The sequence below is a fragment of the Balaenoptera physalus genome, assembly GCF_965194825.1.
Source record: "Balaenoptera physalus genome assembly, chromosome: 11".
NCBI lineage: Eukaryota > Metazoa > Chordata > Mammalia > Artiodactyla > Balaenopteridae > Balaenoptera > Balaenoptera physalus.
In genome coordinates this window covers 67,650,496-67,793,296 of record NC_138896.1, presented here as the reverse complement: position 1 = coordinate 67,793,296, position 142,801 = coordinate 67,650,496, and the positions used below count along the sequence as shown (strand labels likewise).

The window sequence follows — 142,801 nt, the reverse complement described above, 5'->3', positions numbered from 1 at the left end:
AGGGCACCGGCGAGAGGAGGGACCAAAGTTCCCCTGGACTAAGACGCTGTGTGCAGCTCTTCCTAAACAGCTGCAGTAGCAGCCGCTTTGAGCGAACCCAGTGCGCCTGGAGCAGCAGCCCGGGGACGCCGTGCAGGGTCGGGACCGACTTACCTGGCGCGCCGCCCCAGAGGGCAGACGGGGTTTCGGCCGCCGGGGTCTGTCCCGAGCGCAGTGGCAGTGAGGCTTTGGGCGGGGTCGGGGGTCGCGCCGCCCTCCTCTCAGGCTTTGGGACAATCCGCGACCGTTGAGGCAAGAGAAGCGGAGCGAGGAGTTCAGCGTCCTTGCGGACCCGCGCGCCGTTTTGAGCGGCGGGGCGGGGCGGGGGCGGGGCTACTTGGCCCACAGTCAAGTGCCCGGCCTCAGGTCAGGTGCCCCAGCCTAACGGCAGGTGCCCCGGTTTAACGGTTAACAGCAGAGTCCTGGGATTTAGGTATCGTTCATCAAGAATGGAGCTTATTGTAAAGCAATTATACTCCAATAAATTTGTTTAAAAAAAAGTAGGATTAAATGTTTGAAGCTGTAAAAGAGAAAATAGGATATATGAGCAAGGCACAATTTATTCTCACAAATAACCAAGCCAACTTGGTAAACATTCAAATACAACTTCTGGAAACATAACGTTTCCATTGGAATAAAATCCCCAATGGATAAGTACAACTAAAATCAGACATAGATGATAAAAGAAGGAGTCAACTGAAAGTTGGATGTGAAGCACTTCCCCATAAAGCAGGTTAGACAGAGAGAGAAAATATTAAAAAAAAAAAAAAAAGAATGGAGCTTATGGTACAAAAAAGTATGAGTGGCTCAGAAGGGGGTTGAAGATTTCTACCACAATAAGTAGGACCGGGGCCGGATAATAGAGGGCTTTGTACTCCATGAAGACTTTGATTTTACTTTTGAGACACTGAGAAGTCATAGGTTTTTTAAGCATGGGTGACGTGATTTGTCGTGGGTTTTGTCAAGAGTATTCTGGCAGCACTGTGTAGAGTGGTAGGTGAGGAAGCTGGTGTTTGCAGGAGAGGTCTGAGGCAAGGAGGTGAACTGAGACGTGACCGCAGAAGGCCATGTGGAGGGATAGAGGAAAGAGTAACCATGAATTCACTTTTTGGGTGAGGAAGAGGGAAAAATTCAGGAAGACATCCAGATTGCAGTTAGTTGAATAAATGGGAGGAAAAACTTTTCTTTTAGACGCTTGGATTTTTTTTTTAAAGGTGAAGTTTTTTATGTGCAAGATATTTGAGAACTTTATGGACTGAAGGAAAGGGAGATTGAAGATATAAGAGACTGTAATTAATGCTGTGAGAGCTGTAGACAGCTCCTGTTGATGTCTAGATAAAGGATTCTGCCCAGAGGGTGGCTGAATTGATGTAATGTGAGATCTACAGAGGGTCGGGAACGAAGTGGGGTGAGGAGGAAGAAAGGTGATACCGTCAGTTAAAAGAGAGGGCTTGAAGGACTTCCTGGAAAGTCAAAGAGGAGGTGTGTTTGGGGGGAACACCAGGTAGATGTTTAGTAAATGCTGCTTAGGTTACATGATTACTTAAGGGAGTCTGTGATAAAATTGAATGATCCCGGAGACAGAGTTAGGGAAATGAAAAGAATTTTAGGGTATATTCTGTCCCACTTGACTGGCTTATTATCAGCCCGTCTGGCTCTGATGAGCAGTGATGTGTAAGTCTCCAAGTGTTCACACAGGTGCTCACGCCCTCAGAGTATTCCAGGGGTTCTTGTGGGAGTGAAGGAGTGGCAACAGAGTTAATATTCCAAGCAGAGTAATCTCTCTCCTCTCATCAACTTACTAATTTTCATATTTTTTTGTAATATTAGAAGAAAAAAATGGCTTAAAGCTCCCTATATTCTCTTATTTTTCAAATACTAATTATTCTTGAGCTCTGGTAAATCCTCTTTACTCTTACCTTTGGAAAATAGGTTCTCCCAGCTTTTACTTCTACATCTTAAGTAATCAAATTACAGTTTTGTGAGTGCTCTGTTTTCATAAAATTGAAAGATTTGTATGACTAGCTTACCGTGTAGTAAAAGAAAAATGTATACAAAGTTTAGAAGGGAAAATTAACCAGTAATTAAGGGCATTTCACGAAACAGCTTTGTGTGTATGTGTGTGAATATTTCTCTTAAATGTGTTTTGGCCAAATGCTGTCGTGGAAAGTTGTTTTTCTTAAATTGGATATAATTTGTATTATCTATCTGCTGAAAGGGCCTGGAAGCAGTGATATGCTATTAGCAATGTACCTTGAGACCAGATCTTCGTTTCTAAGAAAAACATCTCCTGCTGAAAGAACCCAGCACTTGCAGAAATGGCTGATTCCAGGGCTGGTGAAGGGAAAGTACAAACTGGAACATTTTGTGCCAGAAAGCAAGAAAGTACTCAAACAAATGGTGAGGTCATGTCAAAAGGACACAGGAGTCAGCTTTATGGAGATCTAACTTATAGTGTCTGGAACTATTTGATATCAAAATAAAATGGATTATAGACCTATTAAATAGGAATCCATATTTTAATACATAAGTAAACACATGGGTATAAGGAGAAGCTTCTGCTCACCTTAGACTGTCAACTAATAAGTTTGTAAGAATGAAAGAGAAAACTCATTTCGCAGTCATCATGGTAGTGTTTCAGACAATCATCAGTGGATGTTAAAACTAGAGAGTGGAAGTTTTATGAGGAATAGGACATGTATATAGTCTAAAAGAATCCCTCCGCAAATTACTTATTGATAACAAAGCAAGAAATGATAACTGCACAGTAAAGAAACGCCCCCTTAAATGAGTGATCAAAGTTAATATTGCGTGTATGGGACTTGCTGATAAACTCTACTTCCTGGTGTGATGCACTAAGAAGGATACAGTATCACTTCTGTGATATTTCTGCCCAAAATGCATAATGTTGAGTCTCATCATGCAGGAGTATCAGGCAAACCCCAACTGAGGGACGTTACATGAAATAGCTGACTTATATTCTTCAAAAATGTTAGTGTCAAAGATAAAGGCTGAGAAATAAACTGTTCCAGATTAATGGAGACTAAAAACTAAAGATTAAAATGCATGAAAACAAATTGCATTGTGTTATCTTAGATCAGATCCTGGATCAGAAAAACAAAAGTTGCTAAATAAGACTTTATTAGGACAATTGGTAACATTTGAGGTCTGTAGATTAGATAATTATATTTTATCAATGTTAAATTTCCTGATTTTGATCATTGGACTGTGATTATGTAAGTGAATGTCTCTGTGCTTAGGAAATACATCCTGAAGGATGTGTCTATGACTTATTTTCAAAAGGTTTAGGGGAAAAAATAGAGAGCGAGGAAAAGAGTGATAAATTGGGCAAAATGTTGAGTTGATGAACTTGGGTGAAGGGTGTGCAGGTGTTCCATATACCATCTTTACACATTTTAAATTTGCAATTAATTCAGAATGAAACAAATATCTACATATATACCTTTTAGTATATCTTTTCTATACCAGAATTTTTATTACACTGGAATATATAAAACTAACCACTAAAAAGACTTAACCTTGCTTCCCCTAAATAGTTTATCAGTGAATGATATTCAGGTATGCTCAAGTAGCCTTGAAGAGAGTTTCAAAAGAGACCTGTCAGCTCTTCTCACCCTAACTAGTGTCATAATGATGAATGTATGAGGGCAGTCAAGATCAGCTTCTTGAAGAGTATACTTTGAGTAATGGTCTTGTTTTTTTGTTTTTATTTTAAAGCATTATTGGTCTTTGGTCTTTTCTCTCAGATTCTGGGCCTCTGAACCTATATCATTAGTTTTCCATGTCTATATTAATTGATAGGACCTATTCATGCTCACATTGGCAAATCTTTATTTCGGCAAATCTTTAAGTACCTGTCATGTGGGAGGAATGTATATGTAATTATAAATGACATGCTGCAAACTACATTCTTGATTACTTTCTCCCTTCTTCCTCTATTTCACATCCTGGGAGTCATCTCTCTCTCTTAATTTCTTTGGTGTCAGCAACTTTTATCAGTTCTTTTACTTAATAACTTGTACTCAGATTTTGCTGAAGCTCTGAACACCTGCAATATTGTTGTGGCTTCCACTAATTTTCTCTGCACTTCCTACTTTCTGGCATAACGGGATGTTCCAGACTCATCTTAGGCAAACTCTGGACCAAGCCATTTCTCTTGGTTCATTTTAATGGGGATTGGTATTTAGAAACCAAGATCTGGGCAAGTTGATTCTTGAGTACTCGGTCTGCTGTTTGGCTTGTCATGTATGTTCACCACATTTATTTTTAGACTTTTTTAGTGGGTGGAAAGAGCCCCAAAGAACATAGTATGTGAATTCTTTTGCCTTTAGTGGTGTACTGTTGGGAAGGCCTTTTTTCTCCATCTTCAATATTCCTATGCTTTTTGAGAAGGAGATTTATAGACCCTGGTCATAAAGGAAGCAGATTACCCTGTGTGTTATGTATGTGTACGTAAAGTTGGATGTTGATAGGAATCTATATCCCTGGATGGGTATGTAGTTTTTCATCTTTCTTGGAATCATATCAAAGTGACATCTACTATTATATACGTATTTATATTTTTCACTAACAATTTCTATTATATCTTTTGTTAGATTTGGCATCATTTTTCAGATGAAACTTGATTTCAGGTGGAATTTTAAATTTAAAAATCTTTAGTATGTCTATTAGCATGAAAGCAAAATATGACCCTTTAATAAATTAAATTGGAAAACTTGTCTCATAGCTTGCCATTTTAAGAATTTAGTTGGGCCAAAAATATTATATGTATGCATACAAATATATACACATATAAACTTGGGCAAATTTGGTTAAGGAAAATAGACATGGGAGACAAAGGTAGGCAAGGGGAAGAGGTAGGAAAAAGTAGGATGTGTGCCGAGAGCAATAAGTCCCTCAGACAGTTGGATTAGAGCGCTTGTATACGGAAGGAGACAAACATAAAAGGAAAGGATAAACAACAAGGACCTACTGTATGGCACAGGGAACTATATTAAATATCCTGTAATAACTATAATGGAAAAGAATCTGAAAAAGAATATATATGTGTGTGTGTATAAAACTGAATAACTTTGCCGTACCTGAAACGAATACAACATTATAAATCAACTACACGTCAATAAAAAGTTGTTTTGAAAAAAAAAAAAGGAAGGTTTGCACCAGGTGGTAGAAACCTTTAATGCCCAGCTAAAGATTCGGGTTATTTTCTAGCAATTCATAATAAAATCATTGCTGATAAAACCATGTCCTTTAGTGATGCTGAGAAAGGGAACACAGCATTGCCCAGCCCTTGAGGTGGGTCTGCTCCTCTCAAGGAATAAATACGTATTTGAATCATGAATTCCTGTTTCCCAGGGAATGTCTTACAATCATGTGCGGCAATTCAGAATGCCTGAGAAGTGTTCGTGTTTTGTTTTCTTAAATCCAGCCATTTAGTATTTACTTCTTGTTTATGACTGTAATTTGAACCTTATTTTAGGAGAATGTACCTAATAAAAGCGAGGTATTTATTTACTTTTCTATCTAGGTAATGAAGCATATATGTGTATACTTTGGAGGAAGTGAAGCAGATGAGCTGGTATTTATCGAGGGCCATATACACCACCCAGTATGTAGGTAGCTTTGTTTGTGCTATCCCAGTCAGTCCTCACAAACAGCTCTTACAAACAAGCAGTGGTTATCTTCTTTTATAGGTAAGGAAATTGAGGTTTTGAGGGGTCACATCCAAGTGACATTGCTAGTAATTGTCAAGGGGGAAATCCAAACGTGCGTCTCTCTACTTGTATGAGAATTGCCAGTCATTCATAGTATTGTTTTTTAAGCTCTCAAAAGTCTACAGTGAAGGGATTGCTGTGCTCTTCAATATATAGAAGCTTAAGGCCAGGAGGTAAAAAATGGTGTGGATGGAGAGCAGTTACAAGTGATATTTGCTAGCCTGCAAAAATAAGAACAGAAAATGGGCCAAGAGGAAGATTCCTTATAGCCAGGCAGAAACGTCTGCTAGAATATGTAGGAAAGAATCACAGCATCATAGGACTTGAGTAAATGTGAGCCTGAGGGAAGATTGGTAGCAATGATTTTATCAGAGTGAGTCATCTGACAGCTCTAATCAGAATCACCCCCTTTATTATAGCTTAGGTCATCCATGTGCCTATTTCTAGAAAAGACTGAATCAAGACAAGTGAAACATACCTGAAGATCCTGGCCTGAACATTGTAATTGACCTGGCAAGAAAGTGAGCTTCAGATTTGACAATTCGGTAGTGGTGGTGGTGGTGCTGTTAGAAGTACTTAACAGTCTGTGTTTTCCTTCTACAGCATTATTTTCCAAACTTCCACAATTCCTGGAGGGGGAGGAAATCGAAAATATGTCTCCAGGGATCTTGAGGCATCAGCTGAAGTGATTGGGAATTTTTTTTGAAATCTCCTCTTTTATCTTTAGGCAATCTTCATTTTCATATCTATTTGTTTTAATTGAAATTACTTCTTTTACTGGTTAAATATTTCCTTACCCCCATCCTAAACCACCCAGTGGAATTGACGGTTTGGGAAAATGTGCTTATTTCACTGGCCTGGCATCTCCCGCCTCTGCGCCGGGTGGGTGCCCCGTGTGAGAAGCACCACCTCCCAGGGTTTGAGCTCCCACAGAGGCTTTACCGGTAGCACATGGGGCTGCCACACCCCTGTTGACTCCCCACCCTTGTGACTCCCTCACTTCTGGTTCCTCCCTATTTATCACACTGTCATGGTCTCTTTCTTTCACTTGATTGGCATGACTTTATTTTAAGGGCTTTATCTCTTGATGTGTCCAACAGTTTTATTTTTAGAATTTCTTTTTTTTTGTCTTACCAGGGGAATGTAACCAAATATCTATCTATCTATCTGAGTCTTGCAGGTACATATTTTTTCCTCACGATGCTGCTTGCTATTTCACTTAAGGCACAGTTGCTGCAGATATGACATGACAGAGGGCAGGCTTAGCCTGGGTGTTGTTTGCGGCCAGTCTCTTCTGGCACTGAGTCAGCATGAAGGCCCAGCTCTGTGTGTGTGGAGCTGGGGGTGGGATGGGGGAGCAAATTGTCATCTCTGTCTCTTGGATAGGAGGGAATGAGCGCGGGCCAGCACGTACGGAAACTAATTTCAGGTCGCGAGCTAGTGCCAGCTTTATGATTGTTATATATATTGTATTTTCTAGTGATTCCCAGTTGATTTCCAGCTTTTGTTACAGCCTTGAAAAGAGTTCAGTGCTTTTTGGTAATTTAACAGCAGCAAAGATTTCCTTTGTAAAGCATTTTTATACCTAAATGTTATATGAAAAGGATTATTGCTGATTTACTGATACTAAAGACTTGGTTCACGTTAAGCCCTCGAGTCCTTTGTTTAGGGTGTCATTTGTGTCCAACCTGTTTTCTTCTCCTGAAACTCTATTGTCTACCTTGAACTGGTCTAATCTTGCTTGATCCCATGTTTCCCCACTATCCCTCTGCAGAACCACCTTTTGTACCAAATGCAATTGCATTCCTGTCTTTTGAATAACATCTGCTACAAAAATAGCTTTTTACATAGGCCTTGTAGATTTCAAAATCTTTTCTTTTTAAACTAACGGTCTTTATATCTTCGGAACTATTCTATGAGATAGACAGCTTGGGGATTGTTATTACTCATTTTTTGAATGAAAAAAGAAGATACCAGTGGTCATGACTTGCAACTTCATGCCAAAGCCCCAGGTCTCTGGGGTTTCAATCTGCTGAACCATTCTGCTTCAGTACTCTAGTTTCTAGAAACATTTCCAGTTTTCCCAAAAGTGGGAAGAATTTATTATGTAGGTTGAGTTGTCTACAGAGAAGATAGCTCTAAGATATTTCAGGTTTGGTTTTTTTTAAGTTTTAAAATCAGGGAAGAAACAATGAGTTTTCTGAATTTCCAAATAGGACTGGTTCCTATATTAGATAGGTTAAATATGTTTACTTCCTGAGAACAAAGTGGACTGAATCAGAGAAGATAGTGTGTGGCTAAGTTTTCATTTTTCTCTTTATTTCTGGGACTAGTATTTTATCTCCTCTTTGTTGAAATATTGTGAGAAAGTCATGGGTGGAAGAGTCACACTTTGTGGTGCTTAGTAGGAATTTCTGTGTTCATGAGGTTTCTTAAAGGTAGTGTTAGAGGTCCTCTAGCTATGTGAGAGTTTTTGAAAATCTAATAGAAATGGTAGATTTCCATGTGGTAAATCCATGGATCTTAAAATGTCAAGCTTCTTTACTTTCGGCTGGAATTTAATGCACCTGATTAGAAGCCCTGTTTGGCAGCACATGGGCATGACTGATTAATTTTTTTTGAGGGTTGTCGTTTGTTTGTAGACAAGGAGTCCGTGAGGAGAGAATATAATCAAGTGACTGGTCTCCTAGTCTCCAGATAGTTGGGAGCCTGAGATTTGTGCTGCAGTGATGGAAGATGTCCACCAGGTGGCACCAAGGATTTGCTTAACTGTTGGCTCCCCAGCTAGTTAGTGACTGGACCACCTGAAGCCCATTTAAACTTCTCCCCCACCTTGTAAACTATGGCTCAGCTGCAGCCGCAGCCTCTGTTCTGGTCCCTGACTTCCCCTGCACCCACCCCCTCAGCGCTGCTGCTGCTGCTCTGTATCGGCGTCTCACCACACTGTGGGTGTTGATTCTTCCCCTGGATGGGAAGCTTCTTGAGAGCAGCGCCAAATGAATTTACTTTAAAGCTTATTCCTTTCGGTATTTCCAGCAGTGCCGGGCACAGGACCTCTGAGCTGCAGTGTTGAGTTAACATCTGTTGGTGATCTGTGGGCTAGTTGTGACCCTCCATCGCGTTCACTTTCAGTATGTTTTTTGTCTTGAAGGGCATGTTTATTTTCCCAGCCGCATAAATGACTTGCTGGAGGGGGTTGTGTAGTTTCATAAACCTTACTCTAAACTGCACCCTGACCAACCACTGTCACTAACTTCCAAGGCAGTTATAGAGATCATTCCTGTGGAATGATGGGTCTTCCCTGCAGCCCTGCAGTTGGCCTTGGCGGTGGGACTTCCCTGCGTGTTAGGCAGCAGATGGCCTCGGAGTTGTTAGGCTGTGCGCCGTGTAGGTAGGAGCTTGGGAAAAGCAGAAGAGAATCCTCTGTAGCTCTCATCCCTCTGCCTTATCGGGGCTCCCAGCGGGGCCTCCCACAGCAAGCGGGTTTGGCCTGGGAGGGAGGCCTCTTGCCGAGGAAGGGCGGGCCCGGGAGGAGCAGTAGTACCACAACATATTGTAGTTGGATTGTGTCATTTTATTGGAGACCATTAAGGAAGTGGACGTTCATTTTTTTCTCTTCCAGAAAACAGATAATGGCTTCTAAGCCAACTGGAAGGAAATTTGAAAAGGTTTCATAACAGTGTTATTTCATTATTACAGCCAACCTCCACAGGCAACCAAGTTGTTTTCAGGCCTGACCCTGGCTCTGGCTTTTTCGTTGTGTGGATACCTTTCCAAAGTGTTTGATTTGATGACACATTCAGGGGTTCTGTGTTTGATAGCAGACCCAAGAGTGTGCAGAACTCTGAGCAAACAGCATTTACATTTACCTAATGTAATTTAAAAAATGAGCCACAGTCTAGGTGATACTGGAGATGGTAATACTGATGTGGTGTGTCTGGGTGCTTCTTTGTTTAGCTCCCTAGTGAATTTGATAAACCAAGGCCATATTTTTATTTCTAGAGCTGGGAGTTCCCCAAGCTGGCCGTTTTGACCTTTGAATGTTAGGAGCCCCAAAAGTTCTGATTATGAGACAAGGAAAAGGCAACAGCTTTTCTTGTCCATTAAAAAACCCAGGACCCACTCCTGGCATTCCTTTGTCCTACAAACAGAGCAGAGAATGGGACCCCTGCTCTTTGGGGTGGTGTTACTTTAAAGACAATCAGAATCTACCTGTTAAATGCTCATCTTCTCTGTGAGTCTGTGTTTTGGTTTATTATCACCTTTGGCAGTTGAATTTAAATCCACTGGGGGTGGGGTGGGGTAGTTTGTAAGTACATTTTCAGAAATGCAGCTAAAAGTCTTTTCAGGAAAAATTTGGGAACTGCTAGTGCAAATTAACATCGCTAATACAGCTGCTTTGTTTTTAGGTGATTGGCGAGGACAATGTGGTGGTGCCCTACCACCTCTGCACGGTGATCCTGGTGCGCAGAAGCCCGGGGTCTACTGAGCCCCTGGCACTAGGGGCTTCATGGTGCCCAGCGAGGCCATTGACTTCCAGCCCCAATTAAGTGAGCTCCAGGTGAGCCTGCAGGAGCTGGAGAAGTTGTCAGGACTGGTGTTTTTCCCTCATCTGGATGGAAATAGTGACATCAGGAACATCTGCTTGGTGGACACCTGTAAGCTCCTGGATTTCAGGAAGTTCACTCTGAGCGCAAGAAAGATTCAGGGAGCCCGATCGGTACTCAGACTGGAAAATCCTTTCATGGAAAATTTGCGGAACGCAGGCATTGAACCCAATGAGGACTTCATGACTCACTGCAAAAAGAAGCTGGAAGAACTCAAAGCTCAGAGCAGTCAGGAGTCCTGGAAAGAAAGCCCTCGTAGTTCACCTCTCAGAAGTGTGACGTTGTCTGTAACGAAGCAGGTGCAGCCTCTTTGAGATACTATGTTTTAGAGGCTCTGCTTTAAAATGACGGAAACCTAAATTTCAGACTAAATTTCTCCCCAAAAGATCAAATATGTCAAATGTTTTGGTAGGTATTTTATTTGATGTGGGAAACTAAGGAAACTGTTAACACCTGCAGATCACGGGCTGGTCTTGTGTCAAGTTAACAGGAGGGCTGTGTCTGCAAGATGACTCTGTGTGCGTGTCCCTCTGGGTGTATTGTATGTGAAGGCGTTATATTTTCTGCCTCCAGATCACACAGTGTCTTTGATTTATCTGCTCAGCCTTCTTGGAACCCAATATTGTATGTGTTCTTTCCCTGGGACTTGAGCTGGTCTTAGAGATGGCTTTTAGATATCCCCTATGCATTGTCCTGACCACGTGTATCATACATTTGTTTCTTGTTCCTCCCCTTATGGGCCTGCTGTTCCTCCTCTTCCGTCAACTACATTTTCTGCTCACTTAGTATGTTCTATATACTAAGCTCAGTGCTTTACATGTATTATCCTACAACTACCCCCTGAGGGAAATACCACTATCCTCATTTTACCCAAGAGGAAATTGAGGCTTAGAGAGCTGAAGTATTTTGCCCAAGGTTCATCTTCCCAAAGAATTAATCCACAAGGAATGGGCACACAACATGGGGTACATTAAAATCTTCCCTGACACAGAGGCTTTTGACTCAGAAAGACATATGTCCTGAGTGATGTAAGGGGTGTCTGTCTGTGATCCTGGGGCCTGCTTGGTAAGAGGGCTCTGGTTTCTTGTCTGCCATCAAGCCAAAGGGACTTTAAGGTCCTCTGACTTGAACCCTCCTTAGTTCTTTGGGAAGAAACAGTCACAGGTATTTGAAGGTTAAAGGTCAGTGCTTTTTGGGGTTTATCAGAGTCCCTATTTGCCTTCAGAAATGCAATTCTTCTAGTGTCTGGCTGGTGCCAAATCGATGTGTTCCCTGCTTTGCAGATGGGCTTTTTGTTCTAGAGATTGAGGAACCTTAGAAGGGTCTGTGCCCACAGATTCACCAGCCTGTGGCCCACTCACCTTTGTGCCAGCGTGCCTACCTGGATGGCATACCTAGGGCTGGTGGTTGGCCCAAAGACCCAAAGACAGTTACCTCTGGGGGAAACAGTGGCTGTTTTCTGAGCCAGATCTCCAGATTTGGGTTTATGTGGAATCCTTTCATGGGCTGTCATAAGTGTAGGCAGTAAAATATCTTAAAATAGGGCACAGGAACTTGTCTGACTGTGTCCTATCACTGCTGTCTTTCCAAGTGCTGTTACTAGAACAGGTTTCATGGTGCTTTGTGTTTGTCTCTAACAGACATGCCAAGGCTTTAAGATAAAGGTAAGATGATAATGATTGACAGTATTCTGCTTTATTTGGGTAAAAAAGAAAGAAGTTGGGGGGTCAGAACACCGCAGCCCAATTAATACCTGCCTGTTTTATCCCCCTGCTCCCCATTAGCTTGTGCCAGTCTTTTTCTTCTCAGGAAGAAAGAGCCAAAATGTCAATGTGACCAAAAAATCTGTTACTTTTTCTCCTTCTTGAAGAGGTGACAGTGGGGTCTGGGTGTTTTTCCAGGAGCCCGAGGGCGGCTCTGTGGGAGAGGTCCTACCGCCCATCTCCAGAGGTGAGTCCCCGTCCGCTGTCCCCCGGGCCTGTCACTACGTTCTCCTCTGACCTGAATACCCAGCAGCCTTGGGGTTATTCCCATGCTGTTCTCACTCCTGTGTCACCACCTCAATGGTAGAGAATCTTGATTTTTAGATCAATAAATTAAAGTGTCTTAACATGTTTTTAGTTCCTATGAAAAATGTTACCTGGTCATTGTGAAAAAAAAGAGATAACTACTTATAACAAAAAAAGAAGTCTCCCAGTCCTCATTTTTGTATGTAAAAGTTTTGTTGATATACGACAAGTGATGCTTGAATTGTTGTCTCAATATTTCTACTAAGAGTCCCTCCAAAACAAACTTTGAAATGTAAACACTGGGTAGAGCTCAGGATTTTCCTCTGGATCAGATCACTTCCGCCTCCCCCGCGGGACTGTTGAGTACTTGGACTCAGACGCAGCAGAGCCCTAGGCCTCCCCCCAGCATCAGGTGTGTCCCTCTGGTCAAAGAAGCACCTCGTTACTGACCTGAGCCAATCACCATCCAGCCGGGCCCTCTCTGGGTCCTGCCGCGGTCTCAGGCTGCACCTGGGACTCTGCCTTCCACTCTGTTTATGCTCAGGGAACCCCTGGTCTGAGGGAGGCTGCCGAGGGAGAAGGACCAGGCTTCGGGGGCTCTGCTGCTGGGACCCCCCTCTGGGGACGAGGGACTCACTCCCTAATCTCTCTCCATCCGCAGTAACATCTTTATTTCAAGACTTGAAGCTCTTTGGTTCATGGATTGAGACTATTTCGCCTATATCGTATGCAGCAAAGGGGGGCCTTACACAAGTGGCAAAGGTAGGATGGGTGTGCTAGCCCCTTAAATACCTGTGAGTATTTCTGCCTTAGTGCCTCAATCTTCAAATGACTGAAAACCTCCGTCCCTCCTTTCAGGACTTAGAATACAGCCCAGCAGGAGATACAGAGTCTGATCTTGAGGGAATGAATGGCTTCCTACAGAGCTGGGCTCAGCCTGCAGCCCTGCTCTTGGAGTGACTGTGAGTACTACCATGTCGCCTGTGTTCCCTGCCTTGATCGTGAATCCATAAATGTCATTGGCGTTACCATGATGAATCTCAAATTACCCGTCAGCGACCCGTCCCTGACCCCAGGGTCTGCTGTTCTGTTCCCTGCTAACTCCCTACCACGTCCACCCTGTGTTCCCTTCCTCTTTCTGGGCCCTCACTCTCCTCCTTGAGCCTCTAATTCATTCTGGTGGAGCTGGTCAGGGGTGGCCTCACATAAACCACGGAACCCCTGCTCTTGCCCCCATCCATGCCCAGCCTCTCCATCCAGCCTGCTTTTCTGGATGTCATCATGGAGATGGTCTATCAGGGGATCTAGTGCTGCTTTTCCAGTCCAGCCGCACCTTCAGGGACCAACCCTCAGGTCATCAGAGGGCCTAGTGGGATGTACCACACTCTGTATAATTTGGGGCAGGGGAGATGGGGTGGTTCGATGGGCTTCTCTTCCATGTTCCTGAACTTGACAATTCGGCCAAGGGATGGTCCACCCTGAGTGCACAGCACCTCTAGGGGTCACTGTGGCCTAATGCCACACCACTGGGACCTCGCCCCAACACAGAGCCTCAGTAGGCAGGCTCCAAGCTCTCAGGCTGGATGGGACAGGAGGGGTCATCTCTTCTAGTGCACCTCATGTTTGGCTCACGTCAGAGAAGCCTAGAGAGTTTAATTTTTCCCCTCAATTTTATTTTGAATAATTTCAAGCTTTCAGAAAAGTTGAAAGTGCAACTAATGTCCTCTCCCTCCATACTGTGTCTCATTTGCATTCTTGTCTTGAACCATTTAAAAGTAACTCATTGTCTAAAAAAATGTAAGTTGTAGACACTTCACTTTTTTTTTCTGTTTATTTTTTTCTTTTTCCTTTTTTTCTTTTTGGCTGCGCTGGGTCTTCGTTGCTGCGCGCGGGCTTTCTCTAGTTGTGGCAAGTGGGGGCTACTATTCATTGCAGTGTGCAGGCTTCTCATTGTGGTGGCTTCTTTTGTTGCGGAGCACGGGCTCTAGGCACACGGGCTTCAGTAGTTGTGGCTCGCCGGCTCTAGAGTGCAGGCTTAGTAGTTGTGGCACACAGGCTTAGTTGCTCCACAGCATGTGGGATATTCCCGGACCAGGGCTCGAACCCGTGTCCCCTGCATTGGCAGGTGGATTCTTAACTACTGTGCCACCAGAGAAGCCCTTTACTATTTTTTTACTTTATTTTTTTAAACTGAAGTATAGTTGACTTACAATGTTAATTTCTGCTGTAAGCAAAGTGATTCAGTTATACATATATACATTCTTTTTTAAAATATTCCTTTCCATTATGGTTTACCGTAGGATATTGAATACAGTTCTCTGTGCTATACAGTAGGACCTTGTTATTTATCCATCTTGTATATAATAGCTTACATCTGCTAACCCCAAACTCCCACTCCATCCTTCCCCCAGCCTGTGTGCCCTTGGCAACCACAAGTCTGTTCTCTATGTCTGTGAGTCTGTTTCATAGGTAGGTTCATTTGTATCATATTTTAGATTCCACATATAAGTGATATCATGTGATGTTTGTCTTTCTCTGTCTGTCTTACTTCACTTACTGTGATCATCTCTAGGTCCATCTGTGTTGCTGCAAATGGCATTATTTCATTCTTTTTTATGGCTGAGTAATATTTCATTGTCTATATGTGCCACATCTTTATCCATTCATCTGTCGATGGACATTTAGGTTGTTTCCATGTCTCGGCTATTGTGAATAGTGCACAGCACTTCACTTTTTCATACTTCAGCCTGAATTACCTAAGCAAAAAGACATTCCCCTATTTCCAAAGTAACTATTATCACATCTAAGAAAATTATCAAGATTTCGATATCATCTAATAAACAATCTCAATTAGAATTTGCCTGCGTGTTCCCAAAATGTTTTTTATACTTTTTTGAAACATCCAGGCTTCAATCAAGGTTCCTATATTATATTTTGTTAATTATGTCTAGTCTCTCAATCTAGAATAGTCTGCCTGGTGAGCTTCAAAATAATAGTAGATTCTCCAACCCCACACTTGAGGATTTTGATTCAGTAGATCTGATGTGAAGCTGGAATCTATATTTTCTAAACAAGCAACACTGGCAATCCTGAGGAGCAACCAGGATTTGGAACCAGACCATGCCCTTCTTTGCTCCCACCCTCCCCCAAGGCACACATTCCTTAGACAGACGTCTTCTGGCAAGCAGGTGGTCTTTGAGCTTGACCTTGTGACTATCAAGGGAAAACTTTCTCCTATCCCATTGGGCCCCCAGGTGCCCAATTTTCTTTACAGAAGAGCTGCATAACATTAAGCTGAAACCTTCCCCTGTAACTCCTGCTCATCAATGACAGGCCCTAACCGCCTTTCCAGGCTACACAGAACTGGCTGGCACCTACTTTCACCTGATAGCCCTTTAGAGATAAGGTGCTCCTAATGACATCAGGGCATCTCATTTTCATGCCCAGGCATTCATGGATTTCAGACCCTTCACCATGATTTCACATGTCTTCCTGGTGTGGCGGCCACGTCTGGACAAAGCATTCAGGGTGAGGTGATAGCAGTGCTGAATCGAGGTGGGGGATTGACACCCCACTTTTCTCACTATACCACTGGTTCACGTGGGACTCGCTCCAACTAACAGCTTCGGGTCTTTTCCACATGATCTACTGTCAAATCACTTTCTCATCATGTGCTCACATAGTCAATTTTTGGAACACAAATATGGCATTTTATGTATGCCCAACTATTAAGATTCCACTTGATTATAGCTCCTACCCATCTTCAGGCGAGTTCACCTTCTCGATGATCCTGATTTGGCTATCTGACATGTTAGCTATGCCTCCCAGCTTTGAGACTGTAGATTGGAAAAACAAGCCTTCAATGTGTCCGTTAAAAACATTGAAGGAGACAGAGCCAAGGAAGGTCCCTTTGGTAACAAATTCATTTTACATGGCAACCTGCTTCACATATCCATGCAGCAAGTTTCATGTGATAATAATGGGCTCTGATATTTTCAGAACTTACGTTCAATTCTCTTCTATGTCTTTAAAAAAACCAAACACTAAATTGATTGCACAATGCAGAAATAGGTCTCCATGAAAATTTGCCTGTGAGTCACTCTGGGACAGGGAGATTGCCCACTGCACCTCTGGGTGCACACAGCACGGCTGGGCCAGCGCTTTGGACACCTGTGCTGTGCAGGGAGACTGCCCAGCCCATCTTCCCACTTACACATCTAATGTTTGGCCTCCACCCCGCCAGGCTGTTGCCGTCATTTTACTTTGCTTTGTAGTTCAGTCATTCATCATTTACTTGTCTTTGCCCTCCAAGGCCTGCTAACTTCCTGGAGGCAGGCAGATTGCAGAGTTGACTCCTTTCTGGGGCCTCCAGAGGGTTCTGTAAACAGCACGTGCCCAAGACGTGTTATGGAGTTACCAGCAAGGCAGAAATGTTGAGCTCATCCTGCTTGACTCTCACTGTGCTCATGGTCCCTGTGAGGGAACCCAGGAAGGCTGAGGACTAGGGCCTGGCGGGAGGGCCAGTCCCCCTGCAGGGAACAGAGAGACTGGCCTCTGAGACGATGACTTCTCAGAGGAGGGAGGAAGGCATGTGCATTGTTCTGGCTGTGAGCTTGTGGGCAGGCGCTGCATGGAGCAGGGCCCTTTGCCTGGGATGACCGCCGGCGTGCTGAGCACTGCTTCCAGCCGGTTGGAGCTCCCCGGGCGCTTTCCCCACTCACTTCTCATCAGGATCCACAGGGTCTGGTCCTGAGGCCGCCCGTCCCAGTGGGAAGATGGGAGCAAGGAGGTGCCCGTCAGAGTGTGCTGAGCAGGGCTTTTGTGTGTTTGGCCCAGAGAGAAGCGGAGTTAAATTCAGGTCTTCCAGCTGTGTGCAGGTGTGGAACCCTGCCCTCTCCCCTGCCCCCAGCCAGGATCTTGGAATTATTTCTCTCCTCTCCCTCCCCCAGCCCCAGTTCCTCGACAGGCACAGGATGAACCGTCATGCCCCTGGTGATGCAAGGGCTCATTTCTTCCCAAATGTCTTTTAAGGCTGGGGACAGTGGCAGACAGTGGCCTTGAATTTGCCAGGCCTCCCCAGCAGCTCCAAGGCCTTGGCACATCTGGGGCCCAGCTGGCTCTCTCTTAGCCCACTAGGCAGGACACATATTTTAGTTCCCACCACCTCCCACGATGGGCCCCTGACTTCTCCCCCGGCCTCCTGATTTCTGTGCTGTGTGCCCCCTCTCGCCTCTCTGCCCCTCCCTGCCCCGCACTGCAGAGGGAGCCTTCAACCTCTCGCTGTCATTGCCATTCAGACACGGACCGAGACCTTGGATCTTCTCCAAGGTCAGTGGAGTCCAGGACAGTGTGACGTGTCTGTGTCCTCTTTCCCCATATGAGGCTGAAACTTGAATAGTCTGGTATTCCTCAGGGGTAAGTGTGCCCCGACGCCTCCTTCACTGTGGCCCTGGGACCCTTCCTCCGGGGTCCCTGGCTGAGGCTCAGAGCCTTACAAGCTCTGGTCTAGGGTCAGAGCCTAGCTCTGCTCCTCTGCATACTTGCAATATGGTTTCAGGTAAGTGGCACCCCCTTACGCCTAGTTCCCTGTGTGCAACTTGAGGTTGGACCAGACACTCTCCAGGGTCCCTCTGCGTTCGGTGTTCTGACTGTCCAGGGCACAGCACTCCTTCTCAGAACGCAGCCTGCAGGGGTGCTTTGCGGGGAGACATGCAGGGGCAGCCTGGAGGCACGGGGGATAGTGGGCTGAGGGGCCTCAGAGGAGGCGTGAAATGAGGGAGAGGCAGAGCAGGCCGGTGTGGACAGCCCTGTCCCAGCCCTATCTCCCGTCCGCGACACCCTCTCCACACCCCAGCCCCGATAAGCGGGTGTGAGCCATGGCCGCCTTGTGACAGGTCCTTCAGCGGGGAGGGGATGGCGCGGGTCCAGGCCTCTGCTGAATCCAGACGTCAGCACCTCCCTCCCCCACCCCCTCTTCCCTGCTGGGCTGGACAGGCCCAAGCAGCCCCATCCTCCCTGACACTCGGCCAGCGAGGTTCAGCCTCCTCAGGGGTGCAGGGAGCAGACCGCCCTCAGTCCTTTCTGGCAAAGAGCCGAGGAGGACGGCCACCCCTGCCAAGCTGCCCCTGCAGTGACCGTGGGGCTGGGGCCTGGCTGGTCCTCTCGTCTCCTGCCCTCACCCCGTCTCCTCCAGTCCCTGTGGCCATCAGCTTTCAGTCATCCCCCCTCAACTCTGACTTTGGGGCCACTATTCCATCGGGGCCCACCTTCTTTCCTCCAAGGCCCCAGCCAGTGTTCACCACCAGCAGGCCAAGGCCAGAAACCCCTAATTTCTGGGTTTGTGGGCCTAGGGGTCTGAGAAGAAGAGACACTGAGCTTGGAGCTCTCAGGAAGGGGAAGGGAAAGGCAAACAGGCTGGGCTAGAGGCTGCAGGACACCCCCGGGAAGGAGGGTCTTTGCCCCCAAGCCTAAGGCACTCAACTCGGAGCTTCCTTCTGCTTTCTCAGAGAATCGCGAACGTGTTCAGAGCTGAAGATTGCTTTGATTCTCAGGCTGCCACCATTGTGCATCGGGCCGCCCATCCATGTGCATTTGGGTGTAAAGACGTGCGTGTCCTCTGTGTGTGTTCCCGTCCCCGAGTTCCGTTCTCAGCCTCTGCACAGCTTATGAGGCATCAAGGCCCACTGGCTAAGAGCACAGACTCTGGAGCCAGGCAGATTGGCCTGGGGTCAGATCTCAGCTCTGCCATCTTAACTGCTCTGTGCCTCAGTTCCCCCATCTGCAAAAGGAAGATGACAACGTGGACGATAGTACCACATACCTTGTAGGACTCTTGCAAGTATCAAATGAGTTACGATAGTACCGCATACCTTGTAGGACTCTTGCAAGTATCAAATGAGTTACTACTTGTAAAGTATTTGAACAGCGCCTGCCACAGAGTAAGCACCATGGAGTTGTTGGCCATTATTATTATTTGCGTAAATTTTACTTTAATGTAATTTCACATATATCCTTTGTGCAGAGTCACCAATTATTTATATTTTGCTCATTAATTTTATAATTCTCTCTCTACATATATGTATGTATAATATACTGTATATTCTATATTGTATATATACTATACATAGTATATACACATACACATTTTTTTCTCTGAATCACTTGAGAGTGAGTTGAAGACATCACACCTTTTTACCCCTAAATACTTGAGACTGTATTGGTGAGGACAAGGATATTCTTTTACAAAATCACAATGCAGTTAACAAAATCAGGAAATTTGTTATCTAATCCACAGACCATATTCAAATTTCATCCGTTGTGTCAATCACGTCTTCTTTCTATTTATTGTTTTTTCCTTGTCCAGGGCCACCTGTTGCATTTAGTTGTCATGTCCCTTTAGTCTCCTTTAATCTGGAAGAATTCCTCGGCCTTTCCTTGTGTCTCTTGAACTTGACATTTTTGAAGAGTTTAGGCCAGTTATTTTGTAGAATGACGTTGCTCAAGTTCTGTTGCTGTCTCCTCATGATTTGTTTCAGGTTATGCATTTTTGGTAAGATTACCACAAAGGGGATGTTGTATCTCTCTCGGAGTATCACATGGGGAGGCACGTAATATCCATTTTCCCATTTGGTAGTGATGTTGTCTCCGATCACTTGGTTTAGGAGGTGTGTGCCAAATTCCCCCACTGTTAAATTAAGAAAATTAAAGAGCAGCTGTGGGAGGATACTTTGAGACTATGTTCCTCATCAAAGTTTTATCCTAATTTTCGTCCATCGATGATTTGCTACTCCCTCCCTCCTTCTAAACTTACTAACTGGACCATTCAAACTGGCTCCCATGTCTTTTGACATGTATATACCAGTCTAAGCATTCTCTTACTTTCTAGGATGGTCCGGGGCTCATCTTGTATTTTTTCTCTGCTCTAGCAATGAATCAGCCATTTCAACAAGGAGTCCGATTTCCTTTGAATGGAGAATGGTATTTAGAAACCAAGACTTGGGGCTGCGTGTGCTCATTGATACTGGTGTATTATTGCTCCTACTTGACCATTTTATCATCTGTTCACTTGGATGCGAAGGTTGGGGCAGCACCAATGAAACTGCAGCTTGGAGATGGGAGGGGCAAAGGAGCAAGGTGACCTGCATAGAGTCCCCTCTCCTCTCTGGCTCTCTGAGTCCTCCCCGCCTTCTCTTTCCTTCTTTCCCTCTTCATCATGACCTCATGTCCCCCTTCTTGGTCAGAATTCCTCTGGAGATTCCAGCTGTGGGAACCTCTGAAACCATTTCCCCAGCTACGTGTGTGATATCAGAGGCAGACAACTATGTGACCTTTGTGTGTGAACAGTCAAAGGCAAAGATAATTTACAAGAAAGTTTTTGCTTAGAACAGTCTGGTGACAGGGTGATTAGGGAAGACACATTTGGAAGATTTCCACCTGGAAATGTTCCTTTTTCCGGCATGAAAAGCACACAGACCCAAACCTGTGCTGCGGTTAAGGCTGGGTACCGTTGGAGGTCTGCTCTCCAAATAAACCTCTGCAAGGCTCAGGGGACCCGCAGGAATGGTTACATGCCCAGTGCAGCCCACTTGCCATGTCCACAGGTAGCAGGTACAGGTGCGGCTTAAAAAGAAACGGCCTGGAGTCCGGGGAAGACCACTTGGCTGGCTTTGTTAGTTATTCAAATGTAGGGTGAGTACATATCCCTGGTCCCCCACTTGGGAGTTAGTTAACTGTTTTGAGACTATATTCAAGGCTTCCTCTCTCTGAGATCCGGGGTATGGAAAGCTGGCCTCTGGAGGAAGTGCATCAATTTACAGAAGGACCCAGAGCCTCTGGGATGGAGGAAACAGTATCCAGCTGCTACTTCCTGAGATGAGAAGGGAAGGAGGTGTATTGTGGGGGAGTGGTGTGACCACAATGAAGGTCTTGGACCGGGAGCTTCTGAAATGGAATGATCTTGGGGAAGCAGAGGTCAGGGGTAGTGACAGGATCCCAGCAAGGGCTCCCCTGTGTTTCATGGGGAAACGCTGGCTTCAGTGTGGAGTCAGGCTACTGTTGGGAGGTGCTGAGCTGGGCTTGTGCTCTCGACTGGAGACTGTGGTTATTTATCCACAGGAGTGTCACCTAGAGATGAATTAAAGTGGGGTTCCCCCCCCCCGGGCTCCCCGTGACTTTGAGGAATGGTACCGCCTTCTGGCAGCCTGGGCTGGATCCTGCAAGGTGTCCAAGTGTCCTCAACAGTGACATGGCAGTGCCGTCAGACCTCAACCCCAATTTTGTTTTGTAAACAATTCAAGCAGAAGGTGAAGTTCCCTCAAGAGAGGGACTGAATATGACATGTAAATTCTTGATAGGTTGATAGAAAACATCAAAAGCTGATCGAGAGTATTCCCTGCCAGTCCAGTGGTTAGGACTCTGAAGCTCTCACTGCCGAGGGCCCAGGTTTGATCCCTGGTTGGGGAACTAGATCCCACATGCTGCAACTAAGACTTCGCACGCTGCAGCTAAGAGTTCGCATGCCACAACTAAAGATCCCATACATGGCAACTAAATAAATAAATATTAAAAAAAAAAAAAGAAACAAGGGCTAAAATCTTAAAAAATAAATAAATATAAAGGGTGAATTTGTTATGTGTAAATTATACCCCACGGAACCTGATCTATGTATAGAAACAGTGGCTGGAGTGGTTGCCTCGTTGCGAAAGTGACAGCCGAGGAAAGAGGGGAGCCATGCACTCTCTGGGAGAAGACTGTGTCAGAGAGGGAACAGCCACTGCTGAAGCCCTCAGGTGAGGCGTGCACAGCCTGGGCAGGAGCCAGCAAGGAGCTGGTGTGGCTGAAGTGGAGTAAGAGCCGGGGCTGTAGACGGGCTCAGACAGGCCCTGGGGAGCGGGGTGCACTGGGGGGCTGCAGAGGGTTCAGGCTGTTCTCTGAGTGTGATGGGGGACACTCGGGGGTTCTGTGCAACTTGCCTTTTAATAGACGCCACTGGCTGCTGTGTTGAGAACGGTCTGGGCCAAGGACCAACCAGGAGGCCTTTGTAAGAATCCAGGCAAGAGGCGTTGGCGGCTCAGACCAGCATGGCAATGGTGGTGTTGAGGAGTGGTCGGACTTGGGATATATTTTGAAGGCAGAGCCGGCAGGATTTCCTGCTGGATTGGATGTGGGGTGTGTGAGAGAGAGGAGGTAAGCATGATGCCAGGGTTTTTGGCCTGTGCAGCTGGAGCTCCAGCTGAAAACACCATGGGGGCTGTTACCTGTCCCTGGGGCCTGGGGCTGAAGTCAAGACAGACACGGGGGAGGGCTCGGCCCTGCTCCCGGCTCTGGGGCTCAGGGGATGAGCTGCCCGTACTGGGTATTCCATTACCCTTTATTTATTGGCCTTATTGGCTTTTGTCATTTCCTTGTTGTCTCCTGTCTGGAGAGAAGACTATAAATGTGATGGATTGATACAGGATACAGGAGGCCCAATTATCTCTGTCGAGCCGGCCTCTCCTCTTGGTCAAGCCCTCCCCGTTCTCTGTCTTTGCAGCACCTCCCATAGCCTTGCAGGCAGAAGCAGCCTGGTCCCTGGCTGTCCAGGAAGAGGGAGTGCAGCCCAAGAGGGTGAGTGGCAGACAGATGGTCCCCAGGAGACACAGCTCCAAGAGTAAATACAGGAGGCAAGCTCAGCCCCACAGAGGCCGGGCCGGAGGACAGCGGGGTGGGAGGGCAGGACGTACCGCCGCCGGTCAGCCCACACCCGGGGAGGGGGGCTCTGCTTCGACTTGCACGCCTTTCTGGAATCCGAGCTGGCGCCTCCCTCCACGAACGCTGGGGTGATGGGGCTTTTCTCTCCGGCAGCAGGTGCCTGGCAGCTGCCCATGGATGCCAGCCCCGTGAACTGGCCTGGGAGGAAGTGCTTGTCGGAGTGGTGATTGTACGTGCTGGGCTTGGGCTTGGGCTTGGCCCGTCCCTGTCCCCTGCCCTTCAGGCTGACTTGGGACACCCACAGGAGAGCGGCGCCTTGGGTGGGGGCCCCCGGGGTCCCTCTGGGATCCCCCCAGGATCCCCTGAGACAGAGCTTGGCAGCTGCCAGGCTTTGAGTGTCATTTCTGGACCAAATCCCTCGGCCCCCACCTCAGGCCTGTCTGCCTGCCTCTGTCCCTGGGAATGTCCTGAGGCCCCTGGTCCAGGGCGGTGGGGACAGGAAGCCTGAGGTTCCTTCTTAGGATTTCAGGCATCTCCCTATGGTCACGCCCTGCTCGCTCCCCAACACGGACCCTGGTTACTGTGCCTCGAGCGTGCATGTGTGTGAATCCGCACCTGCCTCTCCATGTAGGCGAGGATCTCATGTAGGTGACGTCCTTCCAGAAGAACAAAGAGTGGAAGGTGGGACTGTGGGTGAGAATAGGAGCCGGGGACCTAAGAGGACAGAAGGGCAGGAAAGATTCAAATGGAGGAGAGGATCCAGGTGAACCCAGTGGACAGTGAACGGCTGGGTTGAGGGGGTGTCTCTTGTGCCAGCATTCCGGGGCTGCTCTCTGTGCCAGGCACGGGGCGGGGGCCAGAGAGTGTGGTGCGAGCGGGCCGGCCTGGCCTTCCCCAGCCCTCAGGCAGCGCACAGGACGGTGCGCTGGAGGGGTGTGCAAGTGGGGCAGGAGACACAGTCCTGCGGCTTCCCCAGCCCATCCGCGGTGGCCTTTGGCATCTCCTAGCTCTCGGCCGCTGCCCGCTCTGTCTCCGCCTGTAGGAGTGAGTGCCTGTGCTGTCTCCCTGCCCCTCCCAGCCTCCCGGCACTGAGTCTCGAGGCCGTCAAGGCTGAGGCGGAAGAGCGGCTGGCACGGGGCAGGGAGCAGCCAGGGCCCTGGCCCCAGGGTGAGAGCTGACGTCTGTCCGGGAGCATCTCTCTCCCTGCCAAGGGCTGAGATCCTGAGCTGCATGCCTTCCTTCTGACACAGGAGCCGGCATCCGTCCCTCATGGAACTTGGACCCCAGCCTCACCCCAGAGTGGCCGGGTGACAGCTGTGGCGGTGTGGTGACCGCAAGGGCCTCTCTTGCCTCCCTCCAGATGCGCCTGACACCTCCCAGGCCAATATTTTATATTGGGGGTATAGTTGATTTACAATGTTGTGTTAGTTTATTGTCAGTTTCAGGTGTACAGCAAAGTGATTCAGTTATACATATACATATATCCATTCTTTTCCAGGTTCTTTTCCCATATAGGTTATTACCGAGTATTGAGTAGAGTTCCCTGTGCTATAAAGTAGTCCTTGTTGATTAACTATTTTATATATATTAGTGTGTATATGTCAATCCCAACTTCCTAATTTATTACCCCCACTACCTTTCCCCTTTGGCAAACATAAGTTTGTTTTTTTTTATGTCTGAGTCTGTTTCTGTTTTGTAAATAAGTTCATTTGTATCAATTTTCAGATTCCACATATAAGTGATATCATATAATATTTGTCTTTCTCTGTCTGACTTACTTCACTTAGTATGATCATCTCTAGGTCCATCCATGTTGCTACAAAAGGCATTATTTCATTCTGTTTTATGGCTGAGTAATATTCCATTGTATATATACACCACGTCTTCTTAATCCATTCCTCTGTTGATGGACATTTAGGTTGCCTCCATGTGTTAACTATTGTAAACAGTGCTGCTGTGAACACTGGGGTGCACGTATCTTTTTGAAATATGGTTTTCTCTGGATATATGCCCATGAGTGGGATTGCTGGATCATATGGTAATTCTATTTTTAATTTTTTAAGGAACCTTCATACTGTTCTCCACAGTGGCTGTTACGAATTTATATTCCCAACAACAGTGTATAGGGGTTCCCTTTTCTCCACACCCTCTCCAGCATTTATTCTTTTTAGACTTTTTAATGATGGCCATACTGACCGGTGTGAGGTGATACCTCATTGTAGTTTAGATTTGCATTTCTCTAATAATTACCAATGTTGAGCACCTTTTCATGTGCGCTGTGGCTATCTGAATGTCTTCTTTGGAGAAATGTCTATTTAGATTTTCTGCCCGTTTTTTGATTGGCTTTTTGTTTTTTTGATATTGAGCTGCATAAACTCTTTGTATATTTTGGAGATTAATCCCTTGGTCGCATCAGTCGCAAATATTTTCTCTCATTCTCTGGGTTGTCTTTTTGTTTTATTTATGGTTTCCTTTGCTGTGCAAGAGCTTTTGAGTTTAATTGGGTCCCATTTGTTTATTTTTGTTTTTATTTTCATTACTCTTGGAGGTGGATCCAAAAAGATACTGCTGCAAGTTATGTCAATGAGTGTTCTGCCTATGTTTTCTTCTAAGAGTTTTATGGTATCCAGTCTTACATTTAGGTATTTAATCCATTTTGAGTTTATTTGTGTATGATGTTAGAGAATGTTCTAATTTTATTCTTTTACATGTAGCTGTCCAGTTTTCCCAGCACTTATTGAAGAGACTGTTTTTTCTCCATTGTATATTCCTGCCTCCTTTGTCATAGATTAATTAACCACAGGAGTGTGGGCTCATTTCTGGGCTTTCTGTCCTGTGCCATTGATCTATATTTCTATTGTTGTGCCAGTATCATACTGTTTTGATTACTGTAGCTTTGTATATAGTCTGAAATCAGGGAGCCTGATCCCTCCAGCTCTGTTTTTCTTTTTCAAGATTGCTTTGGCAATATTTTGTGTTTCCATACAAGTTTTAAGATATTTTGTTCTAGATCTGCAAAAAATGCCTTTGGTAATTTGCTAGGAATTGCATTGAATCTGTAGATTGCCTTGGGTAGTGTAGTCATTTTGACAATATTTAGTCTTCCAATCCAAGGACATGGTGTATCTTTCCATCTGTTTGTGTCATCTTTGATTTCTTTCATCAGTGTCTTACAGTTTTTGGAGTATGGGTCTTCTCCTCCTTAGGTAGGTTTATTCCTAGATATTTTATTCTTTTTGATGTGATGGTAAATGGGGTTGTTTCCTTAATTTCTCTTTCTGATCTTTCATTCGTAGTGTATAGAAATGCAACAGATTTCTGTGTATTAATTTTGTATCCTGCAACTTTACTGAATTCATTGATGAGCTCTAGTAGTGTTCTGGTAGCATCTTTAGGATTTTCTATGTACAGTATCATGTCATCTGCAAACAGTAAGTTTTACTTCTCCTTTTGCAATTTGAATTCCTTTTATTTCTTTTTCTTCTCTGATTGCTGTGTCTAGGACTTCCAAAACTACGTTGAATAAAAGTGGCAAGAGTGGACATCCTTGTCTTGTTCCTTATCTTGGAGGAAATGCTTTCAGCTTTTCACTATTGGGTATGATGTTAGCTGTGGGTTTGTCATATATGGCGTTTATTATGTTGAGGTAAGTTCCCTCTAGGCCCACTTTCTGGAGAGTTTTTATCATAAATGGGAGTTGAATTTTGTCAAAAGCATTTTCTGCATCTGTTGAGATGATCATACGGTTTTTGTTCTTCAATTTGTTGATGTAGTGTATCACACTGATTGATTTGTGGATATTGAAAAATCCTCACATTCCTGGGATAAATCCCACTTGATCATGGTGTATGATCCTTTTAATGTATTGCTGGATTGGTTTGCTAGTGTTTTGTTAAGGATTTTTGCAAGCAGCTGTGGGCTCAGGAAGACTTTAAGCAGCCTGTCTGCTGATGGGTGGGGCTGTATTCCCGCCCTGTTGGTTGTTTGGTCTCAGCACTGGAGCCTGCAGGCTGTTGGGTGGGGCCAGGTCTAGGTGACAAAATGGCGGCCTCTGGGAGAGCTCACACCAATGAATACTCCCAATACCTCCTCCACCAGTGTCTTTGTCCCCAGAGTGAGCCACAGGTACTCCCGCCTCCCCAGGAGACCCTCCAAGTCCATCAGGTAGGTCTGGCCCAGGCTTCTATGAAGTCACTGCTTTTTTCCTTGGGTCCCAGTGTGCATGAGACCTTGTGTACATTCTCCAAGAGTGGAGTGTCTGTTTCCCCTGGTTCTGTGGAGTTCCTGCAATCAGGCCCTGCTGGCCTTCGAAGCCAAATGTTCTGGGGACCTGACATGGGGCTTAGAACTCTCACTCCTGTGGGAGAACCACTGCGATATAATTATTTTCCAGTTTGTGGGCCACCCACCCCGCGGGTATGGGATTTCATTGTATTGTGAATGCGCCTCTTCTACCATCTCGTTGTGGCTTCTTCTTTGTCTTTGGATGTAGCGTATCTTTTTGATAGGTTCCAGTCTTTTTTGTCAATGGTTGTTCAGCAGCTAATTGTGATTTTGGTGCTTTCGTGCGAGGTGGTGAGCTGAAGTCCCTCTACTCCATTGTCTTGTCTCACATACCTCTCCTCATGTTGTTTTCACTCTTTTTGCTGGAATTTCTAATACAAAATATATTTTCTTTCACCACCCAGTGTACATACAGGCACTCACCCAAGTTTTCTATGTATATCTGAAACAATAGCTTCACAAAACAACACTTATCCTAAGCACATAGCATCCACTGCTATTTTAAATTCTGATATCATTTTTTAAAAAGCTGGTCGTGGCCCACTACACTGGGACATGGTCTGCCCTTTGAAATGCCCTGGTCTGGTTGGGGAGACAATTAAACAAGTGTCACAGGAGGTTAAAGTGGACTATCTCTGCCCCTGTTTTGACCGAGGGACCAATACCAAGGGTTTCAGGATGCCAAACCATGTGTCTTTTGTATGCAGATGGCTTACAAGGGAAATGGAGCCAGACATGGGGACCCCATAGTCACATCAAGGATAGGAAAAGGGGTCCAAGGGAACCTGTTGTGAGTGGGTTTCTTGCAGAGAACTGTCATGAGTTGTTTCCAGGACCCTGTGGCCTTCTTCTGGGGGATGGCCTGTGTGTAGAGGATGCCACCTTCTAACCCAGGCCTGCCGAGGCGGGCTTCCTGGGCCTTCTTGGAGAGCTTTGACACGGAGGACTGGGCCTCACTGGGCCTGAGAAAGCTCAAGTGGATCAGCCCTGGGACCTGGAGGGAGGGTTGTGGGCCAGCTGCTCTGGTGGTGGCCTTGGAGCACACTGCTGCCGGGGCCTGGCCGCAGGCCAGTGTGGGTGGGGCAAGTGTGCTTAGTGCTTCCTGAGGACCAGAGGCAGCAGGCAGAGAGGGCCTGTGTGAGCCTCCACAGCAGGGCTACCGGGAGGGTCCAGGGGCTTGGCAAGAAGAGGCTGGGAGTAGACCCACAGGTGCCCACAGGCAAAGGAGGGGTCACGGGACACCCAGAAGGGTGCATTCCTAGGGCTGAGGAGACTACAAGGAGAAGGCCCAGTAGGGAGTCTCCAGAAAGCCAGAAGATGCCCATATGAGAGTCCCCTCTAGCCGTCCAGCCACCCCATCTCCGACTGTCATAGGACTGGACACTCTCAGGATGAGGCTAAGATGGTATTTACAACAGAGTGGCTGAAGGCTGCTGTTTCACCCAAGACTGAGCGGAAAAGCCCCAGCATTGGCCTGGTTTTTGCCTGGGGCCAGGGAAGATCGTCTCCACTGAATAAAGCTGAAAGGGACAGGAAGAGGCAAAAATAAAGGCTGGATTTGATGACGCTGGGTGTCACCTTTGTTTACATACCGGCTTTGCGGGTATCTGCAAAAAAAAAAAAAAGAAGTATGTGTATATATATATAAAACTGAATCACTCTGCTGTATACCAGAAACTAACACAATATTGTAAATTTGTAAATCAACTATGCTTCAATTAAAAAAAAAAGAACAGAGTCCAGGCCAGGTCATGTAAGCCATTTATTGGTTTGTTTTAAAAATATGTATCTTATTTACGCACGAAGTTTGGTGAGAAGTGCTTGGGTAGTTCAGACAACGGCTGGCACTTGGTGCAGCCGGCGTCGTCTGTCAGCGGCCGGCCCCAGGCACCTGCCTCAGGCTCCCGGGCTGTCCCCACACACAAAACCCCAGTTGCCTTCCGGTCAGCTGGGCCTGCAGGCCGGCCGGCCTCCCAGCCTCATCCCCGTCCATGCAGCAGGCTCTGGGTGTCAGGTGCCAGGGAGGGCACACACCTCTCCAAGCCTTAAAAGCACAGCACAGAGAGCTACAAAAATAAGATTTCCACTCAGAGAAGTGTCGCTGGGACAGTTAAAAACCACATCCCACACTGGACTCAAAGGGAACACGGGAGAAAAGAAATCACTGGGGTGGAAGGGGGTGGAGGCTGAGGCTGCCACCAAGGGAACTCAGGTGACAAGAAGAAACATAATACCTGTCTCGCCGGCAGTGTCCCCTTAGCTCCCCACGGCCAGCTCCCTGACGGCTCGGCGAGGTAGGTTAGGACAGCCAGCTTCTGGCTTCCCGGGCTGCCCTGAGAGGCGGCCTGAGAGGTGGCCACCGGGTGGAGGGCGGCTTTGCTGGAGAGCGGATTTGGGCAGCCGAGCCCCTGCCTGCACAGGCTCCACCAGCCACCACTGTCACTCTCAGGGTGACAGTTCTCTACATTAAAAGATTTGCATATGCTAAGTAGGATTGTCAGCAGCTGAAGAGGCCCTGGGGGGGGGGCGGTTAATTGGACTAGAAAAAGTATTTTTCCCTGAAAAGGCCTGCTCACAAGACCTATGGGCAGCCTGGACGCTGCCCCAGGAGGTCCTGCATGCGGGTGCCACCAGGACCCTGGGCTGAGCGGGAGGGGCTGGTCCAGGGTCACACTACTCCCTTTCCCAGGGGGCCTGGGGTCCATTCCCCTCCCAGGGCACAGGGACTGGGCCTGAGCCTCCTAAGGCCCCTTCTCTGCACAGGGCCCAAACGGCCCTCCCCACTCCCATGCCACTGCATCTGGAGAGGAGCTGGAGGCCACACGGGCATCCCCTCACCCCTGGGCAGAGGCAGAAAGGTCCGGAGAGGGAGCCTGGGTGATGACAACAGACTCCCTTCTCCATGTGGGCCGGGTGCCCCCGCTCTGAGGGCTGTTGAGTTTCTCAGCCCTAACCCCACGGGCTCAGCCTTCTCTTCCTCGCCTGTAGGGCAGGGCCGGCCAGGCTGGGCAGCAAGGACAAGCTGGGTGGCAGGAAGTGAGTGGGGCTCCTCCCTCAGGCTCTTCGTTTAACGTTAATATTCTATCAGAGGCCACGCTCTCCAGGGAAGGAAGGCAACGTCAGTGCCGAGGACCAGCCCTGGGACCCGGGCCACTCTGTTCTGGAAGCTTGTTGTATTTGTAGAACTGACCCCAGGGTGGCCTGCATAAAAATACAAGGGGAAAATGGAACCTTGGGGACAATGGAAGGCCAGGATGAGCCCCGGCTGACAAGAATCCCACCCATGGGGGCCGGGAGGAAAGGCCTGTCTCCCTTAGGCTAGGGCAGAAGAGGCTGCCTGGTGCTCACCTCGGGGAGCCCGGGCCACACGTGGCCTCTGTCTGGCCTCTATGTGTATGAGAGTGTGCACACACATGAAGGGGAAGGGGTTCAGCCCTCTTGGCACCTTAGCCCAACCCCTGGGCAGTGAAGGCCTGTGGGACCCACACTGGATTTCACTTTTGCTTTAACAACAGAGTCCCAGCAGCTCCATAGACACTCCTGTTCAGAGTTAAGAAGAGGCGGCAGGAACTGCTGCCGATCCGTCCATGAAAAAAAGTTAGTTCTTTGTTCAAGTAAAAAAATATCAAATATAATAAATTTATGAAAGCCCGTTCACAATACATACAGTCTCAGTTTTGTATTTTGTCTCAGCAGCTGGGATGGAGTTGCTTGTCAGAGCCCCGGGGTGTTGCCTGACCAGACCCTTCCGCCAGGACTGGTACACTTGGGGCCTCTAGGGACAGGCCACCCCGAACGGCTGGCTTAGCCAAATGCTTCCAGCCGTCAGCATGGTGCACAGGACTCTGCCTTGTCGGTCCATTGGGACGAGGCTCATCTCTCACTCCTGAAGCCCAAAGCAAGGACAGATGGCCCACCGGCTGCTGGTCTGGGGCTGCATTCGGCTTTGCCATGATGCTGTGCACTGGCCCACCGGGACCCGCTCACACGACAGATTCACGGTCCCTGTCTGGGGACAGGGGGATGTCCGCGAGATCCTCGCTGGGGCTGTAGTCAGAGGCCCGTGCCTGGGGGTTATCGCTGGTGGCCCTGGTGACGCTGTCGTAGGAGGGTGGGAAGGACGTGGAGGAGATGGAGGAGCTGGAGGGCGGGACAAGGCGCTGGGAGAAGTTCTCATTCATCATGTAGGCGATGAGGCCCTCCTGCTCGGGGGCATCCTCTTCGGAGAGGCCGCTGCCGCCCGCCTGCTGGCGGAAGAGGAAGGAGGCGTGCTTCATGGAGCGCTGCAGCAGGTGCCTGCGGAAGGCCCGCTGGATGATCGAGGCCGACACCTCCTCGTGCTTGCGCCGGAGTGTGGTGGTGATGGGCTCGTATGAGATCTTGGACGGGTTGGCCGCCATGAACTTCTCCTCCATTTGGATCTTCAGGGCGTCCATCTCCCCAGACTCACCCAGGACCCTCTTGGTGAAGGCAAAGAGGATGTCCATGCAGTGGATACGGTCCCCACTCACCATGGGCAGGTCCATATTGATGAGGCTTATCTGGTTGGGCTTGGCGATTCGGAGCGGCTCAGACAGTGCGTCGGCAAAGTCGGACAGGGCCGAATACTCAATGAACTGGGTGGCCTCCGGGTCAAACTTCTCCCAGATCTCATAGAACATGTCGAAGTCGTCCTCGCTCAGGGGCTCCGTGCTCTCCTCCGTGGCCACACTGAAGTTCTCCAGGATGATGGCGATGTACATGTTGACCACGATGAGGAAGGAGATGATGATGTAGGTGGTGAAGAAGAGGATGCCCACGGCGGGGCTCCCGCAGTTCCCCCGGGAGCCATTGCTATTGGGCAGGTTGGGGTCGCAGTAGGGAGGCCCCGTGTTGAGGATGGGGCTGAGGAGCCCGTCCCAGCCTGCCGACGTGGTGATCTGGAAGAGGCACAGCATGCTGTTGGCGAAGGTCTGGAAGTTGAACATGTCATCAATGCCAGCCTCCCACTTGACGTAGGCGAAGTTGGCCATGCCGAAGATGGAGTAGATGAACATGACCAGGAAGAGCAGCAGCCCAATGTTGAAGAGGGCGGGCAGGGACATCATGAGCGCGAAGAGCAGTGTGCGGATGCCCTTGGCCCCGCGGATCAGCCTGAGGATGCGGCCGATCCGGGCCAGGCGGATGACTCGGAAGAGCGTTGGGGAGAAGAAGTACTTCTGGATGATGTCTGAGAGCACGGTGCCTGTGGGAAACAATGCAGACTGTGGCCACTGGTGGCATTGTTGTCCTTCCTCCAGCCCAGCATCGCTGGGAGGGGTCTCTGTACAGCGAGGAGCCAGGGAGCAGAGGCCTGGGTCACCTGAGGCCTGCAAGGACCCTGCCTCCACCCACCTCTTTGAGTCTCCATTGCTGCATCTATGGTCCAGAAAAGGAGGACCCACAGTACCTGCATCTTTTGCAAAGTGCCTTCTTAGCCCTCCATTCCTTAGTCTCCTGAGAATACCTGCAGAGCCGTACCAGGCCCATCTTCCAGATCTTGGGTTCTGAGGTCTCAGGGGACTTTCTCAGCATCTTGGTGGCCCACCTTGTACCAGAACTCGGGAACTTTTAGCTCCTTGCTACTCAAAGCGTGGTCCAAGGACCAGAAGCCTGATCTCCTAGGCACTTATCAGAAATGCAGAATCTCAGCTCTGCCCCAGACGCACTGCGTTTTAACAAGCCCAGGTGGTTTGTGTGCACACTGAAATACAAGAGGCACTGGCCAGGCAGTCGGCCCACTCCCCGCACCTCGCCTGTCGCATCTCAGCCTCTCTGAGGTGCTTCCTATGACCCTCCCAACTCTGCTAGCTGCCAGGCCTGCCCACCCATCTCTACTGACTACTCTGGATTTGGAGTTTCAAGAAGCAGGGATGTAAGTTATAGGAGAAAGAGTGGAATACACTTGCCTCGTATTGGCCCAAGTGACCTTTCCAGACTCCTCATATGATAATAATGTCACCGGCTGACATGTGTCCAGTGTTCACTGTCAATAGGGCACTGGGCTGAGCAATTCATACCCATCCATTTAGCCCTTCCAACAGAAGAAAGGGCTTACCCTAGGAAGTAAGCTGATACCATCATCCTCATTTTCCGGAAGAGGAAACTTATCCAAGTTACCACCTAGTCAGTGAGAAGCTGCGATTTGACTCAGACACTCTGGCTCCAAGTCGACCTGTTAACTGTGCCTCTCTGGTACATAAGCTCTGGGATCAGTAGGTGTTCCTGAGTACAGACTGCACCTCCTGGAATCTCTGAGACTGTGCCTCAAGGGCTCTGTTCCTGCTCCTGACACCCGTATTCTCTAAAGCTTCTCTCCAGTCCCACCAGGCACAATCTCGCCCTCACCCCTGCCTGGGACCTCTCGGAGAATTTCCTGACCTAACTTCCAGCTTCTAACCATCTGCCCATGACTGCAGCCATAGAAGCCCCTGCTTTTGCCTCTGAGTCACTGAAGGCAGGGTCTGAACATGGCAGAAAGATGAAAGCCAGTCACCCCAAGGCAGAGGTCTGTGGAAGCAGGGTCAAGACTGGGCCCTGAACACAAGTGACAAAAGAAAAAAAATATTGATAAATTGGACTTAAAAATAAAAGCTTTGTGCTTCAAGAGACAACAACCAAGAAAGTGAAAAGACAACCTACAGAATGGGAGAAAATATTTGCAAATCATATACCTGATAAGGGACTGGCCTCCAGAATATATAAAGAATTCTTACAACTCAATAAAAACATAAATAAGTCAATTAAAAAATTAAGCAAAGGATTTGAAGACATTCCTCCAAGACATTTCTCTTATTATATACCAAGATATACCAAGGAAAATGACCAATAAACACATAAAAAGATGTTCATCATCATTAGTCATCAGGGAAATGCAAACCAAAACCTCAATAAGATATCACTTATTATAGCCACTAGCGTGGCTATAATTAAAAAATAAAGAAAATAACAAGTGTTGGTAAGGATGTGGAGTAATTGGAACCCTCATACATTGAGGATGGGAATGTAAAATGGTGCAGCCACTTTGGAAAACAGTTTGGCAGTCCCTCAGAATTTTAGATTAGTGGTTGCCAAGGGGCTGGGGAGAGGGAAAATGGGGACTGATCGCTAAATGGGTACATAGTCTCTTTTGGGGATGAGGAAAATATTCTAAAATTAGAGTGTGATGATGGTTGCACAGCTATGTGAATATACTAAAAAGTACTGAAGTGTACATTTGAAAGGGTGGATTTTATGTTATGTAAATTACATCTCAATAAAACTGTTATTGAAAAAAGAACTTGGGCTCTGGGGTTAAACAGATATGGGCATGTGCTATGGTCTGAATGTTTCTGTCTCCCTAAATTCATATGTTGAAATCCCAGCTCTCAAAGATGATGGTATTAGAAGGTGAGACCTTGGGAGGTGCTTAAGTCATGAGGGTGGAGCCCACATAAATGGGATTAGTGCCCTTATAAAAGAGACTCATGGAGCTCCCTAGCCCCTTCCACTTTGTAAGGACATGACAAGAAGGTGCAGGTTATGAACCAGGAAAAGGACCCTCACCAGAAAACATGATTATGCTGGTGCCTTAATCTTGGACTTCCAACATCCAGAACTGTGAGAAGTAAATTTCTGTTGTTTATAAGTTACCCAGTCTGGTATTTTGTTATAGCAGACTGAGTAGACTGTGTATGAATCCTGTCTCTGCTTCTCCCTAGTTGTATGATTTCCCTGCCTCAGTGCTGACTTTATAAGGTAAACTACATGAGGCAGGTGATCTCTGAAGGAGCCTGGCACATACCTGGGTGGCTAGACTCCAGAATTTTCCATCTCTAGGGATAACTTCTACTTTAGAGGGCCACCTGCCTCCCGAATCTGGAACCTCTTCCTCCTTCAGCCTAAGGGGCAGGCTTCCCTTGGGAAGGCAGGAAATCCCCCACAGGTCCCATTCCCTTTCCCGGACTCATCCTTGAAGCTCTCCAAACAGAGAGCTGTGTTCCAGGGTTCCAGGGAGGGTGGGGCCAGGAGGGGGTGCTGGGTCCTCTACCAGGTTGGCTCCTTGGCCTGATTGGGCCCTCCCAGATGTGTGTGTGAGTGTGTGTGTGTGTGTGTGTGTGTGTATGAGATGGGGGGAGAGGCAAGGAATGTAGAGAGAAAAGAATGCAGGAGCCTGGTGTACTTGTTATTAAGTACAGATCCAGGGCTGGAGGAGAGGGAAAGGCCTAGCCTGGGGAGGGCTTTTCTGCCCAGCTGACTTGCATACCCACCCACAATGGAGAGGATGACAACCACGAAGTCAAAGATGTTCCAGCTGTTGGTGAAGTAATAGTGGCGCAGGGCAGCCATCTTGATGATACATTCGCCTGTGAAGATGGCTACGAAGAGCAGGTTGATCTTGGTCAAGATGTTGACCTTCTCAGGGCTCTGGTCATCTGTCTCCACCATCATGGTCACCATGTTCAAGCAGATGAGAAACATGATGGTGACATCGAAGGCCTGCTTGGTCACAATGTCGAATATGAAGCCTTGGTACTTGTTCTGAAAGGAGGGGCAAAGGACGGGCTCAGCAGGGCCCTCAGACAGGCTAGCACGCCCCCATTGCTGTCTCTCAGCCCAAGCCACCTACCCTCCTACTTCACCCTCTGGGGGGAGGCCAACGCCCCCAGACAGTCACGGGAAGAGGAAGAAGTCAGGATGCTGGCCAGCCTGGCTCTCCTGCTGAAAGCTCCCTGGGCTTCCAGGCCCAGCCCTAGGCTCTCTCTTCCCCGAGACCATCTCTGATGGCTCTTCAGAAAGGGATCTCTCTTACCCCGAGTTTCCTCAGCACATCGTTCATCATGCTTCCCTTTTTGTTCCCACTGTCTGAAGGCTCAAGGTCAGATTTAAAGTTCAGTCCTAGTAATTGTCTCAGTCCTCAGGTTAACAAATTTTCTCCACTCTTTTTATGGAATTTATTTTATTTATTCTACTTGGGACTTCCCTGGTGGTCCAGTGGATTCTACTGACTGTATTTATATGTGTCTTTAATTGTAAGATTATTTTGGGGAAGAGAGACGATTATAAATAAGTGAAAACACGTGCGTGTGCACACACACACACACACACACACCCCTAACCTAGAACCGAGCATGGAGAACAGGAAAGTATCAGATGAAATGGATGAATTAGATGCAAAAACTGGGGCTGCCACTTACAAGCTAGTGATTTAGGTACCATTCACCTAATTAACCTCAGTACTGCCCCCATCCTGCTCCAATACACACACACACACACACACACACACACACACACACACACACACACACACACTTTTTTGGCCCAAGGGAGTCAGCCTAGCAGAGAACCCATCACCCCTCTGGGCCCCACCTACCAGGGAACTCTACTGCTCAGGGAGTTGCAAGGATGAGGTTATGCACGAGGGTGCGGGCAGGCTGCCCTGCGCTCCCTGGGGAAAGCCTGCAGCCCTCCAGGGGAGAAGGGGGCTCACTGAGATGTTCCTGTGGGAGGGGAGTGTCCCCTGGGCTGCCATAGCTGTCTCATGCCTTCCCCTCTATCTCCATGAGACTGAGGCCCCTGTGCGTGGTTATAGGTCCCTCCTTTCCTGGACAGGCTGAGGGCCCCGGGCTGGGCCAAAAGACTGTGAAGAGGCCCTGATTGCTGGTCTTGTGGCGTGGGGCCTTCCCAGAGTCTCCTCGGCTGATCCTCCCCACTCCCACCAAATCGACAGCCTGACTCACCAGGGGCCGTGGGATGGGCTTCTGGGGCTTCTTGGAGCCCAGCTTTTTCATGGCGTTGTAGTACTTCTTCTGCTCCTCTGTCATGAAGATGTCCTGGCCCCCTAAGTGCAGAGAGACAGGTACCAGCTTCATTTTGGGGTTCTCAGAGCCCCAGCATGGAGGGCACAGGGATCTTGCCTCCTTGATGAGGGTGCCAGGGTTGCGCTCCTCTGCATTTCCTCTCCCAGGGGAGAAAAGTGTGCCTCTATCCTGCACCAGAGATTCCCCCCACCCCCGGACCTGCTTCTCCTGGGTCCCTGTCCCCATTCTCCTTGAGCTCTCTCTGACTTTGTGACTTGAAAATCCAGTCCCTACTCCCATCCTCTTCCCTGCCCAGCTCAACCACCTTGGAAGTTCTCTCTGCCCACTTGGTTTGCCTGCCACCCAATCATGGCCCCTCTGATGGAGCTCCCGGAAGACACCGGCCTCTGTGCAGCTCCGCCCCCGCCATTGTCCCTGATCACGGACCAAGTAAATAGACACAACCCTCATCCCAGGTTCTCTTAGGAGCCTCATCTCTCAGACTACAGCAGGCGTGGGGCCCCTTGTTACAGGCTTACAGCCCTAAGCAGGTCAATCATGGACACACCCTTCTCCCACCCTATCCCAACAGGAGCAAGAAGAGGACCATCCCCAACAGGAAGGAAAAATGGGGCCAGGAGCCAGAAAGGCTCCCAAGTCCCTGGCATCCAGCCTTGCCCTGCAGCCTGGGGAACCTGTGCTCTACATATCTTTTTCTTCTGTTGGTTGAAGTTGTCAATGATGACACCGATGAAAAGGTTCAGGGTGAAGAAAGACCCGAAGATGATGAAAATAACGAAGTAGATGTACATGTAGAGGTTGTATTCCCACTGGGGCTGCTCTTCATACTAGAGGGGAGAAACCAGATGGGAGGTCAGACAGGCGGGAATGAGGGTGGGCTGGCTGGGTGTGTCAGAGGAAGGTCACCACACAGGGTGTATGTCTGAGTGTGTGTGATGGGTGGGTGGGGATGGAGTTGAGGAGAGTGGGTGGTGGCAGGTGAGGAGGGCAGGCATGCTGGGCTCAGGGCTGGCACAGCGTCCCTGCATGGCTCCTTCCCCTGGGCCACTGGGAGGTTTGAGTATATGGGGGCATCTCTCAGCCTGCAACTGTCAGTGTGATGGGGGTGGAGCACAAGGACAAAGGAGAAACTTGATTTATGTCTCTGTTGGTTCCACCCCATCCTCCTGGGGTAAGACTTTGATTCAACTAAATTGCAGTGAATTTAATTTGAAAGATATTTGTAAATTTGGAGACTCCTTGGGAGACCACACAACCTTGCCCCAGGGCCAGGCCTGGGCATTCCAGAGAGGCTCAAATCTGGGTTGACACGAGAGACCTGGCCCTTATGGGATGTAGACCCTGATTCCCTGGTGGCCAAACAGCTGGGAACCTCGGGTGCCTGACTCAGGCAGAGAGGCCAGTGTGACAACCTACCCCCCTGGAGTCCACGGCTGCATACATGATGTCCATCCAGCCTTTAAACGTTGCCTGGAAGGAAGAAACAAGAGTAAGGAAATCATTTAATTCTGCATCTATGGAGCTACTTAGGGCTCCTGTCTGGACAGATGAGGCCAGGAAAAACCTCCTCCAAGAAGCAAGCAGTCCATCCCACCCTTTCAGCAGTATCCAAATGGCTGGGTGGTCAGGGAAAGGCCTTCTTGTTCAGGGCTGAGGACGAGGGGAAGCCAGCCAAGCAGACACCCCAAGAAGGTCATACAGTGGGGGAATAAACTTCTTGATGTTGGCCAACACACTGCCCTTCAGATCCACATCCATTTCAGATTCTAAAATGACACAGAAGCGCACAGCAGGTATCAGGGGGAGAGAGGTGGCTCTTGGGCTCTCAGTTCTTACTTAAGGTGGACTCCAGTGCTGACCTGGTCCCCTTTGTCATGAGCCTTATGGCTTCTGCTTCATAGCTTTTCAAAGGAAGTCCCTGAAGAATCCCAACCTTCCCTCATACTTAAGGGGGTCCTTTTGCTAGTGGTGTGTTGGCAAATGGCTAACAAATGGCTTTCCAGAAGAAAAAGAAAAGCCCTGATTGTTGTGTTTGCCAACTTCTCTGTGTAAATACTCCCATCATTGCCATCCTTAAGTTGCCAACGTGTCATTACTGACCACAGAGTCGGGAAGAGATGCACAGGAGCACAGCGTTGTAATATTTCCACTGTATGGATATAATAGGTGTGAATAACCTCAAGAGCATAGATGATAATAAGTGGTAATGGTGAGTTCTGATTTCGTTTCAATATCATTGAGTTAATTACAAGTTTATAAAATCTAATTTTTAATAATGGCTTGCAAAATATTAGAAAATGTAGCAATTGGCTCTGGTGAGTCCATACATGCCGGCGCTGGCATGGCACACAAGGCAGGAAAGAGGAGGCCGAATAGGACAAGGTCCTGGCATTGGCTGCACGGACTGCCCAAGTCTGGGATGCTATGATGATTCAGAAAGAGCCTGAGGGACATGCTTGGTGGTGAGACCTATTGCCTAGCGGATCTCACTTGTGTCCTTGGCAAAATCTGATCGTGACCTGAGCCTACTTTCAGGGTATAAGCTGATCTGCACAGACTTTCCATGTCTGAGAGTTTTTATGAGTCAGGCAGGGCAGAGGGAAACCAAGGCGGCCGCAGAGAAGGCAACTGCTTCAGCTCCCTCTGCCACGGGGCCCTCACCTGTACAGAGAGGCCTGGAGATGCTGTGGGACCTGCTGGGGACCACCCAAGGTTACGAGATGCCCGTGACCGAATTCTTCCCAGACACTGTGCGGTTCTGTCTGCAACAGAAAGGGGGCTTTCCTTCCAAGTTCTGACATTCAGGAGGGACAGTCACAGGGATGGAAGGCGCTCTGGGTTTGGCTCTAATCCTGTTCCCCACGGTGTATTTCAGGGGAGTCGTTGGAGAAAGCTATCCCTGTGATTTAAGAGGTGGGTGGAGGTGTGAGGGGATGTGCCAAGCTTCCCTCTGTTCTGGGGACTAGAGACAGGTGTCTGGGCTTTTGGTTGGGACAGCAAGAAGAACAAGCTGCAGCTTTACATGTTATGGTTCAGATGGATTTCTGTTGTCAAGGTTATTTGTATGCTGTGCATTATAATCACTGAAGCCACTCTCCTCACAAATCAATGGAAACTTTGGAAAGACTGGGGAAGGCCATGCGTGTTTAAACATCACACATCTTGCACATTAGAGATGAAAGGAAATATATTCTTTTAACAACGCAGGAGGTATCACTACCTTTTATAACAGAGGGGTGGCCAGAGTCACAATTCTGCTAATAGTTCAGTCCCTGGGTGTCTATGGTCATTCACTTGCAATCTGTGCCTTCGTACTGCCAAACTGACTGCTGTCTGGGGAGCTGCTTCTGCCGTAGTGCTGAAGCCCCATGTCATACTTGGAGAATGTAGCATCTTCCTTAGAATGGAAAATCTGGGGCCTTCCCAAGCAGCCAAGAATTCCCTGGAGAATCCTAAGCCTCCTTTGGGCAACATGATCCTATCGTGAGGATCCAGAGTGGCCCCGCTGTCCCTCTCCTGTCCACAGCACGGGGGAAGGTGCCTGTTGCTGGACAGCCAGTGGGAGGAAGGAAGGCTCTCCCCCCCACCCACAGGACTTACCACCTGCAGAAGGGCCAGGTACCCGGCCCCCACGTTGTCAAAGTTGACTTTCACCTTGGTCCAGTACAATTCGCCAGTCACATTGAAAGACACACAGTCACTCTTGTTGTTCACGATGGTGTAGTTCAAGGGCAGGTCTCCCTCAGTCTGGTTGATGCATCTCCCAAACTTTCCCGCGAAGAGGTTCACGCCCATGATGCTGAAGATGAGCCAGAAGATGAGGCAGACGAGGAGGACGTTCATGATGGAGGGGATGGCGCCCACCAGGGCATTGACCACAACCTCAAGTGGGCAGAGAAGAGGCTCAGTTCCTGGGGGTGCCCAGAACACACACCCTTTTCAAGACCCCCAACCTACTGAACCTCCTGGGTATAGGTCCCTATGGGGGTGGGGAACAGTTCCTGTCCCCAGTGAAGGGGAACCCATGGCTGGAAGCTCTGGCAGGCAGTGAGGGGAGTGAGAGAGAACACACACGCCTTTTGCTTCGCACCCTAAAGTCTGACACAGCTCAGAACATCTGCCTTTCCCTTCTTGGCTCTGCCCAGAATCCATGACCATCAAACTTAATTTTCAGCAGGGTCTCTGCTGGATGAGTATGCCACAAGTCTGATGAGAAAGGGCCTCTGAAGATACACTCTCTGAGCTAAGCTTCTGGTTTCCTTTGGGGTTGCTGCTACCAGGATGGATGGGTGTTCTCCTGTAAAGTGTGCCCAGGGGACCTCCGGGTGGCATGTCTGGAGGGTGCTCTGACAGACCTCTCATGCTGCGGCGGGAGCAGGGCTGTCAGGGCGGGTGGTGTGCGCGCTCCCTGTGCCTCTGCCCTCCCCAGGGAGGGGCTCTCTGACCCCATGGGGCCATGGCCCCATGCTCTTCATTTAAACTCACAGCACCCAGGAGAAGTATCCTTGGCAAAAATAACTGGAGACTCCACTCCAGTGAGGGACCTAGTTCTCAGCTGTCTGTGAGCCAGGAACATGTTTGCCACACAGACTAGGAGCGGAGCTGGTGTGGGGCTGGGCAGTGGATATGGTAATGCTGACACACACAAAGGAGGGGGTCGGTCCGTGGCCCCCCAGCAGGCATGATGAACCTGGGAACAGGGTGGAAAACCAACTCTCCCGTTTGCCCTTCTCTGGCTCTGTGGCCAGCAGCCACAGCAGAGGCATTCCTGGCAACTAGTGTCTCCCCCATGTCCCCTTGTCCCAGAACAAAATGTCCTTGCTCCCAAAGAGACATTTAACTTAGGTCGGATTATTCACTTGTGAATGGCTTCCCACCAGAAATAAGCAGTTTGTTTCTCCATGGATTGGGGGTGTGAGCAAAGTTCAAAACCATCAACCAAATTGGGGCTGTGTAATGGTGCCTGCTGGGTCAGTGAGAGACACACAGACGTGTCTGCTAAAGTCACAATAGAACTGTGCACATTTTGTAAAAACAAGAAACAAAAAAAACCCCACACACAAACACATGGGTTTGTTTTCTTGCTATATAAAATTGATAATGTTTTTTCTTGGTGGGCTTTTCAATATGCCTTATATGTGCGCATTCTTTGGTAAAATTTCGTGACTTGAAAAAAACGCAGAGGGCTCTGCACTTAGAAAATAGTGCCAAAGAGTTTACTAAGCAAATGCAAACTGCTCTCTGATGATGAGAATACAGCTGGCTCCTTCCTTGCTTCCTTCATCCTCCCTAGCACTGCCCTACTGCCTATCACAGACAGAGGGAAGGCAGCCTGTGATGGCCACAAGGCAGGGGACAGGGAAGGAAACATGGAGCCGGGGCACACACAGACACGAGGCCCTGCTGGAGAGCAGAAGCCGAAGGGGCCCTGGGCCGGTGGGGCTGGCTGCAGCTGAGACACCTGTGCCCCAGGCCTCACTTCCGCTCCATTATCCAGGGCTCTCTGGCCCTCGTGGAGCCCACAGGGCTGGGGGTGTCAGGCCTGGGGGGAGGTTCTCACAGCTCTCATCTCCGAGTGCCACCAAGCCCAGCTGTGCTTCCTGGAGATCCTGCACATGCTCCCACCGGGTCAGAGCCGCCTGGACAGCAAGTGGGCCTGCGGGTCCCCTTCATGGAGCCACCTCCCACTGCCCCTGTGGGAAGAGCCACCCCTCTTACCCTCATGCCCTCAAATCGTGACAGGGCTCGCAGGGGTCGGAGCGCACGCAAGGTCCGCAGTGACTTGATGGGGCCCATCTCAGCAAAGCCCAGTGCGTTGGCCACCAGGCTGATCAGCGAGACCTGTGGGAGGCAGGGTGGGAGTGGAGCCATGGGGACAGCTCGAGACAGTGGCAGGGCTCCTGGCCCACCAGAAACAGGCTGGGTGTGAGAGAGCCAGCAGGCCTTCCTGTGTCCAGTCTTTCTGATTCCCGGCTGGATCGTCTCCACAGGCTGTCCTGCGTTGGGCCAGCCTTCCAGCGGCCCAAGAGGCTGGGGGCGAGCCCAAGCATGTCCCAGCTTTCAGACCTTCACCGAGGGCCTGCTGTGTGCACTTCACACACACACACACACACACACACACACGTCTGTAATAGCCGCACTCACCCCAGGACTTGGAATGCACCTCCCAATGCTACAGATGAGAAAACTGAGTTCCAAAGCCACCCGCTAGTGTGGAGGAGCAGGGCCACAAAGCCTGGGCTTTAGGTCCCATGTGCTTTCCTTCAAGTCAGATTCTTGGGCCTGCCCCGTCCCTGCCCCAAAGTAGACTCTCTGGGGAAGAAGGACTGTCCTGAGTTGAGTATGAGCAGACAGACAATCCTGGGGCATTTCCCCAAAGCTGGACCTCACAACATTCTGCCGTCTTCAAAGAAGGGAAGCTCAGATGGAGCCCCTGAGGACTGTTCTCTGCTCTCTGCTTTCTCTGCCCCGCCCTCACCGGGGCATTTCCACCCAGCGGATTTTATCCTTCTAAAGTTCCAGGGGCATCCAATCCCTTCTTATGTCACTGCTGGCCGGTGATCACAGGTTAGAAGTGGCCTCCTGCCTGACCTCGCCGGCAATCACCATTACCACCACCCTAGCTCTGAGGGCAGCCTGACGGTGGCGAGGGGCCGCAGGCGGGGCCCTGACTCCCGGACCCTCCTCCCAGGCTTGGAAGCAGCAGGTTGGGAGAAGGCTGGGCAGAGGGGCTTGGAAGAGGAAGACTCCCAGCATGGACTTCTGTGCTGTCCCCACTCGGGAGAGGATGAGGGGCATCTCTCAGGGACTTGCTGCTGAGGGCAGCCAGGTCCGGCCAGTCTCCCCACCTAGCTCCCAGCAGGCCAGCCTTGTCTGTTGCTTCCAAAGCTCGCCCTGCCTGCTCCACCCAATCTCAGTTCATGGCAACTCCATCCTTCCAGCTGCTCAGGCCACAAGCCTTGGCATCATCCCTGCCTTCTCTCTGTCTCTCACACCCTACATCCAACCCATCAGGATTTCCTGTTGGCTCTGCCTTCAAAATATGTCAGAAGTCCAACTATTTCTCAAGGCTTCCACTGCCACCATCCTGGCCAAGCCGCCATCATCTCTCCCCTGGATCACTTCCACAACCTCCCACCCTTCTCCCTGCCTCCACTCCCCTCCCCCACCACCCTGACAGGGTGATTCTTTCATAACATGAGTCAGATGATGTCGCTCTTCTGTCCAGAGCCCTTCAACGCCTCCCCATTTCATTCTAAATAAAGGCCCATGGTTTTCAAAGGCTGCATCCGTTCTACCCCATGCAGTCTGGCCTCATCTCCTGCACTTCCCTTCCCCACTCCTCTGCTGCAGCCACTCTGGCCTCCCTGCGGTTCCTCAAGTATCCCAGGCACCCTCCTACCATAGGACCTTTGCACTGCTGTTCCAACCTCTGGAATGTTCTGCAGACATCTGCCTGGCTAACCCCAACTTCCTTCAAATGTCATCACAGTGAGCCCACTCTGGCCAGCCTGTTTAACGTTCTAATCTCTATCTTTCTTTCTCCCTGAGTCCTGGCCCTCCTAACCCCCTTCCCTCTCTACTTCCTTTTCTCCATGTGTATACATCACCAGCGTGATATAAAGCTGGCTCACGTATTATGTTTCTGGTTCACAGTCACCTTCCTGCGTGCAGGCAGGGGTTTTGTCTGTTTTGTTCCCCAAGATCCCCAGCATCTACAATAGCACCCACATACAGTAGATGCTCAATAGTATCGAAAAAATGCATGAATTGAACATGGAAACATCCTTTTCCAGACCTTGAGGCCTGAAGTCCACCATTTCCATGAAGTGTGGGGATAGGGGGGCATGGCCAGTGTCTGGAAAGCTGGATTCCAGCACGCACTTCCTTCTCCTTGACCTTGGGCCAGGCCCTTCTCTGCTGTGAGCCTCAGTTTCCTTCTCCACAGGCTAATTCTCCAATTTTGAAAATTCCAGGCCCTTAGGCCTGGCCTCAGCGGAATTCCCCAAGGTGGCAGGTGGTGGGAGGTGGGTGGGCTTCCCCAGAAGTCTTTGCAAACTCTATCTGGCCTGCCCTGGGGGAGTCCCAAAAAGCTGCAGGAACAGCTGGGTGAGGGGGCCTCAGGGCAGAGCTGCCAGGATCCCAGGCCTTCCCCCGGCCCTTTGGCAAGGAGGCCTCAGGGGTCCTCTCCCTCATCTCAGGGAGGCTCTGAGGCCTCCAGACTGTAAGCGCATCTTGAGCTCCCCCCGTCTCTGCCACCCCAGCACCTCTCACCCCAGCATTAGCATCAGCCACTTGGGGTGATGAAAGAGGCCTGGGCTGGAGTCCCAGCAATGTGGATCTATGTCTCCACACATACTCTAGCCCACGGAGCCATTCAAGTTTGTCCTCCCACCCAGGCCTGGACCCTGGCCAGGCCCACTGGCAGCTGAGCCCCTCCCTTTAGCCTCTGGGCCCGAAGTGGGGACCAAGCACAGGCCTAAACTCTTCTATAACTATAGGAAGGATAGCCCCTGCTGGTGGGCAGAGCTACGAGTGTCTTCTGGAAAGCTCTCCCCAGCCTGCAGATCCTGACCCACATCCTGTTGTGCGAGACCCACCACAACCAGATGATGAGTCCTCGCCTGAGCCCTTCGCCGTGTTCCCTCTGCCCTTAGGGAGCACAGATCCAAGGCTGCCCCGCATCCTGAGTCTCAATTCTCACCCCGCCGTGGCTACTCTCCCACTTGACTGTGCTCAGGAGCCCCACAAGAGCCTGCACTCACCCTGCTTGGTACCCAGCAGTGTCCAGGGGCCTGGGGAACTGTGGGGCAGGGGCCTCCCATTCCATCTGCCAACTGGGTGCTCAGGGGACATGCCAACCTCCTGCCCCAGGCCCCCTGGGCACATCGGAGGTCAGGCAAGCCCTGCCAGCTGCCTGATCACCCAGGGCAGCCACCTGGAACCCCTCAGCCAGCGTTCATGCTTTCCTCTTTCTCACAGGTGACTCCACCCCCTCTCATCCTCCCCAGGTGGTACCTTCTACCTGAGCCAGGAGGATCTCCTGCCTGCCCAGCACCCTTTCCCCAATCCCGTGCCCTCTGGCCTTTGGCTCACTCCATCTCCTATACAACACCTCCTCTGTGTGTGGACATGTAGGCTCTTAACCGGTCATCTGTGTAGTGGGCCTGACAGACACTTCACAAGGTGCCGTGGTGAGGGCTGCAATACGGGCTCATCGCTCCCCCTTCTGGACGTCCTGAGAGGGTGGGACCCCACTCCTGCCCTGGCTCACACCGCTGCCAGAACTGCACTTCACTATCCCCCATGGTGAGTATAGTTTCTCCCAGAAGCCTAGGTTTCCCTGTGTCCCCAGTCGGGGGTTCTGATGGCAGAGCCCAGGTCTCCCCTCTGTGACCCCGGACTCAGGCTTCCTGCCCCTTTGCCCACCCCGTGGCACAGCCAAGATGCTCCACTTCGTCCTGCTGACTCCCGCTTCCCTGTCCTTCTGTCCCTCGGCCTCAGCTCCTTCTCACACTGGCAACGGGCGCCCCCCTCCTCTCTTCCCTTCAGGGGCCACACTTACGTCCACAATGAGGAAATCGAGCCAGCACCAGGCATTGGTGAAGTACTTCTTGAAGCCATAGGCCACCCACTTGAGCAGCATCTCCAGCACGAAGATGTAGGTGAACATCTTGTCGGCATACTCCAGCAGGACCTTGATGGTCTTCCGCTCCTCCAGGTAGATGTCCTCGAAGGCCTGCAGACCAGGGTAGACAAGGCAGACATGATATCCTGACCCAGCCAGTCCCACCCCGCACAAGCCTTCATCTCTGACAGTATCTGCTGCCCAGGAGGGCGGGGCAGAGGGGAGCCACGTCGTGGAGGGGATTCCTGAGTGTGTCCTCTGAGCCGCATGCGCACCATTGCTGGGTTAGGAAATGATGTTATGTGGTGTGTGGACAACAAGGCAGAATGTGTAGTGAGAATGCTTCTTCCTTCACTTTAAAGAGCAAGTCTCAGTTCAGTGCTAGTGCACTGTTAAGACCTCTCTAAAACAGCTCAAGGCCTGCTGCTAGAAACAGCATACACTTTCCCCACCCCCTCTACTCCACTGTGTTTTTACTCAATTTACTTTGGCAATTACCTTTTTCATAGGAAACAATATTGGTTTCCAATGACAACGATCATTCAAAGTTGCCCTTGAAAATAAATTTATTTAAACAAACAAAACACCAGTGAATGTTCATCTAAGGCAAAATTTTAAAGAAATGATAGTAAAGGCAGTTTGTAGATATGAAGATTAGGAAACACAGGACTAGATGAAGTCAAACCTCCTGCAATCCTCAGCATCTGGGAGTCAACGTTCCTAAAATGCTAGAAGTTGTCAGTCTTTCCCCACCTCCTCACTGCTGCCTCAACCCAAATCCCCGAGCCAACAGAGAGACTCAGATGGCCCCGGCTGCCCTCTTCTAACTCCAGGCTTCTGATCTGTACCTACCCCTCCTAAGTTACCTTCCCCTATCCAGAATGTGCTCTGAGGCTCCCAGTCTAGGCAACTGAATGCGTCACTGAGGGCCCCAGGGAGCTGCCTCCACCTGTCGCTCTGGGCCTCCCTGTCTGACTGCAGGGCATCTGTGAGCTACAGTGATCCAGGGGGCCGGTGCTGTCAGCAGTCAGATTAGCAGACCACATAGCTAATCTGGTCCATGTAGATATGACAACAGGATAATTCAGGCCCCAAAATGGACTTTGGGAGTTGTTCAAGACAGAAAGTAGGCCTGTTTTTTTCTGATTATAAAAATGTATGCCTCCTATAAAAAATGAAATAATACAGATATTATAAAAAAGAGAATAAACAACAACAAAAAAACCAAACAACCCAATCAAAAAATGGGCAGAAGACCTAAATAGACATTTCTCTAAAGAAGACATACAGATGGCCAATAGGCACATGAAAAGATGCTCAACACTGCTAATTATTAGAGAAATGCAAATCAAAACTACAATGAGGTACCACCTCACACTGGTCAGAATGGCCGTAATTAAAAAGTCCACAAATAACAAATGCTGGAGAGGGTGTGGAGAAAAGGGAATGCTCATACACTGTTGGTGGGAATGTAAGTTGGTGCAGCCACTGTGGAAAATAATACAGAGGTTCCTCAGAAAACTAAAAATAGAATTACCATATGATTCAACAATCCCACTTCTGGGTGTATATCCAGACAAAACTATAATTCAAAAAGACACATGCATCCCCTATGTTCATAGCAGCACTATTCACAATAGCCAAGACATGGAAACAACCTAAATGTCCATCAACAGAGGAATGGATAAAGAAGATGTGGTACATATGTACAATGGAATACTACTCAGCCATAAAAAAGAATGAAATCAGTCCATTTGCAGCAACATAGATGCAACTAGAGACTATCATACCAAGTGAAGTAAGTCAGAAAGAGAAAGACAAATATATGATATCACTTTTATGTGGAAACTGAAATATTACACAAATGAACCTATCTATGAAACAGAAACAGAATCACAGACATAGAGAACAGACTGGTGGTTGCCAAGGTGGGGGGATGGGTTGGGAGAGGGAGGGAGTAGGAGGTTGGGGTTAGCAGATGTAGGCTTTTATATACAGAATGGATAAACAACAAGGTCCTACTGTACAGCATAGAGAACTATATTCAATATCCTATGATAAACCATGATGGAAAAGAATATAAAAAAAAGAATGTATATATATGTATAACTGAATCACTTTGCTGCACAGCAGAAATTAACACAACATTGTAAATCACTATACTTCAATTAAAAATATTGATTAAAAAAAAGAGAATAAAAGGCATCTCCAATTTTATGACACTAAAGTAACCTCTGCTAACATTTAGGTGAACATTCTTTCAACCCTCACTATTTGTGTGTATATATTTGAGTGCACGATTTTATAAATAGGCTAAAATATTTTGCTTTGAAATTTCTTTTTCCATGAAACAATCTTTTGTGAACATTTACCTACTAAGTAATGTGAATACATACAAGATCTATCATTCTTTTTAAAGGCTGCATAATATTTCATTATTTGCATATACTACTGTTAACTTAGCCATTGTTTCCAATTTATCCCTAGTAGAAACAACATTGCAATGAGCACAGTGTCTGATTATCTTGAGCATAAATTTCTAGAATTGAGGTGCCAGGTCAAAGTTATACTTTTGGTACAGATTAGGAACAGGACCTCCAAAAGGGGACACCAATTTGAGACTTCTTCCACAGTGCATGAAGGTGGCTCTTTCCCCACCACCCACACTGGTGCAGTTTCTCCTTTGTCACATTTCCCAGCCTAATGAATGAAATTTGTTTTGTTACATTTTAATTTATCTTATTACTAGTGATACTGACATCATTTCCTTGGATATTTGCAGTGTTCTCTTTATAAATTGCCTGTTCATGTCCTTTACCTATTTTTTCACTTGATGGTCTGGTTTATTTGGGGACATTAACTCTTTGTTTTATATACTTTATCCTAGTTCTGTGCCTTTAAATCTTGTTTACTTTTGTTTACCGTACTGAAGTTCTATACTTTACTTTCACTTATTATTATATCATTTAATATATTTATATCATTTGTTATGATTTTCATTTAGTAAAACCTTTGGCATCATGTTAAGAAAGTCCTTGCCAGAGACTTCCTGAACAAAATGGCAGAGTAGAAGGACTTGAGCTCATCGCCTCTCATGAAAACACCAAAATTACAACTAACTGCTGAACAACCATCGACAAAAAAAGATGGGAAACTACCAAAAAAGATACTCTACATCCAAAGACAAAGAAGAAGCCACAACGAGATGGTAAGAAGGGCACTTTTGTGATACAATCAAATCCCATACATGCCAGGTGGATGACATACAAACTGGAAAATAATTATATCGCAGAGGTTCTCCCACAGGAGTAAGAGTTCTGAATCCCACATCAGGTTCCCCCAGCCTTGGGGTCTAGCATTGGGAGGAGGAGCCCCCAGAGCATTTGGCTTTGAAGGCCAGTGGATCTTGAGTACAGGAGCTCCACGGGACTGGAGGAAACACAGACTCCACTCTTGGAGGGTGCACACAAGGTTTCATGTGCACTGGGACCCAGGGCAAAGCAGTGACACCATAGGAGCCTGGGCCAGACCTACCTGTGGGTCTTGGAGGGTATCCTGAGGAGGCAAGTGCTGCCTGTGGTTCACTGTGGGGGCAAGGACACTGGTGGCAGAGGCCCCAAGGAATGTTCATCAGCATGAGCTCTCCCAAAGGTCAACATTTTGGCACTGAGACCTGGCCCAGCACAGCATCCTGCAGGCTCCAGTGCTGGGAAGCCTCAGGCCAAACAACCAACGGGGTGGGAACAGAGCCCCACCCATCAGCAGACAGGCTGGCTAAAGATGTCCTGAGCTAACAGCTGCCCTTGACACACCCCTGCCCACCAGAGGGACAAGACTCAGCTCCACCCACCAGTGGGCAGGCACCAGTCCCTGCCACCAGGAAGCCTGCACAAGGCCCTGGACCAACTGCACCCACCAGGGGGCAAACACTGCAAGTGAGAGGAGCTACAATCCTGCAGCCTGAGCAATGGAGACCACAAACACAGAAAGTCAGACAAAATGAGATGGCGGAGAAATATCTTCCAGATGAAGGAACAAGATAAAACCCCAGAAGAACAAATAAGTGAAGTGGATATAGGAAATATACCTGAAAAAGAACTCAGAGTAATGAAAGTAAAGATGATCCAAGATCTTGGACAAAGAATGGAGGCACAGACTGAGAAGATACAAGAAATGTTCAACAAGGAGCTAGAAGATTTAAAGAACAAAGAGATGAACAATACAATAATGGAAATGAAAAATACACTAGAAGGAATCAATTGAAGAATAAATGAGGCAGAAGAACAAATAAGTGAGCTGGAAGACAGAATGGTGGAAATCACTGCTGTGGAAGAGAATAAAGAAAAAAGAATGAAAAGAAATGAAGACAGTTTAAGAGACCTCTAGGACAACATTAAACATACCAACATTACAAGGATCTCAGAAGGAGAAGAGAGAGAGAAAGCGCCTGAGAAAACATTTGAAGAGATAACAGCTGAAAACTTCCCTAACATGGGGAAGGAAACAGTCACCCACGTCCAGGAAGCACAGAGAGTCCCATACAGGATAAACCCAAGGAGGAACACTCCAAGACACATATTAATCAAACAGACAAAAGTTAAATACAAAGAAAAAATATAAGAGCAACAAGGGAAAAGCAACAAATAACAAACAAGGGAATCCCCATAAGGTTATCAGCTGATTTTTCAGCAGAAACTATGCAGGCCAGAAGGGAGTGGCATGATATGTTTAAAGTGATGAAAGGGAAAAACCTACAACCAAGAATACTCTACCTAGCAAGGCTCTCATTCAGATTCAATGGAAAAATCAAAAGCTTCACAGACAAGCAAAAGCTAAGAGAATTCAGCACCACCAAACCACCTTTACAACAAATGCTAAAGGAACTTCTCTAGGTGCAAAAGAAAAGGCCACAACTAGAAACAAGAAAATTAAAAATGGGAAAGCTCACTGGTAAAAGCAAACATGCAGTAAAGGTAAGAAATCATCCACACACAAATATGACATCAAAACCAGCAATTGTGAGAAGAGGAGAGTACAAATGCAGGATATTGGAAATGCATTTGAAATTAAGAGACCAGAAACTTAAAACAACCTTGTATATATACAGACTGCTATATCAAAACCTCATGGGAACCACAAATCAAAAATCTACAATGGATACACACCCGAAAAAGAAAAAGGAATCCAAACACAACATTAAAGATAGTCATCAAATCACAAGAGGAGAAAACAAAAGAGGAAGGGAAGAAAAAAGACCTAAAAAAACAAAACAAAAATAATGAACAAAATGGCAATAAGAACATACATATTAATAATTATCTTAAATGTAAAAAGATTAAACGCTCCAACTAAAAGACACAGACTGCCTGAATGGATACAAAAACAAGACCCGTATATATGCTGTCTACAAGAGACCCATTTCAGATCTAGGGACACATACAGACTGAAAGTGAGGGGATAGAAAAAGGTATTCCATGCAAATGGAAATCAAAAGAACGCTGGAGTAGCAATACTCATATCAGACAAAATAGACTTTAAAATAAAGACTGTTAAAAGAGACAAAGAAGGACACAAAAAAATGATCAAGGGATCAATCCAAGAAGAAGATATAACAATTGTTAAGTATATATGCACCCAAAATATATACTTACAAAAAATAGGAGCACCCCAATATATAAGGCAAATACTAACAGCCATAAAAGGAAAAATCAACAGTAACACAACAATAGTGGGGGACTTTAACACCCTACTTTCATCAATGGACGGATCATCCAGACAGAAGATCAATAAGGAAACACAGGCCTTAAATGATACATTAGACCAGATAGACTTAACCGATATTTATAGAGCCTTCCATCCAGAAGCAGCAGAATACACATTCTTCTCAAGTGTACATGGAATATTCTCCAGGACTGACCATATGCTGGGCCACAAAGTGAGTCTCAGTAAATTTAAGAAAATTGGAATCATATCAAGCATCTTTTCCAAACAAAACGCTATGAGATTAGAAATCAACTACAAGAAAAAAACTGTAAAAAACACAAACATGTGGAGGCTAAACAATATGCTACTAAACAACCAATGGATCACTGGAGAAATCAAGGAGGACATCAAAAAATACCTAGAGACAAATGAAAATGAAAGCACAATGATCCAAAACCTATGGGACATGGCAAAAGCAGTTCTAAGAGGAAGGTTTATAGCAATACAATCTTACCTCAGGAAACAAGAAAAATCACAAATAAACAACCTAATCTTACACCTAAAGCAACTAGAGAAGAACAAACAAAACCCAAAGTTAGTAGAAGGAAAGAAATCATAAAGATCAGAGCAGAAATAAAATAGAAACAAAGAAAACAGTAGAAAAGATCAATGAAACTAAAAGCTGGTTCTTTGAAAAGATAAACAAAATTGATAAACCTTTAGCCAGGTTTCATCAAGGGAAAAAAAGGGAGAGGACTCAAATCAATAACATTGGAAATGAAATGAAAAAAAAAAGAGAAGTTACAATGGACACCACAGAAATACAAAGGATCATAAGCGACTACTACAAGCAACTATATGCCAATAAAATGGACAACTTGGAAAAAGTGGACAAATTCTTAGAAAGGTACAATCTTCCAAGACTGAACCAGGAAGAAATAGAAAATGTGAACAGACCAATCACAAGTAATGAAATTGAAACTGTGATTAAAAAACTTCCAACAAACAAAAGTCCAGGACCAGATGGCTTCACAGGTGAATTCTATCAAACATTTAGAGAAGAATTAACACCTATCCTACTGAGACTATTTCAAACAATTGCAGAGGATAAAACACTCCCAAACTCATTCTATGAGGCCACCATTACCCTGATATCCAAAACATATGAAGATACCACAAAAAAAGAAAATTACAGGCAAATATCACTGATGAACATAGATACAAAAATCCTCAGCAAAATATTAGCAAAGCAAATCCAACAATATATTAAAAGGATCATACCCCATGATCAAGTGGGATTTATCCCAGGGGTGCAAGGATTTTTCAATATCCACAAATCAATCAGTGTGATACACCACATCAACAAATTGAAGAATAAAAACCATATGATCATCTCAACAGATGCAGAAAACGCTTTTGACAAAATTCAACACCCGTTTATGATAAAAACTCTCCAGAACATGGGCATAGAGGGAACCTACCTCAACATAATAAAGTACATATATGACAAGCCCACAGCTAACATCATACTCAGTGGTGAAAAGCTGAAAACATTCCCTCTAAGATCAGGAACAAGGCAAGGATGTCCACTCTTGCCACTTTTATTCAACATAGTTTTGGAAGTCCTAGATACAGCAATCAGAGAAGAAAAAGAAATAAAAGGAAATCAAAGTGGAAAAGGAGAAGTAAAACTGTTACTGTTTGCAGATGACATGATACTATACATAGAAAATCCTAAAAATGCTACCAGAAAACTACTAGAGCTCATCAGTGAATTTGGTAAAGTTGCAGGATCTAAAATTAATATGCAGAAATCTGTTGCATTTCTATACACTAACAATGAAAGATCAGAAAGAGAAATTAAGGAAACAATCCCATTTACTATCATCTCAAAAAGAATAAAATACCTAAGAATAAACCTACCTAAGGAGGCAAAAGACCTGTACTCCAAAAACTATAAGACACTGATGAAAGAAATCGAAGATGACACAAACAGATGTCCTTGGATTGGAAGAATCAATATTGTCAAAATGACTATACCACCCAAGGTACTCTACAGATTTAATGCAATCCTTATGAAATTACCAATGTTATTTATTGCAGAACTAGAAAAAATTTTTAAAAATTTGTATAGAAACACAAAAGACGCTGAATAGCCAAAGCAATCTTGAGAAAGAAAAACGGAGCTGGAGGAATCAGGTTCCCTGACTTCAGACTATACTACAAAGCTACAGTAATCAAAGCAGTATGGTACTGGCAAAAAAATAAAAATATAGATCAATGGAACAGGATAGAAAGCCCAGAAATAAGCCCACATACCTGCAGTCAATTAATCTACGACAAAGGAGCCAATACTATACAATGGAGAAAAGACAGTCTCTTCAATAAGTGGTGATGGGAACACTGGACAGCTACATGTAAAAGGATGAAATTGTAACATTCTCTAACAAACACCATACACAAAAATAAACTCAAAGTGGATTAAAGACCTAAATGTTAGATCAAATACTATAAACTCTTAGAAGAAAACATGGGCAGAACTCTCTTTGACATAAATTGCAACAATATCTTTCTGGATCCACCTTCTAGAGTAATGAAAATAAAAACAAACACAAGCAAATGGGACCTAATTATACTCAAAAGCTTTTGCACAGCAAAGGAAACCATAAACAAAACAAAAAAGGCAATCCACAAAATGGGAGAAAATATTTGCAAACAAAGTGACCAATAATGGATTAATCTCTAAAATACACAAAGAGCTCATGCAGCTCAGTATCAAAAAAATAAACTCCCCAATCAAAAATGGGCAGAAGATCTAAATAGACACTTTTCCAAAGAAGACATACAGATGGCAAAATGCACATGAAAGGATGCTCAACATTACTAATTATTAGGAAATGCAAATCAAAACTACAATGAGGTATCACCTCACACCAGTCAGAATGGCCATCATCAAAAAGTCTATGAACAGTAAGTGCTGGAGAGGGTGTGGAGAAAAGGGAACCCTCCTACACTGTTGGTGGGAATGTAAATTGGTACAACCACTATGGAGAACAGTATGGAGGTTCCTTAAAAAGTAAAAATAGAACTACCATATGATCCAGCAATCCCACTCCTGGGCATATATCTGGAGAAAACCATAATTCAAAAAGATGCATGCACCCCAGTGTTCATTGCAGCACTATTTACAACAGCCAACACATGGAAGTAACCTAAATGTCCATCGACAGAGGAATGAATAAAGAAGATGTGATACATATGTTCAACGGAATATTACTCAGCCATAAAAAAGAATGAAATAATGCCATTGCAGCAACATGGATGGACCTGGGGATTATCATAGTGAGTGAAATCAGACAGAGAAAGACAAATATCATATGATATCACTTATATGTGGAATCTAAAAAAAATGATATAAATGAACATATTTACAAAATAGAAACAGACTCACAGACATGAAAAAACAAACTTGTGGTTGCCAAAGGGGAAAGGTTGCAGGGGTGGGGGAGGGATAAATTAGGAGTTTGGGATTGACATATACACACTACTATATATAAAATAGATAATCAACAAGGGCCTATTGTATAGCACAGGGAACTCTACTCAATATTCTGTAATAACCTATATGGGAAAAGAATCTGAAAAAGAATGGATATACGTATATTTATAACTGAATCACTTTGCTGTACATCTGAAACGAACACAACATTGTAAATCAACTATACTCCAATATAGCATAAAAATTTAATTAAAAAAAGACTATAGGGACTTCCCTGGTGGTCCAGTGGGCAAGACTCTGTGCTCCCAATGCAGGGGGCCTGGGTTGGATCCCTGGTCCAGGAACTAGATCCTGAATGCATACCACAACTAAGAGTCTGCATGTTGCAACTAAGAGTCCATGTGCCACAACTGAGAAGTCCGCGTGCCGCAACTAAAGATCCCGCATGCCACAACAAAGATCCTGTGTGCCACACCTAAGACGTGGTGCAGCCAAAAATAAATGAATGAATGAATGAATGAATAACATTTTTAAATGTATAAAAAAATTTAAAAGAATACAAAAAATTTAAAAATGAGGTACATATGAAAAAAAAAGAAAAGAAAAAAGCAAAAAGAAAGCCCTTGCCTATTCCAAGGCTAGAAAATAAATGATCTTCCTTTTCCTTTTCCTTTCTTCCTTCCTTCCTTCCTTCCTCCCTCCCTCCCTTCCTTCCTTCCTTTCTCGTTTCATTGTTTTATATTACAATTTTAAAAATCTAATATATTTTGGTTGGAGCAAATATATATTTTAATATTTTTTTCATAGTGACTAGTCAAGTGCCCTAACACTTTATTAAAGAACCCACTTTAAATCCACAGAGTAGAAGTCAACACTATCATCTACCACATTTCTATATTTGCTTAAATGTATTTCCAACCTCGGTGTGGTTCTACTGCTCTCTTGGTCTATTCCTGAATTAGTGTCATATGAATTTTCCTGGCCATTTTTCATAATCTTTAAGATAAACTTAAGCAATGTTTTGTCAAATTCCCTTTAAAATGTTAGAAATTTATTACTGCCTTGAGTTTAATAACTCATTAGTTTTAGGAACTAATACAGTCTTTCTGCCCAAGACCAGAGTATATTTATAGTATGTTTATCTGTTTGTCTTCTTTTACACTCCTTAGGCAAGTTTAATAGTTTTCTTCATGTACCTCTTATACATTCCATGTTATATTCATTCCCAATTATTTTATGGCTACAATGCCTGGCATGTAAGGACTATTGGAGAAATGTTACTTGTGACTAAGTGGTTTCTGTTAGTATAAAACAACAGCAACAATTATTTGTATATTTGTTTTATAATTGGCCATATAATGTTTTTAATAGGTTTTAAAATTTTTCTAAGCAATCACTATCTACAAGTAATGATATATTTCTATTATTTTAAACTCATTTTATACTTGACTATATTAACTTAAATTCTTCTGTTTTTCTGATTTTTATACTGTATGTTTAATTTTCTTGATTAATTGCACTGGCTAGTACTTCAAGATTATTATTAAATAATGAAAAACAGCTAAAAGGTAGTTAAATCATCCTTTTCTTATTCCTGACTTTAATAAAAATGTTTCTAGTGCTTTACTACTAATGATGATGGAAGAAGTTAATTTGAAAGTAAGTTTTTCATTAAGTAAAGGAAATATATTTTATTTCTACTCTTACCAAAGTTTTAAAACTCAGGCATTCATTGAGACAATTATATGGTTTTTCATCTTTGTCTGACTCATATAAATAGATTTCCTAGTAGGGCATCATTCTGACTTTTTAGGATATACCAAGCTATGACTCATTTAGTCTTTCAAATATTTTACTGGATCCTATTTGCATGTATTTTAAGAATTTTGCATCACTATTCACTAGTATAGAGTATGAAAACTGGTCTGTGGTTTTACTTCTGGTATACTTAAGGTTTTAAAAATCAGCACTATTTAGCTTTCATAAAAAGAATTTGTAGATTTTCCATCTTTGTTCATACCCTAGAAGATTTTAAATAGGATTGAAATTATTTTCTTCTTTGAGAATACGAAAGAATCCACTCTTGGAGATGTAAGAGATTAGACCTAGTGGTTTATTTGATTGTTTTAATTTTTGAAGGAATCAGCTTTGGAAATTTTATCAGACTTACTATTTATTTTCTAATTCATTAATTTGTGTTTTTATTTTATTAATTACTTCCTTTGCTTTATTTAAAAATTTTTTTTTACATTTGTTTATTTATTTTATTTATTTTTGGCTGTGTTGGGTCTTCGTTGCTGCACAAGGGGTTTTCTCTAGTTGCGGTGAGCGGGGGGCTACTCTTGCGGTGAGCAGGCTTCTCACTGTGGTGGCTTCTCTTGTTGCTGAGCACAGGCTCTAGGCACGTGGGCTTCAGTAGTTGTGGCACATGGGCTCAGCAGTTGTGGCTCAGGGGTTCTAGAGCACAGGCTCAGTAGCTGTGGTGCATGGGCTTCGTTGCTCCATGGCATGTGGGATCTTCCTGGACCAGGGTTCGAACCCATGTCCCTTGCATTGGCAGGCGGTTTCTTAACCACTGCACCACCAGGGAAGTCCCTCCTTTGCTTTCTTTAAGATTATTTTGTTGTTGTATTTCTAATTTCTTGAGTTAATGAATTTATTCTTTCTATTTAACAATGAAAATGGTTAAGTCTATTAATTTTACTCATTACAGCTTTGGCTGCATCCCACATGCAGTATTACTGATATTGTTATTTTCTAGTTTCTTTCCCCCTCTCCCAAGTCAAAGTTTTTTCTATACCTCTATTTTTCCTTTCTTATTTTTCTAGATTTCAGGTGGACAAAACTGATTGAACTGTAATCTTTGATTTATGACACACTGTCATCTTTGGTCCGTGAATAGTCTCTATTTATTTGCTTACTTATTAATATAACAAACACCCATGAACCCACCATGAAACTATTTTCTGTTTGATCCAAAGTTTAAGAATAACTTTTACATTTCTAAGGGTTTGTTTTTAATCTTTCTATTTTTGCTACACTTAGCAGTCTTCTTATCTGTAAAACAGTGCCTATCTCACAGGGTTATTATGAGAATTAAATGTATTAATGTTTGTAAAATGTTACAACAGGGCCTGGCACATAGTCAGTACTATTTAAGTGTTAGCTATTATTTTTATTATTATGTTAGATCAAATTTATTAACTATACATATTTTTTACATATCTCATTGTCTTGTTCTTTCTACTTGATTTGTCAAGTGCTAATAGAAGTGTGGTAAAATCTCACTGTACTACTGCACTGTTGCCACTTTTTTTCTGATTTTGCTTTGTATAAGTGCTATGAAATCCCAAGCAAATATATTCATAATAGTTGTATTTTTATTATAGGTTGGACCCTCTTTGTTTTATCTCAATTTTTACCTAGAATTCAACCTTGTTTAACATTAACAAACAAAAACACTCTGATTTTTGTTGTCATTGTGTGCATTTGTCTGCTATATCTTATTATTTCCTTTTACTATTTCTGAGTCACAGTGTTTCAGATTTGTCATTTGAGAACACATAGCTGAAGATTTTTTTTCTTCAGTCCATTTAGAGTCCTTTTCTTTTAAAAGATGAATTTTATCCAGTTACATTTACTATTAAAACAGATGCTTGATCTTGCCTTTGCCATATTGTTTCCTGATTTAATGCGTCCTTGTTCCTTTTTTCCACCTATCTTTTGCTGTAAAATCTCTGTGTTCTTAAAAAATTTTTCCCTTCAGGAATTTCAAAGTGATACATAATCTGCTTTCTGTTAAACAAGTTTATAACTTTAAATAACACACTCCGACTTCTTTTTCTCTGTATATCATTGATGTGTGTGTGTGTCTTTTTTTTTTTACAGTGCTTGGCTCTCTACCCTGATGAGATTCACCATTCGCCTGCCAAAACTCCTCCTCACTTATGTTAGGCTGAGCTTTTCCTCCACAGCCCAGACTAAATGGCTCTGGCTGCCCTTGTTTGTAGCTGTTTAAAAACAAAACTCGTTAACATATTGTCAAATCCTCCTTCTCTGAAGCCTACAGATATTTGGCTCTAGCTGCTGATGGTAAAACAGCATGTAGCCTGCAAGCCATGGCTCCAGGCCCACTCTGGAACAGGGGCAGGGCAGTACAGGGTGGGATGGGAGGCCCAGAAGTTTAGAAGTGATAGCTGCAATGTCTCCCTATGGCCTGCCCCAACAGGAGGCAGCATGTGCTGGAGGCAAACAGCCTGGGATCAGAGTGGCCCTCTCCCTCTCTATAGTCCAAAGCATTCCTTGTTAGTTGCTCACCCATGGGGTTCTAATCTCCTCAACAATATCAGGTGCTTGCTCCCTCTGGGCTAGGAAAGTTTCTGTTTGTTCTGATCACCCCTCTCTCTGCCCACCAGCACCTTTCACAACCCTCTCCAGGGCTGTTCCATCTCCTAGAAGGGCTCTGAGAAATGAGTAAGGTGCTTGGGAGCCAGAGAGGGCATCCCTGGAGGGCCTCACTGCTCCTCCCGGTCTCACCAAACCTCCCTATTTTCCATAGTCCAGTTCCATCTGCTTCCTCCAGGGAGTCTTCCTGATTGCTCCAGTTCCCCCTGACCTCCCATCACCCTGAGTCATCTACTCCATTCTTACTCAACTCTATCTCGAGCTGATCTCTGACTATCTCAAACCTGCTGAATCTGATTTCTCCAACTAGACTGGGAGCCCCTGAGGCCAGAGCCAGAGTTTCTTCCTCCTATTGCTCCTCCATGGCTCACAGGACCAGTAGATACAACCAGAGCTTAGTAAAGATCTATTGAACAAATGGAAAGTCAAGACAAAGGACTCGGAATCTGACTCTCTTGGCTCAAATGCCACATCTGCTGCTTGTGAGTGGTGGGGCTTTGGGTGAGTTACTTAGTGTTTCTACAAAGGGTTGCTATGGGGATTAAATGTGATAATGTGTGAACTACATAGCTTGGCCTCTAGCCCTAGAAGACATGGAATGAGTGGAGCTACCAGTGTAATATCAGCCTGCATTGTTAATTGCATTGAACCAGTCTGACGGAGTGTCTGATGCTGTGTGCAGGTGGGTGTGTCATCAGGGCTTGGGTGTAGGTGACTGGTGACCTGCGACCTATGCCAGCCGTGCACTGTGATCTGGGCAAATCACTTCCCCTTGTGGAAGAAGGAGTCCTGGAGAGATGACCTCTGTGAGCCCTTTCTGCTCTGACCTCCATATGTGCTGTGGGTGTTGACAGTTTATGAGTTGGTCCTGATCTGAGGCCCTGGGGGAATGCATTTTCAACAGAGGCTCCGCCCCAGTTTCTGACCTGGTTTTCCAGCTGGAGATCTCCTTTCTCTCCCTCCCCTCCTCCTCCATACCTCCCTGCCCAATCCCCAGGAGGGTACCAGCGCTCCACTGCTGAGCAGGATCATGAAGATGATGAACGTCTCAAACCAGCTGTGCTCCACGATGTGGTAGCAGGTCTTGCGCAGTCTCCACCAGACCTTCCCTGGGGCCTGCGTGGTGTCCACGGTGCAGCAGGGACAGCGCCGGACACAGCCTTTGGGGGAGGGAGAGGAGTCAGACCCAGTCCAGGACCTGCAAATGCCCACATCTGATGGCAGAAAGTTGAATGGTTGAAAGAATGACTGAAAGAGGTTACAATGATGGGTCATGAACTGGGCAACATGGTGGGTGGGGCCACGGCAGGGGGTGGGTGGCAGGGAGGGGTGACTGTGAGTGCTGCCCGCAGGAGCCCACACTCAGCAGGTACCCTATGGATAGGCTGGATGGACTAGGCAACCAGTAAGTAGATGAAGGGCCTGGCAGTTCTGGGCAGGGGCAAGGCTGGGGTTGGGATGAGCTCCAGCTTGTCCTGCGCTCATCTGGGAAACTCTCCCCCTGGGGGAATGTACCAGAACCCCCTGGGGTGCTGTGTCCCTGGCCTTTCTCCATGTTTGCAGTTTCTGAGCGTTGGGAAGGGCAGACTCCTCACTGATAGCCCCAAACGGTGTGCCACATGGAGGGCAAACCCTCATTTTATCCCCAGCGGCCCTCCGAATATACCATGGATTCATAAAAGCTCTAGATGCCAATCACCAGCACAGCCACATGCCACACCCACCTTGAATATTTACAGAGGGCCTACTATATGCCAGGTGCCGTGCCAGGGCCTGAGGGAACAGGGGGAATTAGATCCAGTCCTTGCCGCTGTGGGGACACCTGGTCATGCTACCATCCCACAAACGCAGCCGACCCACAGCTGCCTGCCCAGCACGTCACAGGCATACTTGCCATGACTCATGTCACAGGCAGGTGGAGGGGCCCCCAGGGTCTCGAAGAATGGGGGAAAAATGGCAGGCACCCAGGTCAGAGTGGGGTGCAACATGGCCCTCTACCCCCAGGAGCTGCAGGTCCTCCTGCCCTGGTGGGCAGGACTGAGGCTGGGCCAGAGGCCCACCCAGGGCAGTACCTTTAGTGAAGCAGTCCTCTGGATCCTTGATGTCCTCTCCGAGGTCGGGGACCTGCTCCAGGAGGTCAGCAGTGTTGGTCATGTCTGCTGTGCTCCCCTCAGAATAACTGTTCTCATGCGTCTGTGGGCAGGACCGTGGGGTGGGGTGGGTGAGGGCATGAGTGTGGGCCGTGTAGCAGCCTCCAGCCTCAGGCCCAGAGTCTGGGGGAGCCTGGGGCTCCCAGAGTGGAGGTGACCAGACTATCCTCCATTGCACACCTGGGGAATCTGAGCCCGGGTGGATGGGAACCTGCCATGAAGGTCACCTAGCCTGGACCTTAGGGCTCCTGAGTTTGTGATTCTGGTCTACTGGTGTCTAGGGCAGGGTACAGGGGGTCGGGGGAGGGTTCTCAGAAAACCCTGGGAATGGGGAAGGCATCCAGGTGGAAGTAAAACAGACATGGGGTGCAACAGGGACACCCACTGGGACATGGACACATAGTGGCAGCTCGGCACACACAGAGGAAACAGGCATGCCACACCCAGAACAGAGTCAGAGCCAGGATCATGGGCACGCACAGGTACCAGGTCAGACATGCAAAGAACAGGCCAGCAACCCAGCCCACATTTCTCACTCAATTCATGTGGGTGCTGGTGTGATGCACAGAGCCTGGAACAAGAGTGAGAAGGTGCTGCAAGCTTTCCTGCCCGGCTGTGCAGGGTTCTGCTGCCCTGAGCCCGCATAACTTGATTATAGAGAGGTGTGTGCAGGTGCCCTTATGAGTGTCTGTGTGTGTCACATGTGGGCTGCCAGTGTATAGGGATGTTGTAGTTCTGCCCACTTCCCCTCTTTGGGCCAGTGCACCCATCTCCAGCTGCCATGAATACTGTTTAGCCAGCCCCTTTTCCAGAAAGGTGTCTTTAGCCAGGGACCTTCAATCCCTGGAAATGGCTTGGTGGTTACATCGAAGCCAGGGGTGGCTGATGCCTAGTGACCCACTGATATGGAGGACACCAGGCTGAGGCTGGAATCCAGCCAGCGTGCCATCTGGAGCTGCTTCTTTTGCCTCATCCTGCTTCTCTCACTTCCTTATGGGTCTCTCCTGAGGGCACTCCCTCAACGAAACATTAGCACAGGAAGCCAGGCTCCAGCTCTGCTTCTAGGAGCCCACCTTAATGATAAGTATGGTGGGGAAGGGGGTTCCGTAAAGGAAGGGCAGCCTTCATTTGCTTCAGATCACGTCTACATCCCCCAGTGCAACTGGCCAGCCTCATGCCACTCAAGCTCCACTCCACTTAGGGGCGAGCTGGTTTGAGTTCTTGGGCAGCCTCTGCTCTCAAAGTTGCCTTCTTTTGCCTTCCTTCCACTACTCACTCCACCGCTGTCTCAAAGTCCTCTTTAACCTTGAGGTTTGTGATAAGGAAGGGCTAGATCCTGGTGAGAATGCAGAGAGTGCTCCTGGGTGCAGGGTGGTCTCCCATGGCTTTGAGGGTCATGCCCTTCTCCCAGCTTCGTTGAGAGGCACTGAGCTGGGAAAGGCACAGTCAGAGGTCTTCATGCAGCTTTTCTTTTCAGACACTGGAGCTGTCATGCGGGAGGACAAGTTCTCAGAATCCCGCTGCAGGTGAGATGAGGGGTCCTTCTCCCAGGAAAGCCCCAGCCCACCTCGCTCTCCCTCGTTCCCACCGTGACCTGATTTGAAGAGGTGATGAAGTTACAAAACTCGTTCAAAGGTCAATGTTCTAGTACAGGAGCCCCTTCTGTCCGTGACCTTCTGCTCCTCCTATGTCTTCCTGTTCCCACAAGCCTTGGTGTGTCAGACCCTCCAGGGGGAGAAGTGTGACCTGCACAGTCAGGATGATGATTCCACCAGGCCCTCGTGCTTGCAAACTGGCCATGATCATAAAGCCTCCAGTGGGCCCATCTCATGAAAGGAACAAGGCAAAGGAGAAATATCCTGTTGGAGCAAGTCACAGCTGCCGGACTGAGGGCCGAGGTCAGGCAGCAGTTCAAGGGCCCCTGAGTGCTGTATCTGAACATATGACCTCCATCTTCCTTGGTGCTTGGCAGAGCCGGGGTGGGGTGTAGTCAGCTGTGCCACAGTCCAGTTAGCTCAGGGGCTGCAAACTCAAATGCTTACAGGGCCAGGTAGGTGATGGAATGAGGGCAGGCAGGTGGGAACTGGCAAACCAGAGCGCTCTAGCCAGTGTCAAGGAGGCGGCAGTTACCACTCGTCTCCAGCAGGGCGGCTCTTCTTGCAATTTTCTTTTTCAAGAGAAGCCAGAAATGCAGATTTTTTTACATAAAAGCTTCTGGGTTTACATGTTGGTAGCAAATTCAAATTAAAACCCTTTTGTGTCCTGAAGCCCTCCGGCAGGCCTTGTGTTTGCTGCCTCTGCTTTTGTCCAGGTGAGAAGCAGCTGGTGGCTCGTGTGCCGAGAACTTGTTCTCAGAGCTCCCCACAGTCCCCTGGGATGGGCTGATTCACAAGACAAACATGTGCCAACAGGACCAAAGCACAGGAACCGAGTGAGGAGGGGGTGAACAAGCAGAAGTTTGGGGTTAGTCCTGCATCATGGTCCTGAGGGGCTGCTTCCAGAATTTCCCCATGGCTCTGGGCCCCAAGCCGTGTCTCCCCTATCAGGACAGGGCTGCCCATGCTCCCCTCTGCAGACGGGTCTCCCACACTGGCTGTGACGGCGGCTGTGGTTCCCAGCAGCAAATGCAGGCCTGTGCCCAGGGCCTCTCACGGCCTCTAGTCCCAGCAGCAGTGCCCCACCGGCTTCAGGGACAAAGGTGTGCATTACCTCACTGCACCCTGGGGCTGGGGCCTCTGTTCTCCGCTGCTGCCGCAAGTCTGCCTGAGCTGCACTGGCCTCGGCCCCAGAGGAGGTGGTCTCTGACACCTGGCTCCAGGGCCTGGGCTCCGGGAGGGCCTCTGGGCTGCCAGACACAGGTTGGGGTTCCTGCTGAAGAGACGCCCCAGCCCATGAGCTACCAGGTCGGAGTATTTCTAGGACCCTGGCTCTGCTTCAGGCCCTGCCCATGCAGCGGGCCACTGCCTCCTGCCCTCTTCATGAGGTCTCATCTCACTGAAGACCCCTCCCTCGGGCGTCCTGAGGCTGAAGGAGGCTCCTGATAGGTTCGGGCAAAGGGCCTAAGGCTACACAAATCTCCCCCTCCTCCCACTCCTTGAAGGGTACAGCTGGGCTATGATGCCCAGGTCCCAGATGCTGGCAACTCTACTTAGGAAGGACATGCTGACTTTCCCCAGGAGTTCCCATGGCACCCCAGCTTGCTTGCTTGCTTGCTTGTGTGCCCGCACGTGTGCGTGCACACACACACACACACACACACACTGGCCCCAGGGAGCCAGGGCCAACAGGCTCAAGAGAAGGAAAGGAGGAGGAAAAGGAGGGGCAGGCAGAATTCCACTCCTGTGCTGGGAGCCTCTTGGAGCTAATTGGAAGCTGTGGTCCTGGCAACGCCAACGCTCCCCCTCCCCCAACCGACACTGTGGCTGTCCCGCAACCCGAGTGAAAGGGCAGAAGCTGGCCTCTGGGACCACAGGGAGGCAGGAGGATGTGGAATCAAGCCTGGAGCCTCAGATCAAATTCCATGCAAGGGAACAGCTGCTCTTCTCAGCCAGACCCACCCAGTGCAGGCCCTGAGGAAGCGGCCAGGATGGGCCCAACGAAACAGAGAGAACCAGTCCTCGCTGTTTGACCTGAGACCTAGGGAGAAGCCATCTGAGCCTGGCTCAGGCCATGAGAAAACTGAGGGAGCTGGGGTGGCGGCGAGGGTACCATCCCGTTTGTCCAGACTCTAGTCCTAAGTGTTAAAAATAACAGGTTGGGAGATAAGATAGTGCTGTCTCTGACACCTGCCATCTTAGGGATGTTTATTTTTAAATCTCAGAACTAGCCCTGGGCCTGGGAGGAGGGGAAGGGGCAGTGGGGAGGTCTGGAGGCCACATTCCTCCCTCACCAAGACATTCCACCTTGTTAGTCCTGGAGGTGACAAGGTCAGGGCAGGGTCTGGGGGCCAGGTGTTCTAGCTCTGTCCTAGACGCATGAGGAACTCCTAGCAAGTCTCTCTCTCGCTGTGCCTCAGTTTCCCTTTCTGTACAATTAGCTGCCCGTGACCAGCCAGGGGACGAATGGTGGACAGCAGTCCTTCCCAAGACGCCCTCCTGGGCTGGGCTGGGCTGGGAAGAGAGGGTTGAGAGCTGGTTTCAGCACGCCTCCATGAGGCTGGTTTTCGGGGGATGGCCTGTCTTCTCCCTCCAGGCCACACCTGCTGGGGCAGATGCTCTGAGTGAGGCTGGGTCCCCTGGACAGTAGGTGCTGCGCACACGGTGCGGGGATGGGGTAGGGGATGGGGCTCACCTGCTTGCTGGACTCTTCCTCTGTGCTCAGGCTGTTCTCCTCATCCTCCTCTTGGTCATCCGTGTCTGACTCGGCCACGGCGATGGGCACACACACGGGCTCCGGATCCCCGGGTGTGCCCTGGCCTGGCCGTTGGCCTTCCTCAAACCGTGTCTCCTTGCGGGCTGGCAGCGCCTTCTCTGTCTCTGGGGGTGGTGGGGGGCTGGAGGTGGTGATGCAGCCGGGCAACTGGCCCTGCGTGGCGAGGGCCGCAGGCTTCTGAGCCCGCCGCTGCAGAAGCCCACAGCAGAAGTCCCAGGTGGTCCGCTTGATGAAGCGCAGGCCCCGCTGGATGCGGGCCAGGGCCAGCTGGAGGTTATTCATCTCCCCGTCCTCGTCAGGGGCTGTGAGGTTGTCTGCACTGAAGGAGCTGAGCAGCAAAGCCAGGAAGAGGTTCAGGACCTGCGGAGATAATGCCGTGCCCTGGGTGCTCAGCCTCGGGGCTATGATGAGCACTGCCAGAGGCAAACAGCTCGAGGCTTAAACCCTGGGCCCTAGGCTCTCATCCTAACCCCCATACTCCTGAATATAGAGAGTTTGGCTATAAAAGGAAAGACAAATTCTCATCCTGAGGTAGGCGATAGGCCCCAGGCTGAGCAGCTGCAGCTGGTCTCCTGCTGATGCTTCAGTTGGGATACCAGCGGGAGCATTGGGCCCTGACTGGGTGCATTCTCATGGATTTCCTGGCCCGACACATGCTCAGAGAAGGTCCTCAGTCTAGGGAAAGGAGAAAAGGAGGGAGAAGACGCCAGCTGGAATCCGTCTTGGCTGAGAAATGTGTGCCCACACCAGGATCAGATCTGAAGATGATTGGCCAGAAAAAAAATCCGGAAAACTGGCCCTATTTAAGCAACCTAAGCCCCTCCCTCTGAGCTTGCCTGTGTGCTCTTCCACACATACTTTGCTTTTTCCGCACTTACTCTGTTTCTTCCACACATATTTTGTTTTTTCCACATGTACTTTGCTTCTAATAAATGCTTTTATCTTTTTCACAATCTTGGTCTCTTTGCTGAATTCTTTCTTCAAAGAAGAACTGAGGTCCTTCTTCCAGCTTTTCACTGCCAGAATCAATCCCTCCTCCCAAGGACTCAGATACAGTCTGAAGTGAGGGCGTTCAAACCCAGGTTTCTTGGGTGTTGGCCCAGGTTCAATGGGAGAACCATGGGTTCATCTGATGTCAAAGCCTGCAGATGGGGCCTTGCTCTCTTGGGAGTAATGGGGGGCAGTGAGGTCAGGGTGAGCACAGGACCGCTCCCTGGGAAGTGGGATCCAATCTGGGATCAGCAGGGACAAGACAGAATCCCACCCAGAAGCAACCCAGGGCATCCATTCACTCACTCACCCACCCATCCATTCATTCATTCATCCATCACCCATCTGCTCTTGGGGCTTTCCTGGGAAGAGGCCTCTGCATCTGTTGGTGAAGGAGGGGCAGTGATATGCCTCTGAGTTCCCCACTGAAGCTGGGTCACCACTCAAAGATCTGGGGCTCCAGCTTTGGAGCTCTCTCCACCTGTGTCCCCAGATCCAACTATGCTTTCCAGGTGAAGGACATGGGAGACTGAGCAGAGAAGAGGGCGATGGCAGGAAAAGAGGCCAGGTGGCAGCCCTTGGGCGCCTGGGACTAACTGTAGGGTCAAGCTACTGAGACGGAGTTGTGTCCAGGCAGTGAGGGGTGCTTGGATAGGTGCTGCGTGCAGGATTAGACACTGGGATAGAGTGGAGGGACCTGGGGCTGGTGCCAGGGGAGGGGCTGAGACTTCAGAGGTGCTGGAACACACAGTCTCTACTTAAGTTATTTAGTAGGGGTTATGGACTTGATGTCCCTAAGGGGGGTTTGAAAAATCTCTCTGTCTTTGGATGGTTCTGGACTACTGCTTGTTGTTAAACCACACTGCAAGTGTGAGGTTTTAGCTTTTGTTAAAAAAGAGAACTTTTACTGAGTGACAAGGGACTGGGCTTGGGTCCATTTCCGTCTCAGGGAGGGTAATTGAAGATGGTGGTGGGCTCGTTCCACACAGGGGTCAGACTGGCTCATGAGCATCACCAGGCCAACAGGACAGAGACACAATCTCCCCACCTTGGGCCTGGGTCTCCCCTCCGCAGCCACTCCCAGAAGGGAGTCCAGCTGAATGGGGGTCCCTATAGCAGGGTGGTGTGTGAAGGTGGACACCCAACCTGAGTCCCTGCTTTGGCTTCTTACAAGCCCCTGAGACATGCTTGTCAGCAAGCTGGCAGTGAGAATTCTGGCGAAAGCAGTGGGCAAGGTTGGAGTGCCAGGCCTCAGAAACCTGCCTTTGGTTTAAACAGTAACATTCATGTGGACAGTATGGAAAGGTTAAGAAGTAGGCTCTCCTGTCCTATCTCTACAGAGAGATGATCACTTTTGACACCTGGCAGTCTCTTTTATGTCGTCACTGGAGGGGTGACACATGTGATGTGATGCAGAGCTGCTGTCTACACTGACCTCTGGCCAGGCCCCCGGCCTCTGTCCACACTGGCCCAGGCCTGGCCTGCCTCAGTTCCTGGGAGCCCACCCTGGGTTCCCCACCGCAGCCCTCGCTCACGCCTGGCTTCACACCCCGTGACCTCCAGGCATCCGGGGCCAGGCTGGGGGCAGGGCAGAGGGTGCCTGGGCAGCCTTGTCCACCCACAGAAGACGCTAGGGCCTCCCTTGCCGCCGGCTTCAGAAGTTCGGCTGCTTCCAGTGCTTTCTCTGTCAATCACACTGCTGCTCCCCAGCCCCTGCCTGATGATCACTTCCCATTTCAATGACAATCTTGCTTCCACCCACGCCCTGAAGCAGCCCAATTCCTGAGGCAGCCAGGGAGGGGGCCGCGTGGGCTGCGCTAGCTTCCCTCCTCCAGCAGCCTCTAATCTCATCCCCAGGCAGATCTGCTAGGAAATCGCAGGCTGTGTGTGCGTGAGGGCAGCTCAGCCTGGTCCTGGGCTGAAAGCTCTGTGTACTCGCATCCTCCTTGGAACACAAAGAGTCTGGCAGCCCCAGAGCTGTGCCAGGGGCTGAGCGAGGGGCACCCTGAGGGGCGGCAGGTTTGAGGGGATGGGAGGGGGGTTGCAGGGCCCGCCAAAGAACTGGGTTCCACTGGCACTGTGCACTCTGCTTCCTCTCTGGGCTCCACCTATGGAGGCTGAGGAAGACCGACCCCAACTTGGCCTGGTTAAGTCACATGGGAGGAGAAAGCAGGCAGGTCTGGAGAAGGGCTCTGGAATCTGCAGCCCACAGTACTCACATCACCTAAAACCCCTCTATGAGCCGCTGTGAGCCTGCGCTGCCCACACCATGGGCAGTGGGAGCCAGACACTGCAGGTGTGACGTTGGAGCGTGTGTGGTCCCCCTGTGTACCCAGGAAGGTGGCTGCATGTCCACAGTGGACACTGACCTCTCCCTGAACAACTGACCCCTCTCAAACTTGCCTCTTCCAAAGGCTCTTTCTCTAGCATTTAGATTTTGATCTCTCTCAACTCCAGAATTGCCCACATTGTAAAGACACAAGGCAAGATGCACTTTCCCTGGGATAGACAGGTGGCCATGGGAGCAAAGAGCTGGGCTCCTCATTACAGGACAGCAGGGACTCTCAACACAGCTATTCAGGATGACATACAAGGTTCTCTCGGGCCCCACCTCACCTGGACAACCACCACCTGCCTGTGCCTGTGTTTTGCTTACCTTGCTTCTTTCCTCTCTAGCATCACCTGTCAATCAGGTCAGCGTGAAACCCCCTCCACCAGGAAGCCTTCCTTGATTTCCCCAGCTGAAGGGGCTCAGCACCCATGGGCTCCCTCTTAATGGCTCTGACCATTCTGACCAGCTTGAGAGTTATCTCAGGCCTGTTTGAACACTCCACCTCCTCACTCTCTCAAGGTGGTGAGCAATGTCAGAGCCACATTCATCTCTGTATGCCCAACAGCATCTGGCACAATATTCTGCATGCAATGGGGGCTCAGCAAATGTTTGTTAAGCTGAATTGAACCAGGTGATAAATCACTGACAGTGAATAACTAATAAAACAATGAGTAGATGAGAAAATAATTAATTAATGGATATAAAATGAATACATAATTAATAAATAGGTAAATAGATGGGTAAATGAAAGAATGAGCAAATGAAGAGTGATGTGCATGAATGGATAGCTAAATGAGTGAGTGAGTAGATAGCTGGATGGATAAATGAGTAGATGGATGGGACTGATGAATGAGAGAATAGATGAGTGGGTTGATAGATGGATGTAGAGGTGGATGAATGAATAGAGGGATAGATGAGTGAGTGGAAAGATGGGTGATGGATGAATGAATGGATGGATGGGTGGGTGAATGAATGGATGGGTAGATAGATGGGCAAATGGATGGATGAATAGGTGTGCGTGCATGTGTGTGAATGGGGGTTGATGGATGGATGGTTGATGGATAGATGAATGGATGGGTAAGTGAATGAGTAGATGGAGGTTGATGGATGAATGGCTGGGTGAGTGAGTGCATAAATGGGTAGGGAGATTTGTAACTGAGTAGGCAAATCAATGGAAAGGTGGACAGGTGGATAGGTGAATTGGTGGGTGGGTTATTGATGAGTGGATGGATGGCTGGATAGGTAGATGTATGAATGATTAGAGAGATGAAAGAGTGAATGGGTAAGTAATAGATGGATTGATGATACATGGATGGATGGGTAAGTGGGTGCACAGATGGGTGAATGAATGAATGGGTGAGTAAATAGATGGAATGATGGGAAAATGAGTAGATGGATGGGTAAATCGATGGATGGATGAGAGATTGATGGGTGGATGGATTGTTTGATAGATGGCTGAGTGTGGGAGTGGACGGATGGAAGGAAGGGTAAGTGAATGGACAGATGGATGACTGGGTGGGTGGGTAGCTGGGTAGATGAATGGATGGGTAGGTGAGTGAGTGTGTGTGAGGCCACTGGCCAACTTACCACGAGGTTGCCGATGACCATAACAAGCAAGAAGACCAGCAGGCACAGTGACTGCCCAGACACCTCCATGCAGTCCCACATGGTCTCGATCCACTCGCCACAGAGGATGCGGAAGATGATGAGGAAGGCATGGAAGAAGTCCATCATGTGCCAGCGGGGCAGCAGACCTGAGTCGCTGATGCGGTGCCTCAGCTCTGAGTAGTTCTTGCCAAAGAGCTGCATGCCCACCACGGCAAAGATGAACACGATGATGGCCAGCACGAGCGTCAGGTTGCCCAGTGCCCCCACTGAGTTCCCGATGATCTTGATGAGTGTGTTCAGGGTGGGCCAGGACTTCGCCAGCTTGAAGACCCGCAGCTGGGGAGGGAGAGGTCCTTGTCAGGGGCTCTGGCTCCCACTGCCCATAGACACCCTCACCCCCGACAGCTCCTGCCTGAGAACCCAGGGCACCCTTAAAGGTCACCGACACCTGTTTCTCCTCGTTTGTCCAAGAGCACACACTATTGCTTCTCTCCACAGCCTGAGGGCAGCTTCATTGGGCCCTGCTCTGGGAGTAAGGTCAACAGATCCAGACTCCTCCCCCCAACCCACCCCCTCTCTCTGTCCCTACACCAGCCTCCTACCCACCTTGGTCTCACTTCCAGGAACCACCCAGTAGATTCCCCATCATGGAATGTCCCTCTTCCAGAACCTTCCTCATCAGGTATCCTTCTGGGCGAGCTCAAACCATCCCTAACTTGCCTAGTCACCTCCATCTTTCCCTCCTCTCAGTCATCACAGAGAAAGGGAGCTGGTGTTTAGCATTTATTGAACACCCACTGTGCCAGGCCTTATGTTTAGGATGGATCAGCTCATTCAGAACTCCAAATAACTACATGAGGGTGGCACTATTATTACCTCATTTGACAGATGAAGAAGCCAGCCCTTAGAGGTAGAGTATCTTGTCTAGGTCCCTTGGCTCTTGGCAGTGGAGTCGGAATTAAAACCCACAGCTAGGCTTTCTATTTTGCCCCCACCAGCCTGCCTTCCTAGCCCCAAGTGAAGCCACTTCCTCCAGGAAGCCTTCCCTGACCTACCTCTAGCCCCATGCCTGGACCTCTTAGACATTTTGAACTCAAAGCATGGTCCACAGACCCATAGCTTTGACATCATCCGAGACCTACTGAATCCACATCTGCACTTTAGCAAGATCCCCAGGCAATTTGTGTGCACATTAAAGTTTCAAAAATGCAGATTCCAAAACCAGCAGGTAGAGCCTCAGCAGACTTAGTTCTACCTGTTGCTTGCCATGTGGCTTTGGGAAATTGTTTCATCTCTCTGAGTGTGGAATGGGAATGTAGTAATACTAGCTCCTCTCCTGGGATTCTATGAGGACTAAAGGGGGCATGGTGAATCATAAAGGGCTTTGCAAATCATCAGGATGGATGGGCACCCCAACTGCCCCTCTGGAGGGAGGGCTATCTCCCTCTGTCTTGCCCACCTCTGTGTCCCCCACATCACCAGCACTGGGGAACGTAGCAAACAGCTGTTGGGTAAGGCATGAAAGATCACAGTAGGGGTGATTGAGTGGTGACCTCGGAGGGGGTGTGGCTCAGTACCCCAGGCCCCCACCCACTCGCCCCCTGCCGGGCCCAGCCGTGTACCAGGCGGAAGGAGCGAAGCACCGACAAGTTGCCCATGCGGGACAGGCCCAGCTCCATGAGGCTGAGGATGACGATGATGCTGTCGAAGATGTTCCAGCCCTGCTGGAAGTAGTAGTAGGGGTCCAGGGCGATGATCTTGAAGGTCATCTCTGCTGTGAAGATCCCTGTGAAGACCTGGGAAGCAGCGGGAATCAGGGGTTCCCGACATTTAGGCTGGAAAAAGCCTCTGGCAGCAGGGGCTCCCTGCCTCCTGACTCTTGCTCCTGTAGGGTCCCCCTTCTGGGCTGCCAGCTCTGACTGCGCCCAGAATCCCAGTGGGTGCCTGCTCAGCCATGGCCCGGTCCCTTGGGGACACCTCCAGCCCGATGCCTCCAGCCAACTCCGCTGTTTCCCAGGCATGACCCACCAGCCTGGGCCTCAGAAACAGCCAGGCCCACTGCAGGCTCTGCAGGGACTCACAGCTCTGGGAGGCACCTGGGATCAGGAGAAGCTGGGGTGGGCCTTGACACCACCCAGCTCCAGACCCCTTCCAGCCCGTGTGGCCACAGGAAGTTTCACACACGCCAAATACACACATTCCCACAAACACGCTTTCATGGCTCATGGCTTTTGCCCATGCTGTTCCCACTTCCTCCCTGTCCACATGCTGACTCTTCTCTCTGTGATAACAACCAGCCACCATCTCTTGAGGCTTGACTATGTACCAAGAGCTGGGCTAGAATGCTTTGCATACGTTGTTTCTTTTAATCTGTCCAACAACCCGACGAGAAAAGTATCATTAACCCCATTTTACAGGTACAGAAACTGAGGCACTGAGAGGTTAAGTAACATGCCTGGGGTCAAGTAGCTCATAAATTTGATAAGCAGGAGATGAACTCAGTGCAGTCCTTCAAGATTTAGAGCAACCACTCTCCCTTCTAGAAATGTTCCTGAGGTGGGCAGGGGCTGGGCTTCACCTGGTTCACTGACTCATGAGTCCTGAACAGCCCAGCTTCAGCCGGCAGAGACTCAAGGTTAAGGAGGCCATCGTGTGATGGGCCAGGCAGCCCCAACCGTGGCCTACGGCTCTGAGCTGTGTCAACTGCTATGGCAGGAGGGCACATGGCTCTGGGAGGAGGGGATATCCCCTGAGGGTGCGGCTAGCAGGAAGTTGGTGCCTGTGTATCAGGCCTTCCTGGAGCCACGTGGGGTAGGGGGTGGGGTTATCCTGAGGGTGGTGAGGAGGCTCTGAGTTTTCTGCAGGGGAGGCCTGAGGTCGGAGGGCCTCAGTAGCTGTGGAGGTCAGAAGCAGGGGCATGGCTGAGGCGTCTCACTGAGATCAGCACTCAGGAGTGGGGGTTACCTTGTCCTTGGCACCTGCCCTGAGGAGACTCTGTGCTGAAAGGAGAGGAGGAGAGGCATCTGCACCTGTCGGTGGCCCCAGCACCAGCCCTTTCCTTTCTGCGGAAACGAGGCCCTGTGGCAGTGGGCTGGGGGGCAGGGGATTGCTGTTGGCCCAGGGAGGGCACTAGGATGGCAGGGGGTGGGCACCTCTGCACTACCATACAGGGCACCACCCATCAGCGCAGCCCATGTGACTTCAGTGGTCCCTTTAGTGCTTGTGCCCAGAGAGAACTGTTCCTTCACCAGCTGGGGTCTTAGGGAAGGGAGAGCCCCTGAAATCCTCCAGCCTGTGCTCAAATTCCTAGGCTGCCCTCACATGTGAAGAGGCATCCTTGGGTTCCACCGCTTTCCCTGCACCCATAACTTTTCCATCTCTCTGACCCCATCTCCCACTACTCTTCCAGCCACGCTTGCCTCCTTGCTGTCACCTCCTCAGGGCCTCTGTACCTGCTGCTCCCTTTCCCTGGATCCTCCGCTCCCCAATCCACAGGACTCACTCCCTTCAGGTCTCTGCTTAAAAGCCACCTAATCAACTCAACAAAACTTCTTAACACTTAAAATCGGGGCCCCGCCCACGATTGTGCTTATCCTCTTCCTTGCTTTATTTTTTGTTCCCTCATATGCCACCCTGACATACTGTACGGTAGCTGTGTGTTTGTATGTTGAGTCTCCTCTGGCTAGACTGTAAACTCCACAGTAGGAGGGACCTTTCCTGTCTTACTGTACCTGGAACAGTGCCCAGCCTATAGGCGGGCCATCAATATTGGCTGAATAAGCATGCAAGTGGTTGGGCCTTAGACCTCCTGCAGCACCCGGCTCCATGTCCCTGTCTTCCTGAGGCCTTCCCTAGTCAGCAACGGCCCTCACCCAGCTGCATTCCCTGCGTTGGGCTTTGCTGAGAGCCCCTAAGGGTGGGGCCTGGATTTGCCCTTCCTTGCCCCCAGCCCTCTGGTCTCCCCGGCCACTGCCTGAGGATGCCAGGGTGAGTGTGTGCTTAAGTCCCTGTCTTCCTGAGGCCTTCCCTAGTCAGCAACGGCCCTCACCCAGCTGCATTCCCTGTGTTGGGCTTTGCTGAGAGCCCCTAAGGGTGGGGCCTGGATTTGCCCTTCCTTGCCCCCAGCCCTCTGGTCTCCCCGGCCACTGCCTGAGGATGCCAGGGTGAGTGTGTGCTTAAGACCCACGAGTGCTAATACTCATGTCTGGGTAAAGGAGCTCAGGAAAGATCCCCCACTGCACTTTGCCCAGGTTTGCAGCTGTTCTGGCAGCAAAATAGCAGATACGAGGTGGTGTTGGAAGTCAGCAAGAAAAAGACAGCAGAGGGAGGCTCTGGGGGATTGCCTTTGGGGAGGTGATGAGCAGAGGAACCAACAGCATCACCTGGAAGGTCTTCAGAAACGCAGAATCTTGAAGGCCACAGACCTGCTGAATCCGAATCTGCATTGTGACCAGACTCACAGGTGATGTGAAGTTTGAGAAGTGCTCTTTCTGAGCAATGGTTCTTAAACTTGGTGCGCTTCGAACCCCCTAAGGAGTTTTAAAAATATTGATGCCTGGGTGCCACTTCCACAGATTCGAGTTAAGTTGGACTGGAGTACCCAAGTAGCGAGAGTTTTGTCAACTTCCCAGGTGATTCTAATGTGCAGCTAAGCTTGAGAACCACTGCTTTAGAAGTACATGAATTTTGGTGTGACTCCTTCCAAAGGATCACCACTGGCATTGTAAGGACATGAGATCAAGGCTGGATGGTTTAAGACGTGCAGAGAACGGCAGCCAGACCCGAGTTCCAAAGCAGGGTCTGCCACAGTGGGATCTTGGGCCTGTTTCCCCATCTCTCTGAGCCTTGAGTGTTCCCATATGTAAAATGGGGATAATAATAACACCATAGGTGGTTTCTAAGAGTTAGAGCTAATGGATGTCAAGTGGATACTGCCTAAGAGAGGGCAGTTATTGTTCTCATTGGCCTCATTTATTATAACTGCTGAAAACTCCAGGCCCAGGCAGGAGCTTCAGATACAAACGGTTCTGCATGATTTATAGGCTCACTGGGATCTAGCAGGCAGGCTGTGAGTGTGGGCACCCACCTCCCCTGACTCCTGGCAGGTGGTACACGGAGCCATCAGTGCTAGTGGTGGCTTCCCAGGAAGTGGGAGGACTTTTGAGAAACCCCAAACTCTCCTGACCTTGGCTAATGTCTTTAATGGGATCATCCTGTACACACTGTAAACTTGCTTTTGAAACGTAACACCTTGTGAACATCCTTCCATGCCATTTAAACATCATCTACAGCATCATTTTCTTTTTCCTTTAAAAAAAAATAGTTGTGGGGGGCTTCCCTGGTGGCGCAGTGGTTGAGAATCTGCCTGCCAATGAAGGGGACACGGGTTCGAGCCCTGGTCTTGGAAGATCCCACATGCCGCGGAGCAACTAGGTCCGTGAGCTACAACTGCTGAGCCTGCGCGTCTGGAGCCTGTGCTCCGCAACAAGAGAGGCCGCGATAGTGAGAGGCCCACGCACCGCGATAAAGAGTGGCCCCCACTCGCCGCAACTAGAGAAAGCCCTCGCACAGAAACGAAGACCCAACACAGCCAAAAATAAATAAATAAATAAACCCCCCAAAAAAAAAAATAGTTGTGGGATATTCCACGGTACAGATGTGCCGTAAGTAGTTTAACCATTTCTTTGTGATGGGCATTCTTTTGTCCCTATTAAAAACATTGCCAGGACTTCCCTGGTGGTCCAGTGGTTAAGAATCCTCCTTCCAATGCAGGGGACGCAGGTTCGATCCCTGATTGGGGTACTAAGATCCCAAATGCCTCGGGGCAACTAAGCCCGCGCACCACAACTACTGAGCCTGCATGCCGCAACGAAGAGCCCTTGCGCCAAAACGAAAGATCCTGCATGCCGCAGCTAAGACCCTGTGAGCCGCAACTAAGACCTGACGCAGCCAAATAAATAAAATAAATAAATTTTAAAAAACTATTGCCATAATAAATATCCTTTCACATACATATTTTAAAACAACTTGCCCAATTATTTTCTTAGTATAAATTTCTGGAAATGGAATTGCATAGCCAACAAGCACTTTTAGAGATTCTGACACATAACTGCTAAAAGATCCTCAGAGATCGGTTTTAACCAATTCCACGAACCACATGGGATAACTGTTTCCCTCATAAAAATGCTAATTCCTGTCCCACTAACCCTTCCAATCCAATAGGACAAAAGCCATCTTTTACTGTTGCTTTGTTGGACATTTCTTTGATTTTTGTATTTCTCCTTTTGTGAAATTGCCTGTTCATATCCTTTACTTGTTTTCCTATTAGGGTGTTTGCCTTTTTTTGGTGTTGTTTATAAAAGTGCTTTATATATTAAGGGTATTATCCCTTTGTCTACTGTGCATTGCAGTTTTCTTGGTTTGTCATTTATCTTTGTCGTTGTACTTTCTAAAAATTATAAAATATTTTAAGCATATAAACAAATATAGAATAATATGATGCATCCTTTGTACCCACTACCAAACTCTACCAAATATTAACATTTTGCCATATTTGCTGCAAATCTTGTTTCATTTTTCCCTCAAAATAATAGCAAAGAATTAAATAGCATTTACTATATGCCAGGTACTGTACTAGTGCTTTACATATACTGAATCACTTAATCCTCACAATAACTCTATGAAATATTATTATCTCCATTTTACAGATAGGGAAACTGAGATACAGAGAAGTTAAGTCACTGGCCCACATGATGAAACCTGACATGAACCTAAACAGTTGGCTTCTTCTGCATAGTCTTGATCACCACCTGCCATCGCAGGTAAAACCCATAGAACTACATTCACTCTGAGGTAATCACCATCCTGAATTTGATGTTTATCATTCCCATGCATGTTTTTACAGTTTTGATGCACAGTATGTTTGCATTGTTTTAAGGTTTCTATGAATGGGCCATGCCATATGTGTTCTTTTTTGCAAGTTTCTTTTATTCTTAACATCATGTTTGTGAGATTTATCCATATTGAAAGATGTACACATATTCCTTCTAATTGTGCACAGTACTTCATTGTATGAAAACACCACAATTTATTTATCCATTTTTAAGTGGAGGGATAGACATTTAGATTGATTCCAATTTTCCCTGTGACTAGCAATGCAGCAAAGAGCTTTCTTGTACATGTCTCCTTGTACAGACATGTGGGACTTTCTCAAGAATATGTATATCTGAAATTAAGTTATAGGGTATGCATATCCGTGACTTATCAGATACTGTACAACTGTTCCCTGAAATGGTTGTACCAAATTGACACTCTTACAAAGTGTGAGTTCCCACTGTTTCATATCATTGCCAACACACAGAAGTTTATTTTTGATTCTCTAATGGGTGAGAAATAGTATCTCAATGTTGATTTAATTTGCATTCCTCTGTGTTTCTTTTCATTTGTTTATAACTATCTGAATTTTCTCTTCTGTCATTTCTTCTGTCCTTTGTTGTGGTTGTGTTTTTGCCAGTGGATTGTCCCTCTTCTCTTTATTGACGTGTAAGCATTCAATGTATATTCTGGATTCCATGTCTTTCCAGTTAAATACTTTTCATAACATCAATTTCCAGTTTGGGGTAGTGATTTCACTTTGTTTACCATATCCTTTATTGTACACATATCACAAATTTTTTAACATAGGTAAATTTAGCAATCTTTTCTTTCATAGTATAAACTTTTTGTATGTTGGAGAAAGCCTTCCCAACCTCCAAATTTTAAATATTCTTCCACATTTTTATTCTAAAAGCTTTAAAATTTTATTTTATTGCTTTTAGGTGTTGAATCTATTTCCCTGCAACTAATTAATGAATATGGTATGGGGTAGGGATCTAATTTATTTTCTTCCATAGAGATAACCATTCTGGGGACTTCCCTGATGGTCCAGTGGTTAAGACCCCATGCTTGCAGTGCTTCCACTGCAGGGGGCGTGGGTTCGATCTCTGGTCCAGGAACTAGGATTCCGCATGCCATGCAGTGCAGCCAAAAAAAAAAAAAAAAGGAGATAACTATTCTTCCCAATCTTATTTATTGAATAGTCTGTCATTTTCCTATTGATTTATAATGCCATCTCTGTTATTTATCAAGTCTCCAAATATGCATTTCTTATTTCTGAGTTATTGATTCTGTAGTACTGGTCCATTTTTCTATATTGCACCAATACTATAATGTTTCAATTACTATAGCTTTATAATATATCTTTTTAAAAAAATTTTTATTTATTTATTTATTTATTTTTGGCTGTGTTGGTTCTTCGTTTCTGTGCGAGGGCTTTCTCCAGTTGTGGCGAGCGGGGGCCGCTCTTCATCGCGGTGCATGGGCCTCTCACTATCTAGGCCTCTCCTTGCGGAGCACAGCTCCATACGCGCAGGCTCAGTAGTTGTGGCGCACGGGCTTAGTTGCTCCGCGGCATGTGGGATCTTCCCGGACCAGGGCTTGAACCCATGTCCCCTGCATCGGCAGGCAGACTCTCAACCACTGCACCACCAGGGAAGCCCTATCATATATCTTATACATGGTAGGGTAAGCTCCCCAGCTTATTCATTAATTTGTTTGATAGACTTTATTTTTCCATATTAATTTTAGGATTGCCTTTTCAAATCCCATGGGTAAAAAAGTGTTGGGATTTTGATCAGAATTACATTAAACATCCAGGTTAATTTGGTAAGAACTGATATCTCTACAGTATTCAGAATTTCATCCATGAAAATGGCATATCTCTTCACTAATTTATTCTTTTATATTTTTCAATGGTTTTGTAATTTTTTTCATATAAAATTTACAATCGTCTGCTACATTTATTCCTAGATTCCTCACAGTTTTTATTGCTATTGTAAGTGTTAACTTTTAGAAATTACTCTCCAAATGATCATTGATGGTGGCGAGGAGCAGAATTAATTTTAGTATGTAGAGTCTGTACCTACCAACATTGCTGAACTCTCTTACTGGTTCTAATTGTCTTTCTGTAGATTTTCTTGGATTATTTCTATAGATAAAAACATAATCTGGGAAATAACATTAGATCTGTTTTCCTTCCTTCTTTCTTCTTTTTCTTCTCTTACCACACTGACAAGGACTCCAGTATAATTTGACTCGAAGCAGGGAGACGGGAACAAAGCTAGAGCTGCAGCACAGCAGTGTAAGGCACTAGGTAAGAGGATGAGCTCTAGATACAAATGGCTTGGATTTGAATGTTGGGTCTTTCACTTCCTGGCTGTGTGACCTTGGTTAAATTATTTCACCACTCTGTGCCTCTGTTACCTTATTAGTAAAATAGGGGTAATAATAATACCATCCCCCTTACTGGTTGTTATAAAAAATTAGGTGTTCAACAAGTATTAGCTATGATTACCAGGATCACTTTGTGTGTTAATTTTTCAGACATAGGTTCCAGGAACACCCAGGTATAAATTTGAACTCCAAATCTGTATAAGGCCAAATTCATAGTCACAAGCTTCTGGAGGTTACTTTCCCCACCCCCTCACCCCCCTCCAGCCCTGGCTGAGACGGACAACCTTCCTTCTTTATTGTTTCCCAGGGTCAGTGTGTGGATTTTTTTAGTTCACCATTTTACTGAACATAGGGTCATATTCTTATGGGGCTACTCAGTTCCAAACCCTACCTGCACTGTCCCAAACACAAGTCCTGTCCCTGGTGTTCACAGAAATCCAAGCCCCCAAGATTACTCAAATCAGCACCCCTCCCACCCGCTAGGGCAACTACAGAACGATTTCACACGTTTACTGCTATGGTTTTTAAGTCCCTCTTTGTTTTTGGCACTTGGAGGTTTTTGTTACTTTCTCATGAACTTTACTATGCATGTCAAAGAATGTTTGCTGTATTTTTAATTGTTTCATAGTTGGAAACATCTCAGGTTTCCTTGTCCACAGTATTGCTAGGAACAGACGTTTCATTTGCCTTTTACCTTTGTTTATATGATGGGCTAAACATCAGTGAAATCTATCAATCTTCTCCTTTATGGAACTTGTCTTTAGTGACATGCTTAGAAAGGATTTTTTCACACCAAGATTATTTACCCATGCTTATTTTTGTGGTTTTGTTTCTTTACATTTAATATTTAAACCATCTAGAATATATTAACTGCAAGACAATCAAAACCTTACATACTAGCAATAAAGCTATCCAAACAGAACAAAATAGAGCTGTAATCCAATGACATGACCTATTACTAATAACTGAACCACAAATTTAACACAACTGCAATTCAATCACAACTTAATGCTCCAGGGAAGCCACCAGTGCTCTTCATCACCTTGACTGCTGCTCAGTCCAACCCAACGGTCACATTCCATTAGAACTGTATTCAACTGAAATCCTACGTAACCACCCTCTGAAGACCACCCAACACAAGGCAGGCACAATTGTGCCACGAGACTCCTACAGACTGAGATCTAGCTTTTCCTTCTGTTTGTATACAGAAGAAGAATAGAAAAGCAGAATCACAGCAAAACGGACTCACATTTGTGAAAAAATTTGAATAGACCCTGTAGAGAACTATCTAGAGTTCTGGATATGGAAAGTAATAAGGGAAGAAAATCCTCACACTCCACAGTATAGGAGACATGCCTACCTGTGGGGTCCACCTGTGCAGCTGGGACCAAGACAGGGTTGGTCTGCAAGAGGAGAGAGCTTGGACTGAATGACCCCCTCCCCCAACTCAACCTCAGTGATGATCCCAGGAGCTCCTTTCAGAGGCCAGTGGGCTCTCTGCAGCCTTGCTCTAGAATCTTCTGCAGAAGGGCCGACCCTTTGTTTACCTGGACAGAGCCAGTAGGACCCTGTCCCCCAGAGTCAGGAGACAACAGCTACATGCCCAGCTATGCCATCACTATGTCACCTCTCTGGCCTCAGTTTTCCATCTTCAGAGTGAAGAGCTAGGACTTGATTTGGTGTCAAGAAGAAAAAAATAAGAATTAGAACCCAGACATTCTGACTTCCAGGGACAGTCTCCTTAATAACAACAACAAAGATAATAACCACAGCTATCATTTATTTTGAGTGCTTACTGTTTATCAAACTCCGAGCCAAGCACATTATACACATTATCTTATTCAATCCTCATTAGCTTCCTATGAAGCTGATATTGTCATACTAATTTTACATTTATTAAATTCAACAAATACTTACTGTACCAATTACTGAAACTAAGTAATTTGCTTGAGGTCACATAGTAAGAGCTGAGTCAAAATTCAAATCTGGCTCTGCCTGATTTACTCACTCCATCCATCCATCCATCCATCTATCTCTCTATCCTTCCTTTCTTCCTTCTCTCCATCCAGCCATCCATCCATCCTTTCCCTAAGAGAACTGCCTCTTTTTGCATACACTCTCCTCCTCCATTACTAACTGCCACACCTCACGTCCCCACACATTTCAGGCTCACCCTCAACTCACTTTTGTTTTCTAGCTTTTGGGCATCTTTATCCCCAACCTCTCACTCCCAATTACATCTCTCACAAAAGCTGATCCTGAGGCTCCTTCCACAAGGTCTTCCACAATGACTCCTATCTTCAGAAGATCCTTTCGTGTTCTGAGTCCCTCCTCCCTTACCCACGAAGGCTGTGCCAGCTGGCCAAGAGCCCTTCACAACACAATGCCCATTTGAGAGTCAGCTGCCAGCAGCCCTTACCAGGTTTCCGACCTGCAGCATCTCCTCAAATTCAGTTGTCATGTTGTAATGCTCCAGTGCCATGAAGAGTGTGTTAATCACGATGCACAAGGTGATGGTGAGGTCGGCGAATGGGTCCATGACCATGAACTTCACTCTCTGCTTGATGGACATCCACAGTGGACAACACTCCCAGATCAGGTAGCGCTGGGCGAAGTGATTCCAGCATGGCGGATACTTGCGGTGAGACTCCAACTCTGGGTGGGAGGGGGCGGGGCAGAGAGCCAGTGAGCTGGTTTGTTTTTGTTGACCGACTCTTATATAACTCGTGGTATTCCAGAAAAGATGTATGACCTACCCAGGAGATGACAGGGCTGCTACATGACAGGGGGACAGAAAGAGGGGCAGGGAAGACTAAGGGAAAGAGTGGCCTATGTCCTGGCTCCTTACTCTGGGAATACGGGAGAAGAGGGCCACAGGGACAGAAAACCAGGATGGATGTGGGGAAAACTGGGACAAGATAGATTAGGACAGATGTGGGCTCTCTTGAGACAACACTCCCACATAGATGTGGGGACACTCAGGGGAGGTATAGGCTGAGACAACATCTGAGACAGGCAAGTTCAGATATAAGGACACCCAGGACCCTACCGGTAGGAACAGATGTGGATATCTGGGACATATCAGGACAGATGCGGGGGGGGGGGGAATGCCTGGGACAGAAGTCATATTGGACAGGAGAGGACAAATCAGGGGGGTGCCAAGTTCAGGATGGATTGGATGTGAGGTTGCCTAAAGTGGGACAGGCTTGGACAGATGTGAGATGCTTGGAATAACCTGGGGTAGATATGGGGATGGCTGGGATAAGCTAGAACAGGCATGCTTAGGATGGGATGGCCCCAGCAGACATGGGGGTGCTTGCGAGAGGACAGGATGAGACCCATGAGCACCTAGGACAGGCCAGGACAGCTGTGGGGATGCTTGGAAGAAACACAGACATGGCTCCTGAGGATGCCCAGGACAAAACAAGCTGGAACAGACGAAAAGACACCCAGGACAGGCCACAGAGACTGAAAAGTCTGGGACAACTGTGGGGATGTCCAAGGCAGGCAAAGCAGCAGCGGTGAACTTGGCTCAGGCCCGGCTAACTGTGAGGGTGCTCAGACTAGAAGCGGGCAGTGTTTGGATGACACCAGGGCTGACCTCCCAGTACGCTGGTGAGGACGCTGACTGCACTGAGGGCTCGCTGCCGCTCTCCTGGCTCCTCGAAGCCGTCCACACACGGAGCCTGGGGGTTCGGCATCTGAGGCCTGCCTGGCTCCTCCGACGGTGTGGTCTGGGTGTAACCGGGAGATATGCGTCAGCCTGGGGACGGAGGTCTGCCTGGATCTGGGGCAGCTGCCCCAGACTCAGGTTGGGGAGGTCACAGGGGGCCAGCATGGGGGTCTTGATGGGACACTGGGCGCTGGGCTTCTTTGCTCCCAACTCCCTCCCAGCTAACAACTCCCCTCTCGCCAATCATTATCTCCTTCATTCTCTTTTTTTCCTCACCATCTCTCATTAGTGGTGATTCCTGAGTGTGGACAGGAAATTACATGTACCAGGTTCTTTTAACCAGATGCTGACATATACATTAGTACATGCAAAAACAATCTGGGAGTCTTAATTGACCCCAAGCTCCCCAGAGTCAAAAAAAGGTGAAAAAAAATCCACCATGCTCTAAGGTGACATTAATGGAAGCATAAAGCACAATGCTCAGACATAGCTGGTGGGAGCTTTTGTGGAGGCAGTTTGGCTGTATCTACCAAGAAAATTTTAAATTGGCTCTGCAGTTCCTTGTCTAGTAATCAAACTTCATAAATAATTATACACGTGCACCAAAAATATGTATGCAACAATGTTCACTGCAGCATTGTTTCTAATACCATAAAAACAAAACAACTGATCAATAGGAAGAATGTTAAAATCAATTATGGATACAGTCCAACTCTGGACTCTGACGCAGACAATAAGGAGAAGGAGGCTGTTACACATATGTTCCCATGGGAGCACTTCCAAGACAAACAGTTTGATGAGAAAACAAGAAAAAGATCTGGAAGATAACACACTAAATTGTTAAAGTGGCTATATCCCGGGAATGGGATTGTGTGGGAAGGGCAAGGACTTTTACTTCTGCACTGTTGGATTTGTTTTCAACGTGCTTGCGTCATTTTTGTAAGTAAAAGAACCAGGCCTACAAATGGAGATGGGGTGTGTCCTAATGAAGGGGGTGGCAGCAGACATTCCCTAGGCTTACTCAGAGCCCCCCACAGAACCAAGAGGGGCCCGCAAAGACTTCATGTCAGCATGGCCGTGCGTGACCACAGTCCGCGAGCCCAAGCTGGGGCTGATGAAGGCACTGCGCTGTTCAGCGTGCAAGAGCGAGGCTCTATAATCTGTCAGAGGGAAGATGGGCCTAGACAACGCAGGGTGGCAGAGCCAGGGCCCGGGGTGGGTACCAAAATGATCTGGGCTCAAGTTCAGGTCAGCTTTTGCGATTGGTAGGACTGCCCTGAAGTGTTGCCTAGGGAGGGAGTGAGCTCCCAGTCATTGAAGTATTCAAGCAGAGGCACCTGAGAAAGCTGAGGTAGCTGGTGGAACAGTAGTACCCTAGGTCCAATGCAACTACAAATCTGGCCAGCTTAACTCACAAGCATGTCTTAAATTCTCCCAACTTCTCTCCTTTACCATCTGTGATAGTTTGGGTTATCATTCAGCAAATATTTACCCTTTCCTCTCCCACTGTGACTGAAGCAAAATTCCCTGTCTTATTGGTGACACACTTGCTTTGGCCAAGGGAATGTTAGTGGACATGATGTGAACAGAAGCTTTGAATGTGCTTGTGCCATTCGCCTTGCTCTTGTGCTCCAGTAATCCTCCAGGAAAAGAGCTTCCCCAAGTAGCTGCCACACTTTCAGCCCGGGACAAAGACAAGGGGAGCAGCCCTGAGCCTAACCTATAGTATGGAGCCAGACCATGTGCAGTCTGAGGCAGAGCTGCCCAGCCAAGGTCAACCTAGACCAGCCAAACCATGGTCAACTTGCAGAGGAGTGAGCGTGAGAATAAAGGCTTGTTGTTAACCATTGACTTTGGGGGTAGTTTGTTACACAGCAGCATTGTGGAAATAGCTGACTGATACACTGTCCTAGTGCAAGCTGTCATCATCTCTTTCCCAAAACTACTACAACAGCCTCCTAACTGGCCTCTTCTCTCCCCTCTATTCTCTACACAGCTGAAAGGGATTCCCTTAAAAAGTAAATCAGATCATGATAATCCTCGGATCAACAACTCCCCCCCACCTTACTCAGAGTAAATCCAAACTTTTCTATAGCTTACAAGGCCCTGCATAGCCTAAATCCTAACTCCTCAAACTCATTTTATATCCCTTTCTGTTTCCACCACACCCGGCCCTGCCTGGCCCTCTCATCCCTTAAACATGTTGAGCTTATTCCTCTTCAGCGCCTTTACACTTTCTGTCCCTTCTGCCTAAAACACTATTTTTCGTGTCTGGCTCCCTAAAATCACCTGTTGGTCAATTTTAACGTCGCTTCCACATAAAGGACTTCCCTGCATAGTCTAACTAATAGCTCCCATTCCCAGCCCTCCCCCTAGCAACTTTCTATCACATGACCCTTACTGGTCCCTAGAAATATTGATCAGTTTACTCTCTGTCTTCCTGCCTACGATGCCAACTCCATGAGGTCAGAGCTCTTGCCTGTTCTGTTCACTGTTATATCCTTGGAGCCTTAAACACTGGCACTCTACGCAGAGGGCTGGCACTAGATAGATATGGGTTAAATGGATAAATACTTGGCACTCAGGGGCTTGGGTTAAGTTCTAGCTCTGTTCCTAAGATGATGGGGGCAGGAAGGGGGGGGGGTGGTTAAGAGGGAGAAGAATCTGTTCAAGGTGCCTCCCCCACTCCCTCTGCCTTTGGGGCCAGGCACGCATACAGACAGCAGGCAAAGTAAACCTTCACCCTCTGCCCCAAATTAAAGTGAGCTGTCTGTTGGGGCTGCCCCCTCCTGTGTTGATGAAGAAACCACTATGTGCCCGACACTGTGCTTTGTTTTCAGACTAGAACTGGGCACAGGTGTCACCAGGGACCCAGTTGAAGCAGGGAAGGCATCCCCAGGGGTCTACAGCCTGCTAATCTCTTTAACTTTTCAACATCTCCATCTTGGTCCACTAATTCCTTTAACTTTGCAGATAACCCCCTTGGCCTGCTAATCCCTTTAAGGTTATAAATGGGCCCCACAGAAGTGAGAATGGGTGAAGTCAGAGTTCCTGGTAATGAAGTGTTTGAACTTGGATTCCTCCCGACATGTGCAGTACAATGAGATGATTTTCTCCCTAATGAGATTAGGAAATTCTATTAGCGCTCCAGCTGCTGACCTGATTCCACAAGGTTGAGGCTCCAGGGCTGGACCTGCAGCAACTGGGAATCTGTGTTCTTGGGAAGCCAGACCCCCACCCTCCAGGTAATGGCCAGGTGGGTCCCCAGACCCACCCAGAAGCTATGGTCTGCCCCCAGTGCATTCCCAGGACCCTCTCCTTGACTCCCTGCTCCAGAGGAGCATGAGGGCCCCAAGTCTTCACTCCTTCCATCCTGCTCAATAATAACAATCATAGATAATAATAATAATTATTGAACATGAGGCAAGTACTGGTCTAAGCACCAGACAGGTATTAACACTTTTAGTCCTCACCACCACCTTCTGATGTAGATATTATTTTTATTTCCACTTAACAGATGAGGAAATTGAGGCACAGAGAGATTAATTGCCTGTGCAAAGTCCCACAGCTAGACCAAGTGTCTGAGCTGGAGCAAAACAGGCCATCTGGCTGTGAGCCCCCTCTACAGCCTGCTTCCACCTTCCTGATCAGGTTTCCCTGTCTTGTCCTACTTCCTCAGAAGGTCTGCCCTCCTCCACCTCCTGCAGGCCTCAGGGTCTGAGACCCACATTTGCCCTTTTCCTGGGTGGACTGCTCTGAGCCCTGTGTTGGGGGCAGGGGTCAGCAAGGGTACTCGGTGACTGGTTGGGCAGACATCAGCCTGTCATGGGATAGGCTGACTGAGTGATCAAAGCTCTGACTGGCCTCTCATGATCTGGCCCTCCCTTCCCATCACCTTTCTGACAGTTGCTCCAACTCCCCTCCCCTTTACTCCCTGGTTTCCAGCCACACTGCCCTCGTGGCATTTCCTCCAATACACTAGGCATGCTTCTGCCTCAGGGCCTTTGCACTTGCTGTTCCTTAGGCCTGGAACATGTTTCCCCCAGATGATGCAATAACAGTATGTTACTACAACATTATCACCACATCAACGTACTCATGCGTGTCCTGATTGCTTTACGCATATTAGCCCATTCATCCTGGCTTCGATCCTGAGGTGGATATTTTATTTTATTTTACTATTTTATTTTATCTTTTGGCTGCACTGCGTGGCATGCGGGATCTTAGTTCCTTGAGCAGGGATTAAACCTGCGCCCCCTGCAGTGGCAGTGTGGAGTCTTAACCACTGGACCACCAGGGAAGTCCCTGAGGTGGGTATTTTAAATCCATTTTACAGACAAGAGACCTGAGGCACAGAGAAATAAAATAACTTGCTCACAGCCATCCAGCTGGTAAGCAAACCCCGTCTGTCTCCAGAATCTGGGTGCTAACCCCTCTGCTATACCACCCCTCACCTGGTTCCCCCCTCCTTGCCTCCTTCAGGTCATTGTTTAAATGCCTTGTAATAAGGGGGTTTCCCTTTCCCTCTTCCCCACTTTTGTCCTCCCACAGTACTTAGAGCTTGGGCTAATATTACTTGACATTTATCAGTTTGTAAAGTGCTGAAATATTTTGAACTTGATGAATAACTGTTGCCCAGAAGCTCAGAAGTGTTCCCTTGCCACTCTGGCCCTTCTCCAGATTGTCCATGATCTGCAACTCTCCAGGGCTCACACCTGGCACACACAGGACCTCTAAGGCACTGGTCCTGTGTCACCACAGCGTCTCAGTGCCCATGCCTTACTAGCTGCTAAATATTTAACTGTCATCCCTGTTTATCATCATTACATACCATATATGCATACATACACATTTTTCTTCTTTCTTTAACTTTTGTCTGTCTGGAAGCTCTAGGAAGCAGAGATTTTTTGGTAGGCTTATTCACCCCCAGAGCTCAGTACACAATAGGCACTCAGTAAATACTTGGTAAGTATTTTTAGACCTGGCTCTGGTGACCAGTCTGGGAGATGGGACCTGCCTGGCGCTGCATGGCGGGGCAGACTCACCGTGTCCAGGGGGCGTTCCAGCATCATAGGGCGGAGGAGGCGGCTCCCTGGGGAAGTGGCCTCAGGGTCGCCTGCCCCCAGTAAGGAAACCACCCCGTTGCAGTCCACAGTGCTGTTCCTTTTGCCATTGAGGACGTGGCTTGGAGTTGAGCTTCCAGGACTGGGTTGTCCCTGGGCACTAGGCCGGCGCAGGGGCCAAGGCACCAGCAGTGATGTGCGGTGGCTCTCACTGTCCCCGGCTGTGCTGTTTTCATCATCTGCAAAATCTGTCTCAGAACCCATGTCCCGTCGGCGGAAGGTGAAAATGCTTCCATGGCTGGAGCGTGGCTTCAAGGAGGTCCTGCTGAGGCCGTGGGTGATGCTGAGATGATTCTGAGGGCACACAGAGAGGGGACATGACCAAGACGGTTCTTCCCGTGCTCCCAGCTTATCACTTGTGGCTTTGGCCCCAGCTCAACTTGGGGCATTGCGGGCTTTTGTCAGCCACATAGGAACTGGATGGGCTGAGCCGGGGGTGCTCAGAAGAGGGGTGCAGCGTTAGAGGCAATCCTGCATCTTCTGGGATCTCTGCTCACCTGAAGCCTGTGCCTCTGGGGCTTTGAGATTGAAGCTTATCTGGGGGAGAAGGGGGCAGGAAGGCCCCTGCAGACAGACCTGGCCCAAGCAGGGCCTGGGGCAATCAATCACGTCCCTCACTCATTTGGGCACGTCCTTGAGCTCCTGCCAATCCACACCATGGGGAGTCCCTCAGTCCCAGCCCCAATGCTGGGGACTTAGCTGAGGTTGGGGATATCCTAACACCCAAACCTACCCTATCCCTCTGCCCAGGGCTCCTCCACTCTAAGAGTGGCCATGGGAAACAGGAGGGGCTGGGAGGGGGCTCAAGGAATATTCTCCTTGGGGAGCAACCGTGGGGGCTGTGACAGCACCAGGGGCCTAGCACGATGGCCTTTTCATGCCGGATCCACCCTGAAAGGGCCAGAGCCACGGCCGGGGATTACCACTGCTCGGGGACCATCCTCCGAGTCGGACTTGGGGAACCTGTCATCCCCACACTCCTCCGACCCTGAAGACATTCGCTTTCTCCTCTTGCTCCTTCTCTCGTGGGAGGTTACTGCGGCCAAAGGGGACATCTCCAAAGAGCTGCGGGACACGGTGTCCACACCCCTGATGGCGAGGGCCTGAAAAACGGTGGATGTCTTGGTCATTGAGACATGATGCAACCTCAGGCCAAGGTAGGCCAGGCAACGCTCAGCACCTCTGTTTTCCCCAACAGTTAAGTGGACTTGCCCACTCACCCCCAAACGAGTACACCATGGAGAGGTGAGCTCAGACAGACCCAGGATGTTTTGAGAAAGATCCAGATCCAGGGATGAAGAGAGCAGTGGCTGAAGTGGGCAGTTCTTGGAAGAGTGGAGGGTTGGGGCAGGTGGGAGAGGGGGTGTTGATGAGCAGAGGTAGCGACAGAATTAGAGGGCAGGGGATCTTCGAGAAGGTTCGGCTGGTCAAAATGGGTGCTGCAGGATGTGGCATGGAGCAGTGAGAAGGAAGTGGATGTCCTTGGCCTGGTTTCTAAAAAGTCTGCTCTGCAGTTAGCCTCCAGCACCCACCATGTGTGGAACTGTGGGGACAGCCATGGCAGCATCGCCAGTGCCCATTTTCTGAGCCTTTTCAGGCCTCCGACCTTGGATCTTCCTCACTACCCCATCAGAAGGTATCCCTTGACTAGGATAAACTATGTCTATGGACACATGGTTCTCTTCTACCCAGCATGCACTAGGTTCACGGCGACCATCTTTAGCCAGGAGCTACCACCTTTACCCACCTGGCACCACCATCACCCAGAAGACACCATGGTCATAGGGAAGAGCGTTCCTCAGCAGGCACCATACTCACAGGACCCACCTTTACTCAGCAGGCACCACTTTTACCTAGCAGGCACCTCCCCATGAACAGGCTCTGTCTTTACCCAGCAGGTGACAAATTTTTACCCAGCAGACACCACATTCACAGGAAATACCTACACCCACCAGACACTTGCTTTACCCAGCAGGCGCCAGCTTTACCCAGCATGCATCACTTACAGCCACCAGCTTTTACCCAGCAGGCGCCACACTTATAGGCATCCACAATCAGGTGAAGGCTTGTTCTGGAGGCTCCTTGGCCACACTGCTCACCCACCTCATGCTCTTTCTTGAGCATCTCCATGGCTTCCTGGAATCGCTTTTCCTTCTCCTCTGTCTCAGCGATGGTGGCTTGGTTTTGCTCCTCGTAGGCCATGGCAACCACAGCCAGGATCAAGTTCACCAGGTAGAAGGAGCCCAGGAAGATGACAAGCATGAAGAAGATCATGTAGATCTTCCCTGCAGACCTCAGGGTCTGGGGGAGCAAGGGGGCGGAGGTCATCTTCACTGGGGCCCCTTCTGGGTCAAGGTCATAAATCCCAAGTTGCCCAGCCTGGCTGTGCCAGGGGTTCAAATGGCCACAGCCTGGAGAGGGGGTAGAGCATGTCCCACCTATAGAGGGAAGTGTCCTAACCTACAGAAGAGAGTGACCTGCACACAGGGGGCAGTACCCCACCCATGGAAGGAGGCAGAACATTTCAGTTGACACAAGAAGTGTCACATAGGGTGGACCAGTGTTCCACTAACAGAGCATGGAGTATCCTATATAGAGGGCTGAGTACTTGGTCACCAGCAAAATGAAAGTTTCTTTGCTTGCTGAGTCCCCATCCCTCAAACGTCCCCTGTGCCTCCTCTCTTCTGACCAGTGGGGAAGCTGCTGGGGCGCTTGTGACTAGTCATTTGTGCAGCCTGGGCCCTGGTGCTAGACACTGAGCCCGTTCCTGGCAGCTCTCTGCTGGCCCCATGCACCCACGTACCTGCTGGTACAGGCGCTCCCAGCAGTCCTGCGTCATCAGTCGGAAGAGCGCAAGGAAGGCCCAGGCGAAGGAGTCGAAGCTGGTGTAGCCGTGGTCAGGGTTCTCGCCTGCCTTCAGGCACCTGTAGCCCTCGGGACATGTCCTACGGCCAGACACACTGACTTGTCCCATGCTGTGAGGGGTCCTCTGCCCCTGAGACGCTAGCTCCACAAACCTACTGCCACACTGCGGGGTCCTGCCGCCGAGACTTTTCATGCTGTGCCTCCCACCCGGGATATCGTCTTCCTCTTTTCTCTACCCATCTGTATGCTGCTAGGCCTAAATCCAGCTCCCTCTGCCCACGTGACACACCATCCCAGCTGCTGTCTGCATTGCCTCTCCCCTCCCAGAGGAAGTGCCAAGGGCCTGGCTCAGGTTTCTTCCCTGCCTGCCTACCCCAGGGGAGTTGGGCACAGTGCAGACACACAGGGGGAGCATGCGGCTGAGGTGAACAGGATGGAGCCCAAGGCAAAGGTCAGGTGGCCGTGGGGCTGTGGGATGATTCTAGGGTGGATGGGCTGGGGCCCGGCCATGTCTGGAGGGGACAGCCTCTCTCCCAAAGAGGGAGCGATGGTCTGGAGTCACGAGAGGAGTGAGTGTGTGAGAGAGAGGATGGGGGCAAGGGGAACTTGGCAAGTAGGAGGATGCAGCCAAGGGGCCTCTGTGCCTTGCTAATGTCCTAAATTAAGAAATTAAGACTTTTTCTTTAGAGACAGGAAGGGCTCTGGAACTCCATATTCAGAGATGCGGGACTACAGCCCCGAAGAGCACCTCCCTTAGGTGAGCCTGTGTGACCCTCCCCATAACAACCTATGACAGTCACGCTGACCCAGGCGCCGGTGTGCACAAGGCCCTGGAAGCTGCACGTGGCTACTGGGCATCTCTGGGTACCACACCCGGGCTGCAGGTCCAGGCCCTGCTTGCCCTGGAGGAGAGTCTAGGCTGCCGGTGGAGGCCATACTCACTCTTGACCTGGTGGACGGATGAGGAGGGAGGAAGTGAAGACAGGAGGAGGTGGGTGCCGCCCTGGGGGGGCTTTGGGAAGGGAATGGAGCCAGGGTTGGGCTAGTGTGGGGCCCTGCAGGGTTTCCTGGGCTGCCCCCCAAGTCCAATCCCATCTTCAAGGCTCTGCTTGCCTTCCCTGAAGAGCCGAACCCCCATCTCTTTCTTCACCCCTTCCCAGCTGTCACCCTGTGGAGGTGGGGGGCAGCTGTCATGGGCCTGGCAGGGAAGGGAGGCAGGGAAAGGTCTTGTTGTCCCTGGGGTCAAGGGCATAAACTGAAAGCACAGTCAGTTGAGAAAGCACTGGGAGGAGACTCCCGCAGCTGGGTGAGGTGGCCCTGGGGGGGGGTGGGTGTTACGTACCCAGCGTCAGAGCTGTTCCCACACAGTAACACATCAGAGGTGCCATTCTTGAGCAAGTAGTTTTCTGGAAGAGAAGCATCCAATGGTGAGAGGCACGTGTGGCCCAGACTCCTGGGGGTTCCAAACTGCACCCTGGGCTTTGGGGAGGTAGCCACTGCTGGGGGTCTTCCGTCCGCTCCTCTGCCCTCTGCCTGACCTCTGCCCTCTGCCTGACCAGGTCTGAGGCAACTCTGGCTGAATCCCTGGGCTTCCTCTGGCTCCTCCTCCGATGTTCAGCTGCCAGTGTCCCCAGGTGGACTCAGGAAATCCCCACAGGGAGCTTCCGGACCCTGCCCCAATCACTCAGGGGGTCAACCTGGGTCAAGAGAGGCCCTGAACAGGAGGCAGGGGTTTGTTCAGACATGGCTGGGGCTGGACCAGATGAGACGTAGGACATCAGTCCTAACGCCTCCACCCTGTGACCATCCATCAGTCCCCATCACTCCCCACTACCTGCCTTAGTCTTAGGCGTCAATTCTCCAAGTGTGGTCCCCAGACCAGCAGCATCAAGCATCAACTCTGAACTGGTTAGAAAGGTAACTTCCCAGAGCTACTGACTCAGAAACTTGCAGGGTGCGGCCCAGCAGTCTGTGTTTTCCAGAGCCTTCCAGGTGACTTTGGTGTACACAAATGTTTTAGAACAGCTGCTACGTGGCCACACTGAATCACAAGCAAATTTACTCATTGAGTTTCCGTCTATTTCTTTTTTCCAAAGTGGACTGCTGGTGTATGTTAGAGGCCTTAACTTCAGAACGGCCCTCGGGGTCCTTGTGGCCTGGAATGTGGCCTCGTACCAGCATCTACCTTTGGTCTAGACTGATGGCTCCAGTCAAGAGAGGTGCTGGTCATCAGCCCGGAGGATGGAAGTGTAACCCACGGGGCAGTGAAACAACTCGAGGGGCTCACATGGCTTTGTACAATCACCGAGCTTGTCCTGGGGTGCATGGGTATGGACTTAACATCCTGACAAGGATCACTGAAGTCAAGTGACAAAGCCCATGCCAAGCAAATGGGGCCTCTACTCTGAAGCCTCACAAACTACCCCAGCTCCGTCCCCCTACCCTTTCCCAAGCAAAACCCCTCTCCCTGCTGGCAGGCTGGTCTCCTCACCATTCCTGACCCTTCAAACGTTGTAGCTGCCGTTCTCCTACCTACCTCTCCATCGTTCCCACTCTTCAAGTGTTATCTCCCCATCTAGCCCGAGAAGTCAGGAGGACAGGTGCTGAATCTGCTCCTCTCCTGTCCTCTCTCCCAGAGCCCCAAAGGGCAGGGGCTGGGATCCCTGACACGCAGCCGGGTCTCTGGGGGAGCAGGTAGGGCTTGGACGTCCTCAGAAGGAGGCCTGTGTGGGAGATGCTCGGCCCTGGTGGCCCCACAAAGCCCTGCCTGGGCCACAGAGCCAGTCAGCACCTGGGTCTTTGAGGTAGAGGTCCAGCGATTCCCAGACCAGGCCGTCAGCTTCCACGGAGCCGTTGGTGCCGCTGAGCACCGTGAAGTTGCGAACGCACTTGTGCCTCAGGTTGCCCATGAAGAGCTGCAGGCCGATGAGGGCGAAGACGCTGAGGCAGAAGACCGTGAGGACCATCACATCGGCCAGCTTCCTCACAGACTGGATCAGGGCCCCCACGATGGTCTTCAGGCCTGGGGGAGGCGAGGAGGAGCTCGGAGTCACCCACGGCACCCGTGCTCCCTGCTCCAGTGGACAGGGGCCAGGCCTGAGGGGTGCCGGGCCGGGGGGGGGCGATCATGAGGTGGGGGCAGGGGAAGGAGGCCTCTCCTGGGCTTTTCAGACCAACACCTCCCTTTCCTCTACTGCTGAGAGTCTGTCCTGATCCCCCTGGGGCAGGAGTCCAGTCTGGCTGTGTATTTTCAGAGGGGCCTATTTCTCTTTGCTCTCCATAGCCAAATAAATGAAATAAGTATGGAGAATGCTGTTTCCTTGCGGGAGAAAACACTCAAAGCCCATCCCCCTCTGGTTGGTCCCAAGTTATGCCAGGCCTGTCCCTTTAAATGTAGTTCCTGGAAAGGAGACAGAGGGCCAGGCCCCCTCCAGGGCAATGGACAGCCTTGGCCTTGATCCTGAGATGGGGAGTGACACAGCCATTCTTGGTAGGGGAATGTGGTGTGTGCACTGGGGAGGTTGGCGGGGGGGTCTGGCTAAGGCCATGGTGGGTGACGTCCTAAGGGGCCTGCTCTGGCTCAGTCCCCACTTTTGGGAAAGGCACAGGGGTACCTGTTTTGTATTTTCCTCCTCTTCCCTGTCCCCCTGGGACCCATCCCCGTCCATCCCACCCCCCAAAGCTAAGAGGCCGTGATCTGTTAGTTGCACGGCCCAGCTCCCTGCAGAAGCCAGCGCCGCACAGAAAAGCACATGTAGACGCCTTTGGTCTGACACTTGGCTGCGGTCCTACAGCAAGTTCACAAGTTCAAGCAGAGCATTGGGAGCGAGGGGGCTTCTCTGCCAGCAGCAGGGACTCACCTCCCATCCCTCCTCCCCACCCCCTATCCCTCCTCCCCACCCCTCCCCACCATCAAAGCGGCCAGATCTCAGATTAAGCCCCATCCATCCATCGTCCAGCCGGTTAATGTGTTAGGAGCACCTGTGCGGCTGTGCCCACAGCTGCTGTGCCCATGACTCAGAGACAAGGAGGCAGCGATGGGCAAACACGGGAGAGGGGAGAGGAAGTCCTCCCCACAGTGCCGCCAACGCTGCTGCCTGCCCAGGGCTTGGAGGCACTCAGTGTTCTCTGTGAAATCATCCTGGCAGATGTTGGCAACTGCCTGGGCACTGGGTGGACCTTGCAGGGGTCTGGGCCCAGAGTGGTGGAGGTGGTGATGGTGGTGGCGGGGTTCATGAGCCTTCTGTAGTCCAGAACTATGCTTCATCTCTAGCAGAGCTTCTAGGACCCTTGGTGGGCATCTGGTTCTCCTCACCACGCTTGGAGACCCACCCATAGTGTGGGGCATGGTGGGGGCAAAGTGAGGGGCCGTGGGCAGCAGCTCACATACCCAAATTAAACTCTGGCTCCAAAGTATCTGTGGCCTGAATCACTCAGTTCAAGGCTCTGAAAAGCACCTCCTGGTCTGTGGAGATAGTGTCCTTGGGGACAATCAGTTGGTGACCCATTCCTTTAACCATTTCTCACATTGATGAGAGTCCACTTCTGGCAAGAATGAGTCCAACCAAGTAAAGGGATTCTTTCTGAGAAGACCCAGGAAGAGATGGGTCCTGGGGGATCAAGTGGGAAATTCTCCCTCCACTGAAGTTCTAACAGGCTGGGCGAAGAGCCCTTGGAAACTAACCATTCCGATTCATTCCCATTTTAAAGGAAAGGAGACTGAGGTCTGGAGAGGGCCACGGCTATTAAGCCTCAGCTCAGGGAACGCCTCCTCAAGGGAGACTTCGGTAATGCTGACCACAACATTTTCCTAATGACCACTTTCAGGAGCTGCTGTTTGCTGCCTCACTGGGTTGCTGGCAGCTTTGAAGAGATCCAGTGGGACTCGGTTGGGGTTTGCTGGCTCCCTCCTTTAACCCCGGACTGAGAAATATTTTCCTTTGTCAGCCTTATTTTTTTAAAGTAAAACAAACTGGAACATGATTTTTCTTAATTGTCATGGTCAGTGTGCTTATCTATCCTTGCCGGGTGTGTGCTGTGAAGTCCCCAGGGCCCTAGAGGACAGACCCTGGCCGATGACGCCTGTCACAACGTTGAGGGGGCTCCATGGGGATAGGAACAGAGTGCCCCACTAGCTACGGGCTCTTAGCAGAGGTCTGGGCCCCGTGCGGGGAGTGTGCGGGCAAGTGGCTCCTGTGCTCACCCCATGGTGGGTTCAGAGCCAGGAGGAGAATTGAGGCTCAGTGTGAAAACAGCATAAGTGGGGGTTCCTCTTATTAGATAATTAGCCCCACCGGGGGAGTCTGAACTCCTTCAGGGAGCTCACAGCAGGGTCCCTGCCTCCCTGGGGGCAGCAATAGCAAATGCAGGCCAAGGGCCCAGGATCCCCGAGCTTTCCAAGTCAGGAGTGGATACAACCATCTGGCTCACCAGCTCTGACATCTCTCCAGATCGGTGACATGCAACCCGTTTCCAGCTGCCTTCTTAAAAGAAATGCCTTCTCTAGTTCTGAGTGGGGATGCACTCAGAAAAGTTTCTGGAAGGGGCCTCTGGGCTCTGAAATCATTATAAGTCTTTGAGAGTTTTCCTAGATGGATGGGGTAGACTGGCTTTCTAGAGAGGTCGTCTGGGCCTCAGAAGGTTTCCCGGGGACAATTGCCAACATGCGTCAAGGAGAATTTCTTCCCGAGGCTACCATGCACGGTTTGCTAAACCTCTACCGCACATGCAGCAAGGGCTGTTAGACGCCAAGGCCCGGTGACACCTGTCCACAGAGTACTCTCCGTTTCACAGAATGGGGCTGCGGTGTCGGCTGTGTGTGTATCACCAAAGGGGGCTCAAGGCAGGGACCGGGCACTCAGCCATGAAAGGCCATGCCTGAGCTGTCCTTTTTTACTCTGGGTGTGGTTTCCCTCACAAACAGTACTTCTAGTTTCCTTATCGGAGGATGATGCTTCAGGCTGAAGCAACTCACATACAAGCTTTTAGCTATTCCAATAGTTGAGTTCAGTTTGGGAAATAAACCACTACCTTGGGAAGAATTTGGGTTCAATCCAGGACCTGCCATGGAGTACTCTGTGCCCCCGGGGGTCTATGGTGGTGGGCTTTGCTGGGGTGGGCAGTCCGAAGCCCATTCTGAGGCATGGAGGGGCCAGCCGTGCCCACTGAAGACAGCCCCCATACCCAAGCTCTGGGAAGGGTATTCTGGGGACAGGCATATTTGAAGGGGCCTTCCCGAGGGTCGCCTTGGCTCCCAGGTAGCTGGAAAGGCCCAAGCGTGTCCCTCCAGCCTTGGCGTTTAACCTGATTTTCACCTGAAATGACTGATATAGTTTTCAGGGCCCGGAAGACTCGGAAGGTACGTAAAGCTGAGACATTGCCCAGGTCCACAAATTCAGTGGTGTATCTGTAACAAGGGAAATTCACACACAAGATAGTGACAACACGCCAGTAGGACACACAGTCAGAGGAGGGGGGTGGGGGAGACGGAGAGAGAGTCACTTGTAGCTGAGATCTGGGAGGCAAACCTGGGCATCTTACCTGGGATAACTGAAATAGTTTTTAGAGCTCTCAGGACTCTGAAAGTTCGAAGAGCCGACAAATTGCCTAGTTTTATATTTTCTGATACATACCTGTAGGATCAAATCACAGTTATTGGGAATTACAAAGCGGCACCTCAGCCCGCCCTCCCCGACCAGCCCTCTCCCTTCTCCCCCTCCCACGGGGAGGGCTGTGCATGACCCGGGGCCTCCCCCAGGTTTTCTTCCTGATCTCATCCCTCCTGCCACGGGGAACCTCAGCGAGGGTGCCTTAAGGATGTCCACAGAGCAAGCTCCCAGGCGGCTCTCTCGGTGATGGTCCTGTGAATAACCAGCGCCACGAGGTAACGACTCTGCCACGTTCTCCATGCCACTTGGGGACTATGACACGAAGCCACATGGTGGGGTCTGAGACTGGGGACACAGCAAAGAGGGAAACTCCATTTTCCAGGAGGCTCAGGCCAGGTGATATAGGAAGCAAGCGGGTTTGCTGGTCCTGGTTTTGTTCTACGTCTTCTGCAGTGTCACCAGCTCGTGCCTGGCAGCTCTGATCCGTGGGACCCTGAAGTCTAGCTGAAACCGCTGCGGAGTCATGGCTGGGTGTCCGAGGGCAGCCCACTCCCTCCTTCCAACCACAAATCTCTGCGCAAGGCGTGGCTCAGGAGTCCCTGAAGTCAGGAGGTGGAGGTGACTTGAGTACTCAAAGGGAGAAGAGTTCCCAAAATGATGCTTTGGAAGATGAGATGGGAGGTTGCCCAAATATTTAGCTCTTAACTACTCACAGGCAATGGCCAACACAAGAAAAGAAAAAAGCAGGTTGAGGGGTCCTAGGGATGTGCCAGCCCCTCTCCCATGAGTCCACCCCAGTCTTGGTGTCTTCCCACGATGGCCCTGGGTCTCCAGAGGAGTAGTGACCTCGGGAGGCAAGCAGCCCTCCTCAGTGTGTGTCCTGCTTGGGCCCGAGTGGTGCTCAGCAGGGTTGAGTGGCCGTGGGGCTCCCACCTGCAACTTGGACAATCGTCCATCCATAGCTTCCACAATCACAGGAGGAAGGAGTCGGTCTCTGGCTGGCAGGGACCCGCCCAAGCAGAGCGTGAAGACACGTGTGGATGGGTCACATGACCAGGATGTCTGAGAGATGGATGGATAGTGTGTGACCAGGACTGTTGGGACAGTGGCAAGTGACTTGTGATATTTAACCAAAGGTTTCATATCCAGGGTGTCTGAGATTTAACCAAAGGTGTCTGATGTTTGACAAAGAACAGCAGACTCAGGATGTCTGATGTTTAACCAACCGTGTCCGACCCGGTGTCTGAGTGACGTCAGTCCAGGGACACTGGGTGAGTGTCGAGGATGGGCTGACAGACTCACTCTGCCTATCACTGTGGACCTCCAGGCCCTTCCACTCGGCTCAGAGCTTCTGAATCTGTCTTCAAGCTCTGGGGTCTGCAGGGAGGGACTTGGCAGGCTGTGCCAAGGGACTCAATGTCCTCGGGTCAGCCGGGTCCAGCTCTGACCCTGGGCTGACACCAGCTTCCTCTCCATCCACTCATGGGGCTATTCCATCTTTATGGGGTCCTGTGGACGAGGCCTGCTCCCTCCTTACTCTCCACATCCCTTCAGAGCTGGGAAGTCAGCAGACTCATTCTCAGCAGAGCTTTCCTTCTGTCTACACCAGATCCTTTCCATGGTGTGGTTTCCATTCCTTCTGCTGGACTCACTGCAGCTTGCAAATCTTTCTTGGGCGCAACAGTCAGATGCAGCCCTGTGTTCCGGGGTGCGTAGAAGTCACCTCCCTTGTTCTGGCCCATATACATCTATTGATTTAGTCGAAGCTCCCTCTCAACTTTTGATGGCTCTTCTACTTTCTGTGAGGGCTCTGACCCTCAGGCCTCTGTCCCACACTCTCCTCTCAGGCTTGGACTCTCTGTCCAGACATGGTGTGGCCATGGGACTGCCAGGTTGAACCTGGACCATTGCCGATGTCGCTGTTACATGGAAGCCACAGTTCCAGCTTGTGCATGGCCCTGGATCCATTTCCTGCTGCTACTCCAATGCGTGTGGCCTGGGACAAAGTTTTCTTGTTCAGGACACTGGCTTCAAGGCTGTCTCTTCTGGTTACAGGGAATGGGCAGAGAACTGTGCCAACTGGAGAGGGAACCAACCGTCCCTGCTTCAGCCTCTTCTCCCTTCCAGACCCTGCCTGGCCCCTCGTGTCTCCAGTGAAGCCCTGCCCATCTCCTGCTTGGATTTAGCCTGTCTTCGCCTGTCGCAGTGTAGACCCTGCCTTCCCCACCTCCTCAGGGCCCCCAGCACTGACAATGCTTGCCCTCTGCTCAATACCTGCTGGGCATAGGAAAGCTGAGACCCCAAGGTATGTGCTTCCGGCAGCCTTCAAGGCCAGCTGTGTGGCTGAGAACAGGGTGCAGCCAGTGGTTGACTGTGGGTGAAGTCAGGTCACACGTGGGAGAGCAATACTGGGGAGGAAGAAGACTTGACGGTGGGGCACAGGGCAGGGTGAGGACAAGGTGTGTCTGTGACCACGTCTGTGACACGGGGGCTGCCGCCTCTTTTACTTGACCCAGAACCTAGTGCCTGGCTACTTCCCATTTTGGGGCCCTAGACCCCCACCAAAGCCTCTCTTGGGGCCCTGGAGAATGGCAAGGCAGGAGAGACCCTGTATTTAGCAAAGGGCCAGCTTCAGCAGTGGCCCAGGTCAGGGTGGAGCTCTGCTCCTGCCAAGCTGGCAAAACGCTCCTCCAAGCCATTCTACTCTTTCTGCTGTGGCCAAGTGGCTGGGCAGGGGCAGACAGCTGCAGGGGTGGATCGTGGGCCCTGGCACAGAAAAAGCAGCTGGTGGTGGGTGAGAATTCCACCCCATCACACCAGCCCCAGTGCAGGAGGGAGCCTTTCGGAGGCTGAGGAACCATGAGGAAGGCAGACCCTGGCCTTCTTCCTGCTCTTCCCCTATCTTGCTGTGCAGCCCTCCCATTCCAGGCAGACGGCCCCTCCTGGGCTGCTAGGCAGAGGTACAGACAGCACGTTAGCTACTGCAGTGATTGCCACCCTCTCCTCTCTGCCCTCCCTCCCTTCCCCTCCATGTTTGGTTTCCATAACAACCCCAGAAGGTGGGAGGCTGCGCTAACTAGCAGGTAATGCCCAGCTCAAAGGGGGCGACAGGAAGAGCTCTGGCTGCGGGATTGCAAGTGGAGCCTGGCAGGCTTCCTGGCACCCCCTCCAACCCTCCACAATTCTAAAGTGGGTGGGGTTGGGGATCAGGTGGAAGCCTAGCCAGAAACATCAGAACAGGGGTGCTTCTCAAGGTTACAAGTTAGGAGACTTGGTTTGAGCCCCAGCGTTGCTGCTGATTCATTCTACAATTTTAGGCAAGTGGTAGGCTCTCTTTGAGCCTCAGTTTCTCCATCTGTAAAACGGAGGGTGGGATGGGGAGTTTCATTGAATAGAACTTTGTTGCCACTTAAGACTCCTCTGATTATTCTAAGAGCCCCTCATTATTGAATCATTTTGGCTATAGCAGAACACTTTTCACAGCATTACCACGGCAGTAATTCATTGTTTTCATAAGGCAGGAGCGCTGTCAATCAAAGTGCCAGGCCAATCCAGCCCAGAGCACAAACCTGACATGCCAATGGACCCAGGAAGCCCCAGGGGAAGTTAGTGGACCATTTCTGTGAGACGCTCGGAAACCTGGAAGTAGTCTGGTGGCCTCTGAGGCCCCGTTCTGCTTTTTCTCCCCTGGTTCTGGTCCAGAGTGAAGGCAGGAGGGCTTGGTGAGGAAGGTACTCCTGCTCTGTGATTCCCAGTGGAGGGAGAGGTTTTCTGCGGGATTCCACGGGGATTGACTGGCATGAGACAGGACAGGAGGACTGGCTAAGGGCTGGATGGGGAGGACTCAGAGCATTTCCCACAGTCATGGGCTGATGACAAGCCAAAGCCTGGCTCCTGCCATCAGACAAGGGGCCCGGGTTGTGGGAGAGTTGCTGCCATGACACAGTTCTGCTGAGGCTCTAGGATGGGAAGGTAGGAAAGGCTCAGGCAGATGCTCTATCCTCTTGAATCCCCTTCCTGTGACTTCGAGCCCTCAGGGGCCCGTGGATCACTGCCCACCACCCCCCCACCACCCCCGCCGTAGGGCACCTTGGAGCCTGGGCCCGCCTTAGCCTTAGCCATCCTCCTCCATTCCCATGAGTGCAAGCCCCTGTCTCTGACAGAGAATGCTCCCTCCCTCCTCACACATCAGACTTGCCTCCCAACTCTGTGTTCTCAGCTGATGATCCTGCTTCTTACCACTGAGAAAACAGAAGCAATCAGAAGAGAAATTCCTTCTCTCACTATCGGCTCTATCAATCCACCTCCACTGCCACTTGAAATTCTGCCTTCCCTGCTCTTACGGCCAACACTCCACCCAGACCCTGGATTCCTACCCCTCGGGCCAGCTCAAGGGCTTTGCTCCTGCAATTGCCCCCTTTCCTCCATCACCAACTTCCCCTCTCTCGTGGATTGTTCCCATCAACTTGCAAAGATGCCTCCCTTCTTTAAAGGTCCTCCCTTCACCCATCCTCCCCTCTGGCCACCACCCTACTTTGGGTCCTATTTTAGAGCAAACCCCACAAAGCAGATGGGTACATTTGCCTCCCCCCCGCCCCGCCCTCTTCCCACCCTCCCTCAAGCCTTCTCTAATCAGCCATGTGTCTCCCACTCCCCTGGAAGCCATCTTGTCAAGGTCAAAATCATCAACCATTTTTATGTTGTTGACTTCAACGGTCCATCTTGGTTCTCACCTTCCTCAGCTTCCTTGTGGTTTCTTTCAAGTCGAGTCACATTCGCCCATTGGTTTTCAGGATACTGCTCTCTCCTGGTTTTCCTCAGCCCTCCCTGGCAGTTCCCTCCAGTTTCTTCGCTCCATCCTCCTTTTTCGTGACTTCAGGATGTTAGAGCGTCCCAGGGTACAGTCCCCAGGCGGCTTCCCTTCCCTGGCGACACTCCCAGATGATCTCATCCGGTCTCCTGGCTTTAAATACCATCTGTATCCCGACAGCTTCTAAATTTATACCTCTGAGTGGACCTCTTTCCTGAACTCCAGGTTGGAAGATCCAGTTGCCGACCCGATATCTTACCCTGGATGCTTTCATACCTAATACATTCCAGACCGGATGTTTGATTCTTCTCCTCCCTCTGTTTTCCAGGCCAACGAATGGTCACACCAGCCACTCAGCTGCTCAAGCCAATAGTCACCCTGAGGTCTCCTGTCAGCCCTACCTTCAAATATACTTAGAATCTGACCATGTCTCTCCCCTTCTCCACTGGGACCCTGGTCCCAGACACAGTCCTCTCTCTTCAGGCTACTAAAATAGCCTCTGAGCTGCTCCATCACTTCCCCCCTTATCCCTCCACAGAGTCCTGTCCACAGAGCAGCCAGGGCGATCTTCCTAGAATGTAAATCAGACCGCGTCCCTCCCTGCTTTTAACCCCCATTGGCTCCCATCACACTTGGCTTTTATCATGGCCTGTAAGGCTGCACAATCTGTCCCCCACACCCCACTACTCTTTCCCTTGTTCACTTAGCTCTGCCCAGGCCTTAATCTACACTGGATTCAGGGCGAGTGGTAGCCTCTCTCTGAGCCTCAGTTTCCCCACCTGTAAAACAGCAGGCTGGAGTCAGCTCACAAGCAGCGTGCCTAGAAACAGGGGTTCTGATGCATGTTCTGACCACCAGGCAGAGAGCACCCCATCAGCAGGGTCCAGCTTCCCTCTTTTCCTCTCTCCTCTACTGGATGGATGAGCTCAGAGCCGCTCACATCCAAGGGTAAATAAAGACTTTGTCATGAACTGGTGGGTTCAGTGAATCTGAGAATCCTAGAAAGTGGCAGTTGAACTGAACCTCTGATACCACCCAGCTCAACACCGACCTTTCACCAGTGGGGAAACTGAGGCTCTATAAGGGTAAGGAGTATAACCCTCGTCAGCTCTGCTCTTGTCAATGTGCGGCGCCCAGCCCTGCACTCACTGGGTTCTCCACACACATCAGGCTTTCAGAAAGGGTTTGATGGCTGAGCCCCTGACCATGACTCCTGCATGGGAGGCCTGCCCTAATCACTCAACTCCACCAGAAACCAGCATCCATTGCCTGAGACATCCAGAGTGGCATGTCTCAACCCAACCCCTAAGCAAGGGTCCCTTCCCTGGCAAGGAAGTGGGGCCTCAGCTGGCATGGCAGCAGGCCTGGGGTCACATTTGCTTACTGTGTCCCTGGCATCAGTTTTCTCATCTGTAAAATGGGAGTAAGGAACCCCCATCCAGGTGACCTCCCTGGCTGGTGTGAGGACCCACTGGATCATGTCAGTGACCAGGCGTCTCACAATGTGCCAGACATTGACTGAGTGGAGATTGCAGCCATGCTGGGGCACCTGGCATAAGCTCCTGGGGATGCCCAGCCACTTCTCCAGCTCCTTTGCTCTCTTTCCTGCAGTTTAAATCACCTTGGAATCCAGGTCACTGTTCACAGTGGTCCAGAGATTTCAGGTTGTAACATTGGTTTCCCTTGACAGAAACGGCAGAGGATGCTAAACCAGAATCTTAATGAAGTCCCTTGAGCAAAGGGCTGCCACGGAGCCACAAATGAGCCAGGGGGCCTAACCAGCATGGCCGCCTGAGCTACTCTGAACCCGTCTCTCCCCACCAGGGTGAGCCGAGGGCCTCCACGCCATCTTCCTCCTGCAGAGCTGATGTTGCCTCTGCAGGGAGGCAGAGAGGGCTGGGCAGCCCGGGGCCAGGAGTGGCGCCCACGCCTGTCAGTGTGGCTGAACCCGCACAGCACAGGGGCGAGGTACTTACGCCATGATGATCACACTGAAGTCCAGCCAGTTCCACGGGTCCCGAAGGAAGGTGAACGCATGCAGGCAGAAGCCTCGAGCCAGAATTTTGACCAGACACTCAAAGGTGTAGATGGCAGTGAAGGTGTACCTGGGGAGGAGAGACCGGTGGGCTTTCTCAGGGAGGGTGAAGCCCGCAGGCCAGGTTGGCAGGAGCCCTATGCAGCTTCCCTCTTGAGGGCTCTCAGACCAGGCTCCCTGCAAAGCCCCCATGGCAGAGCTGGAGTTGGGGGCCGGAGCCTCATTCCAAACACCTGGTCAACTACTGCATCTTCCCGTTTACTCAGCGTTGTGCATGCCCACGTGAACCCTCCATCTTCCGTCTCTCGGTTGTCTTGATGTAACAAGACCCTCCACGTATCTCCCCACCCCTGCCCTGGGGGTCCAGGTACACAGGCATACGGTGGCCACTGTGGGACAGTTAGGACACTCAGAGTCATGGCCCCTCACTCTTGTTTGTGGCTCCTCAGTGATGGGAGGATTCTCATCCTCAACCACCCACAGGCAGGTGGGGACAGCTGTCTACCTTGGGCCTGGAAAGGGGATTGATGTTCTAACACTTGAGGCTGGGAGGTTGCTGTTCTCTGTGTCCGGGGCCAGCTGAGCAATCCCAAATGCTCAGATGCTGGCACTGCGGCCCACAGGGCCACAGCCATGCTTGTCTCCAGGTCTCAGCAGTTGGACGCAGACCCCAGCACCAACCATGCTGCTGGGTCCTGTGTGAACAAGGAGCGCCACCAGACAAGCCACTTAGGTAAGAGAGGATGTCCCCAACATTTCGTTGGTCCCCTAAAAACAGGGCCTGTTGGGTTCCACTTAGAACCTATGGGTCAGGTACGTTCATTTGGGAAGAAAGAACCAGGCATGCTTTTCTAAAATTGTGCAAATGGTTGTAGGAAGCAGGACTTAGGGAAATGAGGCAGCAAAGTGTGGTGTTGAGGTCGGAATAGTCCTGGGCCTTTTCCCGGCAGCCACACCCCCTAGCTGCAAGGTCTGGGGTGGTTACTTCTCCAGTTCTGTCTCTCATCTGTCAAATGGACATAGTGTCTGTACCTGCCCTATTGGATTGTCATGAGGGTTACGTGATGCTTATTGTTCCAGGATATGGCCTGGCATGCACTAAGTGCTCAATCAATTATTAGTAGTATTGTCTCAGAGCCTTCTCCAATACCATCAGTCCTCTTTAGGGTGGGTCAGGGAGAAACCCTCACTTGGCCAACCTGGAGAGCTTCCTCTCCTGAGGACATAACTCAAAGCATGAATTTGGCAGGACTGGAAGCAGAGAAAGAGGGAAGGGCTAGGGCAAGGACCACCCCCCCCCACGAGGTGGGTGAGTCCCTGGGCCTCTGCTGGGGTAACTTTGAGGCCAAGAGTCTGGAATGGAAAAGGCAGGGTGGGAAGGGCTGGCTGGAGAGGCCCTGAAGATACTCACTCGACATATTTGGTCCAGGGTGGAGGGTCGTGCTGGGCCATGAACACGCAGTTGGTCAGGATGGTACACATGATGAGCATGCTGAAGAGCATGGCGCAGGGTCAAGGAAAGCCGCCTGCAGGGGGCCAGACAGGCTGCCACCGCCAGGGGGTCCCGCCCCAGGTGTCGGCACCGCCAGGCCAGGGCTGCCAGATCAACGAGACAGGGGCTCCCAGGGGACACACCGGGGCTCTGCCCAGTCCTTGCCAACCCCTCCCCACTGAGGCTGGACACCTGCCCTGCTCCACAGCCCCCAACAGGGACCAGACACCTGAATTCAAACAGCAGAGTCCCTTGTAGGGCCCATGCTGGAGAGCAGGTGGGTGGGGCCGGCCCCCAGACCTCAGAGGTTTTTACCCATGGCCTAGTGGGAGCCCTGTCCTTGGCCACATGAGAGGGAGATGGGCGTTTATAAACAGCTCCTCAGGGGCCACTGTTTCGGGCAGAGGAAAGCCACGGTGGCAGGGCCCCGAGTCCCCTCCTCCACTTCTATGGGAGCAGCCCACGCTGACCTTTGAACTAGGACATCTGCCAAAACGTTCATGCCTTGTCCGGACACAGTGACCCGGGGGGAGGCAGGGGACCACATCTCTGGCTGCTTCCTCCTTTGCACATGCTCTTCATTCGTGGCCTCTGCTCTGCCTAGTACACTGCTTCCCTCCTTCAAGGGGTGCCTCCTCCGAGCAGCCTGCCTTGACTCCTTGCTTGCTGCACCCCCATGGCACCAGGCATCCCTCTTTTAGCACGTCTGGCTCCCTGAATGGCAGTGCCCATCTGTCCCCACCAGAAGGGGAGCTCTTCAAATGCTGGGATTGCGTCTCGGGCATCCTCTGGGCCCTTGGCCTCACATTGAACTGCTCCAGGCCTTGTCTGATCCCTGAGTCTTTTTTTTTTTTTTTTAATATATTTATTTATTTTTGGCTGTGTTGGATCTTTGTTGCTGCACGTGGGCTTTCTCTATTTCCGGTGAGCGGGGGCTACTCTTCATTGCGGTGCGCAGGCTTCTCATTGCGGTGGCTTTTCTTGTGCAGCACGGGCTCTAGGCGCACGGGTTTCAGTAGTTGTGGCACGCGAGCTCAGTAGTTGTGGCTCGTGGGCTCTAGAGCTCAGGCTCAGTAGTTGTGGCGCATGGGCTTAGCTGCTCCGCCGCATGTGGGATCTTCCCAGACCAGGGCTCGAACCCGTGTCCCCTACACTGGCAGGCAGATTCTTAACCACTGCGCCACCATGATCCCTGACTCTTTGGCTCCAAGTCCCAGACACTGCTTCAGGCTGGACAAAGCTCTGACTGACCGCCATGGCCTCCCTTACCTCTACCGGACCTACAGAGGAACAAGGGCCAGACCCTGGGCCTCTTGTGGGTAGGGGCACCCCCGAGAGGCCCAGCCCAGAACAGGGACACTCTGCTGTCCCACAAATCCTCTCCCCGGCCCGAGAGAGGAAACTGGGCCTCCCTTCCCTGCAGCTGCCCCCAGGCTCACCACCTTGTCCCGGCCTCAGCCCTGCGGGCAGCAGCAGCTGCCAGCCAGGCGATTCCCACGGGAAGCCCAGGAGCTGCAGTAATTGAGCTCCGGGGGCCTGCCTTTTCCCTCCCCATTACAGTTCCACCCTTTCCCATGGCTTCGCCCAGCCTCGGGCCCGATGGGGAGCCCAATGCAGTCAGACTGGAGATGGGGCTGAGCTGGGGTACTGACTTTGGTGGGGGGCCTGCCCAGCTGGGGAGAGAGGTGGGATATCTCAAGGAATCTAGGTGAATGCCCTCCACACCTCCAGCACTCCTTCTAGGGAATCCAGGGAATCAGGCAATAGCATGTCAGACCTGGCCCCCAGTTCATAACGAATTCTCCAATTTCTCATCTGAGATCAGAGGGGTCAGGTTTTGGGACACCCACCCCAGGGTCTGGATGCTCAAACCAGAGTTGCTCAGCTCAGCGGCCAGGGCCTCAGGGAATCTCGATTCCTCCCCGGCCAGAGGGTGTCTCTCCAGACACTGAGGTCCCTCCCTCAGCTTGGTATCTGTGCATCCCTCTGCCTGGGGGAGGGTCTCCATGGCCAGGCCTAGTTCCTCTCTAGCTTTCAAGGGCAGGATCAGATACCCATCTCAGTAGCCCTTCTCCCCTACGTACATGCGCGTGTGCACAAACACATTCCCGTTCTTCACACCCCGGCTCCCTGCCAAGGCTTTCCTCACTGGGCAGGCAGTTAACAAGCCCCTCAACCAGACTTTATTCATCCCCACAGATCCATTGCTAAACCAACTGAGGATCAGATGATTCCTGAAATATGAAAGTAATGATGCTAAGAGCAAGTATTTATTGAGCCCTTCCTAGGTGCCAAGCTCTATTCTCTGCATCTATTAACTAATTCAATTCTCCCAAGAACGCAGGAGGTGTTCCATTTTGTCTCCATTTTGGAGATGAGGAGACTGAGGCACAGAGGTTATCTTGAAGGATGCTCTAGTAGGCAGAATAATGCCCCACCCCCCGTCAAAGACAACTACATCCTAATCCCTGGAAACTATAAACGTTAATTTATACAGCAAAAGGGACTGTGCAGATGTGATTAAATTAAGGATCTGGAGATTATCCTGGATTATCTGGGTGGGCCCAATTTCATCACAGGGTCCTTATAAGAGAAAGAGGGAGGCGTCACCATGATGCTTATGAGAAAGACTCCACCAGCTGTTGTTGACTTTGGAAATGGAAGGGGGCCAGAGCCGAGGATTTCCCGTAGCCCCCAGAAAACAGAAAAACCTAGAAAACAGACTCTCCCCTAGAGCCTCCAAAAAGGATTGCAGCCCTGCCGATACCTTGCTTTTTAGCCCAGTGAGAACTTTTTTGGACTTCTGACCCCCAGAACTATAAGGTGGTAAGTCGTGTTGTTTCAAGTGGTGAAGTTTGTGGTAGTTTGTTACCGCAGTCACAGAAAACGACTGTGGGTACAAACCACAGGGTGAAGGGCTCTGTAAAGTGTGAGCAGACGGCCATCCAGGAAGAGGAATAGAATTATTTGTCATTTTTAAGAACAAACCTCATGTGAGCACATGTGCGTGGCTCTGTGTGGGAGACAGGGAGGCCTCTTAGCCATTGAACTGCTCCAAGATAGGATATTATGAGAAACCAGACCCGCCTCTGGCTAGGCTGGCCAGGAAGGCTTCCTGGAGGAGGCATTTAGACAGGCACTGGAGGCTGGTTAGGGTTCCTCCAGCCGTCAGTCAGCTCAGCTGGTCCTGGTGAGGCTCAGAACTGGGGAGACCCCTGTCTGGGGAGCCAAGCCTCTCCCAAGCCCTCTCTCAGTGCACACACCACTCACAGCTCTCATTAGAGTAGAGAAAAGGTCACTTGGCAGACAGCAGCAGTGCGGACAGGCCGCCTTGGACCAGAGGACTTGGCGGGACACAGACAGAGGCGAATCAAGGTCTAGCATCAAGACTTAGGGAAGAACCAAAGTAGACAGCTCTTCTGAGCCCGGCTAGCCAGGGCCTGGGTCACACGGTGGGAAAAGACAAGTGCTCCCTGAATGAGTTTTGGCTTTTCCAGACACAGCAATGGAGGGTGAGGTGCGCAGATTCTGGTCTCTGCCACTTGACTGCTCAAAACCCTGCCTGGCTCTCCTATCCTTGAGGACAGCCCTTCCACTATTCTCAGTCTTTCTTGTGTATGTGATCTTTTCCTACCTAGACTGAGCCTTTAGTCCATGTGACTCCACCCAAGCATCCCTGGGTCCCCCATGGAGCCACCCACACAGCCAATACCAGAGAGATAAGTCAAGTGTACTCCTGGCCAGGGCACACCTGTTTGCACTGCCTGGTGGTTTCAGGCCGATGATTGAGCTGGTTTCATGTGTGGGCAGAGGCAAAGGCCAGCTCTCCAGGGCTGAGCTCAGCTGAACATCTTCAATCCTGCCGTGTCATTGTCCCCAAACACCCACTCCCAGCCTCATAATTAAAATGCCAGCAAGGACTGCCAGCCTGGGTTGTGGGGAAAGCCTGAAACTGGGGCTGCCTGTCTTCAGATCCTAAGGAGTCAAAAAACTCCCAAAGAGAAGGGAATTAATGGTCGGGGTATTTTCATATATTTGTGCTATTAAATTAACACACACACACAAACACACACACAAACATGTGGTTTGATTGCCCACTTGAATCTTCTAGGGGAATGTGGGAGGATTTTGTGAACAGATCCTATGCACCCAGGAAGGCAAAAAGCTGCTTGCCATGAACGTGCGGCCTCTCTGAATGTGACTGCAGTGGAATTTGGCGTTCTGTTGGTTTCTTTTATTTAATCCTGGCAGGAACACACTCTGCAGGATTATAACAAAAATACTTCAGAAAAAAAATTCTACATGCCCATATTTACTTTTTAGGCAACTTCCCAGGGACGCGCTGCAAGCGTGGAGCCCAGAGCAAAGCTGAACTGAGTTATCGCGCAATCACCAGCATGTCACTGGGAATGCCTGGATTGTCGCAAGTGAGCGGGATTTCTTTCTGGAGAGCAGTGACTGCATTCCTGCCCCCTTGTAAGTTAGTCTTTGCCCCTACCACCCTGTCCAAAGGGCCTGGCACAGAACTTTGCACACTGGGGACTGAGATGTTTGAATGGCTATAGAAATGTAAGCCAACAATCAGTTTCGGTTTTGCCACATGAAGAAGTTCTAGAGATCTATGGTACAACAATGTGCCTATAGTTAATATGACTATACTGGACACTTAAAAATGATTAAGATGGTCAATTTTATGTTACATGTTTTCTACCACAATAAAAAAAAAATGTAAATGGAGAGAAAGCTCATAATTCAAAGCCTGAAATCTGTGGGCATTAGAAATGCATGGTGACTGCCAGTGGGCATGGGGTTTCTTTTGGGGGTGATAAAAATGTTTTGGAATTAGAAAGTGGTGATGGTTGCACAACCTTATGAATATACTAAAGTCCACTGAATGATACACTTTAAATGGTAAATTTTATGGTATGCGAACTGTATCTTGATTGAAAAAAAGAGAAATGCATGAAGAGCTTGTAGATTTCTAGGCCTCACACTGGTGATTCTGGTCTGGAAGGGGCTAGGAATCTGCATTTTTAACAAACTTCCCAGGTGCCACTGGCAGACTGACATTTGGAAATGACTGCCTTAGAGCAGTGTGTGCAAAAATCATGGAGACCTTCCTAAAATGCGGGTTCTGGGCCCAAGTTTCAGCAATTCCTATAAGATCCTTGTGATACTGCTGCTGCTGGTTGGTGTACCACACTTTGATGGCAAGACTCAAGGACACAGAGGGGCTGCTCCCAAACCCCACAATCCAGGCCCCTCTTCTCCCTCAGTGCCCCCCAAGCCCGCTAAGGGGCGCTATTGGAGGCCAGCAGTGCGCTCCCATCCCCAGGCAGTGGAGCGTCAAGGTAGCTGCTCAGAGCCCAGCACAGGGTCTCCCAGATGCTGAGCTACTTCCCTGGGGCAGCTGCCCTGGGAGACAAGGTCCAACTCAGTGACCTCAGGGCCAGTCCTGCCGGGCGGAACCAGCCCCGCACAGCCTCAATGCCACCGCTCGGTGGACCCTCTGGCCAGGCTGGGGACTGCATTGCCCCTACCGCCTCCCTGGCCTCAGCTGCCCCATGGCCCAGCTTTGCAGGAACCCTGGGACTGCAGCTGCATCCCTAGGGGCTGCGGTGGCTGCCAAACAGAGCTGGGTTGGTTAGATACCTGGAGGAGAAGCCCCAGGTGGGAGCCGGAGCGTGCTTTCAGGGACGCCACGCCCTTGGAGTGAGGCCGGAGACAGGCTCCGAGCAAGAAGGCGGCTGGCCTTTCCTCCCGTTGCACTGCTCTCTCCAGGCTATGCCCACATGCCAGCAGAAATGACAACTCCTCGTGTGGTTGTCTAATCACTCTGAGGGGACTATAAAATTCCCAAGGGGGCAAGGACAGGGTCTTATTCAGCTTGACACCCCCAGGGTGCCGGGAAAAGTGCCTGGCACCTACAGGGAGCTTGGGAACGGTTGCAGAATGGCTCAAAATTAAACCCAGGACCACCCTTGCCTCATAAAGTAGGAGGCAGCTGTGAATGGTAGGCTGCCCCTGAATATAGTCTCTCCCCACAGTGTCTGTCCACCCTAGAGATCACCTTGCTGATGCCACAGCCATGGCCTGCATGGGCTGGGAGCGGGGGGTGGTCCCTGGACATACATGTGTCTCAGGATCTCCATGAGAAAGGCAGGAGCCAGTTGGAGGGGGCTGGGGAGCGTCTGCATGCAGAAAACAAACGGGGCCCTGAGGCCCTCCGACTGGTCCCTGGGTTTGGGATCAGGCACCGGGGCACAGGTGGGCAGACAGTGGAGCCAGGAAAGAGCTACTCTCATCCCTGCCTGGACAGGAAAGGCCCCCCGAGCAGTCAGCATCTGTCTTGGTTACTCAGTCCCCCACTGAGCAGCTGTTTTCCTGAAGCCTCCTGCCCTGACCAGAGGTTAATGGGTAAGACCTTCGCCTTCACCTCAGAAAAGGTCCATCCGGAGGGGGAACTGAGGGGGGACCTTGGGGAGCTCTCGGGCCAACCTGCCAACCCCAAAACTAATCATACCACTGAGCCCAGCATCATTGATTCAATTAACAGGCAAGTCAGCTGCAGCTAAAGCAAAGCTGCCCAGGCCCTCACGGTGAAACACAGATGCCTCTGACTCCACAGCCAGACACCTGCCCCGCCGCCCCGAGAGGCTCCATGTGTAGGGCCCCTTTTCTGAAGTCCAGAGAACAGCCGTTTCCCTGTCCCATGCTTGGCCCGAATGGGGTCCTCCTAGGGCCCAAAGACCAGTACCCGTCCCTTACCACACTGCAGCCATCCCGTAGCTCTCCTCCACAGCCTGAAGATTTTTTAGGTTGTGGTTTATATAACTTAACGCTAACTAGAGTTCTTTGAGATACTCGGAAACTGCAAACATTTTGTCAACACCTAATCAAAAAGCAAGCGATGCCTCCCTCGAAAGAGGCCCACATGTGAATAAACCAGAGGCCTCTTTACTGGCAAGCGTTTTTTCCTTGGCTGAGCCCCCGTGACCTGCTTGAGGTCCCAGCCGGTAGGCGGGGAGGTGCAGGCCCAGGGGGAGCAGTGGGAGGGGACATGTGGAGCCAAGACCAGAACCAGGGGACACTGATCGGCCTCATTTCTTCTGGGATCCTCAGTAGCTGAGCTGCTAGGACGTTTCTCTCCTGAAGAATCAGAGCCGAATCTCCCAAACTCTCATGTGCCCACGATCCCCTGGAATCTTGTTAAAATGCAGATGCAGATTCGGGGTGGGGTCCGAGAGACTGATGTCCAACCGCCCCCAGGTGACAACTGTGTGCTCGTCTGAGGACCGACCGGGAATCAGCACCACCCTCAGCCCTAAACGCCCCTTCCACCACCCGCCCCCCTCCCTGTTTGGGGCCCACACAGCGGGGACAGACTGCCAAGGATATGAGTGAACCAGGATCTTCATGGCCGCTCTCCGGATGGGGTGGAAGGGGCTGAGGACATACAAGGCGTTGGTGGCACTGAACCGGAAGATGGTCTTGCCTTTGTTCAGGACGATGAAGGTCTGTGGATGGAGAGCTGCTTTAGGTCGGGTGGCGGCCCCTAGGCCCTTATGGAGAGAGGCTTTTGGGGGGCAGCTGTTGGCTCAGAGCCCTAGAACTCTGGAGAAAGTGTAGGGTGAGAGGAAGAGGAGAGGGCCTGAGGGAGAGGTTGGGGGTAGGGGCAGTTGGCACATTTGGCAGGTGAGTGGACCCTTGCTGGGTCACCCAGGGCTGGGGTGGGACAAGATCAAGTTTAAGGGATTGTCAGGTTGGGTGGATTTAGTTTCGCTTGAAAATTACAGTCCCAGCCAGAAGAGGCCTTTCATGATCCTAGCCGAGCTGTTATCATAGCGGAGGCCAGGACCCAGCTGATGCCCCCTCCTTCCCCTCTCCCTTCTGACCCCTCTGTGCTTCCCCACGAGGCCCACTGAGGAGTGAGGGTCTGATAAGGAAGCTGGGTCAGCAGGGAGGACTAATGGGTGAGAGTAGGGATGAGGAAAATGCAGAGCCCAGCCCAGGAGAGAGAAGCTTTCCCGGGGACCGTGTCTCCTGGGGTCCAGACACATGGCAGCCCCACCTGACCCCAGAGGACACGACCTAGTGTCTTCCTCGGGGGATCATGTGCAGCCCAGGGTAAACTCGCTCCCCACGCTTCCAGAAGATTCTATCTACACAGCACAACGGGGCATGGGAGTGGACAATGGGTGCTGGAGGCTGAGCCACGAGCACATCGAGTGGGCATTTGAGCCAGATGCCGCCCTTGAGGACAGCAGTACATTGTCCCTGCCCTGGCTCAGCGGGTGCAGCTGAGGTGGCATAGCCTGGGGCTGTGCTTCTCCAAGGGCTGAGCTGTTGAGATAAGGTTCTATTTACTCGGGGCTGGGGAGACAAGTTGACCAGATAGATGAGGACGTAAAGTTCTGCTGTGGTGCCTGCATCACCCGGTGGGGCTGCAGGCAATGTGACCGGGGGTCAGCAAGGAGAGACAGGAGGTTAGAGACCAGAATCCTACCTGGGGCCACCACTCAAGTGTCCCCGATCACAGGGACAGGAGAGTGTCCCTGACTCCTACCAGGCTCAACTGCCACCAGCCCCCCAAAGCCCAGCCCAGCCTTGGCCTACTCTCAGCTGGGTCCCCGTGCCTGTCCCAGCTAACTTCAACCCCATCGCCACTTTGATGCACCACTCAAACCTTGATTCGTCCCCAGCTGCAGTCTTAACCCGACCCTAATTCTCACTTCCAGCTCTGACCAACCAGGACCTAGGCCCACCCAACCTGACTAATCCCAATGTCTAGTCTAACTCTGACCCCAACCGTGGCCCGAGGCCCCCACCTTAACCCAGCTTGAGTCACTCGAACTCGGGGTGGCGGGGGGAATCGAGACCAGGTTCAAGGTCTCTTTTCCCACCTGTGCATATAGCCTGGGTGGGCTTTCCTTCCACCTACCCACTCACAAGTGCCTGCACACACGGAGACAATCGGCACCTCTCCCACCCTCAGACTCCTGGTCTCCTGAATGCCGTCTCAATGCACAGTGGCACACAACTCAGACGCCTGGTGACACTGACACGCAACACTCATACCCGCCAGGTGCTCCATTCACTTCCTCAGTGCTTCCTAAGCCCTGGACCAACTGCAGTGATGTGGGCAGGAACCATCCGCCTCGGCACCCAGCCTTTTGGGGAAAGGCCTCCCCCAAATTCAAACCCACCTTCTTCTGGCAGTGAGGCCCGAAGTGTGGGCAGCTGGGGTGGGGAGCAGGCCTCTGCAGGAGCCCTGCGTGCCCGTGGTCTGGCTGGGTGCAGGGCTGAGCACACGGTCCTGAGAGATGAGGCCAGGGCAGGGGACCCAGATGGGGGAATTGACCTCCTGGGTAGAAATCCACGCCTGAGGCAGCCTGAGTTACCCTGCCCTAGTGGACAAAAGCCCCTTCCTCTCCCTATACTCAGGAGGGACAATGGCAGAACCACCCCTCCCTACCCCTCTCAGATTTCCCACTGGCCGTCATAGCCCCATCACCAGCCCACAAGGCCCAGGATGCTGCTGCCGTGGCCCCCAGCCTAAGCTGTCATTACACAGCCAGTGCCTAGCAAATTCCGTGGGGCGGGGGATGGGGGCTACATGCTGTCTCTGGTTAGGAGAGGGATCACATGCTGTGCTCCGGGGCCCAAATTGGACTCAGGGCCCGACTCCAATTCACACATACCACGGGACCGGGAGGAGTCCTCCAGGGGTGAGAATCTAACCACAGATGATTCCCAAAGTAGATACTCCACAGGGAGGCAAGATTTCAAGTGTGGCTGCCTGCTCTTTCTTTCATAGCACCAAACCATCTCAGGCTGCATGATTCTGGCCTTTTATTCCGGAACTCTAACATTAAGGTGATTGGAATATAGATCACTAATGACTCACCCTCCCAAGGCCCAGGGAAGCCAACCCCAAACAGAGCCCCGTATGGAGGCGAGGCCCTCTCGCTGCCTGCTGCGTTGACAGGGATGCTGCAGGGAGGTGGGGCGGGGGTGGGCAGCAGTCACCTTTTGGGTGCTATAGAAGGGGTCCAGGTCCTCCAGGGGCTCCCCAATGAGCTCTCGGGGTGGGTTGCCATAGAGATCCGGCAGCTTTTTGGAGGCCTGCAGGTCCAGCTGGGGCTGGGGAGCCTCCTCCTCGGGCAGCCTGTCTCGGCTCTCCTGCGAGGCGGCCGAACCTCGGGCCTGCTTCTCCGCCATGCGCTTCTCGATGGCCGCCAGAGACTCCCGGGTGAACCTGCGGAAGCGGCTGGTGCCCCGAGGTAACAGGAAGTCTGCCATCTTCTCATCCTGCTTCTGGGGCACAGGCTGTCCTCACGCTGCCTGCAGGGAAGCTGAAAGACACAGACATGGGGCTGATGCTGCGCCCACGGCCAGGGGGCAGGGTGGCCAGACCTGGGGGGAGTGGCTGGGCTGGTGGAGGGAAGGACCAGCATCTTGGCAAAGATGCTCTCCACCTCTCCACAGGCACACTTGGCGGATGCCGGCCTGGGCAAACCCAGAGCCCTCCAGGCTGCAGGGAATGCATGGGAACCCGCAGGAGGGTCACTCCTCCCTTTCCCATCCCAATGAGAACGTTTGAATGCAAGTAGGCACGAGTGACTGGGTCACTGGGGACCCTTCATTCTACCCCACTCGATACAAAAGGGCACACTCACACCTGTTGGTTCCTTAACCAAGCCCACTTTGAGACACTTCTCACAACTGATGCCGACACACCCTGGGCTGAGGGGGACACTCCATGGGGCAGGAAGGGGGCCTGTCACCTTTTTATTTCAGATCTCTGGCCGGGTTGGTCCTGAACAAATGAAGGATGGAATGAATGACGAATACGTAGAGGAGGGGCAAGGGCGTTAGGAGGTACCCACTGCTGCCCTTCCTCTCAGCTTGTCTCCTCTACAGGAAACCCTGGGACCCTAGGAGGGTGATCAGAGCCCTCCTGGGCCAAGGTCCCAACTCTGGGCTTCTTTTCCAGGCAGATCCTCGGCCTGAGTGGTGGGACCAGAGGGTGGGGGACATTCTGTCTGGTCTTCCCACAGCACCACGCACCTGCGTGGGGGAGGGTGCCCAGACTTCACCTGGGGCACAGAGGTTCCAACATCTGGCCACTGAGGGGGTATCTGGATCTGCTCACCGAGGCCCAGGCAAGTCCTGCAGGTTTTTGGAAACAGCTGGGTAACAACGTGGCAGCTGCCATCCAGATGTTGGCACCGCAGAGCTGTGTACACAACTGCCACAGAGCCCCCTGAGAGGATCTCAAAGAAATCCCCAGAGTGAGGCATCCTTCCAGAGATGGGAAATGCTGACGGAGCATCCCAGACTCCTCATGCCTCCACTCACTCCCCTCCTCCTGAGTCTGAACAAACCAGGGCCCATCTCGAGTAATAGCAGAACCAGAAAATGGTGACCACGCTTCCGCTAGGACGTCCAGCCGGCAGCCTCTTGTGACACCAAACCGGGAGAATGTGGCCCCCGGTGGCCTCAGATGATCCAGGACCTGGTGTGAACAGGCTCTGACTCTGATACGGAGGCCAGAGAATGTGTACCCGACTGCCCCACCAAAACAGGATGTGGTCGGCGTAGCTCCTGACTGGGACGCCACTGCCACCGGGAGGGGGAGGCCGTGTCACTAATTACATCAAACCTGGGCAGGGCCAGGCACCTGTTGGAGATCTCTGCCAGGACAGAATCCCTTTCCGTCAAAGACCAGCTCTGCCTTGATCTGACTCCTGGGATACATGTCACCAATGACCCCAATGAGCGGCTGCCACCCCGACCCCTGCACACACTCCGCCAAGGGCCCAGGCTCCAATCACCGTGAAGTAGGCACATGGCCAGGTAACAGGTAAACAGTGAGCAAACACAACACAGCCAGGTCTCAAAAGGGCGCCTCTGGTCCCTAGGGAGATGCAGCACGGAATGTGTGAAGGGAAGCCAGAGGAGAGAGGCCCCAGGACAGACACCGTCAGAACTACCCCATTCTTCAGCCTCTTGTTCTTCTGGTTCACTCCAGTAAAGTTAAAGGAACATCTTTGTTGAAAACAGCAGGTTGGGGCTTCCCTGGTGGCACAGTGGTTGAGAATCTGCCTGCCAATGCAGGGGACACGGGTTCGAGCCCTGGTCTGGGAAGATCCCACATGCCGCGGAGCAACTGGGCCCGTGAGCCACAATTACTGAGCCTGCGCATCTGGAGCCTGTGCTCCGCAACAAGAGAGGCCGCGATGGTGAGAGGCCGGCGCACCGCGATGAAGAGTGGCCCCCGCTTGCCACAACTAGAGAAAGCCCTCGCACAGAAACGAAGACCCAACACAGTCATAAATAAATAAATAAATAAATAAAAAGAACGTGAATTTCTAAAAAAAGAAAACAGCAGGTGAAGGAGTAGGTCCCTATTTAATAAAAGCCTGTCCCTGTCTACCTCCATCTTTGCGTGAACAAAGAGAGGCGTCTGTAATACTCATCACCAAATGTGAATGGTGACTTTTTTTCCTTGGCTGGTGGAAGTTTAGGTAATTTTAAACTTTCTTCTTCGTGCTTTTCTTCAGTTTTGAATTGTTTATGATGATCTTATTTTTTCGAAAACAATAAAGTCATTATTCTTTTTATTAAAAAACAAAAAACAAGACAGCCTGGATGACAGCAGCCCCTTCCTTGCAGGGCAATCCTCTCCACTGTGAGCAATCACTAGTCCTGTAAACCAGGAAGCCTCCTCTTTTACTTGGAATTATTTCCTAAAAATAGTGTTCTCTGTCTTACTGTATCCATCTGTGTCCACATGCCTGCTAGGGTTCTGGAGACATGTGGACACCCATGGACCTAGGGCCCCTGGTACATAGCGGCGTGTGTGTGTGTGTGTGTGTGTGTGTGCACGCAAGCTTGCACCTGCATATACATCTGTTCTGGTAGAGTTGCTTTTAAAATTTGTATTGAAGTCAACTGTTCATACAGATTGGTGCCCAAATCCTAAGTGTACACACAGGTGGATGAATTTCCACAAACTGAACTCAGCCAGTCACTAGCACCCAGGTCAAGAAATAGATAATTTCCAGTCCCTCTGACTGGGGTTCCCCTCTAGTCAGCAATTGGATAACCACTCCCCCGACTGCTAACAGTCAGGAGACTAGCTTTGTTTGTCTCTGCAGCTCAGAGGAACCTAACAGACCTCTTGGAGTGATGGGGAAAAAATTCGGGGGGAATTGCATCTCATTCTCATTAACCTCTACCTGAAATTTAACATTTCCTTCCATTATGAATGTAGGCAGCAAGATGGAAGTGTTAGCGATACCTGTGACCAGTAGAAATGCAGCTATTTCCCTGTTCCATTACAGGGGCTGCAGTATCTCAAATATCATTAATGCCATGGCTACTTCAAAATTACAACACTTATTAGATATTATTATTTAATATAGTAATAACGAAGCCCCAATGACGGGGCCCTGGGTCCTCGGAAGGGTCTTGCCCCAGCTGGTCTCCAGCAGGGCACCAGAAGCCCTGGGACTCGGCAGTTTGTGAAACCAGATTCCAGATGAAGCTCCCTGCTCCCCAGCAGCCAGGCAGCTTCAGGTTCCAAAGTAAACCTGCCAAGAGCGTCCTTTGTCTCTGGGTTCCCACAGGTGGCTCACTGTGGGTGGGTGGGATCCGTTTTCTCCCTTGTTCTCTCGATGCCTGCACCTGGCTCTGGCCCTGCCCTTCCTTCAGCAGCTCAGGGCCCACGCCCTGTTGAGGCAGAGATGGGCTGAGCCCTGGCTGCAAGCTTTCCGGTGATGCCAGGGTAAGGAGAGATCGGGGTAGATCTGAGGACACTCCAGGCTCAGGCCCAGCCATACCCCTCAGGCCTGGGAGGGCAGGCCCCCAGCTTTGCAGGGAGGACCCACTTCTGGCTGGGGAAGTGCAAGGAGCCTCTATCTCACACAGCTCCATCATGTAGGGGAGCCTGGATGAGATTTGATTCAAAGATCACACAAAGATCATACTCTTCTAGATGCCGGCACCCCATGACTCTCACCCTCACGCAGGACAGCCTCTCCACCTGCACCAGCTTCTCCACCAGAAACAGTCTCTCCATCTGTACCAGCATCTCCATCTGTACCAGCTTTTCCACCTGCACCAGCTTCTCCATCTGCAACAGTCTCTCCACCTGTAGCAGCTTCTCCACCTGCACCAGCTTCTCCACCTTCACCAGCTTCTCCACCTGCACCAGCTTCTCCATCTGCACCAGCTTCTCCATCTGTACCAGCCCTACACCTGCTCCCCAGGCTAGGACAGCTTCTTCCAGATGATCCCTCTTCTTGGGCCAGTTTCCCCTGTCCTATCAGTGTCCCTTGAGCTCTAGGGACCCCCTACTCCATCTTGTCTCAAGTTCATCAGCTTCTGTTACTGGCTGCATCTCTCCCTCAGTTCTGCTGGCTCCTGAGAGTTACTGGGAGCAAACTGTGAACTGTCCTTTTCAAACTGGCTCCTCCTGACACCGTTTCCTCTGACACTGGCCACAATTCCCCAGCTCCACCAAACATCAGGCCTCCATCCCCAAGGCCACGGCCCTGGGATGAGCCTCCTGGCCCCAGCTGGGACCAGTCTGATCCCATTGCCACCGGCCTCCTCCCTCTTTCCCTCCACCCACCATGTGCAGCTCCCACCACTCCTTAGTTCAGACATTGCCAAACACTGTCCATGCGCTGTGCAACGGCAGAGCCACCTCATGCTCCCCTCACTACGCCACCTCCTCCAGGACGCCCTCTCTGATTGCCCACCCACACTGACCTCCCTCCTCTGGGTCAGGAGGCTGAGCCCCACATCCAGCCCTGGATCTCTTCCTGGCCTCGGCTGCTCTCTGACACTTGGTAGCGTGGGTCTGGTGTCCCCAAACATCTTGGAAACCTGATCTTAGGGCAAGGCTGGGTCCCCCCTCCTCTGAGTCACTGGCCTGTAGGTGTGGGAATTCACATCAGGGCGGAAATGCTGTGGGGGGAGAATATGGACTGTTCACACCAGAAACTGGACCCCCCTAGACTGTCTCATCTTTTTGTCTCCTCCTGAAAGACGATCTCCTGAATGCACAGGGCACACAGCTGGTGCTCAGTCAATGGTGGTTACAATGCCGTGACACGGGACACGACAGCCCGGCAGCCTGCAGTGCAGCCATGCAGTGCTGGGGTGGAGGAGGGACGCGCAGGACTTCCCTGGTTTTAGCACTAAAATTCCTGCATCCCAGATGCCCTTCAGTCCTGGACAAACCAGGCCAGTTGGCCATCCCTGGGGTGAGCAGGGACCAGACTCCAGCCTAACCCCTCCTTGCAGCCCCTTCCTGCCCACTCCCCTCCCGGCTCCTGAAGGCAGTTCCTGAGTCACGTCTGGCATTTTGGTCGCCTTGGAATCAGAGCCTCTGGAACACAACAGGCGAAGAATATTCTTTGCCATGTAAATTTATTCAAAGAGGTCTGTGGAAGTGATTCCCTGGCTTCCTAGAAAATCTCTGCCAGCTTCCTCTGCTCTGGGCACCTCCTTCCCACCCTGCAGTCCAGGTGACCTCAGGCTGGAGCACCCACCACCCTGGGCACTAGTTCCACCTGTACCCTTCCACTGCCCCTCAGTCCTGAGGGCTCAGGGAGAGGGTGTGGGTGGCCCTGAAGCAGGGGCTCACTCCCCACAGGTGTGAGGAGTATCAGGAGCCATTTCATTTCTCCCTTGAGGAGAACCCATTGAAACTAATCAACACCCCAACCCATAGACTCATTTTAATGACTCAGTGAACATTTAATCAGCACCCACTGTGTACATGGCCCTACAAATGACTTCTTAGGATACTTTTCTTCCCTAGGTGATGGGTCCCAAATCAACAGGTGTGATGACAAGAAAGGGGGAAAAGTCATCATTAAAGGGAGTACGGTAGATTTTAAGGAAATTTCTACTCGGTCTTGTTGAGATTGGCAATGAGGAAAGGCCCTGGGCCAGAGAACCCAGCCCTGTGACCAGGTCTGCTCACCCCTGTATCTCTGGAAGACTTCCTAGTCCTATGCGGGATAGGGGCATGGTTAGGGCTATGGCTTGGAAGCAAGACTGCCTGTGTGAACCTGGGTCCTGGCCACTTGTATGTTCTTGGGCAAGTTAACTGATGGTTCTCTACCTCAGTTTTCCCATAGGTAAAATGGGGTTAATTATAGTACCTATGTCACAGGGATGTTCTGAGGCATAAGTGTATTAATACTTGCACATGCTCGGCACACAGAAAGTGTTCAATGAGTGTCATTTGCTATAATCATTGTGGCTATTGTTGCCATTCTTTTTCTCCTTAGAAATCCAGCTCAGAAGACCCTTCTCTGAAAAACCTTGTCGCTGCCCACACCAGTCCTCCCCACCTGGCTGGCCCTTCCCTTCTCTGCGTTGCTGGCACACTGCATTCCTATACTGGCTTCATCACAGGGTAGAGTAATTTGCTTCCACATCTGCCTCTCCCTCTGGCTGTGTCCTGAGCTCCCAAAGCACAGTCTGGCCCCAGAGAGGTGCCTATAAGGACCTGATGAATGAAGGAATGAATACATGAATGAATGAGTGCCAGATTAACCTTCCTACTGCCCAGCCACTAACCCACACTGTGACCTTGGGACAACGTTATTACCACTCTCCCTCCCCCCCTTCTGGACCTCCGTTTCCTCAACCATGAGCTGGGGTGGGTCATCCCAGCAGCATCACTTGCTCATTATGTGCCTGGGACTGCGCTCATTCCATCCTTATAACAATCCTAGGAAGAGGGGATGTTATTATCCCCATTGTACAGATGGGAAATCTGATGCTTCAGTCTGTCTGAAGCCAGGCCTTAAGCCTAACCACTGCATGACATTGCCTCCCACCTCTGAGGACATGGAGAGCAGGGAGGAAGGGTCAGGGCCATCTGTGGCCTGCCCACCTGGGCTGAGTATGTCTGTGATCCTCGCTCCAAAGCTAAGAGCCGGCCCATCAGCCTCCTCTGAGGCTGGTCCTCCCTCTTCGCAGCCTGTATGGCCAGATGGTCCCAGGGAGACCTGGCCAATTTCTGTCCTTGCCCGGAGTCAGCATTTTCTCTGACAGCGGTTTTCTCTCCAGCTCTCCACACCAGGTAGAGCTGCCCAGTCCCATAGGAAAGCCACTCTGCACCTGTGGCTAGCGAGCACCTGGCAGGTGGCTAGTGCCCATCCAGATGTGCTGTTGTTACATCCACACTGGTTTGGAAGGCTTAGCATGATAAAGAATGTCACCTATTTCATTATTAACTTTTAAATATCGATTAAAATTTAAACTGATCATATTTTGGATATATGTACTGGGTGAAATAAAATATATTAAAATTAGTTTCACCTGTTTCTTTTTACTTTTTAAAATGCAGCTAGTAGAAAATTTTAAATTGCATATGTGACTTGCATTTGTAACTCAAATTATATCTCTATTGGATGGCACTGTCGTAGAGTTCCAGCCACGGGGCCCTAAACCCTTACAGAACTCCACCTGCTTTGGGGCTGGGCCTCAGGCTAGCCTGGATGTGGGGGAGGGGAAGGAGCAGAAAATGGAGGCGAGGAGGGCTGGAAGGTGGGGATGGGTGGAAGGAGGGTTGGAGGGTGGGGATGGGTGGAGGAGAGCCACCCTGGTTTCTGGCCTTTGCTGTGGGTGGCTGTGCTGGCTCCAGCCACAGGTTGGGATGGTAGGGGGTGGGGGGAAGGGGAGGGGTCGACAGTGTGTTTCAGGCCATCCCTCCTGCCCAGGCAATTATATGCACAGTCCTGGCTCTCCCGGGGTAACCGCTTGGACAAAGGCTCAGCGGGGGTGCCAGCTGGTGCTCGCCGGCCTGTGCATTCAGGTCCCTGCTCCCAGATCAAAGGCACATTGGCACGTCCCTGTTTGTGCAGGGCCTCAGCTAACCGGCTCCCTGCAGGCTCCTCTCCTTTGAGGCTGCACAGGCATTAACCCTGTCCAGTCTGGACCCCAGAACTCGGGAAGGGGGAGAGGCATCATGAAGGGGCTTTCCTTCTCTAGCTGCCATCCCAGCCCCCAGCAATCCCGGGAAGTCCTGCAGAATCATCCCCATCCCTCCCAGAGGTGAACACACCCACCCCAGAAGCCGGGAATGCCCTCATTTACATACATTTGCATCTCATTTATTCCAACAGTCAGGCTGAAGCCGAGGCTAATTCAGCTGACAGTAAAACCTCACGCTCTTGCTCTGCTGAAGTGATTCTCCAGGCAGGGGTGAAAAGGGGGTCCCTGAGACCAGGCCCCCTTCTGGACTGGGAGCTGATGGAAGAGCTGTATGGAGGGAGGGGCACTTTTGACCTGAGCCCTGAACTCAGCCCAAGCCTCCTTCCTGCCTTTTCATCCCCCTTCCCCATTGTAAGGATGGGGACCTGGGGGCTGGGAAGTGGCAGTTCATCCCATCATCTCATCTGAGTGTTCAGTGGTGTTTTGGTGCCAGGCCAGGGGAAACACAAATTCCCCAGGTCATGTAGGGCCCCTTCCACCCAGCACACAGCACCCCCTTCCCCCAAGCCTGAGTCTTCCTCCAAATGCCCTGTACCGCTCCATGACTAAGGGAGGTATAATGTGTTGAGCAGCTCTGAGCTGTCAGAGCTGCTTGGGCCCTGGGTCTCCTGGGTGGAGACCTGGATGATCTACTATTCTGAGACCACAGAGCCCAGAAGTTGAAGAGCTGGCTCAGTCAGCCTCGGGCACTTCTGCCCCAGACCCTGTAGAGCTACACCCACACAATACATACAATCGGGCCAGAAAGGTGTCCACTTGTGGCCCAGGAAACACCCTCCTGGAACAGAGGTGCCTCTGAGACAGCAATCAGCATCCCAAGTCTCTCTCCAGCCCAGTTCCTTCCAAATCACCTTCCCTGGGCTGAAAAAAGGTTCCGCAGCGGAACTGCACAGATGCCACGGCAACCTAGGCATTTTTGGGGCACCTACTGTGTGCACTGAAGGAGACAGAAATGCGCCCAGAGAAACCTAGGCGCCCTATGCTACAGGGTCATTTAGCCCCCAGAGGGATAAGCCAATCCACTAATCCACAAAGTCCACATGGCAGAAGTGTCCATGACACAGTATAGCCAAATGTGCAACCCTTGTGCCCTGATACTCTTTTAAATTGAGGTATAATACATATACAAGAAAATGCACAGATTTTAGGTGTACAGCTGGATGAGTTTTAATAAATGTACACGCCTATGTCACTACCACGCCAATTAAGATGGTTACCCGCTGTCCCTTTCCAGTCAACTTTTCTGACTTCTATCACCATAGATTAGTTTTGCCTGTTCTGGAACTTCTTATACATGGAATCATACGGTATGGGCTCTTGTGTGTCAGCTGTTCTTACTTAACATAAGGCTTTTGAGAATTTTACTTTTTATTTGTCAGTGAGTGCCATTTAAGTTACTTGTGCAATACACTGGGAACACAAGTGAACCATCTGGGGACAAGTCCTTAATTCAATCATAAAACTTGAGGGCTGGAAGGGACCCGAAGTCCAGCAGTCTCTGGGGACACTCGGCCCCAGGGGATCCTTAGGGAGTTTTTTTCTCTCCTTCCCTCAGACATTTCCTGAAATGGAAACTCAGCAATTACACACCTAATAAGCACCCAGGCCCAGCAAGTGAGTGGGGGCCTTCCTTACGTTTCCAGTTTTGTTATCAACTAGCTGTCGCTTTATTTCACTGGCAGTCTGTGCTGCTTGTGACCCAGCACGGTGGCAGGGTCGGCGCCGCAAATGGCCGGCTGAGCTCCTGTGTCTTCTACTGCTCAAGTCTGGCCGTGGTGCGCAGGCCTCTGTCGCTCAGCCTCCCTGCACCCACACACCAGTAGGGTGTCCCTTGGGTGGGGCCCTGGGCCCAGCAGGGAATGGACCCAGGGCTGGGATTCTTCCCAGGAAAAGACCCAGAGGCAGGCAGCAGAGGGAGGGCACGTGGGCTCTGAGGGGCTCTTTGGACCACTTCTGTGCTATTGGCCCAGGTTGATGAGGCTGGGACTTTGATGGCCAGGCAGGAGGTATTGATTGGGCTGGGCTGGTCCCTCCCATGGTCTGATCTCCCCCTGCCCCTCATCTTAGATCCTCCCGGGCACCTCCCAGGCCAGCCCAGAGGGAGGGATGCTAAGGTAGCCTGAGAACTGAGTTGGTACTTCAAGCCAGATTACCCTCCCTGCTCTGCTGTCTCTCTGAGAACTGCCTCTTGAGCCAGGTCCTTCCTTCACACAGGCCTTCAAGGAATCAATACCCGCCAGAAAGGTGTTTACCACCCTCCTGATGCCACGAAGAGCCTTTCTACTGTTCAAGATCCATTCCCAGAAAGCACGGGGACTACCTGGGCAAGGCCTGGGTGGGGCAGGGAGTCACTGGCTCTGGGCTTAGTGCCACTTGCATGCCTGTGTGACCTTGAGCCTATGGGGTGACCAGTACCAGCCCTTGGCCTCTCAGGGCTGTAAGGAGGGGGGTGAAAACCCTTGCAGATGACGACAGCGGGATCTCCAAGGGGGTGAGGCATCTTCTTGGGCCCACACAGACTCCGTGAGAGCAGCTTCGTCCTTCCACTCAGCTAATACCTCTGTGGGGACGTGACTTTCCACTGTCTCCCTGGGAGATTTAATCAGAAGAAAAACTGAATGGGAGGGGCTTCCTTGGTGGCGCAGTGGTTGAGAATCTGCCTGCCAATGCAGGGGACACGGGTTCGAGCCCTGGTCTGGGAAGATCCCACATGCCGCGGTGCAACTAGGTCCGTGAGCCACAATTGCTGAGCCTGCGCGTCTGGAGCCTGTGCTCCACAACAAGAGAGGCCGCGTTACTGAGAGGCCCGCGCACCGCGATGAAGAGTGGCCCCCACTTGCCGCAACTAGAGAAAGCCCTCGCGCAGAAACGAAGACCCAACACAGCCATAAATAAATAAATAAATAAAAATTAAAAAAAAAAACTGAAGGGGAGAGAAAGAGAAAGAACTCCAGCCTCGGAGCATAAACATTCTTCCGAAAACAGGCCTGAAAACTTGATCTGATCCCTTTCACCTCTCCAAATGCTGTGCATCTTCCATGGCTGGGCTCCAATCCCACCTCCTCCAGGCAGCCTCCCCTGGCTGCTCTGGGCCACACTGACCTCCCACTGGGACGGCTAAGCTTCCAATGCCAACCTCACATTTACTCCTGGGCAGACCTCTCTCTGGCCTGTGGGGTAAACCTGGGAGGCTCTGAGAGTCCTCTTCTGCCAGTAAACAGAGCGAAGAATGAACAAGAGATTGACAAACTGTCCCATCAGACTCTGGTTTTAACAATCACAAGGAAATTTTCTGCTGGGCTTGGGGCACACTGGATAGCCCTCCAGGAAACAGAGTTGGAGATGGGTGGACTATGGGCATCCAAGCTCCCCAGCCCACGGCTGTGGCAACTCTGCAGGGATGGGATGAAGCAGGCATGGCAAGGGAGGTGATACGAGTTTCAGAGTCCGTGAATCAGATGGCTCCAATCCTCTGCCAGATGCAGTGGCTGCCCCCGAAAAGCCCGGTCCTGGATTTCCTCCACTATTTGAAGGCCCCAGGTCCCAGGAATTCACTTGGGGTCTCTATAAATAGCACCCATCTCATATTGATCATCATAAAAATACACAGGATGTTCCAGGACCACAGAGAGGAGAAGTGTCTAAATATAGTGTCACCCTCAGGAACCGCGCGCAGCCCGAGGTGAGTGGTGTAAGCCGTGCATAAGCAAAGGGGCAGTCCGAAGGGGCTAACGACTGAGGCGGGGAGGTGGAATGGAGGCAAGGGACCTCTCTATCTCCACCCCAGTCCCTTTGCTCCAGCACAGCAGCCAACCCTGCTCAGGAGCTTGGCCCTGTCTCAGGGCCTTTGTACTGGCATTCCCCTCTTTACAAGACATTCTTGCCCCAGATCTCCTCAGGATTGCTTCTTTCTTGTTATTCAGGTCTCAGTTTAGTCTCCTCCTTCAAGATGCCTTCCATGACCAGCCAGTCTAGCGTCACTGCCATCTCTCCATCACATCATCCTGTTTTATTTCCTTCATAGCACCGGTCACAATCTAAAATTATCTTCTGTATTTAATTGTTTCGTGGTACCCAGCCTGTCTTTCCCAACAGTATGTAAACTTCATGAGAGCAGTTATTGTATCTGAATTGTACAGCTTCTAGAATGTTCCATGACAGAGATTAGGTGCTGGATGTCCTGTCCAGGCTCTCTCTGACCACCTGAGGCTGAACTCAGCCTCAGACCTCTGCCGCAGGTCAGTCTGGGCTGGCAGAGGGCAGTGGGCATCAAATCCTGGGCTCACTTCGAAGCCTCACCACCCCTGTGACCCCTCCCTGCATCGTCCAGCCTCTCTCCACAGGCTGCCCCCTGGCTTCACCTTCTCTTCTCTGTCTCCTTTGTGGATTTAGCCACAGGACTTTTAGCCCAGGCCCTCTACTCCTGGAAACCTGCTCTAGACGACCTCATCGTATCCTCAGACACTGGCTTTCTGGAACACTTTTCTCTCCTCAGAGCAAATCTCCCTCTCCTTCCTACTCCCTGCCCCCAGCAGGAATCACAGCTCCTGCCATCAAAATCACCCTCTCAGAGCTTCATAGGAAGAGTCATTTCACCCCAGGCCTTCCTGACCGGCCCACTGGACAAACCAGAGCAACTGAGACCCCACGGGCACACTTTCAACTCACAGACCTCTGGCCCTCCCTGTGAGGGAAAGCATCTTCCCCACAATCTCATGCACATGGACGCACTGCACGACGCACACGCCTGCAGTGTCCACTCCAGGCTCTTCCTACAGCCCTCCCTCGACTCCACCCTGCCCCCAGCTCCCCTCTATCTCTCTCTTCCCTCTTAAACCATCAAACTCTTTGAAAGAGCTGTCTACACATGCTCTCTCCACATCCTCACCGTCTGCTCACTCCTCAACCCACTCCAAACTGGATTCCATTCTCACCAATTCATTCATTCATTCATTCATTCATCAAAATCCATCTCTACCCAGCACCACGTTCTGTGGGTGCCAAGAGGAAAATTTCTGTTGTCAAGGTCACCAGCACCCTCACGGTCGCTCAGTCTAATGGACACTCTTTTTTAAATTATGCATTCTTTTTCAGCTTCCCATGAACTTCTCAAAACGTATCTTCTTAACTCTCCCAGCACAAACAGGAGACTCCCGGGACGTGCACCCTCTGTGCTTTCTGTGACACCTCCCACTGCTGGCTGTCCTCCTACCTCTCTGACTGCTCCTTCCCAGCCTCCGTTGCAGACTTCTTCAGCCTCAAGTGTTAGAGTGCCTCAGGGCTCCAGGCTGAACTCTCTTCTCTCCCACCCTCTTCTCCACATTAGGATCACCTGGGTGCCTTCAAGACTACTGATGCCTGGGCCTCACCTCAGAGTCAAATGAATTAGAATTTCTGGGGGTGGAGCCTGGGCATAGGTTGGTTTTGTTTAAAAAGCTTTCCCTGTGTGCCTGCAGCCTGTGCTCTGCAACAAGAGAAGCCACCGCAATGAGAAGCCCACGCACCGCAACAAAGAGTGGCCCCTGCTCTCCGCAACTAGAGAAAGCCTGCGCGCAGCAACAAGGACCCAGCGCAGCCAAAAATAAATAAATAATAAATTAATTAATTAATTAATTAATTTTTTTAAAAAAGCTTTCCAAGTGATGCTAATATCGCCAGGGTTGAGAACCACTAGTCTGCATTCTCACTGGAAAATCTAATTCACTGCCATGGCTCCAACAACCAGCCTCTGCGGACGATTCCAAGTTTCTACCTCCAGCCCAGATCTCCTTCCTGGACCCTCGACCCTTCCCTCCAACTGACTGCTAGATGTCGGCATCTCCCTGGAAGCACTACATTCAGGACCCTGAAACATCCATCACCTTCTCCTCTGTTCTGCATCAAGCTTGCCAACGCAAACTCCACTTGCCCATCCCTCCCCCACTCCCCACCGTGTGATACGGCAGCAGTGAATCTCACTTAGTGAGCAACCGATGTTGGGGATGGGAGAGTGCCATATCCCTTAACAGGGAAGGAAGTTGGAATATCACAAGTTGTATCACCTGTGGTCACCTGCCTGTCCCTCTCCTTCAACTGAAAAACTGTGGACGGCACCCATGGTCTGCCCTGGAGAGGTAGCACAGTGCAAAGCAGATATACTGACACCTGGGCTCAAACTGAAGTCCCACTACTTAGTAGATGTGTGGCAGTGAGCAAGTTACTTAACCTTTCTGGGCCTTCAGTTTCACCACCTGCAAATTGGTCATTATTATGGTGTCTGCCTCCAGGGTTGATTCAAGGATTCAGCGAGATGTCTTATAAAGTGCTTAGTGCCGTGCCTGGCTGGCAGAAAGCACTCAGTGAATGTTAGCTATTTTTAGTACCATTACTGAGGATAAATTCCCAATTCCTGAGCGGAGCTCCAAGGGCCCCCGTGACCGTGACCTTGGCTTTAGCTTTTGCTCTTCTCTTCCTCACACCATTGGACCCAACGGGTCACTGAACGATTGTACTGTTTCACATCTCTGTGATTTTGTACGTGATAGTCCTGATGGCTAGACTGTACCTTCTCTACCTAGAAAACTCCTATTCATCCTTCAAAATCCAGCTGGAAAGTTATTTTTGTTAGATAGATACCCTTGACTCTCCTGGCCAAAGGCAATCACTCCTCTTTTGAGTGGGCTATGGGCACACACTTCTATTGTTGTACACTTTTCCAATAAACTTCCCAAGGGTCAGCAGAAACCAGCCTCCTATGAACAGAACAGAGACTGCTATTTACCACTGTCCTGGGCTGCCCCCAGGACTCCCTTCTCCTTGGATTCCCTGAGCACCAGCCTCTTATTCTCCCCAACTCCCAGTTGTCTCTGGTACTTCCTACCACTCCTCCGAGCTCCATCTTCATGTTGAGTGAGTCAATCCTGGAAATCTTCCAGAGGGGCTTCAATCACCACTGAGTTGGGACAAAGCACCCCAAAGGCACAGCAGCTGCCTGTGCCACACTGGGCTGAATGCTAGTTTTTGGCACCCCAGGGCCACTTCCCTTTCTGCTCAGATTCTCTTTGATCAGTCCTAGGTCAATTTGGCTCTCAGAAAGTAGATCTCAAGGCATCTTCACCCCGAATGGGGCCCCCAATCCACTGACTCTCTAGGTGACCTTGGATTAGTCCTTGACCCACTCTCAGCCTCAGTTTCCCCCTGCCCCCGCATGATGTGGTGGTGATGATAGTGTTACTGAGGCTCATTTCAGCATGGGGCTGAACATCCTAGTGTAAAATCTGTGTTCCGCACTCTGGCTGTTCCCTGACCCTCCCCTCCCCTCGCTCCTGTGACTGCAGCAGGGCTTGAGCTATCAGCCCGTGCCAGCCTCATTCCACCTTCCAGCTCCATTACCACCCACTCACATGCACCTGCCCAATTCTAACTGGGAGAGGCTGAGGGCAGCAGCAGGGGCCTGGCCTCCTGATGACCTGGGCCTCTGCCGCTCAGGGTCCCTCTGGATCCTGAAGGGATGGTGGGAATCAGGGAGAGAGCAGATGTGCTGTGGCAAGCACGGTGGGGTCATGTGGAGTGCCTGTCTCCACGGGGCAGTCTAGCCTCCCAGTGGAGGTGCCTGCGTTCTCAGCAGGATGGGAGGAGACAGCTGGGGAAATGGAATGGCAGCCCAGAACCCCGAGAGGAGACTGATCCCATCACCCGCGCTGGTCTCAAATCACTAAGGAGAGAAGATCGACTCCTGCCACAACCTCAGCCATGGCTTCCTGATTCGGGGCTGTGCACTGGCCTCCAACAGGTGTTTGCAAGGCGGGCCTAAGGCCAGGGCCTTGTGCCCAGCATCCCACCACCACCAGCACTCTCCACACCTCCATCCCCCACAAGGCTAGGCACCTCTACTTCCTTCCAGGGCGCCACCAAAGACGATCAAAAAACAAGTAGAAAACGGCCTCCCGCCTCCAGGGTCAGAGCTAGGAGGGCAAAGAACTCTCCCCATCCCAGAGCACAGATATCTCCCCTGTTGAGAGCACACGGAGATCTCTCCACTTAAGGGCTCACAGAGACCAGATGTGTCCCCGTTAGGCAGTCAAGAGGGCACAGAGATCTCTTTACGGTCGGAGCGCGCAGAGACAGGGCACACAACATAGATCTCTCCCCCGTCAGGGTGCACATAGCTCTGTCCCTGGTCAGGACCGGCAGAGATCTCACCCCAGAGAGGACACCCCCAGCGGACTGCTCCGCGGGGCCCAGAGAAAGGGGGGGGGGGCATAGCCCCTTCCTCCATTCCCAGCCCTGCCCGGTCAGTTCCCCCGCTCTCTACGCGCCTAGTCGCTGTTCTGACCTTGGGGTCTCTGGCCTCGGGAATCCGGGTGCCAATCCCAGACCTTCCCCGAGCTTGCGCCAGGATCGGCCGGGAAGCCGGAGCCGCAGCTCCCCCTCCCCCGGCCCTCGACAGCGCACTGGGAAACCCGGAAGGAAAGGGAAGGGGAGGGGGCGTGCGCCGATTAGCAGACGCCCCCCGCTCCCGGGGATCCCCTCCAGCCAGGCTGCTCTGCGCCCCTTCTTCTCCCCTACCGACCCTCGGGGACAGAGATGGGGGAGGGAGCCTGCCTGCGAACCCGGGGCAGGGGAGGGGGCGCCCAGCGGTTGGAAGCTCCAACCCTCGGGGAGGAAAGTTGGGCGGCGGCAGGCAGAGGGGGTTCCGGCCGGGCCGGGGCTGCCGGGCGCGGGGGTGCTCGCTCACCTGCTGGTCCCCCGGCGGGGGCCCCGGAACGGGCGGCTGCGACTCGGCGCGGACTCGGCTCGGCGCGGGGCTCCGGGCACTGGGCGCAGGCTCAGCGGCCCCGGGGGTGCGATCCCCGCATCCCACGGGCGCCGCCGCCGTCGTCTCGGCTCCGCGGCTGGGCTCGGGCTCCTGGGCTCCGCGGGCGGCGCGGGCTCGAGCTGGGGGCGGGGTCGGGGGCGGGCCCCGCCTGGGCTCGGCCTGGGGCTTGGGGCCCCGGGCTGGCTCCGCCCCAGAGCAACGCGCCCCGGGCTCCGCACGTGGCGCTCCGCCCGCTCTTGAGGGTGAAGCCCTGGGCACCCGCTGGGGCGCACACCCCCGCGCTGACCCGGGGGCGCCCCGCCACAGAAAGCGGCCCACGCGGACACGGACAGACGTGCGCAGACCCGGCACACGCGGGGTACACACACAGCGACCTGGCGACGCTTCGCCACAGTTAGCCGCCTACGGCCGACGCGGACAGGCACACGCGGAGTACGCACGCACACATCCTCACTGACTTGGGGACCTTACCCAAGCCACCCACCCCTGTGGACACAGACATACCCTGACACTCGGAGACACCCGCTGTCACTGACACACACAGACTCCCACACGGGCACAAGCAGACACATCATTGACACACACCGACACTGAGGCAGTCATACTCTGACAAACTCAGGGACACCTGCATGACTCAGAGACACACATCCACTGACACACTGACACAGAGACACACACATAGAACCACAGTCTCCTAGAGACACACACACAGAGCACACAAGTCTGCACAATGGTAGACACTTATACTGACACATAGGCACTGACAGAAACACACACCCAGACCAGAAACAACCAACAGACACAACCAACTAACACAGACACACCCACACTGAAACACATGCACTCACTTCACCCTGATGAGCTACAGAAAACCTACACCTTGACACACACGGAGGCACTTACATGCTGACGAGATAGACTGTCTCTCACACATGGATGCAGAGACCCATACACTGACAAGCACAGTCGCTCACACACGCAGGCTGACCCACAGGGAGATGTACCCAGGAACACACATCCTTGTTTAAAAGAAACAGGCCACCAGGTTTTGCCCACAGGCCAGTAACATCATTGGAAGGGACCGGCTGTTGCCCAGAGTCAACACAGGAGCACACACGTAAACACACGTACACACACACACAGCCTTTGTCTTCTTCCCCAGCAGCCTTCTAATCTCTCCTGACACACTTTCAAGGCTCCTAAATCGTTCTCAGAGGGCACCCAGGTGCTGTGTTTGGGAGTTCAAAGGCTATGACCTGCCTCTCCAGTTTTTCGATCTTGGAGAGGTCACCAGGTGGTCATCCTCCGTTTGGGACTTGGGCGTGGCGCTCCTGGGGTCACTGGGTGCCTTACGTATATACTGAGGAGCTACCGGTGCCTGCAGGAGGGGGCGGGTCAGCCAGCCCAGAGTGCGGGAATCAGTAAGAAAGCCAGTCTACAGAAAAGATCCGACACAGGACCCTTTCTGGCCCTCGGTCTGGTAGGGTGGCTGGCGACGGACAGATAAACCACGTTCTGGCCCCCTGCTTCTAGCCCCATGGTGGGCCTCAGGTTGGCCAGCATCTCCCACTAGCGGCCAGAGAGGGAAGTGCAGACAATGTCAATTTTTCAGCCCGGTGTGGCACCATCTGAGCCCACCCCTCCTAGGTGGGAGGAGAGGGCAGCAGAACCCGGGTCCTCCCTGAGGTTTTCCACCAGGCTTCTGGGGCCCCAGAATGAAGATTCAAACTTGAAGACGAACATTGGGCCGAGCTGGAGACTGAGATAGAACGGAAACTGCTGGGGGTGGGCTTAGCGAGACCCCCTGCTTCATCTACATCTAGCAGAGGTGGGGATCTCACATTCCTCCTTGGTGTTGGGCACTTGGATGATGCCCGCAGGAGAGGCACGCACCCCGGATTTAAGCGAGGGGAGAGAAGCTCATGAGAAGGAGGAAATAGAGCTCTGATTCGGTTCTAATTCGGAGATTCAGCCAACGTATCTGGTGGCCTGAGAGTGGCGGCAGAGGGCAAGAGAGGTCAACGGGCCAGAGACAGGGCACCTCCTACAAGGAGCCCTTGCCAAGATCTTGGAGACTCCCTTCTCTTCACCAGACCCCATTTAATTAAAGCAGAAACCTGCAGTCGGCAGTCAGAGAACAATCCAAGGTTTTTAAAACTCCTGTTGCTTTTATTCTGCCCTTCCCCTTAGCTCAGGTTCAAAGTTGGGTTAAGCACTTTGTTGTTGTGCATCCACACAGGATTCCTCTCTGGTATTACTTCCTTTTATTTCTGCTCCCTGCTACTACTGTCATCTACTCCCTCGCTGTCCTCTCTCTCCCCACACGGGCACCCATTCTTATAGCTAGGTCTTTAAATATGTACACATCTTTGTAAAATATGCAGTATTGTTGTTTGTGCCTATGGATTTTCTTATGCGTTTTTACTGCCCCAGGCTTTTCTTTTTATGTTTTACTTCTATTGAACCTACATATAGAAATGTGCACAAACCCGAAGTGCTCAGCGCGAGACGTGTCGCTAGTTGAACCCATCCCTGTAACCAGCACACAGGTCAAGAAACTAAACAGTACCAGCACCCCAGACATCCCCTTCCTGCCCTCTTCCCGTTACCACCACTTTAACCCCAGGGTTAACTACTATATTCACATCGAATTCCCTAGGTTAGTTTTGCCCACTTCTTATATTTATTTAAATAGCGTCATATAGTACAGACTCTTGTATGTGATTCTTTTGATTAGCTTTGGGTTTGTGAGCTTCATCCCTGCTGCTGCTTGTAGCCGTATATATAGTTTGTTTGTTCTCATTGTATAGAATTCCACTGTGTGAATATCCCACACTTTATTTATCCACTCTTCGGCTGATGGGCGTTTGGTGGTTCTAGCTGGAGTTACTATGAATAGCACTGCTATGAACATCCTAGGGTGTGAATTTTGGTGACTATCTGTGTGCATTTCTGCCAGGTGCCTGCCTGGGAGTGGCATTGCTGGGCCATGGGAGGGAGTATGCTCGCTTTTAGGAGACACGGCCAAACAGTTTTCCAAAGTGGTTCTACCAACACACACTCTACCAGCAGTGAATGTAAGAGAATTCTGGTTCATCTGCATCCTCTAGCACTTGGTATTTTTATCTTTTTCATTTTAGCCACTTGAGTGGGTGTGAAGAGGTTTCATATTGTGGCTTTAATTGGCATTTCCCTGATGAGTAATGAAATGGAGCACTTTTTCACGGTTTATTGGCCATTTGTGTGTATGTGCTTTCCATTTATATAAATGCACATTGTTCTAACTTTCATCATTTTTCTTATGTTTCTCCCTCAACACTTTGCTTTTGAGCTCTATCCATGTTTTGGTGTGGGCAGCTAATTCTTTGCTTCTGACAGCTGCAGAGTGTTCTGCGTTATGCACCCACCGAATTTTATTTATCCATTCCCCTAGAGATGGATGCTAGGTAGGATTGAAGATGGAAGAGTAGTAACTGGCTTGTGTTTCTGTTGGCTTCACTCTGCTGATGCCTGAAGCGGGGGTAGGTGAAGAAGCAAGCTGATTAGGGGTTCAGAACCCATAAGCACTCAGGACTAGTTATCTTAGAAGGTAGAGGTGCAAGTTGGGGCTAAAATCAGGAGGCGTGGTGGAAAGCTCACACAAAAGCCCGTAGACCCAGAGATGCCTCCTCCCTACCCGCTAAGACAGAGGCTGGTCGTCCCCCATCCAGCCGACTACCTCTGGCTCTGGGAGGGGGCATCTGGCAGGAGTGAGGAGCTTTCCTGAGACTAAGGGGATCTAGTGAGATCCCTGGTTCCCTCTGCTAGGTGCCAGAACTCTGGCAAAGGATTGGGGAATTCCACATTGAGAAAATGACCAGCCCAAGAGAGAAGACCTCTGATCCTGGGCACCCACCCAATCTCCCCCACTGGAAGCCCTCCTGTCCGGGAGCTCTGCTCGCTCCACATTCATTCCCATCTTATTTCTCCTTGCCTGTCTCTCCTATGAAGGCTGGACAAGCTAAGTATTTGCCTGTCCAATTTTCCCTGTACCCGGTGCTGGCCACGTGACTCTATAACAGCCTCGAGTCATAAGCAAAGCTTTGCTGGGGAAGGGTGGTTTCTGGGAAAGCATTTCCGCTCCTGATAAAAGAGGACAGGAGCAGTGGAATGAGCTGTCTTCCCTCTTCCCCTTCCTCCTGCCTTGAACAAGGGCACAATGCTTGGAGCTGACGAAGCCATCACACAACCACGGAGGTAAGGCCAGGAGATTTGCAGCTGTTGGCCACAATGACCGTGAACCGCAGAGCCCACACCTTCATATTTTCTTTGAATCTTTGTGTAAACAAATGAGACTGGATTCTCTGTGATTTGCAGCCAGAGTGTGTTGGGTGGGGAGGGATCTGGAAGCTCAGGTGCTCTTAATACTGTTCTCCACCTCTCTTATTTTTAGTCCCACCTCCCTCCCCACTTCCAGAGGTACCCGATATCTGAGTCCCAGAAACGTCCCAGGGTTTCGAGGCGGAGGGGTCCTTTGCTCTCCTTGGCACCCCTCCCTCCAAGGGCTCTTTGAATTCAGCCTTCCCCGCTCTGCTAAGTCAGTTACCATTCAAACTTCCAAAAAGTTGTTGTTGCATCCGCTGTTACTTCCACTTCCGGACTTTCTGTCCTTGTAGCGTTTATGCCTTTTAAAATTATTTCACTCTAATTTTAGTGAAATTTTAAGAGATGTCTTCAATCCACTATATTTTGAAGAAAGTCCTCCATTTCAGTGTCTACCCCAGATAAGTTTAAGTAGTAATAAGATGGTACCCTTGTGGGTTGTCAGCATTCACCTTGGAAGAGACTTTGCTCACGGTCAAGGGCAAGGACATGACTTGCTTCCAAAGGGTTGGTGACCTGATGCCCCCTTTATACCTAGATGGTAGGCAGGCTAACGCTCTTATTGAGGGACCATCGCCAGGTGGGATCTGCTGTATCCTACATCTACCTTCTGCCCTAGTCAGACACCCACCCCCTTACCTCTGTCAGGTCTCCACCAGCCCAAATGATGCTGGCCTTCGAATGGTCCCCTTCCTCCAGACAGTCGACTGCCATCTGCTGGAGAGCTGAGAGAAAATAGACGTAAATCTCTGATGTCTAGGAATGCGCATTTCGCCCCCAAAATGTGTGAAGCACAACTGTACATGGCAGCCTGCTCCTGCCTCCACTTAGCCCATCTCCTCCTTGTAAAATGCTGTCCCTCACCCATCAGCTCTGGCCAGTGTACTGAACTAGAGAGCAGGGCTTGGAGGGTCAGAAGTTCAGATCAGATCAATTACTATTGTCCACGTGACCTTGGATTACCCATATAACCTTTCCAGACCTTACTTTACTCATATACAAAATGGAATAATTATATACCCACCTGATTGAGTTATTGAGAGAGTCAAATGAAATAACACGTGAGAAACAGAATAAATATTTTATAGGGTGAGCTTGGCATTCGTACTAACTTAAGCCTATTCACTCTTTGCCTTCAGTTGGGTTCCCTGGAAACACTCTGAGATGGAGATTTGCGTGCAGGAGGTTTCTAGGGAGTGCACTGGGGAAAACGTCCGTAAGGATGTGAGGGAGACAGGGTTAGGCACAGGGAGACGTTGATCTCCAACGCAGCTGCAACAAAGTCTTCAGCCAAAGCCCACAGGAAGCTCTGGAGCTGGGTGACCCCGTGGAGTTGTCCCCAGTTGAGACCAGAGGAGAGGGAGCAAGCTTTTCTACCTGCACTTCAATCAGTCATTGGCGGTGGGCCGGCGAGGCAGCTCCCGCAAGGCAAGGGCGGTGCTCAGAAGCAGGTGCAGCTGCGAGCTGTCAGCAGTCACACTCCTGGCAGCTGGAGGGACAATAGTACCTCAGCCCTAAGAGGGGCTCTGGGCAGCTTGCTGCAGCATCCCCCTACCCTGTGTCGTATATGTGGGGCGGTGTGTTGGTCTCGGTGGATGTGATATGGCAGGTATCAGAAAAGAGCCAAAGATTGATTCTGTGCACAGAAGAACCTTCCTGGGTTTGGTTTTGTGGAGTAAGAAGCACTAGACTGCTGTGGCCAGGGTGGGGTCTCCTGGGCTTCATCCCTTCCATTCAGCTGCCCTTTTCCCCGGCTTTACCGGCGCAAAGCATATTCCACAGAAGCATCCCAAGTCCACATAGGGCAACCTGCTTCCTGTTCCATCGCACTCCACGGAGGACACGTGGTCACCCTGAGTCCCGCCACCTTCATAACGGTGACGTGGTTGCCCTGTGTCATAGTTTGTGTCAACGCAATGGTGGATTTGAGGAAGAGGTTTAATGTGAGAGATTCAGAGGCTGTGAACCAGAGTCTGGGCACCTGAGTGCAGCCCACAGATGTGTTTTTCAGGGGTGAGGGTGTTGGGGGGCAGCTACAGTGTACCTAACAGTTTATAGTGCTACGAATGTCTTTAGGGAGGACACGCACTGCCCTGTTCTCTTTGGTTCCCACCATTTCTTGTTGTATTATGTTTATTAACATTACCTGCATGGCCCTGCAAGCATTTGAGTTTTCCTCTCCTGGATGAGGGCCCAGCAGCCCCATGAGGACTCCGGAGCACCCTATGTGGTCATGTGAACGAGGATCAGAAGTAGGTGGGTGCTGATGGGAGGGCTGGGAATTCCAGGGTCTGGGTAGGCTGTGTGTTTGTGGGAGCCAGCAGTTCAGGGCAGGAATGGATTTGAGGCTGATTGAGGATGGTGCTGGTTACAGGGGAGCTGGGGAGCCGTGCTCAGAGCTGGAGACCCCCGCCAGACGGGCATTGTGCTTGGGCACGGAGTTACCACCACAGTTTTATTTTTCTACCTTAACAAAGCATTCTTATTGATACACATAACATGGATGAATCTCAAATGTGTTATGCTGGGTGAAGGAAGCCAGCCTCAAGAGGTTACATATATCGGAAGATTCCATTTATACCACGTTCCAGAGAAGGCAAAATTAAAGGAACAGGAGACAGATCAGTGGTTGCCAGGGGTTGGGGGTGGAGGGAGGTGTGGGATTGGAGGGGCAGCCTGAGGGAGGGAACGTTTTAAGATCTGGATCGTGACCGTGGTGGTGGTTACATGACCCTGCACTTGACAAAACTCACAGAACTGTACACTAAAAAGGATGAATTTGCCTGAATATAAATTAAAATATAAATAGAAAATTTAAAAATAAAAAAGGAGGCACCTTTACCTTTTTGAACAGAAGTAGTACTTCCTTCAGCAATGTGTGAGCATGCAGGTGTGTGTTTGGAAGAGAAAGAAAAGGTGTGTATGGTTCTCGAAGAGATCATGGTCAAAGCCACTATTCTGAGCCCCAGAGAGCTAGAACGGGGTCTCTGGGCTTCAGGTATTTGATCTCCACTGCTCTGTACATGAGCTTGAACTGAAGGCTCTGGTTGCCCAGAAACAGGGGTTGTGGACTTTGAAACGGAAGACTGGATGTTTTTTTTTTCTTTTGTCAGACATTTCCTTCCCAGTGCTGCCATGGTAGAGAACAGGGGAGCAAGCCAGCGAGTGAGTCCATGTCCCACACCTAGGGAACCTCTGAGCCTCCCCAGCTCCTGCCCCTGTCCGACATCCACAACTTCCTAAAAATAAAAACATCACAGATACAGAAAGAGGATGTGGGGTCAGCAGCCCCCATCGACTCAAGCCCCAGCGCTGTGCAAACCAACTACCAGACTCCTCTGGGCCTCAGTTTTCCCATCTCTAAGAGGAAAGCCTGGGGATTACGAAATCCCCTAACATTCCGCAAGAATGGAAGCCCACAAGCCCACAGGTCCACAGGCACCCAAGGAGGGACTCTGTCCAAACGCTGACCTGAGTCCTGGGGCACCACAGCTGGCAGAGCACCCGGCACCCCAGCCCCACCCCCAGCCCTGCCACCTCCACACTCCCGAGAGAAGAGGGTGAGCCGAGGGGCCCAGGCTTGATGAGAGACTTCAGAAAACTTCGTAGGGAAATGGGTTTTTTCACTGGCAGTCAATGCTTTGGGCCAGAAAATGCTCAGAACTGGCAGCGGCTGACAAAAGTTGCCTCTAGTCTGTGAGCGTATCAGCTTTTGAAGAGATAGGAGGCAGGGCTGGAGCGCAGTCTTCTCGAGTGAAGGCTGACAGGAGAACAGAAGAGCTGCCTCCCACTCTCACGGCTCGGCTCAGAGCATCCAGGCCGCCGGGGCGGGGACATCAACCGCGCCATCCCCTCACTGTCTCACCGTAGGAG

At 50.3% G+C, this 142,801-nt stretch overlaps 2 protein-coding genes and 1 long non-coding RNA gene across 11 annotated transcripts in view; 1 reads left to right on the top strand and 2 right to left on the bottom strand.

The window, feature by feature from the left end:
* Positions 1-22,082: 22,082 nt before the first annotated feature.
* LOC309638125 lies at positions 22,083-25,266 on the top strand. Its single transcript, XR_014251014.1, has 3 exons — positions 22,083-22,178; positions 22,922-22,995; positions 23,233-25,266. It is a non-coding gene; the product is annotated as an uncharacterized lncRNA (long non-coding RNA).
* SCN5A (sodium voltage-gated channel alpha subunit 5) lies at positions 25,265-134,646 on the bottom strand. 9 transcript variants are annotated; one of them, XM_082413717.1, is made up of 28 exons: positions 134,486-134,646; positions 117,772-118,097; positions 115,114-115,259; positions 107,662-107,742; positions 106,192-106,320; positions 99,112-99,203; positions 95,589-95,819; positions 94,140-94,203; positions 92,736-92,877; positions 92,036-92,233; positions 90,856-91,035; positions 89,855-90,226; positions 84,738-84,870; positions 83,556-83,791; positions 73,489-73,662; positions 71,846-72,202; positions 66,856-67,296; positions 65,275-65,436; positions 62,488-62,608; positions 61,421-61,575; positions 46,747-46,920; positions 42,900-43,022; positions 40,782-41,063; positions 38,598-38,651; positions 37,867-38,008; positions 37,101-37,201; positions 35,631-35,901; positions 29,108-32,587 (listed from the first exon to the last, which is right to left on the bottom strand). In XM_082413717.1, exons 2-28 carry the CDS (start codon positions 118,042-118,044, stop codon positions 31,347-31,349), a joined length of 6,075 nt encoding a protein of 2,024 aa, XP_082269843.1. In that variant the 5' UTR covers positions 118,045-118,097; positions 134,486-134,646; the 3' UTR covers positions 29,108-31,346. The 9 variants fall into 9 exon arrangements, with proteins under 9 accessions (XP_082269842.1, XP_082269843.1, XP_082269837.1 ...); XM_082413711.1 differs by lacking the exons at positions 99,112-99,203; positions 115,114-115,259; positions 117,772-118,097; positions 134,486-134,646 and adding an exon at positions 99,338-99,429 and having other exon boundaries at positions 107,662-107,908; XM_082413710.1 differs by lacking the exons at positions 115,114-115,259; positions 117,772-118,097; positions 134,486-134,646 and having other exon boundaries at positions 107,662-107,908.
* A 2,588-nt stretch (positions 134,647-137,234) lies between these two features.
* Positions 137,235-142,801, bottom strand: part of SCN10A (sodium voltage-gated channel alpha subunit 10) — a 109,464-nt gene continuing 103,897 nt past the window's right edge. Inside the window, exon 26 of the transcript XR_014251010.1 lies at positions 137,235-139,653. The gene's annotated coding sequence lies outside the window, so the exon portion shown is untranslated. The remainder of the gene's footprint in view (positions 139,654-142,801) is intronic.

Coding starts and splice junctions, on each gene's coding strand:
- SCN5A (XM_082413717.1), bottom strand. CDS start 118,044: ATGGCAGACTTCCTGTTACCTCGGGGCACCAGCCGCTTCCGCAGGTTC. Junction 90,227..90,855: donor AGGATGGTCCCCGAGCAGTG/GTAATCCCCGGC, acceptor GTGTGCCCTCAG/AATCATCTCAGCATCACCCA. Junction 72,203..73,488: donor TGCTTCGCTCCTTCCGCCTG/GTACACGGCTGG, acceptor CTCCCTCCCCAG/CTGCGGGTCTTCAAGCTGGC.